Raw genomic sequence first — 144,002 nt, forward strand, 5'->3', positions numbered from 1 at the left:
TGCTGATACAGTCCACAAGGGGCCACGTTTAAGATCGCTGGTGTTTTCATCTATAAAGCACAATACCCTTTCTGCCCCTCAGCACAGGGTGCACACTCGTCTCTAACAAGGTATCTGGAAATCCAAAGATGCAATCTCTGGGTAAATGTGAGAAGATGAGGCAAACAGCACCTAGTGTGTTTAAAGAAAATCACTCGGTGTTATGTATTAGCCGGAGTCCTAGATATTTCTGCTCTATAGAGCTCAAGCTACTCCCAGTTGGGCTTCCGAGACTCCCTTTCTTTCTGCGCTACGGGGTTGAACACTATACCTTCTCCCTGACACTTCTCTTGAGGCATGTTTATAACATTCGTCGTTTCTCTATTATGCATTTGCTCCTCTAGACTCCGGGGAGGGGTTCTGTTTCCCAATTCAGAGACAGAGTAGAGAAAGCATGGATGTTGGAGGTAGGCAGACACGGGTTCCAATCTAACCTCCCCCATTTATTAGCTGTGTGTTTCCTAGCCACACTGAGCCTGTGTCTTCAACCATAAAAAATCACAACCAATACAAGGTTTCCTGGCTTTCTTTTTCTATTAAAACCTAATGCAAAATCATCTCCCAGTGATGATCATGGTAACAACACTAACCCTTCCCAAGCCCTACTATCTCACTCGTGCCATGCTAGACATTTTAGTCTTTGGTTAGCTATGCTCTGTTGAACTCAGAGTTATCATTTAATCCTTTCTTTCTTTTCTTCTCCATTCAGCTGTTCTAAGCCCCAGTTTTCTATAAAGTTAGAGATTTTTTGGTTGCTCAAATAGCTCTTAGTGCTGATTGATGAAAACCTTCATACCCTGTTCCTATCTCATAATTACAAAACGTCTTATGTCCACAACTGGATTCTTTCCAGAGCACCCTTTCTAGGATCTCAGCTCTGATCAAGAATGGGGGGAAAAAAAAAGAGTTTACAATGGTCCCTGAGTATATATCCGATTGAGAGATCAAGTCCAGACCCCCCGGCTCCACTGTTATTCCCCAAACATTTTCAGCTCCCAGCCTGCCCACTTCCCAGAGTAAACACACCTTCATCTCACTATTGATTTCCTTTATGTAAACTTTCTTTATGCTCTTCCTGACCTACAACAAAGATTCTTTCCTTATTTCCCTTCTTTGAAATCTCACACTTTCTTTAAAGTCAAACTTGAAGTTCACAGAACCTTCCAAGGCTAACCAAACCTCAATCAATATATTTAATATTTGTTTTGCTTTGACAGTCTTTCCCCCCACCCCAGGGAGATAGGTTACAACTCCTCAGTCACTGCACATTATAATTCCTCAAGGAGAAGGAAATTATATTCTATTCCTTTAAAGTTTTTTTCATCCCTGAGCCTGATCAGAACTCGAGGAAACAGTAGGTATTTAATAAGTGCAGAAATAAACCACTAGCGTAACGATCCGTAAGCCACGGAGCCATCTACCATAAAACTTCTTGAATATCAAAGGATTGCAACTCAAATCTGTGAATAAACTTTTGCAAAACTGACATATACTCCGTCGGGGGGGGTAATTTTGTTTTAAAATGCATGCATTTTTAAAAGCCAGCCTACTTTAAAAGATACCAAGAATTTGCAATCAAGCCACATAAAGAATGATGAAAACATAGATAATTTAATAAGAATCACGTAGTGAAGGAGGGAGCTAATCGTACAGTTTAGTCTCCAGCCTGCTGAAGGGTTACATTCCTGAATGTGACCTTTTTGTCTTTTGGAGCCTGACATAATTATTACGTATGTGAATAAGAGAATGACGTCCAACCAAGATGCTTTTCACCCAGTACCATTGTTCTTCATAGCTTTGCAAAGCATGTGTAACTAACTATACGGGTAAATAAGTGATGTAGCTTATTTTTAAACACATATAAGACAGTATCTCATACATACCTTCTTGTGTGTGCTGACTTGTATAAATAGAGGGGATGGCCGCTAACAACCTTTCCTAAGAGACCTTGGAAAACAAAACAGCTGTGGACTGGAACCATCCTAGCGCTTACTGTGGGACAAAGGCAATGGCATGAATAACATATTCATCGCTCACACACTTCCGTGATTTTAGTCTGGTGGTTACAGACATACAAACACGTGGTCTGACTACTTCTAACTTAAGAGATTCCTGGGCCCGTGGCTGGGCTAAGGGCGACGTCATTCGAGCCCAACTTTAGCTCTGAGCTTCACAGTGGCCAAGGAGGGATGAAGATTTGTGTGTCTTTTATTATTTGACATTGGAAAAAAGCACCATTTCTTTAGGAGATGAACCTCTTTTCTGTATCAAACTGTGAGAAAATCTGGTTCTGGGCCACTGAGCAGTTAAGGTAGGGTCTTTGATGAAAATTTCAAAACCAGATGGCCTCTCTCCTCAAGAGACAAGAACATAATGTGCCGAGATAATTCTGAGAAATCTTCTGACAGGGAGTTCAAGTGCTTTAATCCATATAACCTCCTGATATAGCCATATTAAGAGGAAGTCATTAAGAGGGACTTTGTGGGTTATTTGGTTTGGTTTTTTAAAGCTGTAAAGGGGGTGAAAGTGGTTGAAAATGGAGTTTTTGGAAAGTCGGGTTAGCAGAGCCGTGACCTACCCTATCACTTTTCCGAATTTTCTTTCCCTTTGTTCTATTTTGGTTTATTTGTGGATTAAAAAGTCAATTATTTATGTCATTTTGTTGCTATAAATAAGTTAAAAATTTTTGAATTCCAAACACTTCCTTGGTGTTTGCTGCCCAGTGTGGGTTAGGTGTCTATTCCGACGTATTTGGCCCCTGGGGCACTTGTAGGGGAGCCTGTCTACACAGGGTCAGCCCAGCGGGGGCGCTGGAAGATGAGCCTTGGTCTGGGCCACGCTGTTTCTGTAACTTGTGTTCTTCCTTCGAAGGCTTCACTGTCCCAGTGGACTCGCCATCTTGTTGCCTCTGTGTCTCCCAATATCGACCCCAAGGACGGGCCACTCCACTTTTGAACTCTACCCCAACCTTGGCCAAAATAATCTCTCTTTGGCTCCCCAGGGCATTTGCTCCTTCATTTGATGATAATTACTTCAGCACGTTTGCTGTGCTGGATCCTCTCCTAGGTCCTGAGCAGCAGGGATGAACGAAGCAAGAGTCTCTCCCTAATGGAGACTTCACTTTAGCGTGAGAAGATACAATGAGCCTATACGTAGAAAAGATGGTTATTGTCAGTCCTAAGTCCCAGGAAGAAGCTGTTCAGTGGTTCTAAGAAGAACTTGCATACGTTAAGGAAGAATAAGAAGAAAAAATTATAGAAAACACAAATAAGTTATTTACGTGTGAAATTTTACAAAGCGTAACATTTATTATTTTAAAAGGACGATTCTGGGGCACCCGGGTGGCTCAGTCGGTTAAGTGTCCAGCTTCAGCTCAGGTCATGATCTCAGGGTCCTGGGATCGAGCCCCACATCAGGCTTCTGGCTCAGCGGGGAGTCTGCTTGTCCCTCTCTCTCTGTCCCTCTGTCCCTCTCCCCCACTGCCACTCTCCCTCTCTCTCTCTCAAATAAATAAATCTTTTTAAAAATATAAAATGACCATCCTTTAGCTTCAAAGAGTTGGCACTTTGCCACCGACCTGTCTTTCTAATATTTGGTCTCAGCTACCTTGTTGGTTTAACCCTCAAAAGTTGTTTTAGTGTTTGTTTTGTCTCCTAGACTCAACATTTTTCTCTTTTCAAACATCACTGCCAAGAAGCCCTTGATTTCAAATAAGTCAATGACCCAGTAAATTACCCAATGCCTTCAAAAATCTCCACCAATCACTGCTACAGTTTCAGAATGCCCACGTGGAAAGTGTTACGTGGGGCATGTCACCACCAAGGACTCAGAAATGAGAGGAATGGCTAATGAGGGAAAAAGAAAAACTTCCAAGGGACTGGCATAGAGATATGCAAATCTCTTTGATGACTCTTGGGCTGGTTAAAGACTCAAATAATACAATAAAAGATGTATTTGTTTACTAATCTAAACAATATGTCACTTTAATGGGGGGGGTGGTTTCCTTAGTAGAGAGGGCCAGAACACAGTGGTCAGAAAGGCTGGTGTTGGCAGGCTGTCCGTGGACAAGATACAGAAGCTTGACCTGGTAGTTGTATCAATTGGTTATAAAAATGAGGGAACCAGGAATTAAACCCTGACATTATTAAACACTGGAATCATACTTTCCCTGCCTCAGAATCTATGCTCATCAAAAAATACTCTGATCTGTTTCCCCAGATCCACAGAGGAAATAAGATCTATGTGTACTCTGGGCCCGCTTGTCAGTTATATTTCTTATTGAAATGAATAAATTGGAATTTTGGTTAATATATAATGCCTTGTCAGTTCCCCGTCCCTCACCCCCCAAGTCTGATCAAATTTGGAACACTGACCAAATCTAGAGTCTAAGTTCCAAAGAGCGCTGGGCTGCACTGGAAATTCATTTGATCTTTCCTTCATTCAACTGAATATTTTTGAAAGCTTCTTATAGCCCAAGTACTGTGTTTAGGAATATAGCTTGAGAAAAAAATAGACGTGATCCTGACAGTCAGAGAGCTTTTAAGCCAATAGGGACAATAAAATATGACAAAGATTTCTTGGCCATCAGTGTTTAGAAAAAGAAAACTTTTGAGTCTAGAAGAAATGGTTGGGTTCAGGGGGGCTTTCTGGAGTACACAGTATCTAAACAGAGACCGGAACCAGGAGTTTGGGCAGTGCACAGGGCAGGAAGGGGAAGAAGATAGCCAAAGAAGTGAGGGGCAAGGGGGAGAGGCAGGACAAGTTGAGGGCAACAAAGAGAAGCTCCGTTGGGCTGGCATTTTAAATGCTGGGAGGCTAAGCAGCAGGCAGACAAAGGGCCTTGGGTTCAAGGTTTAAGGAGTCTGGGCTTTACCGGTAAGGCAACAGGGACCCACTGCGTACCTTAGCAGTGAGCTAGCATAAGCAGACTCACGTTTTGGAAAAAAATCTCTGGCCATGTAGCAAGTGAATTAGGGAAGAGCGAAGGGTGAGAGTTGACCAACCGAGTCAGGGAAGACAATCTGAAGTCAACTGTTGTCACCTGTGCGAGAAACGATGGTCGTCCAAGGTTGAAAACAGTGACACGGAAGGAGAGGCACATGGATTTGGAAGTCATTTGGGAGGTAGAGCTGAGCGGGCTGGTGGATGGACTGGCCGGTGGGTGGCGGAGGAAATGGCAGAGCTGAGTCTGGGCAGGCTGCTGGCCTGGACCACTGAGTGGACCGTAAGGGAATCCCCTGGGCTGGATGCTGGTCTTCTGTTCAGAATTTTCTTGAACAAATACACAAGGACACAAATGTGCACATATGAAGAGAAGGGTCATCTCCCAGTAGAGAACACAGAGGGAGGAACAAAGCTCAAGATGGAAATGACCAGCCCATTGTAAGACTTGCCTCACCATAAACAGGAAAGCCGCTGATATGATGCTGTTCAGAATGGAAGCACCTGGAAAAAGAGTACTTGCCGCTTCTCTCCCCCAGACTCCAGGAGATAGAAACTTCCTGAAAGTGAGAGGCCAGATGATAAAATCAATGTTGGCACATGGAAGATCTTCAATTTCTTACACCTAATATGTTAAGGTCTTCATTCATACTTGAAGATCTTCATTAATTTTTTTTAAAGGTTTTATGTATTTGACAGACAGAGATTACAAGTAATCAGAGCGGCAGGCAGGAAGAGAGGAGGAAGCAGGCTCCCCACTGAGCAGAGAGCCTCATGCAGGGCTCGATCCCAGGACCCTGAGACCATGACCTGAGCCGAAGGCAGAGGCTTTAACCCACTGAGCCACCCAGGCGCCCCAAGATCTTCATTAATTTAAGATGTTGGTAAGTGTAAGATATTTAAGAAATTAAAGATCTTCAATATACCTTTGTTCCTTTATACTCCTGTTCCTCCCAGAACGTTTGCCTTCAGCATGCACTGTCTTCTGTCCTTGAGGATTTCGCTGTCTTTCTCACCATCTCAGCCCTTGGCTGGCCTCCTACTGCCCTTTACCATGTGTCTCATACGGTCCTTTTCAAGGGGACATAGTTGCTTGGCATTTGGAAACTCAAATCCCCAGATTTTCTTAGTTTATTCAGCTTGGTTTTGCATACTGTTTCCTTAATTGCATCTTAATAACTTTCTTTACTCCTCATGGCTTAATGAATTCTGCGCATCTTTCGCCACCCCTCCCCACCGAGCCCATCTCGCAAGGCTGTGGTTTTCAGGCTGTGTATGGTTTTATCCGTGTCCCCTCACCAGCATTCCAAATACTAATTCTGAGATTAGTATCTCCGCAGGCTTCAAGGATTAGCTTTTCAACCACTCTGGTATATGTAGTTTTAAGTGTCAAGAGACAAAAATAATAATTAGATTCCATTACTTTAACTCTTCCTCATGGATTTGAACTTGATGTTTGAGAGTGATGAAAGAGAAATTCAGACAATAAAATGCAGCTGGGAGAGAACAATTGATAGGACACTTTTATTAAAAGTAATTGTCGGGGTGCCTGGGTGGCTCAGTGGGTTAAAGCCTCTGCCTTCGGCTCAGGTCATGATCCCGGGGTCCTGGGATTGAGCCCCGCATTGGGCTCTCTGCTCAGCGGGGAGCCTACTTCCTCCTCTCTCTCTGCCTACTTATGATCTCTTGCAAATAAATAAAATCTTTTTTTTTTTTTAAGTAATTGTTGAGAAGATGCTAACATTATTCAACAAACTTTTGGCAGTCTTTCCATTAGGGCAGGGAAAAGGGGTATTTCTAAATCAATGTCACTAACTTCACACAGACTCTCAGCCTTCCCCGGAGGTCTTAAGGTCTCCCTGTTTATTCCCTTTCCCTCTCCACTCAGCGATGGCTTTGAAATTTCCTGCTTTCCTCAAACCTCTCATCCCTACACCTCCTTTCTTCACCTCAGCTTTGAGTAAATTGAAGTCATCTGCCAAGACCTCTCTCAACTTGCTCTGAATTAACTACCTGGCACTGAATAGAGCCTCTCATCCTTTCTGTTGCCTAGGAGGTGTGCATCCTTCCTGACCTGCGGACCCTACCCCAACCCCTTCTCCAATGATCCCTTTGCTCTTCTGTGGCTTCAACCTCCCCTTTTCAACTGGATTCTTTCCATGACATGCTCGCCCATCTTGCAGCACAACAGACAAAAAACTCCGCCTTGACCAACACTCCCTCCAACAACCACCATGTTTCTCTTCTCCCCTTTATAACCAAATTTTGATACGTGTGTAGAGACTTACGTGTTCTCTTTCCTTGTCTCTCATTGTGCAGCCTGCCCCCAGCACATCTGGGGAGGTCTCCAGTGCCCTTGGGATCATTCCATGCTTGTTTTACCTGATCATTGAGCACAGTAGCAATTAATTTCCTTCTTGAAACTTTCATTCTTTGGCCTCTATAATATATATATAATTTATATATATATATAATATATATATTATTTATATATAATATATATAATATATATATTATTTATATATATATAAATTATATATATATAATATATAATTTTTCCTCTATAATACCAGGATTCTTTAGTGCTTTGTCCTAAACTCTGTTCCTCTTCTATATCCTCCTTGGTAAACCTCTGCTCTGCCCACAGCTCGTCACTATCTGTACACTAATGGCTCCGAGGTTGACATCCCCAAACTTCTCCTCTCCATTCTAGATCTTCCCTACTATACTTCTTCACTTGAATGTCTCAAAAATTTCACAAGCTCAACATGTCCAAGACTGAATGTATTGTCTTCTTGCTCAAAGCTGGCCCTGTTCCATTGTTCCTTAGCTCACTGACTGGAGCCATCATGCCAGTGCACAAGTGGGAACCTAGGTGTCAACCCCAATCTATTGCTTGTCTTCATCTTCCAAATTTAATACAACACAATTCTGCTGACTTAACCTCCTAAGTAGGTTTTGATTTTTCCTCCACTGTCACATGCTAGTCTAAACAAATTCTTTTTTTTTTTTTAAGATTTTATTTATTTATTTGAGATAGAGAGTTAGAGAGAGAGAGAGGATAGGCCAGGGGACAGAGGGAGAGGGAGAAGCAGACTCCCCACTGAGCAGGGAGCCCCACTCGGGGCTTGATCTCAGGACCCTGGGATCATGACCTGAGCTGAAGGTAGACACCTAACCAACTGAACCACTCAAGCACCCCTAGTCTAAACTAATTCTAGGGACTTCAGTGAAACCAGGGTAGTGTGAAGGTTTTCTGAGTTCTCCTTCTCTGGAAACTATGCTGCTACCCTCACATTTAGCCAGTACAAGTACCAACAGTCAGGGGTTTCCATAGCACCTAATAATGAGCCATGGGATAACAGTAAAGTAAGTGCCTGATGACTTTACATTATAAGCAAAATGAATATTTATAAAACTACAATACCTAATTCTTGCATTATTCATTGGTTAGGTTTTACTTGAATTGTATTCTGAATAAGGCTGACATTTAAAGAAGTCATTGTGTAATCGACAGCAGTTAATTATGTAGTGGCAGAGATGAGGGTGGTAAAAGATTAAAAGATTAAAATAGACTGAAAATTGTACACAGAGCAGGTTGTTAAAAAGGGAATGCACCAATAAACAAAGCATGAATGCAAAATCCTATCTTACCTATTTTAATTTAAAGCCTAGAGAAAAGTAAACAGTAAACCTAATACAAAGGAGGAAAACCTAATGCAAAGCAGGTCCTCAAATGAAGAAATATGTTTTATCAAAGGGGTCTCATCAAGCAATGCTGTCACAAAACACAAGTAACACATAACGTTGAATAGTCTTTTCAGAGCTTAAAGGGCTCCCTTGGAGAGAGGTCATCAAGTGAGTAGGAGTGGTTTTAACATGAAAAAAACTCTCTCTCCCAGCAGTAAGGCCTGGGCAGCCAAAAGCCCTTCATTATCACAATGAATGCCCAACCATGAGTAACCATGACAACAGCCTGTACCATGGTTAGCACTATGCCTATTAGGAAAAGATAGAGTTCAAGGTCAAACTCTACATTTCTGAAGAAGCCATACATTGTTTCTCTGCACAAACTTGTCGTTGAACAGTAGCCATGGTTTGAGGCTCCCTGAACTTTGAGTGTTGGTCAAATAGCCCTGCTGGCTTCCCACCTGTGGGTCCTGTCGGGACTTCCTGTTTCTGTCCTTCCTATCTTGGACCACTGGGAAGCCCTCTGTTGGGGCCAGAGTTGGGATGGCAGCCATGAAATCCACTCACTTAGTCTCTGCATCATTGAGCCCATTGTGCCTGGTGGCTCCTGGTGTGGGCCTCAGCTGGAAACAAGGCTTTGGTTGGATCCCCTGTCCCCAGAGCTGGGATCATACCTCCCAGGCACCGAGGAGGAATGACACCCTGGGATCCTTCCAGTTCGTCTTCTATATCCGTGGTCCCTAAATGTGTTGGACTGCACATCCCTCTCAGTAAGCATTTGTGGGCATGTGCCCCCAGTATAAAGATGAAGTGCAAATTCCCTGACATGGGTTTCAAAGCCAGACTGGCTCTGAGCTCACCATTTCACCATCCCATAATTTGGAATCCTAGTACTTGCATTCTTGCTATCCCAGACATCTCCCTTTTGGGACTTTGCACATACTTTCTTTCTCTGTTGAAATCCTTTCTCCCCGTACAGTCATCCCCACTGCTATTTCCAGAAAATTCCCCCGGATCCGTGCCTTTATGTAATTCCCACCTCATCAGGATTTGGAACCCGTCCCTGCTTCTTCAACGCGACAGGGTTTATTCGACCTACATTGTAGGCTATTGCATTTATGACCTTACTAGTGAGCTTGGTAAAGGTTGAGATAGGTTTTTAACGAAAAGGCATGGGTTTAGCCAGGTAAAATAGGTGCAGAATCTCTTAGTTTGAGGTGCTGCTTCACACCAGCTCAGGGCTGATTTTGAAAGATGACCCCATCCTCATTCTTCACCAAACAGGTACTAGCTCCGGCCCCTAAATTGAGGGGAAAACAGGATGTTCCTCTTCCTCTTTTTGCCTTTTTCCTTTCCATTGTGTCTGGACCACACTGTGGCTAGCGGCAGTATTTCTTAGATTTTGTGATCCATGGTTAGAAATTCATTTTATAGGAGACTTAGTGGACACACACAGACACACAGAGGCCTAAGTATGCACTTAAATATGCACACGTATTATTTATTCACCACTTCCTCAAGGATGCCCATTTCCCTCATTTACAATTGAAACTAACCCCCCACCTTGAACCCCCTATGCCACTTCACTTTTCCTTTTTCTATCAAACCTTGGGACACACTAAATTGCTTTTATTATGTTTATTTTTATGGTGTGACTCTTTCCACGAGACTGTAAACTCCTAGAACACAGGATCTTTCTTTTGTTCACTTATGGACCGCAAATGTCCAAAATGGTGCCTGACACACTGTAGGTCTTCAATAAATATTTAGGTGAGTGAAGAAAGAATTGAAAGAAATATTTCATGAAACTTATCCTGACATGTGAAATACAGGTATGTATTTTCTTATCTCATCTATTTTTTAAAAACTGGCCAAGATCCCCCAATGGGTCAAAAGTTGAAGTTTTGAAACTGTTAGAAGAGTCTATGTCGGAGACCCTCATATGACAGGAGGGAAATTTTTTTCTTTTTCCTTCTTTTTCTTTTCTTTTCTTTTTTTTTTTATTAACATATAATCTATTATTTGTCTTAGGGGTACAGGTCTGTGATTCATCAGTCTTATGTATCACAGTGAGCTTTTGAGGCAGGAACCACTTGGAGGAGATGCTGCAGAACTTCTCAGGAGAGGGTGGGTATGTGAGAGAGTCAGGAGCAGCCCCCGAAGAGGAGTAGAGCCAACACATGTTGTATTGGTTTCAAAATATATCCTTCGAGGGGCACCTGGTTGGCTGAGTGGGTTAAGCCTCTGCCTTCAGCTCGGGTCATGATCTCAGGGTCCTGGGATCGAGCCCCACATCGGGCTCTCTGCTCAGCGGGGAGCCTCCTTCCCCACCCCCGTCCCCCCGGCTGCCTGCCTCTCTGCCTACTTGTGATCTCTCTCTCTGTCAAATAAAGAAATAAAATTAAAAAAAAATATATATATATATATCCTTCGATTCTTTGACAGTTCCTCCTTCCTTCAAGAGGTGGAGTCTAATTTTCCTCTCCTTGAGTGTGGAATGGAGCCAGACTTAGTGACTCACTTCTCATGAACAGAGTGTGGTAAAACTGACCATGTGGGGCTTCCAAGAGTAGGTTTAAAAAGGCATTGTGGTTTTCTCCTTGCTGTCTTTTGGATCCCTGGGTATGGGGGAAGCCAACAGCCACGTCATGGAAGCACCTAAGCTTCCTGAAGGAGAGTGGCATTATTCTGTAGTCTTCATAGCTATAATCTTCATAGGCTGTGGTCATCAGAGTGTTATTGCTAGAAGCTTGGGTAGATTGAATTTAATTGGCACACATACTTTCTTGACTTCAGGTCAAGAAAGTGGGGTCTTTCCATATTCTCAGGCAATGGTCTGACGTGGTGCCCCACTCTTCCTGCAAGAGAGGTGAATGTTTTTCCTCCAGCTCAGTGAACAGGAATCCAGGCACACAATGCAGCATGTAAAACATGATTGTTGGAAACTAATGGTATACACATAGGTGGTACAGAAGTGGTGGGGGGTGGGCAACAGGAGAAGGGGAGGGTTGTGAATTTAATATAACTAAAAGAGATGAACCAACTTCTATGAGGGTACATGTGCATATTGTAACTTTCCAGGTGCAGCTTCATTCTTACCCAGAGTGTGGGGTCTGTAATTTATTATTACGATTATGATTATGATTATGATTATTATTTAGTCTCCACACCCAGCAATGGAGCCCAATGTGGGGCTCGAACTCATGATCTTGAGATCAAGACCTGAGCTGAGATCAAGAGTTCCACGCTCAACCAACTGAGCAGCCCAGGAGCCCCTTGTAATGTTATTAAACTGTGCAACTTGGGGAATCGTTTTGGTCTGGTTCTCTTTTAAAAATTGTCAGGCTGCGACCTGGAGACCACAGAAGGAGCTATGCAAGTGATGGTGGGTGTTGCATGGAGAGGGAGACTGAAGCACCACCTGGTCGGGGTTGTAACAAGCAGAGGACTGCTCCCTCGGCTCCATGTGCGCCAACATGACCCTGTCTGGGGAGGAGTGGCAGCCATGGAGGTCAAAGCACCCCCCAAGCCAGCCGGGACTAGTGAACCACAACCCCAATGGACGAAGAAGACAAATCACCCCCAGGATATCAACATGAAGACCATGGAGATGAGAGCTAAATCTCTCACCCTTTCCACCAGAAGCTTCTCAGTCAGAACCAGGAGGACCCAAGGTCATTTCGGGGTCTTTGGAGAAAGCATTGCCTCTTTTTACTCTCCCCAGATTCCTCTTTCATGATGGCCTCATGTGAGCTGCCTCAGAGGCACGTGTGGAGAGGCAGAGGGTGAAGGAGGAAGAGAAGGGGCTCCTTAGCCCTCAGCTCTAGCGTTCTCACTGAGATGTGTGTGAGGAGTGTAGGAATGGGGACAGGCCATGGAAAGGGGTCCGTGAGCGTGGAAACAGGACAATTTGGAGACAGGACCCTGGGAGCTTACTTGAACAAAGACAACAAGAAACCAGCGTCCGTGATGGTCCTGTCTCCCGAGCAACACTCCAACTTCCCATTTCTGACAAAAATGCCGATTCCCACAGAGCTAGCAGAGGAGGTAAGGGTTCTGGTGTCAGCCTTGCCACTGCCTCTGTGGCCACGTGGTCAAGTCACTTTCTGTCAGGTTTGGTTCTGCTTCCTTTGCTGGACTATATTCTTAATAAAGTGAAGACCAAACCTTCAGGAAAACAAAACAAAACAATGGTCTAGCGATTACTAGTTCTTTTTCTGCTTACACATCACATATTTGCCATGACTCCCATTTCCAAGCCCGTATGAACATGTTTCATCATTCCTGAGGGCACTTAGACTCAAGGCGCAGTCCTCAGACCAAAGAGAAGAAGCCTTCGCTTGCTTCTAGAGGCTGCCAACTCATCTCACTGTCCACAAGACAAAGATATTCACTTGTATTTATATAAAAATTTAATATCGAACATTTTCCCCTCCCAATTAAAATATTTCATTTGTGCTTGTGTACCTCTGAAGGCTCTCTAGTTAATATCCATACAATTCCACCATCCATCCTCTAGAACTGCGCTGTCCAATATGGTAGCCAGTAGCATCACGGGGCTGTTGAGCAGTTGTAATGTGGCTGGTCCAAACTGGGAGATGTGCCGAAAAGTATAAACACACATCAGATTTTGAAGATCTCTAGTATTAAAAAAAAATGTTAAATACCCCAGTATTCGGTTTTTTATATTGATTCCATGAAGCGGTGATAATATTTTGGATATATTGGATTAAATAAAAAATATTATAAATTTACTTATTCTTTTAATTTTTTCAAATGTGGCTCCTAGAAAATTCTAAATGACATTTGTGGCTCCCCTATATTTATGAGACTGCACTGATCTAGAAGGCTGGCTTAGAGTCTCTTAGCACTAATTCCGTGCCCAGTTGCTTCAATCAGCACACTTGATCTCATCCGCACTTGTGTGAGTTCTTCCACGTGGCGTCACCACTCCCTTAAGCAGTGTCCAAGCAAGCAATTGGGTGTTAGTAGGGATTAGTTGGGCTGGCTTCTGATTACAGCCTACCCTGGTAGGGGAAGTCAGCTCCAAGGAGGTTATTGGACTTACTGCAAGTTATTTGCTCCCTACCAGGGGAATGGAATTAAATTCCAGGGCCTAAGCATGTTGGCGGTCAAGGCCATAGACTCTACTCAACTGAAATTATAACTCCTGTCTTGAGCAGAAATTGTCCTTGTCTGAAGTAGCAGGAGGAGGCGATCAACAGTGAAAGAAAAAAATCACCTAAAAACATTTAATTTTCTGATTCCGGGGTTAAATTATATTTCCCTTGTCCCCATTTGGCTATGCAGTTGGTGTTGACTGGGCTCTCAGTTATGACTTCTTTTTCCTGGCTAGATACCTGGGAGTTTCCCTATATGTTCCCTTCCATTTAATCAGAGGGAATTTTGTTTTACTTCATTCTTTTGGTTACTTGTAGAGTCGTGAGTTCCTGTCATCTTTAAATCTGTCCGTTAGCCTCAGACTATCTCCCAAAGCAATGCAAAAGAATGTATAAGGAAATTTATGCTATTCCCTCCCCATTCACTTTTTTCCCCTAACAAGCCATGTACTTTAAAATTTTAATCTATCTCTAGTTCCAAGGAAGAAAGCTTATTTTATTATTTAACCTATTTATTATGGAAATTTTCAAACATATGCAACAGAAAGGAGAAAGTATAATGAGTCCACATGTATCCATCGTACAGTTTCAACAATTGTCAAAACAATCCCGATCTTATGTCACTTATCTCCCCAATATATTTCCTTCCTTACCTTTTCTTGAGCATTTTGAAGCAGATCTCAGATAACGTCTCATAAACACTTCAGCGTGCATGTTTGAGTGATAATTATTAAGGGCTTTTTAAAAACATAACCACTCTGACCTTTATCACTTGAGAAGATTAATAACCACTTCTTAGGGAGAAAAAATTCCATAACTACGGGTGGTAACAGATGTTAATAGACTTAACGCACTGATCACTTCACAATATGTACAAGTATTGAGTTAGTGTGTTGCACACCTGAAACTACATAAGGTTGTATGCTGATTATACCTCCATTAAAAACCTATTCCTTGGGGCACCTGGGTGGCTCAGTGGGTTAAAGCCTCTGCCTTCAGCTCAGGTCATGATCCCAGGGTCCTGGGATTGAGCCCCGCATCGGGCTCTTTGCTCCGTGGAGAGCCTGCTTTCTCCTCTCTCTCTGCCTGCCTCTCTGCCTACTTGTGATCTCTGTCTGTCAAATAAATAAAGAAAATCTTTAAAAAAAAAAAAACCCTATTCCTTAACATAATCTAATATCCAGAGCACATTTGAAATACCCCACTTTATCTTAAAAATGTCTTTCTTGCAGGTTATTTGTTTGAATCAGGATCCAAACAAGTATCACAAATCACCTTGGGTTGCCATGACTCTTAAACATTCTTTATTCTCTAACAATCCCTTTTCTACATGCGACTGTATATCGAAGAAAGTGAGTCCATTGTCTGTAGACTTTCCCACATCTGTACGGCTGATTGTGTTCTTGTGGTATTCTTTCTTTCTTTCTTTCTTTCTTTCTTTCTTTCTTTCTCTTCCTTCCTTCCTTCCTCCCTCCCTCCTCCTCCTCTCTCTTTCTTTCTTTCTTTCTTTTTCTTTCTTTCCCTCCCTCCCTCCTTTCCTTTCTTCCTTTATTTCTAACTGCCTATCTGTCTTTCTTGTAACTCAATAGACCTAGAGATCTAAATGACAAGCTCAGGTTCACTCTTAAGGTCAGGAATCTGTCCCGTGAGGGGCTGTGTACTATCATATCACGTGATACCTAATGGCTTATTGTCTTGCTTTTACAAAGTCCAGACTGATCAGTATGTGTCACACTGGTGGGCCGATGCCTCCATTCCCAAGTTTCCTGCCAACATTTCATCTAATGGTTTTGGTCTTCATCAAAGAAAGATTATGTTATACTCAGACTATGAGGACAAACAGGGTCTGGAGTTTCAGCACAAAGCTACTTGAAGAAGTATAAAGGTGGTTACTGGAACATTCTTCGCTCAGACTCAGACAACATCCCTTTCTCCATGGCGCTGTGCATTCATACACCTCCAGGAGAGTATGCTTGGCAGAGAAGGCCACTTGCCTATGAGAGTATCAACGTTATTCCACTATAAGCCCTCTCCGGCGGTCTCACAGGATTTTCAATAAGGACAGTTATCATAGTACATGTATGTGTTGTTGGGTGTGCAGGTAAAATGGGAAAAGACTATCTTTTAGCCTGAAACAGGTCTTCTACTGTTTCGAGGGTTAAATATTCTTTATTTGATGAAATGATATTTATTGCAGTTGATAACTGGCCAAATACAAACTTAGCAACTGTATTTTCCTGCTCTTTAAAGTCAGAAAACTTCAGATAATTGGTTAAGATGATTCTCATCCCGGGACGTATATGAGAACTTCAGGATATCATGAGCTTTCAATATTTCTCCAAGTGGAACATAGGTTAGGGGGAAAAAAAGATTGAGAAATGTTATCTTAAAAGATGGGAGAATCGGGGCACCTGGGTGGCTCAGTGGGTTAAAGCCTCTGTCTTCGGCTCAGGTCATGATCCCAGGGTCCTGGGATCGAGCCCTGCATCAGGCTCTCTGCTCAGCAGGGAGCCTGCTTCCCCATCTCTCTCTCTCTCTCTCTGCCTGCCTCTTTGCTTACTTGTGATCTCTGTCTGTCAAATAAATAAATAATTAATTAATTAAAAAAAAAGATGGTAGAATCAGCACAGGAAACATCAAGTTATCAGATGACAAAGGTAACCATAATAGGCAAAGCCCTCTTTTTTTACTAACGGTCCACTTACTTTCAACAATCCATTAAAGATAGATACAATCAGACACCGCCTCATACTTACTGCAATGGCTATTGTGAAAAAGAAGTAGCAACAAGTGCTGGAAAGGATGGAGAAACTAGAGCCCTCCTACAACTACTGGAGGGAATGTAAAATGGCGCAGCCACGTGGTCACAGTGTGGCAAATCCTCAAAAGATAAACAGAAAGTTACCTTATGACCCAGCAATTGCCCTGTAAGGTATGGTAGTGCCCTCTTTTCCACAGTTTCAGTTACCCAAGGTCTATAGTGGTCTAGAAGGACAGGATCCACCTTCTGACCAAGCGTCAGTATGTGACTATTGCCCCAGAACTAGGTCACAACATCAACGTCATTCACCTCCCTTCATCGTGCCACGCACCCATTTTATCATCTCAGGTCATCACGAGAAAAAGAAGAGTGAGTACAGGATAAGACATTTTGAAAGCATGCATGAGAGACTACCTTCACATAACTTTTATTACAGTATACTGCTGTAATTGTTCTATTTTATTATTAGTTGTTGTGAATCTCTTACTGTGCCAAATTTATAAAGTAAACATCGTCATAGGTATGTATGTGCAGGAAAAAAGAGCATATATAGGGTTTGGTGCTATCCATGGTTTCAGGCCTCCACTAGGGTCTCAGAACGAATCTTGGGTGGGAAAGGGGGGCTACTGTATATACCCAAGAGACTCGTACAAATGTTCATAGCAGCATTACAATAATAGCCAAAAAGTTTTAATAACCCGATGTCTGGTGACGGGATTAATAAAATATGTCCATGCAATAACATCTTATTCAGGAACAAAAAGAAATAAAGTACTGACACATGCTACGACATGAATGAACCTTGAAAACATTAGCTCGGTGGAAGAAATCCATCACAAAGGATCACATATTAAATTATTCCATTTAAGTGAAATGTTCAAAACAGTCAAATCCATTGAAACACCACGTAGATTGGTGTCTGGAGCTGGGGGTGGGAGAGTCCTAGGGGATAGGGAATGGAGAATGATGGCTAATGTATGTGGGGTTTCTTTTGAGGTGATGAAATGTTCAGAAATATTTAGTGATGGTTGTACAATTCTGTGCGTATTTGAAAAACCACTAAATCATATACTTTAAATGGGTAAATCACAAGGATTATGAAATATATTTTAATTATTATAAAAAACAAATAACAACCAGCTTTTCGAATAAGGGTTGCTTTAAGAACATGAAACATTCCACTCACTTCCTCTATAGAATTTTAGGGAACTAGAGAATGTCCAAGTCAGAATTGATTTTTTTTTTTTTAGTCATCTGGTCTTTTTATCTCATTATTGCCCTTCTCATCTTCTTTATCCATTTCCCAAATTTTAATTAAAACTAACAAGATAGCCCATTTATTAACTAACAAGGAAAAATAAATCTACAAATGTACCTGGTATGAATAGATCCACCAAAAAGATTAAAAAATTAGATTAGAAGGTTGTTTAATGAGCCAAGGTTTAGAATAAATGGTGTTAGATCAACTCATTTCCTGAATTAAGAATAGAGAACACAAAATCTCCTAGGGCATAGAACAATGAGTTATATTTTTAATTTTATGACCAGTTAAAAAGAAAAAAGAGTCAGGGGATGAGAAGGAGAGGACATGGACAGGAGGAACCAGAGAGACCCAGAGAAGTCTGGGGTCCTTTGAATCTTGGAGATCCGGTATTCCTTGGGCTGAAAACACTCCTTAAAAAAAAATTCTTAAAAAAAAATCCTTAAAAAAAAAATGACCAAGTCAGGGTGGAAGGAATACAAATCTGTGGGGAACAGCTCGCTGGGATTTCTAGTCGGGCGTAATATGTAAAGAAGGGAGACTGTCCACCAAATGACTCCATCTAGTGATTGATCAGTGGGGACCATGAGCATTTTAAACTACAGAAGGTGAGAATTTGAAATACAGAATATCGAAGACTAAGACCTACGTCATGAATTCAAAATGCAGAGGGACTGCATGGATAAAAATAGGCCTTAGGTCATTATTCAAAACACCTGCTGATCCAGAGGGAAAAAGAAGCAGGCAGAAGGTTCCACGAAGGCGCTTTCTGATTTAGGCAGTGCTGGTGTTCCTATGACGCTTGAGCGTCCCGAGGGGAAGCAGGGGAGCAGGATGAGGCACAGAGTCATTCTAAAGAGAGAACAGAAGTCGTCCCAAAAGTGAACCAAAAACAAACAAACAAGAGGGGAAGATGTTGGCTCTTCCCTAATCTTGAGTGGTTCATCACATAGAGGGCTCGGGCCCTATTGACCTCTGATCAGGAGTCAAACAGTTCTTGGAACATGGAGATTCCTGAAGGATGGTCGGAGCTCCGGTTTCTTCAAAGGCTGCAATTTCCATTAGAGAAACACAAGAAAAAAAACTAGAACTATTGAGAAAGACATTCACTGGAAATATTCTTTTTTTTTTTTAAATACAGTGCTATTACCATACCATGGTAATACTATACATACTATACATGGTATACTATATTCCCTATGCTGTCACTTTTATTCCCATAACTTATTCATTCCATAACTGGAAGCCTGGATCTCCCACTCCCTTCACTCACTAGCGATATTCTTTAAAAAAAAATTTTTTTTTTTTTAAATTTATTTCGGAGAGAGAGAGCAAGCGGGAGAGGGGAGGGGCAGAAGGAGAGGCAGAGAGAAATCATCCACTGAGTGTGGAGCCCGACACGGGGCTCGATCTCATGACCCTGAGATGGCGACCTGAGCCAAAATCAAGGGTCGGAGACTCAACCGACTGAACCACCCCCACGCCCCACTAGCAATATTCTTAATTTGTAACCTTTTAAGATTATGCTGAAAAAATGTAAAAGCCCCATCAGGATCTCATAATTAAAGGCTTATGATGCTTTGTACATGTCCTAGAGGCTTCAGTGAAGTTAAATTTCAGGCCCCAAATTCCCACCCCTCTCTTATGGACTCCGTGAGCTCATTTGTTCAGATCTCTTCCTCTGTTTCGGCCGAAGGCACGGGCTGGGGAACCTCTTTCTCGTCTCTCCTGCAAGCTGGCGGGACACCATTTTGTACAGCTTCTGAAAGGCCTCCGTCAAGTCACTGGAGACGCCGTTTAAACTTAACGCGCTGCAATTAATTCTCCCAAAAGATCGCGGCTGGCAGTTGAAACCGTGTTATGTAAGAAGATGGCGCTCAGTCTGCCGTTGTATCAACTTACAGTTGAGTTAGCGTTATTTTCTCAGGAGCCATAAATCTCGTGGATCGCCAGCTTTCAGCTGGATTCCTAAGCTTGTTTCCAGGCACCCAGCCCACCACCCAAGCTTCACCTTTCCCTGGTGCTCTAACAGCTTTCCTCGGAACCCCGCTTCAGAACTGGACAACTCGTCGGGGCACAGCAGTTAAAGTTACAGAGCAGGAGGAGAGCCCGAGGAGCTGGCTATTTATAACCTTGCCCTTCTTCACTGTCCCGTTCAGTACTGCGAGCCTGGTCCTAACCCAAAGGTATTGATCTAAATGACCCAGTTCTGAAGTGAGAGTCTTCTACTTTTTAGGGTGACATTATAATCTATAAGAAGCCTATAATGCTTTATGCATTATAATGCATTATAATCTATATGAAGCCATGAATGCTTTAAACCCCAAATACGAAAAACTTCTCTGTCTCTCTTGATATGACTCACATAGCATACAATCCATCCATTTAAAGTCTATGATTCAACGTGAACTTATAAGTTCACCAGGTTGTGCAACCATCACCATAAGCTGACTTTGGAATGTTTCTGTCCTTTTTTTTTTTTTTTTAAAGATTTTATTTATTTATTCGACAGAGATCACAAGTAGGCAGAGAGGCAGGCAGAGAGAGAGGGGGAAGCAGGTTCCCCGCGGAGCAGGGAGCCCGATGCGGGGATCGATCCCAGGACCCTGGGATCATGACCTGAGCAGAAGGCAGAGGCTTTAACCCACTGAGCCACCCAGGCACCCCTGTTTCCGTCCTTTTTAAAGGGAAGCTTGTACTCATTAGATGTTGCTCCCTATTCCCCACCCCCCCCAAACCACCCCCACTCCCCGACTCAAGGCCCCCGCGACCATAAATCTATTTTCTGTCTATACAGATTTGCCCATTCTGGACATTTCACAGAAATGGAATCACACAATCTGTGATCTCTTGTGACTGACTTCTTGCCCTGAACGTGATGTTTTCAAGGTTCACCCACCTTGTAGCACGAATCAGTATTTCATTCATCTTTATGGCCAAATGGATACCATTCCGTTGTGTGAATAGACACATTTTGTTTACGCATTTGCCAGCTGGCGGACCCACAATACTGGTCGTTTCTAGACGAGGTCACGGCTCCTACATATCCATGGGAATTTATTCTGGTTGTCTGCTACACATGTTCTGCAAGAATTTCTAAATTCTAGTGGCAGCACAATTTACCTGGAAGGCGGGCCATGAATTATGACACGGAGGATGAATTATAGAATGGGTAGTGTTTTATTCAGACCTTTCTGGATCAGTAGAGCCTTCTGTCTGACGTTTGCACACCACACTTCTGACAGTCTCTGGTCTGACTTTCTACACTGAATGAACTTGCCCTACAGAGCACCGCCATGGCGTTGACAAGCATGTTGGTGATTCTTCAGCGAAGTCTGAGCAATTTTTTTTTTTAAAGATTTTATTTGTTTATTTGACAGGCAGAGATCACAAGCAGGCAGAGAGGCAGGCGGAGAGAGAGGAAGGGAAGCAGGCTCCCCGCTGAGCAGAGAGCCCGATGCGGGGCTCGATCCCAGGACCCCGGGATCACGACCTGAGCCGAAAGCAGAGGCTTTAACCCACTGAGCCACCCAGACGCCGCGAAGTCTGAGCAATTTTTACCTGGTGGGCCCTCAGTGTTCTAAGTTGCCAGGAACTTCGAGAGTATGCCCAACAAAATCCATTCTTTAGACTCAGGCCATTTGGATGGCTGCGCAGCTCTGACACCAATGCGGGGAGATTTGCACGGAGTCTCAGGCTGCAGAGAGACACGGGGTCTGACTTGGGCCCTTCCAGAAGCAATGACTCGCTGTCTATAAAGGACACTGTGGGGCTCATTTGCAAACATAACCTCAACCAATTTTTGCAGGGCCGCGTAGCTTCCCTGCCAATAATCATTTTCACAAATGATGCTATTCCATCGCCTGAAGATGAGTACTTAGGCTGCTGGCTGTTGTGGCAACGGGAGCAAGGAAATAGCCACTGTTCTAATCCCCAGGTGAATGGCATCGGCTGTTGCATGAAAGGAACGGCACCCTCCAAGCAGGGAGAGGCTGCCTGGACTAATTTGAGGGACTTATGAATAAAATATAATAGCCTAGGAGACGGAGGCAAGGGAGGGGGCAGTGCGTGCCCTGGAAACTCAAGTGTTCTGTGTTGCTCGCTCTGTTAATGACATGGTGACAGCAAGCTGTCATGTCTGTTGACTCCCCTGCAAATGCAGATGGAGTGAGCATCATCAGCGTGGCGGACCGAAGTAATGCATGTAAGAGCGCCTGAAATCTGGCAGGCATTCTATAAACCATTAACAGGATCGGAAAAGAGCTCCCTGAGTCCAATCTGGCTCACGCCGAACACCCGTAGAGCGTTCTCTATTTTACAAAATAATGTCTAAGCCCTGATGATGGCACCAGTTTTCGACAGAACAATTTCTGCACAACATATCCTGTAGAGAGACCCATGAACATCACTAGATGTTGGTACGTATAGGATGGTCCGTTCAAATCAATGGGGGTACTGGGGATACAGAGAAAACAATGCAGACACGATTCCTTTTCTCTAGAAACTTCTAGTCTCATGGGAGTTCAGCATTACCCCTACCAAGTATGAGGTGTGGGCAAATGTTTTTTTTTTTTGCAAGTCCCTTGTCTATATAAACAATTTGATGGAAAGAATGTCTCACAAAATTTAGGGACCCACCTGAGGTCCAGCGATTTGTTAATAGAAAATTAGAACACTGGCTGGAGAGGAGACGTTGAAGCACGTGTTCACTGTCCAGTCAGTGCATGTGAAGATTCGTCTTGGTGTTCAAGCACCAGCTCTCCTCGTTCCTGCTCCGGGATCGTCTCTTTGTGTTCTTTATCGTCGATGCCCTATTCCAGACTACAGGTTCCTGACTACACTGACGTGTCTCTCTCATCATGAGAAAAGGCAACAGTGATGTTAACAGGTGCAGTGCCAGGGGTGGTCAGAGCTTGTATGTATTGAAACAACGTAGCTCTTGTCTCTGCAGTTCCCCAGGTCCTTTACATAATCCTGGCTGCATCCTTATTCAGGATGCTGGATCATTCTCTGAGCTGCCCACCAACCCTGGCTTCCAGGGACTCAAAAGTTGGTACCATGCTTCCTTGATGATGACCGCAAATGCGAGTCTGATGTAGATAGACTACGTAGAAAAACACAAACAATAATTTCTTTTCTGGTGGGGTCAGCTTTTCTATTTGGAATGTTGTGACTTAAACACCCAACAACACATCATTCAAATAGGTCTTCTCTTCATTCTTTAGACTGCAATTCCTGCACCGTTAGAATGTGATCTCTTTGAATGTTGTCTGCACCCCTACCTTCCAGAAGCTGCCCCCAGCAGGGAGGATAGAGGGGTATGGGTAGGAAGAGGAGAGCGGTCCAATTCATACATGGACTGCCACTCCTTTATCTGGCGAAACAGGGTGCCTATTGATGAGAAGCATGAGAGGACTTTGATCAGAAAAGTCTATGGAATTGGAAGGGCCCCTTGGCATCGCGGAGTCATAGTTCTGAAAGCCTGTGGAGGAGAGAAGCACAGCCATTTCTGGGGGGAGGTCCGCCTGACATGTGTCAGGCAGGAGCCGATGAAGAAGGAGGGGTGACTGCCCCAAGTGACAACCGGGGTGAGGAGGGGAGGTACACTGGGCCGAGGATGACTGCGCCTCCCCCAGTGGCCCTTGGCTACTGTTGATGGGACGCGGCGCCCCACTGGGACATGGGCAAGGACAAATGAAAGCCAGGGCTGGCTCTAGGAGCTTGTGACTTGGTTTCATAGAAATGAAATCACATGACAAGTGGTCTTCCGTGACCGGTTCCTTTCATGTAGCGCGGGTGGTTTCACGCTCTGCTGTCTCCATCTTGAAAGTCTTCATAATTTTATTTGTGAATTTGTGTCTTGTCAGTGAAGTCCCGTGGGACAATGGAGTATGCCTGTGAGCAGCAGAGATATGCCAGGGTCCAGGTGCTCAGTTTCGACAGGAAGGAACGGTGCACACATGCGTATGCCTTGGGGACAGTCAGGGTGCCGTGGGGGCTCGTGAGGGGGCCAGGTCCTGGGCCTTGATTGGTGGTGATAATACACCACCCCACCATGGTGCAGGCCGTGGTAGCAGCTGAAGTGATGGGAGAAGAGTGGCTCCGTGGGGGGATGGCACCAGGACTTGGGGTGGGAGGCCGCCCACTGTCCCCAGAGCCTATCCCTGCGATGTGTGCACAAATGTTAACTCTCCAGCCTGAGACCAGGACAGGAACTGCGGGTGCTCGGGCTGTAAACCATGTCGGTAAATTACTACCAAAGAAAAGCATAAACATGGGAGTTGCAATAGAGCCTATCAGGAAGTTATTAGAATTCTCAGAGAGTTTCGAATCTCCCATTTTAAAAAACTGCTGGAACACCACAAAGCAGAGCAAATATCCACAGGCTTGGAAATTAAATTTAAAGGTCATTGCTTTCAACCGAAAAGAACACTACTTTCCGAAGAAGCTTCAGATGAACCAGTTATTAATGAGGAAGAAAATTTTTAAATTAAATTTTCCTTGTAATTGAAGATACAATTAAAGAATGCATAAACAAGCATTTTAAGTTGTATAAAAAATCAGGAAGCCAATTTCAAACACCTCCACAAGTTAGAGGAAATGTCAGAGAAAACCTTTAAATGCCAGTGTGTAAATTTAATATTTAAAACTGAATGTAGATTTATACAAAATTGATTTGTGTGAAGAGTTAAGTCTTTTTTAGAAAATATGTTCCATGAGAGTCTTCTCAAGGGATGCCTGGGTGGCTCAGTCGGCTGAGCCGCTACCTTCGCCTCAGGTCATGGTCCCAGGGTCCCGGGATCGTGTCCCACATTGGGCTCCTTGCTCTGTAGGGAGCCTGCTTCTTTCTCTGTCTGCCTGCCTCTCTGCCTGCTTGTGCTTGCTCTCTCTCTCCCTCTCTCTCTCTCTGACAAATAAATAAATAAATAAAATCTTTGAAGGAAAAAAAAAGAGTTCTTAAAATTAGAAATTACCAAAAATTATTTCTGATCTTGCATTTGCCAAGAGCCCCCGATGCTGCTTTTTGATTATATTGATTGGAAATGAAATTGCTAGAAGTATAATTTCTAATGATTCAGTCAGAGGATACACAGAACAACAAGCGAGAAAAATCTTACGTTAAGTCAAGGTTTGGCGTATTACATAAAATTACATCAGATAGGGGCGCCTGGGTGGCTCAGTGGGTTAAAGCCTCTGCCTTTGGCTCAGGTCATGATCCCAGGGTCCTGGGATGGAGCCCTGCATCGGGCTCTCTGCTCAGCAGGGAGCCTGCTTCTTCCTCTCTCTCTCTCTGCCTGCCTCCCTGCCTACTTGTGATCTCTGTCTGTCAGATAAATAAAAAAACTTTAAAAAAAAATTACATCAGATAATGCGATGTTATTTAGCACTGAAAATAAATGAGCCATTAAGCCATGAAATGACATGGAGGAAACTTAAATGCGTATTTACTAAGTGAAAGAGGCCGATCTGAAAGGCTGCATACATCCTGTGAACCTGAAACTGCCTAAAAAATAAAGAGGGGAAATGAGAAGCGGCGCCTGGGTGGCTCAGTGGGTTAAGCCTCTGTCTTTCGGCTCAGGTCACGATCTCAGGGTCGTGGGATCGATCCTCGCATCGGACTCCCTGATCCGCGGGGGGCCTGCTTCTCCCTCTCCCTCTGTCCCTGCCCCCTGCTCATTATCCCTCTATAATAAACAAGTAAAATAATCTTAAAAAAAAATAGAAGAGGGGAAAATGGGCAAACGATCTGAACACTGCACAGAAAACCTACAGATGGCAAATAAGCCTATGAAAAGATACTCCCCATCGGGCAACCTGCCTCATCAGGGAGATGCAAAATAAAACGGTGGTGAGAGGCCAGCGCACGCCCATCAGAACGGTGACAGCCCAGAACACTGGCAAGACCAGAGGCCAGCAGGGACATGGGGCACCAGGATGCCGGTTCAGGTGCCAAATGACGTAGCCATTCCGGAGACAGTCTGGCGGTTTCTCGTAAACCCAACACTCTCTTACCCCAGGATCCAGCGGTCAGTTTCTTGGGATCTACTCCAAGGACCTGAAGACATCCGTCCACCCACAGATTTGCCCTCGGATGTCTATGCAGCTTTATTCCTAATCTTTCAGAGTCACCCGTGGTCCTCTAGGTTTTCTCTCGTAGCATCTTCTAGAAGTTTTATAGTTGTAAGGTTCACATGGAGCTCTGTGCTCCACATTGAATTCATTTTTGTGGCGGGAGGAAGGTCTGTGTCTGGAATCGCTTTTTGGCGTGTGGATGTCTCCTTGTTCCCTCCCTGTTTGTTGAAAGATATTCTGACAATTTCCACTAGTTGTCTCATTGCTTTTATAAAAGAAGTCATTTTCAGAGGGCTCACTTGGTTGTTTTTCTGAGGTTGACCCCCAATAAAGAAGCGCTGCTTTAGACATCATCAAATTCTATGTCTAAATCATATTTATGATTTAGATGTTGATGATGTTGATGAATATGATGTTTATGTCAATGGTTTTAACATTTTGCATGAAGACCGTTCAGCTTTCCAGAAGTTTCCGACGAGACCTCAAGCCCTGTGCCTCTGGCAAGCAGCTCAGTACACTTGCCACACTTGCCACATGCGTCTGTGAGCAAGCTCTTCAGGTTTCTTTCGGAATCAGAGTCCTTAGGGCCGTAAAGCATCTTGGGGACAGCAGTCTGTCTTTAAGGGACCAAAACAAATCAATAAAAAAGCAAAATGATCTCTCAGCAGCTTTAATTAATTTCGTTTCATTAGTTCTGCACTGTTCATGCTCCTTCCTGTCACGTAATTATTTGTAAATTATAGTCATAACTGCTTCTTAATTTGTAGTGATTTTATCACTCTGAGGATAATTGTTAATTATTTTCCCTGTGATTATCATGGAAGAAAAACAAGACTTCTGAAAACTGTGAAATTAAATTGGATGAGAATTTGAAACAGGCACGTTCCCCTTTGCTCTGACATCCCAGATGGTGTCTGTGGTTTGTATTCATAGTTATGCAAAATGACAGATGTCAGGAGCAAATATTTTCAGCATATTAATAAGTGCAATGCACTATCCCCCTTCTGTATTTGCAGGTACGGCATTGATGAGGAATGCAGAAGGGGACCTGGCTGGCTCAGTTGGTTAAGCACCTGACTCAATCTCAACTCAGGTCTTGATCTCAAGGTCATGAGTTCAGGGCCCTCACTGGGCTTCATGATGCGCATGGAGCCTACTAAAAAAAAAAAAGAAAGAAAGAAAGAATAAGACTGTGGAGAACTCTCAGCTACAAAAGGGAAAAAAGGCTCAAGTACCATCTTTAATTAACTCAGTGTCTTGATCAGGAAATGGACAATCAAAAAATTGAGGCAATGACCTCTACTCCCCAAAGATTTTCTGTGTGACTGGCTATGTTCCTTTGGGAATGAGAGAAGGTTTTGCATTAATAAGGGAACCAGTAAGACTAATAATAAGGAGATAGTAACAACTTGCTGTTACATTCAGCACTATAATCAGGGAATGAGATAGTACATGTACTTTTCCAAATAACTGAAATTTATTTCTTTAAGTTCTGAAATGTTGCTTGTATCGATTTTTAAGGAAATCCCAAGAAGGCTTATGGTTCAGGTGAAATCTGAAAGCAGTTTGCTGGATAATTCTCTTTTACTCAGGAAAGATTTGATCTTTTTGTTCTATTCAGGTCTTCAAGTGATTAGATGAGGCCCACCCACATTGTGGAGGGCAATCTGCTTTATTCTACCAATTAAAATGTTACTCTTATCTGGAAACACCCTTGCAGAAACACCCAGAATAATGTTTGACCCAATGGGTACCCCATGGCCAAGTCAACTGACACATAAAATTAACCATCACAAAAATATATAAAACAGATGGGACAAATAGAAAGGTAGATTTAACCCCCAGTGTATCAGGAATTACACTGCCCATAAATGGACTCTATATTGTAGTGAAAGGAAATCCAGGTGGCCTGGAACTCCCTTCCAGGCGTGCACAGAGCTCTTCCAGGATGAGATGCAGTAGGAAGGGTCAGAGTGCTGCTCCTGCAAGTCCTTTCCAGAATGTGCTGTTGCATGAGTTGGGCTCTCTCAACACACAAAAGCAAAGCTTCGGCTCCAGCACCTTGTTTTAACTGCTGTGACTCTCCTGCTCCCTGTTTCTGGTGGAATGGAAAATTGACATGATTGGTTTTCATGTATTTTGTGCCTTGGAAGCATCAGACTGTAGCATCAATCTCAGTTTGTTCATTTTAGCTCCCTCTGCTGTTTCAGCAACATAGATCATTTAAAAAACAAAAACAAATACACACACACACACACATACACACACACACACGTGTGCATGCATACACAAAAACCTAAGAACTCACCAGATGCCCAGAATGGCCAGAACCATGATCTTGGACTTCTAGCCCCCAGAACTATGAGAAAGTGAATTTCCATTGTCTATAAGCCCCTCACCCTACTGGATTTTTTTAAAATAGCCATCCGGACAGATGAAGACAGGGATGGTAAGGAACATCCCCTATATTTAGATTTTTTTTTAATTTTTAAAAAGATTTTATTTATTTACTTGAGAGACAGGGAGAGAGAGAGCCTGAGAGGGGAGAGGGTCAGAGGGAGAAGCAGACTCCCTGCTGAGCAGGGAGCCCGATGTGGGACTCGATCCCGGAACTCCAGGGTCATGACCTGGAGCCGATCACGATCAGGAGCTGAAGGCAGACGCTTAACCAACTGAGCCACCCAGGCGCCCATATTTAGATTTTTATAAAGAAGCAATCTTCATATGAAAAAGTAAACAAGAAGTTACAGAAGGTACTTTTTAAAAAATAGCTACTTTTTTCTCTCACTACTTCTTCCTTTTCATCAAGACTAAAAATTGTGTTAGCAATCAATATTGCCAATTTGATCATCATAATCTGTGGCTTGGAGTAATTTATTCTTCGACAAATATCACTGGGATTCCCTTTAGCCATGGGGTGCTGGCTGCTGAGGATATAGTGGTGAGGAAGAGTTGTTTGTATCATGCTCTTTTATCTTCTAAATCTTCAAGGCTTTGTTCCTAATGCCTCTCATTTTCATACCTATTCCCTAGATAATACAGGGATTCATTAATGAATATTAATGTCATTTACTACAGATTTAGTTTTAAAACTAAAACTCTTGTTTAAAAGTCTTGTCTCCATCCGATCTTCAAACCCATCATTATGGGCAGTAGTGAGCAGCTTAGGAGCCCAGTTTCGGGCAAGGGACTTAAACGTTCTGTGCCTCCTCAGTTTCCCCCCAGTATAATTGAGATGATGCTAAGAAGAACACCACTTCAAATAGGTTTATTGGAAATAATAAATGATTCCATACACATAAAGTGCTTACCATCGTGCCTGGTGTATAGAAAACACAAAATAAATGTGAGCTATTGTTTTCATTTGTGTGCAAATTACCTGGGCACCAACCATGTCTTTGCTTTCCCTATGAGCAAACACACACACAAAGGTTTTATACTTTGCTAATAACTTATTGTTTCCATCCTGTAGGAGTGCTGGCAATACTGATTCCATCTTTGGCTGGCCATCGCGCTCTTGTCTACGAGATGACGCACCTCAGGGCTGCTGTATGTTGCATGTCCTTTGGGGGTTAATGCGTGCCCTGATCGCAGGAAGGCCTGTTCTGATCTTTCCTAAAGTTGTTTAGATAACGAATAGAGATAACATCATTTCTTCCCCCCTCCCCTCTGGGGCACACATGGCTCCAGGAGGTCTGTTAAATATTAGACTCTCTGTCCTCACCACAGTGACCTCTGCTCATCCCCTCACTCCATAAAATCTGTGGACTAAGGTCCGGCTTTGTTTTTTGGTCTCAAAATACCTTCTCAATTTGGAGGATACTTTCCTGCTGTCCCTCTTCTACCTTTTAACACTATATTCCTTTCTCATTCTTTCAACAATGAACGTCCGAAAGACAAGTCTTCCCATCATTGCCTCATCGCTGTCTCTGTTCCGTCACTGCTGGTCACACCCGAATCCTCTGCTTTGTGGATCTTAAGTCTGGTTCTCCTCTGGAGTTTGTACTTCTGAAAGTCGCTAATATCCCCGGAGTCCAATAAGAAGTTTCCATGGAGCTTCTCTTTTTTGAAGTTTTAGAGGCATCTGGCCCCTGCTGTGTGTTGTTCCTGTGATTTTTCTGACCCTGAGGTGCAGATTTCTTCAATCTCTCTGACCTTTTCTCTGTCTCCTTTGCCCTTTGTTTAGTCCCAAGTACGGAGATTCTTCAAAGTTCTGTACTCGACGAACTTCTCTTCTTCTTTCTCTATCGCTTCCTTGGGAGACGTCAGCCATTTTCCCAGGATCAGCCATGGCCGCCGGAAGACGGGTAACAGAAGCTAAGAGCACCAACAACCCATTCTCTAGACACCAACCGGGGGTCCAACAATTCAATTCAAGCTGGACACTAACTACCTGGAGCTAGCATCAGATTCCACAGATTTAAGGATTCCGTCCCACAAGACTGCTCTCATCTCAGTTGCCAGTCACAGCTCCTGGCTACCCATACTTCTGACCAACCACTATAAACCAGGGGTTCCTATGACCGCCTTTTCGGGATCAACAGTTTGTTACAACGGTCCACAGAACTCAGAAAAACACTTTACTCAGGTCTACTGCTTTATTATAAGGGATACAACTCAGAACAGCAGGTGAAAGACATGCAGAAGGCAAGGTGTGGGGGTTGGGGCCCCTCTGGGCCACCACCTTCCCAGCACCAACAAGGAAGTGTAGCAAACCTTGTTATTTATGAGTTTTTATAGAGCTTAATCTCTAGCCATCCTTCTCTTCCTGGAGAGGTTGGTGGAGGGGACCCAAAGTACCAACTTTCTCTTATGTTGGTCTTTCTGGTGATCAGCCCACCTAAGGCTCTGTAGGGGCTCTACCCAAAGTTGCCTCATTAACATAAACTCATGTGGTCCAAAGGGGATCATGATAAGTAACAAAAGGCATCCCTATCACTCTGGAAATTCCAAGGGTTTTAGGAGCTCTGTGCCAGGAACCAGGGACAAAGGCCAAATATATTTCCTATCACACCACATCTTCAGCGCCAGACTGCCTGGGTTCAACCCAGGCACCATGATTTGTGAGGTTTTTGACTTGGAGACATTAAGTAATCTCCACGTACTCCACTTTGTTCATCTGTTCTATGGGGATACTCATAATAGGACCTCACTGGTGCATTCGTTGTGAGGTTTAAATGAATTAGCAAAAGCACTTAGAACAGTAGCTGATGTCCAGGAAGCAATCTGAAAGTGTTCAACCACTATTCATTCCCAGGCTCACCTTATGGTAAGATCAAATTCTAAGTCCTCTGTTACCTACAGGTTAAATTCCAAAGGACATTCAAGGAAACGTCTTTTGTAAAACCATCAGTGCCATATTATTCACAGCACATAATTTAGTAAGTGTTAGCAGCGAGTTTGGTTAGCAGTGTCCTTTATTCTAAATGGGGACATTGGGGAAGTGTTGGCTCTGGGTGTGTGTGTGTGTGTGTGTGTGTGTGTGTGTGTGTGTGTTTATGCAAGTACATGAGTGACATTTAGAGAACTCCACCCCCTGGAATGCAAATATTTAGAAAAATATTTACACCTATCCGCTAAGTTTCAAACTGTTGCTCTTGACAAGAATGAAGCCAAAATGTCTTTCCAAAGCAGAAAGTGAGGATTGATTTTTGGCTAAGATATTTTTTAAAAATATGACAGAATGTCAGTTATTTCCATTATAAACTACAGGGTGGCATTCACTGTGTTGCATTAAAACCTTTGAATTCAAGGATGCACAATGTCCTGATTCATCCCAGGGATATTACACGATTTTCATTGAAACATAAATGAAATGAGTTGATTCACTAAACCGATCATGAAATGACAGCATACAATAAATTTGATGACAAATCCATAAGGCAAAGTCAGGTTGCAAAGACAACTTTCTCATTATTTATCTTTCCTTTGCAGCTATTTTTGGGTACACACTGCAGTTTAATCTATGAGGACTCATAGAATCTTTAAAAATCAGCTTGGGATTCACTCTTTTGAGCCAACAAAATCCCATGTTTCCTCCAAGACCCAGTTCCAGTCACACTTATGACAAATCTTCTCCAACAACTTTATTTAGCATGGTCTCACTATTCCTACTGGCTCATCGCTATAATCACCTAATGACTCTTTTTGGGGAAAAAAAAATCCCCAGGCCATAATTGTTGAGATTCCAATCAGGTAAATTTGGGGTGGGACCCAGCAATCTGCAATTTTATACATTTCCTAGGAGATTATGGTGATCAGACAGAATTAGAAGCCTTGGGTCTATCTCAATGATCTGCTACTTGACTGAAGTGCAGTAGATGAGGTTTGGAATATCCAGGCTCCCTGAGACTGCCCTTTTCTGAGAACATTTCCCCTCCCCACAAGGGGTGGGTCCGGACAGCGCAGGATTTTCTCCCAGGCCATAGTGATTTGAAAAAGGGAAGGCATCTGGCATCAACTGGCCCAACAGTTTTTCTCTCATTTTATTTCAACTGAGAGACACTGCGACTGCCGGAGATGAGGCTACAGGACATGGAGGAGCAGGACGCCAAAGGTCTACAAACTTGCAGCCGGGTACCTGAGGCGTCCCTAGTTCCCACCTTTCCTGAGGCCCGCAGTGTTCGTTCAACTTCTTGAATTCTGCAGAACACTCTGTGTTAGTTTCCTGGGACTGCCACCATGAACCACCACCAACGGGGAGGCTTCGAACAAGAGAAATCTATGCTCTGAGTTCTGAAATCCAGAAGTCTGAAATCAGTTGTCAGCAGGGTCGGTGTCTTCTAGAGGCTCTGAGAGAGAAACCATCCCCACGTCTCCTCGCTTCTGGTGGCTGCCAGCTCTCCCTGGTGCTCCCTGGCACATAGGTATGTCGCTCCGATGTCTGCCTCCATCTTGACACTGCCTTCTTCTCCACGTCTCTGTGTCTTCTCTTCCTATTAGGACACTGGCCACCGGATTTAGAGCCCCTTGGATTTAGGGAGGGTCTTAAATCCAAGGGGATTTCATTTCAAGATTTTTGACCAGTTATACCTTCAAAGACTCTATTTCTAATCAAGGTTGCCTTCTGAGGTTCTGGGGGACATGAATTTGGGGGTGGAGGGGACACCATTCAACTCACGACACACTCATTTACTAAGAAGCCAATGACAATATGCTCACAGTCCCAAAGAAGAGAGAGGACCTCTCTTCCTTAGCATTTATGTCAGCGCCATAGAAATGCTCAGGAGTCAGCTCAGGTCACGTGACCTCTCCTGGGCAAGCCACTGGGTCAAAGAAAGTGCGCATTCTGATTGGCCCTCCTGGGCCACACACCTGCCTGCACTGGAGAGAGAGGGTCCACGTGACTGACAGCCTCACAACTCGGGTGAGTCCACACACTTGCAATGGAAGGAAATGTCCCAACAGGGAGAAATGTTGGATAGATCACATATCTGTCATGTAATCATGTAACTCCAACCTCTTAACATCACTACTGTTCTTTCTGGTTCCAAATTTGAAAAAAATATATTAAAATCAACATTTCCATGGTTCATAAAATTTATAGCCAAGTGACTCCAAGGGCTATCTCTTTCCAGAGGCTTAGCAAGTTTTACTTAGAGTTCCCACTACCTATTAATTTGAGATAAAAATTGTCAGGTAGGAGATGTAAACCTTAGTTTCCCAAGTGCATATTATTTTATTCATAAAAATCTGTCTCTATGCAAAGAAATGATAATTATTCACATTTACATGGTGCTTTGCACATTTATATATATTATCAAAATCAATAAGCATAGTCACTGTGGGAGGTAGGCACGTATTATTAACTCCGTCTCAAGGATTTGGAAAACTGAGGGGCAGAATGTTGAAGCAATTTGCCTGAGGTCACATGATCAGTTAGTGGCAGAACCAGAATTAGAATCCAGACCCAGTGGTTTCTTTACTTATTATAAGGGCCTGGTTCTGGTGTCCTCTTGAAAGCTAGGACAGTGTTCTGGCAAACAATACACCTTCCTTGCAACCAGCCTTTCCAGGATATAGAATTTCTTTTCTGCTGGGATGCTCTCTATCACACACTTTGAAGCTCACAAATGCATTTTTTTTCTTCCCCATGGGTACGTATTTTCATTCAGAAGAAACGTAAAGCTCAGAAGTTGTTGGAGAGATCAATCTTTGCTCTCTCCTAGGAAAAAGGGAGAACAGAAAGCTTTGGTGTTCTTCTTTTTTGAAAAAGATTTATTTATTTGAGAGAGAGAGCAGGGGGAGGGGCAGAGAGAGAGGGAGAGAGAGAATCTCAAGCAGGGTCCATACTGAGCATGAAGCCTAGTGCAGGGCTTGCGCTCACGACGCTGAGACCATAACCGGAACTGAAATCAAAAGTCAGTTGCTTAACTGACTGAGCCACCCAGGCTCCCCTCTTTTCTTCTTATAATAAGAACAACAACAACAAAATAAAGAATGGCCCCTTTCTCCTTTGAAAGTGTGAGAACTGAGGTTTGAGGGCGACAGAGGGATTTGTCAGGAATCCAAACAGCGTCTGAGTGTAGACTGCCCTGCCGGGCATGTTCATGGTATATGGCATGAGGTACGAATTCTAATTTTTTCACAATCTGATGGGTTCCCAGTGCTTATTCTAATGGAAGTTTTCCTCAGACTCAAGCAGTAATGACTGAAACCAAACGGCATTTCTTCACTGCCTTTGGAACCAAAGGAAATCCAGCCCTCCCCATCATCCCAGACCTCCTGACCCATTGAGGAAGAACTCAGGAGAAAGCTGGATGTGATGGTTGGCTCTATGTGTCAACTTTGGTAGGCCACAGTATCCAGATTTTTGGTCAAACACTATCTAGATATCACTGTGCAGGTGAGACATTTAGATGACATTAACATTTAACTCAGTAGGGGTTCCTGAGTGGTTCAGTTGGTTAAGTGTTCAACTCTTGATCTCAGTTCAGGTCTTGATCCCAGGGTCTCGAGAGCATGCACTGGGCTCCACACTGGGTGTGGCTCCTACTTAAAAGCAAACAAAACAAAAAACATTTAACTCAGTAGATTTTGAGTCAAGCACATTAACTCTCCATAAGGTGGTGGGCCTCATCCAATCAGTTGAAGGCTTTAAGTGTAAACAGACTGAGATCCCTTGAAGAAGAAAGAATTCTGCCAACTGTCTACCTACCTCTGGACTGGAGCTGCGACATCAGCTCTACTCTGGGTCTCCAGGCTGCTGGCCTACTCCGCAGGCTTGGACCTGCCAGCCTCCACGATAGGGTGAATCAAGTCCTTGAAGTAAATCTCTTTGTATGTATCTATGCTCATGCCGTTGGTTCTGTGTCCCTGGAAAGCCTGACTAATGCAGTGAGGGTTGGGTGGCCTCGGTTTCCTACTGCAGGCGCTTGCTCACACGCTCCTGGCCCCTCCCCCACCCTGTCATTCATGGCTGCTTCTGCTTTGGTTTCTCCCTTCCCCACCCCATCCCCACGGATGCATGGAGCCCACAATGCTTCTCCATCCCCATGTAGGCTAGGCCTGCAGGACGTACAGGTCACTCTCACATGTCTCTCTGTCCTCTCCTCTGACATGCTCTGTCCCTGGACCCGTGTGCCTTGTCCTGAGCACCACCCAGCAGTGGTGACTTACCCTAGTCTTCTAGGGACTTTGGTACCACAGCCCCAGCAGGGTTCCCGTCTCCTCTTCCAGGGTTTTGGAACACATTTCTAGGGGAAGCTGTTGTTTCTAACTGCTTTCAGAGGTATCAGAAAGATCTTTTTGGAAAAAAAAAAATAGTGCATTTATATATTCAAATAAATTCCCCAAGATGCGGATATGAAGATGCCATTGTATAAATTCTCCTCAAGTCATCTCCTGAACACCTGCACAGACTTTCAGGCATGTGCCTTCGTTTTAATTTTTGATATTCTAATCCTGATGTCAAATTCAACATCATTTGTATATTTAAGCAGTGAATCCTCTATCAGCAGCCCAGGGATGTTCGCATTTAATTAAAAACGACTGGGGAAGACATTTCTTTAATAACTTATTAGTCTATTATTAGCCACTGAAACATAGAGGACCTCTAGCCTTCAGGAATAAATGACTTTTATCTTCCCTCTTTTCTGAAAAATCCACAAATTTTCATTAGCTCTTGGTATTTGAACTACTTTCCTTTGGTGGCGGGGGTGGTGGGTGGGTAGAGGGTAGAGGACGTTCTATTCTTTACTCCTCAACTTGAAAGCTTACCCTTGACAATGACCCCAGAGACTGGTGGGAAATGCAGAATGAGCTTCCTCTGCAGAGGACACAGTTACTATTTGTCTTTATCTCCCCTCCCTATGTCCTAAAATCCAACTGAAATGATACACAATATATTTCTTAAAAGAATAAATCTATAACTGAGCTGGAAAAGAAGAAAGTGTTATCCATGAATCAGAATTTTTGGTGGGGGGGGCGGCAGATTCTGGAATATTGAAAGCAAAGGACGTCAGATTTAGGAAGAAAGCAGAGATACACCACTCACCGCAGGAGAATGAGAGGACTGTTGGCCAGGAAGCCATTCTTGAAAGGGAGCCCCAGAGAAACTCCAAGCCTAGGATCCACGGTAGCAAATGCAGACCTTAGCTTAAAGACTGTTTGCAGGATAGAAAGACGGTCTCTCCGCCGCTTAACACATAAAACCTCCTACACAGGGGCACCTGGGTGGCTCAGTCAGTTAAGCGTCTGCCTTCGGCTCAGGTCAGGATCCCAGGGTCCTGTGAGTGAGGCCCGTGCCAGGCTCCTTGCTCATCGGGGAGCCTGCTTCTCCCTCTACCTTTGCCCCTGCCCCCTGCTCATGGTCTCTCTCAAATACATAAGCAAATAAAATCTTAAAAAAAAAAAAAAACCCACCTCTTGCATATCAGCAGGAAGAGGGTACAAATTAAGTAAAAATATGTGCAAAGGATACTAGTAGTCAAAAGGAAATACTAATGGACTTGAAGTACACGAGAGGTGCTAAATTCACCAGGAATCTGGAAAATGCAGACTCACGTAAAATTACTCATTTAAATGCTGACCCTTTTCTGCTTATGTAAGTGTGTGGGTGACCAGGCTCTGAACTCTGTTGGAAGGATTTGGAAGGTACCGTCTTGGGATAGTAATTTGTCAGCGTCTAACAAAATGCGCCCCCCCCCCACACACACACACATAGCACAGCAACTCCTCTTCTAGGGCTCTCTTACGGAAATACTGACACACGCGGGAAGACATACTATGAGATTATAGCAGGCAGTATCACTGGCCAGGGCTAATAATGAGAAACGGTCAATAGGGGATCGGATCTGTCGTGGTTTATTCATAATCTGAAATACTGTGTTTACCAGAACCGACATGAAAAATCTATCTTAAGATAGATTATTAAATAAAACTTTAAAAAAGCAGTATGCAGACCAATATGCATACTCTGATCCATTTACATTTTTTAAACCCATGTGTGTATACAAAACATATATAAATGCATAGGAATGCTTTACCTGCAGATAACTAGAAACGTGGCCACCGAGGCTGAAACAGAAAGGGGCTTACAGGGCTCACGTGGCAAGCGCACAGAGGCAGGTGGTCCAGAGCTGGTGGGGCGGTCCAGTGGGGCCAACGTGGAGGAACCCAAAGCTCTCTCCTCTGTGGCCCTTGGAGTGTTGGCTTTCATCCATATTCGTGTTGCCTTAACATCACAAGACGAAGGCTACTGTACCAACCTCATTTCCACCTCTCAGGCTGCAAGAAAGGTAAGGGTAACAGTTGGAGGGAAGAAAGCAAAAACTTTCCCACAAACCCTCAGCTTCCATCTCGTTGCCCAGAACCAAGTCCCCCCGCTGCAAAGGAGCCTGGACTACGTAAACACAGCCCGGGGCCTGTTGGGAAGGAGAGAGGGAAACGAACATGGCAGAAACATGGCTCCTGTAGGTGTATAACCAGCGAAAGTGTTATCTCCAGGGAAGGGGGTCTACTGGCCTCTTATCTGACATATTTATTTTGTTGTTGATTTTGAAATAATTTCAAACATATGGAAACATTTCAAGATAAGTAGAAGAAACTGTCCTGAACCATTTGAGAGTAAGTTGCTGACATAATGCCCCATCATCCCTGAATTCTTTAGTTTCCTACACGCGAGGACGTTCTCCTGTCTAAGCCAAAGGAGCACCACCAAAATCAGGAAATTGACAATGAAATCTTACCAGGTAATCCACAGAGTTCAAAAGTGCGTTCTTTGCTTTATGATAATTTATTGAGTTCTCACGGATGATTTTCCTTGATGTCAGCTATTTGGGAAAAGATATAGATTGTTTTTATGAAAACTGTGTCATTTGAAGGGCTTGAGCAAACAACGCTGAGAGCCAGGGCAGGCCAGCACGGAAGAGCAGAGGCTGAAGAGACGTGCGGTGTCTGATCTCCGCACCGTGTGGATGGACGCTCGGGGCAAGGCAGCCGGGGCTCATGTGGATCTGGACTCCAAAAGGACTCAAATCCCCCACCCCCACTCAGTTGCTTTCCCTTTTTAAAGTAAGCATGACAGTGGCCTTGCCAGCTGGGACATGATGTCTGCTTAGGCAGCGGGCAGTCTGAGGTTGGGCGGCAGCTGTGCCGGGCGTCACTTGCCTGGAGCGCCTGTTGCTAGCACCTGTTGGCATTGCAGGAAGTTGCATTTGGGCACAGCCCCTCCTGCTGGGAGAGGGGAGGCTCTGGGCTCATCAGATTGTTGCCGGGCAACTGAAGTCTTCAGGGTCAGACAACCCTGTTTGTCTTTCCACAAAGTATATAAGCAATTCTTAAACAAAACATACTTCAGGGAAATTTAGATCATGGAGGAAACAGAAGACTTTTTTTTTTGCCTTCCTCCTTCCATCACTATCCCCCAGATATTGCTGATTCAAAATAACTGATGATGTGCATACATGCTCCGTATATGAAAAAACACAGGGACAAATGTCCCATAGGCTGATGTTTTGATGATTTGTCACAAATTAGGAGTTGCCTCAGTGGAGTGCAGTGATTTTACAGTCTACAATTTAAATAAGGCATAAGTAAAAGTCTTCTCAAGGTCTGAGTTCAATATCGCCAGAAAATTCTTTAATTGTTTAGTCATTTAAGGCTGTGTTTTATCATTCTCCTCTAGTATATGTGTGTGTGTGCATGTGTGTGTGTGTATGTGTGTGTGTGTGTATGTGTAGTTTAAAGATTTTACTTATTTATTTGAGAGAAAGACAGAGAGTGCAAGCATGAGCGGGGACGGGGGAAAAGCGGGGAGAGGAGCAGGGGGAGAGGCAGAAGCAGACTCCCCACTGAGCAGGGAGCCCGATGCAGGGCTCGATCCCAGGACTCCAGGATCCTGACCTGAGCCAAAGGCAGACAGACACTTAGCTGACTGAGCCACCTGGACACCCCTCTCCTCTAGTATATTTAAATCCATCCTCTATCAATGCCATAGGAAACCTTCCCTCTAGACTTGTGTCCAGTATGGCAGCTGCTAGCCACATGTGGTTAAATAAATTAAAATTACAATGAACTGATTTTTTTATTTTAAAAGATTTATTTATTTTACTTTTTAATTTAATTTATTTTATTTTTTATGTTATGTGTACTTTATTTTTTTAATTTTTATTTTTTTCTTTAAACTAAATTAACATATAATGTGTTATTGGTTTCAGAGGTAGAGATCATTGATTCATCAGTCTTATATAATGCCCAGTGCTCATTACATCACATGCCCTCCTTAAAGTCCATCACCCAGTTACCCCATTCCCCCCACCCCTCTCCCCTCCAGCAACTGTCAGTTTGTTTCCTATGATTAAGAGTCTCTTAGGGTTTGTCTCCCTCTCTGATTTTGTTTTGTTTTATTTTTTTTCCTCTTTCCCTATGATCCTCTGTTTTGTTTCTTAAATTCCACATATGGGTGAGCTCATATGATAATTGTCTTTCTGTGATTGACTTCACTTAGCGTAATACTCTCTAGTTCCATCCATATCATTGCAAACGGTAAGTTGTCATTTTTGATGGCTGTGTAGTATTCCATTGTATATATACCACACCTTCTTTATCCATTCATCTGTTGATGGACATCCAGGCTCTCCATAGTTTGGCTATTGTGGACAACAATGAACAGATTTAAATGGAGAATTTAGCTTCTTGGTCCCACTAGCCACATTTCTAGTGCTCAATAGCCGCACAGGGCTAGTGGCTACCTTCTTGGATAATGCAGATATGGAACATTTCCATCACTGCAGAAAGTTATGCTGGACAGGGCTGCTGACCTTTGCCAGTAAACAAAATCTTGGATTATCTGATGTCTGAGTCTTATCAAAAGTCCGTTTAGAAGCAGTTTTTCTAGGACATCAGTCCTTGCCCATTTCTGTGGTTTCTTTGAGTTTTAGCCTTGAATCAAGCAAGACCATCAAGAGTGTTTTTGGATCCCAGTAGCTTGGCTCTCTACAGAACCGCTTTCATTGAACCACATCTCGGGATTTTGTCCAAGAACTCATTAAGAAATAACCTCGTGCATATCGCTGTGCCAGAAAATGAAGAATCGCTGGAGAATAGTGGGGACCTGTCAAAAGGATACAGGTGCAAGTTTGGTGGGGTGCTCCTTGGCCAAATCTGAGAGTAATTGAGCAACACCGTCAATAACGATAAAATGGATTGCGGAATAAATCCAGCATGGAAATGTGTCCGTGCTGATGTGAGTTAATGTGTGGAGGAAAACACCGGGCTGTTCGAATGCCAACACAGAAATGCAGAAGGCATGATAGAACTAGAACATCACCACTGCGCCCTCTCCCCTGGCAGCTGGGCCAAGCAAGGATCAGCAGTGGGATCTATGGGTAAAAGCTGGATATGGAACAAAACACTTGCATAATATCAAAGTATCTCCTTGCAAAATATTTGTGAATTATAAAGGTAAAAAGTCATAACCTCAGAGTGGAGAAACCGGGCAGACACTACCTTCGCCTAGTGTTCAAAGTTGACGTCACCAGGTACAGGAAGAGCAGCTATCATGTGCCTCCTGACGGGACACACTGAGGACGTGATATAACTTCTGAGACATTCTTGCTAAAAATACGTGACCTGAGGCTAATCATGAGGAAACACCGGACAACCCCCAATTGAGGGACACCGTACAAATATCTGTCAACGTCTCGAAAGGCAAAAAAAAAAAAAAAAAAAAAAAAGCTACGGAAGTGTTCCAGGTTAAAGAGCAAAGAGACATGATTTAAAAAAAAAAAAAAAAAAGTGCAACCGTAATTCTAGACTGGATCCTGGAAGAGAAAAAAGGGTTTTTGTTTTTTGTTTTGTTTTGTTTTTCCTTTAAAGGACATTTGAGAAAAATGCTAAAATCTGAAAGGGGATTAATTCACATGTAGAAATATATAAGAAAGAGAGAATTTTAATTCAGCAAAATAAAGGATATTTCCCTTAAAATTTTTTTTTAAGATTTTATTTGTTTATTTGACAGAGGGAGAGAGAGAAAGCACAAGCGAATGGGGGGGGGTCGGTGGGGTGGGGTGGCGCTGAGGGAGAGGGAGAAGCAGGCTCCCCACTGAGCAGGGAGGCCCATATGGGGCTGGATCCCAGGACCCTGAGGTCATGACCTGAGCCAAAGGCAGACACTTAACTGAATGAACCACCCAGATGCCCCTCCCCTGAAATTTTTATATAAATAGTTCAAATCAGTTACATTCATTGATAATACTTTCCTGCAGGATGTTGGAGAAGACCTAGAAGGCTAGAAAAAGTTGCTAGAGAGTCACAAATATGGCGACAACTGTCCCCATGGGAAAATGTTGTTTGAAATTTTTAGCCCTTACTGCTGTTTGGGGGTGGGGGGGAGAAAAGCCTGATGACTTAGAACTATCTGTCTGTAAGATGAGAGGCTAAGGAGAGAAGTGTGGTCTTTGGGCCAACCATTCTTATCTACCAATGACAATTGAAAGAGCAGATGTATTTACTAGTGCCCCAGGCTAGCCTAGGGAAGAAGCTGGCTTCCCAGAGCACGGGTGGGTGGGTGAGCCAAGGGCTGCCTAAGGCACCTGGTTCCTTCTTCCTGGAATGCAGTTTCCCCACCCCTGTCACCAAAGACAAGTGGGGCCTCCACGGTCAGCCTATCTCATAAAACCCTAGTTTTTTTCCCCCTTCATAAGATTTACTGTAAAAGTACTTCTATGTACCTTTCAGTGTAAAAGTTGCACAGATGTAAACAAAGTTATGCTCAGAACCCCAGAAAATAACTCCATGAGCAGAGGCTGGGCACTGTCACTTAGAAGGCCATGAACGTGTGTTCTGGTTCTATCACTGAAGGTCGGGTGCCGGGAGGCCCTGCGGCAGCTTGACCAAGATGCTGGTCATCTCTGCTGCTCATCCCCTGCTGGTACATACCGACCCTTCATGCAAATTAGGAAAGGGGCACCCTTCTTTTAGGCAGACTAAGCAGGAAAGGGTTTGCCTTCTTCCCACTGAGGCGGTCTCTAGGCTGGGTGTGCAGCTTGGGGATTCATACGTGATGCGGATTTTAGTCTACAGTCGAGGACCCTATGCAAGGTGCAAACACACATAATGGCCCTACTTTGCTGGGGTCACAAACTCATGACCCAGGGGCCTAGTCCACAGCTAGGTTTATTTGGCCTGGTTTATTGTTTTTTGTTTTTTAAGATTTTATTTATTAAAAAAAAGATTTTATTTATTTATTAGATTGAGAGAGAGAAAGAGAGAGTGACCTCAAGCAGGGGGAGAGGCAGGCAGAGGGAGAAGCAGGCTTCCTGCTGAATGGAGAGCCTGATGTGGGACTCGATCCCAGGACCCTGGGATCATGACCTGAGCTGGTGTCCCGTATTTGACCTATTTAAAAAATGTTTTCTTGGGGTGCCTGGGTGGCTCAGTGCGTTAAGCTTCTGCTTCCAGCTCAGGTCATGATCTCAGAGTCCTGGGATCGAGTCCCCCATCAGGCTCCCTGCTCAGCAGGGAGTCTGCATCTCTCCCTGCCCCTACCCTTACCCCCTGCTCTCTCTCTAATAAATAACCCGAACCCTAAAAAATATTTTTTTAAAGATTTTATTTTTAAATTACCAATGTTTACAATTCAGGGGAGTCTACATAAAAATACAGGCTTTGGCTTTTCTTTGCAGCTTCTATCCCACCTTCCTCTGTCCATGGCAACGGGCTGGAGTCCCGTGGTGGGGCTAGCTTGGCTCTCCGCAGACCTCTGCGCTCCCCGTCACCCCAATAATCCTGGACTCTGAGGCTGCGGCAGAACTTGTCCTTCCTTCACGGTCTGTGTGGTTTTTCCCAAACCCCACCTGCTTGACGCGCTTTGGGGACTGCCTAAGCCTGCAGGCTCGTAAGCACCCAGTTCCTCCCACAGTCTGTCTGTACTTCGAAGACAAGGGGACATGGAGCCGGAAAGTTCACCCCTAGCAGCCTCTTGGCTTGAAGCAGAAAAGGGAGAGCAGCTCTCGGAGTCTGACCGGATCTCACTGCCTCCTGTTGTGTCCTCGGAGGCCCATGTGAATGCCGCCTATCTGCGCCGCCAATTATCTGCCATCTCCCATTTTTTGTGTCTTCAGGGTTATGGTGGTTTGAAGGAAAGATAACAGATTTATGCTGGGTTTTAGATCTGGGAGAGGGTAAGGCCTCTGGGAAGGCATTGTTCTCGTGTTGTATTTTGGGGGAAGGTGAGCAAACATTGGGGGGAGCTTGATGGAAATTGCAAATGGGGGGGGTGGGACGAGGGAGAATGAACCATGGGGAGGGGGAAGAAGGAATTGCCAAAACATGCCTTGACTTCTCTGGCTTTGTCTTTCTTTTCTTTTTAAAAAATATTTTATGTATTTATTTGACAGAGAGAGAGATCACAAGTAGGCAGAGAGACAGGCAGAAAGAGAGGGGGAAGCAGGCTCCCTGCTGAGCAGAGAGCCCAACGTGGAGCTCGATCCCAGGACCCCGAGATCATGACCCGTGCCGAAGACAGAGGTTTAACCCGCTGAGGCACCCAGGCGCCCCATGGCTATGTCTTTCTCCCCCTTTCTGTAGAGCCCGAGCTATTTGTGATGTGCCTCTTTCTAAGCCATCAGCCAGAAACACTTGCTGGAAGAAAGGCCATCTGTCCTAGAGGCTGAATGCCAAGTCGTGGGGATCTCTTGAGGAATAGAAAACAAAAAATGAATGCATTGCAGAGAAGGAAGATCTGACTTTGACCCTGCAGGGGCCATGGCGCCCCTGGGGCTTCGGTGAGCTCGCAGAAGCCAGGGAGGGCAGGGCTTCTCCATGCTAGTCCAACGATCCCAGTGGAGCCCAGCTGTCCAGTCATGGGCACACTGGTCCTACCATGTCTGTGCATGGGTCTCTTGCGAATGGAAGAAGCCCCCTGCTTGGGAGCACTGTGCACCGAGCACCCAGGGAAGTTCGAGGGTAGGCGTTCAGAGGTACCACGATGGCACCCGTGTGCAATGCTGGAAGACACACTGGCCGGAGCCAGTGAGAGGACACCTGGAACAGACAGATCCACTGTGAACTGCGAAGGATGAAGGTTTCTATCCCGGGCAGAGGTGGACTGAGCTGGCGCTCACGGAGCGCTCAGTGAAGCTCGGTTATTGGGGAAGAGCCGCGACGTGCAGGTATGGAGAGAGGATGGGGGGAGATCGTTGCCGCTGGGGGGAGATCAAGGAGAGGTTTATGTTCCTCTCATTTGACAGGAGATACGAGAGCCTATTGGGTGGCTGAAGGGGGGGGCCCTGTAGGAGACAGTCACTGATGGCACGACAGGGAGGGGTCACTGCAGAGTCCTTGAGACCCTTGGAAGCAATGGGACTTAGAATCCCAGGGGAGTGGTGGACCTGAAGGCGACAAGAGGATTTTCTCAGTGCCTCTGGCGAGAGAAGCTTCCCATTGAGCAGGGAGCCCGACACGGGGCTCCATCCCAGGACCCTGAGATCGTGACCTGAGCCAAAGGCGGATGCTGAACCGACTGAGCCCCCCAGGCGCCCCTGAAGAGAGGCATTTAATCAGAGGCATGAGCATGAGTTTTCACGGGGACAGGGGACGTGGAACTTGGATGTGATCGAGTGGGCCACTGGGGAGGAGGATGGGGGCCAGGAAGTGGCCACTTTGGGATTTCACGACAGCATGTGGACTCCGCGGCTGTGGAACGGAAGAGCGGGGATAAGGAGAGGCTACCTCCAGCAGAGAGGTGGGGAATGCAGTTCTCACTCTGGTGGCCTCACTTGGGCTGCCCACGGCAGTGCTCTACGTTTTCAGCTAATGAAGGTTCACCGGAATCTTTTGCCTAAAGGCCAACAGATTGCCTCTTCCGGATAGAAATTAAGAAATCCTTGCAGCTACCAAATTCTCTCAAGTCAATTAATGAAAATCCAAAAAATGTAGTACTCCCAAGAAGACACCCCGATGGCCAACAGGTACATGAAAAGGCACTCGAGATCACTCATTATCAGGGAAATGCAAAGTTAAAACCACAAGGAGCTGCCTATCAACTCACCCGGGAGTGTGGCTGTAATCAAGGCGACAAGAGGTAAGAGTCATGGAACGTGTAGGAAAAGGAAGCCTGTGCAACTGTGGGTGAGAATGTCAACTGATGGCGCTACTGTGGGAAACGGTACAAAGGCTCCTAAGAAATTAAAAAATTACACTACCATAAGATCCAGCAATCCGGCTTCTGGGTATATATCCAAAGGAAATTAAAATAGGCTATCAAAAGTAGAACACCTGTGCTCCCATGTCTATTGTAGCATTTTTCACAATAGCCAGGACATGGAAACAATGTAAATGTCTGTCAGTGGGTGAGTGGATGAAGAAGATGATGTGCGTTGGGGTGTGTGTGTGTGTGTGTGTGTGTTTATATATATATATATGAAGACGAGTATTATTCAGCCATGAGAAAGGGGGAGATCGATCCCACCGTTGTGACAACATGGATGGATATTAAGGACATCAGGCTTAGTGAGATAAGCCAGACAGAGAAAAACAAACAGTGTATGGTATTCCTTACATGCGGAGTCTAAAAAAGCCAGACTGGTAGAAACAGAGTAGAACGTGGTTACCAGGAGCTGGGGAAATGGGGAGATGCTGTTAAACGGTGTAAACTTGCAACTATAAAATGAATGCGTCTTGGAAATCTAATACACAGCACAGTGGTTATAGTCAACAATACTGCCTTCCATACTTCAAAACTGCTAAGAGACTAGACTTTAATTGTTCTCACCACAAAAACCAGTGGCTCTATCGGTTAAGCGTCTGCCTTCGGCTCAGGTCATGATCCCGTGGTCCTGGAATTGGGTCCCCTGTCAGGCTCCCTGCTCAGCGGGGAACCTGCTTCTCCCTCTGCTGCTCCCCCTGCTTGTGCTCTCTGGCTCTCTCTCTCTTCTCAAGTAAATAAAATATTAAAAAGAGAGAGAGAGAAATGATAATTGTACATGATGGAGGGGTTAGCTGACACCATGGTGGTAATTGTTCCCATTTACAAATTTGTCGAATCACCACTTCAAAACCTGCTCCGTGTTCTATGTCAATTACATCTCAATAAACATCTTTTAAAGCTCGAGTAATTTTTTAAAAAGAAAAAAAAAAAGTAGAGGAGTCATCAGGGAGAGCAGTAAGAAATTGCTAGGGAAGGTGCCTTGGACCAAGGGCCTCAGGAAGGGGTGGGGCGCTGAGGTCTGTGGGGCCGATGCTGACACAGGTTCAAGTGCTTACTCTCCAGCCGGACCTGCGCCCACCGTCTGCGTGGAGATGCCTGACAGGTCTTTCCTCCTCAGACACTGTCACTTGGTATTTCTTCCAATAATAATTAAAATCACTGAGTATGGAAAAGGGAACTTACGTAAGGATGAAATGCAGAAAGATGGAGAAAGAACTTTTAAGCCGATGGTCAGTCACTCCAGAAGAACATCCTCCTTGTGCCAGAAGAAGCACAACGTGGGTGTCAAAACTGGAGTATTTCCCCGATTTAAATCACTGACTCAGCACAGTCGTAAAGCGGAACTCCTGGCATAAAGCGTGATGCGTTAGCATGACTCACAGGTACAGCTCAGGTGGGAAATAAACTAGTTCTGCGGCTTATAAAAGAAAGGAGGGGGGAGGTTTAAGGAAAATGCAGGATTCTACTCTAAATTCGAATAAACTAACATTTTAAAGCAAGGATCCGTTGGCTGACAATAAAATGTGTAGCTTTTGTTTCTTGCAATCTCTCCAAGTGAACTCCGGAGGGCTCTGTTAGATCGCTTGGGGTCAGGAATAACCCGGTCTGGGCTCTCGCGGGTGGGCCGGCTTTTAGAATTCGCGCCTCTGACTTCCTGCCACTTCTCATCCCTTCGAAGGGCTTGTTCTGGTTAAATACAAGATCATTTTATCTGATTCCACGGAAACCCTCCCAAATGTTCTTAGCCAAGCAGCAATTTAGAATTGAGGAAAGGAGTTTTCAATTTTCTAAGAAGTAGAGCATATAGTCCGTTTGATACCTCACCTGCATATGTAAACACAGTGGTTCTAACAAACAAGTTCGAGACTTTTCACCAGATGATTTCTACTCTGGAACTTATATTGTATCCTGATCTCTTTTATTCTACTCTGTTCAGTTTTTTTTTTAAATGCTGCTAAAAGCCCACTGAATGGAATCGATATCCATTAATAGGTTATGAACCAGTTTGAAAAACACAGGTTTGGAAAATGTATTTTTGTCAACTTCAGTGATTTATAGTGGAATGATAGATAGCAGGGATTATAAACCAAAAACCATTTGCTCTTTCGTATTCAGGGATATCTGATTTGAGGAACAAAGGTGACAAAGATATTTAAAAATATCTTTATTTTTAAATAAAATATTTATTTAAATAAATAAATATTTTTTTATTTATTTAAAAAAATAAAATAGTCACTATCACTTACTTCCTGCTCTGTAGCCATTATCGCATCAGGCTCTTCACAAACACATCCTCTCATTTTCCTAACAACCTGGTGATTTGAGGTACTATTAGTCTTTTAAAAATATATATTTTATTTATTTATTGAGAGAGAGAGCAAGTGCAGTGCGGGGAGGGGCAGAAGCAGAGGGAGAGAATCACAAGCCGACTCCGCACTGAGTGCTGAACCTCAGCACGGGGCTGGATCTCACGACCCTGAGATCATGACCTGAGCTGAAATCAACAGTCAGACGCTTCACTGACTGAGCCACCCAGGGGCCCCTCAAGGTATTGTTGTCCTTGTCAAGGGAAGAGCCCCAAGCTCACAGGGGATGGCGGGAAGTAACAACGCCCTGTAAGAGGTGACCACACTAGAGGGTTAGTCAACCTGCCGGACTCTAATGTTGCAGGAAGTAAGGAGGACGGAAGGAAACGGGCCAGAGCCCCCACGGCATGGGCTGGACAGCCGCTGAGCGCATGCTGGGTTGTGTAGTCGCTGATGAACCCGGGCCACGGAACCCTTCATAGCAGGAGTCTTCCCCTGGGTGTACAACGGGCTTTAAGTTTTGAATTTTCTTAAATTCACGCAAATGCAGAAGGGCGTACATTCTAACACATTTCCCCAATTCTGATACAGACGCTGTTTTCCCTCTCCCACACGGCCTCTGGCTGAACCCAGACCGGCTGCCTCACTCTCCAGGTACCTCTAAAGCTACTGATCCTGACTGGGGGCCAGTAATAATACAGGACATTATCCCTGCACACGGGTCCTTTTGCACACGGAGAAGTCTAGAAGTGGGAACAATTTGTAGAAGTAGAATTTCTGGACCAAAGGCTTTTGTGATTTTGATAGATATTGCTAGCTGTAAAGATTGTATCAGCTTACTCAAAAAAGGATGGAAAAGACAAACTGTTTCCTCACACCTTCAGAAACAGTGTTACTGAACTTTTTGGTCTCTGCCAACCTCACAGAAGAATAGAATCTCACTGCAGTTTTCATGTCTCTTATTCTAAAGTTCACACCTTTTTCACAGTCACTGATATTTCCTTTTCTCGAACTGCCACATTTTTTGCTCATTTTTCTATTCCTTTTCTTCTTGATAACTTCTAATAGCTTTTGGTACATATGTATGTGTATTGAAAGTAAGATCTCTTTCAAAAATTAAACTTTCTTTCAAAAGAAAGAGTTATCTTCTTTTTGTAAAAAAATATTTTATTAATTTATTTGATAGAGAGAGCACAAGTGGGGGGACTGTGGGCAGAGGGAGAGGGAGAAGCAGGCTCCTCAATGAGCAGGGAACCCAATGTGGGGCTCGATCCCAGGACCCTGGGATCATGACCTGAGCCAAAAGCAGACACTTAACCAACTGAGCCACCCAGGTGCCCCAAAGTTAGTTGTCTATGGGAATTTTTCCATGCAGAATATTTTCACTTTTATGTTATCGCACTTAGCATTTCCTTATGATTTTCGAGTTTTGTGTCCTACTTAATTAAGGAAGGTCGTCTCATCCTGAAATGATACATTCAAGAATCTGCAACATTTTCTTTCCTCTTGGTGTATCGGGAAGTTACTAAGATGTGAAGTGTGACATAGGAATGCTTTTCCTTTTCTTCCCTGTTGTTGGTTGTCTCATTGTCCTCATGCCATCTACTGAAGAAATTACATTTTCTACAGACCTATCATATATTCAATTCTTCTACACATGTAGGTCTATTTCTGGAGTCTGCTTTATGTCACTGAGAGGAGCAGATACCAACTCCTTACCACTTTAATTCTTGTTGCTTGAAAGAGGTTTTGCTAACTGGTAGAACTAATCTCACCTTATTACGCTTCTTTTTCAGTATTTCTTCTGGCTATTATAGAATGTTAGTTTTCCGTAAGGACTTCCAAAGAAACATGTTTCTTTCTTTTAAAATCCCAGTTGCGATATCACTGAGATCATCTTAAATTTACAGAATAATATAAGGAGAATTAATATCTGTATCAATGGATTGTTTTGCAGTTGTCCAGGCCAGAAACTTAGAGGACTCATGTTTGATGCACGACTGTCTCTCCTACATCCTTCATGATCTATCAGCAAATCCTAGCAGCAGTTCCTTCAATATCTATCCAGAAACTGACCACTTCTCACCCGTCCCCCATTCCTGCCACCGCCACTTCCCACCCACATTTCTGTGATAGTTTCCAAACCAGTCTCCCTGCCTTTCCTCTTACTTCAGTCTATTCTCAACCCAGAAGCTAGAACAAACCATTCAAACGTAAGTCAGATCACCCCACTCCTCTGTTCCAAACCCTCTACACAATGGAATACTATTCAGCCACAAAAAAGGGAAATCCTGCCATTTGGGACAACATGGATTGACCCAGAGGGCAATATGCTAAGTGAGGGAAGTCAAAAAGAAAAGCAAGTACGGTATGATCTCACTTGTACGCAGAATCTGAGAAAGCTGACCTCACAGAAACAGGAAGTAGATTGGTGGTTGCTGGGGTCTGGGGGTGGGGCTTGAGGGGATGCAGGGGTGTTGGCCAAAGGGTACAAACTTCCGGCTATAAGATGAGTAGGTTCTGAGGATCTGAGGTATAGCCTGGTTAACTATGGTTAACAATACCGCATGTCGTACTTGAAAGTGGCTAAGTGAGTAGATCCTAAATGTTCTCACCGAACACACACACACATAATGATGTGCGTTGGTGGAGGTGTTAAGTGACCATATGAGGTAACCATTTTGCAATAGATAAGTGTCTCAGATCGTCGTGTTGTGCCCTTAAAACTTCCACCATGTTGTAGGCCAATTATATCTCAATAAAGCTGGGGCAGGTGGGGAGGCAGGGACCTTCTAGAGGCTTCCTACTTTGCTCAAAGCCAAAAAATAGACTTGGAGCACAGATCTGAAGGTGAATGAGGTAACCATGTGACTATTTGAGGGAAAGAGTCCCAGGCAGAGGCAAGAGCCAGAGGAGAGCCTCGAAGGCAGGGAACATGGCGGCCAGTCTTGGAGCTGCGGTTACAGACAGCTGGAGACCACAGACCCGGGTCCCGTGGGCCAGTGTGAGCTAAAAATTGTTGAAAGCAGTTACTTACACGGAGTGGGGATTGGCATAGCAGGGGTGTGATAAGGAAGGATTATCTTTTACACTGAAAGCCTTATGGAACTATCTGACTTCTCAAAGTACATGTATGACTTTGATAAAAATGAAAAATTAATCAAGAATTTTAAACCACTGACATACAAAGGAAAAATATAGAAACCAAGGGAAAATCTTAACAGATGGCTTTTGTCAGCATGTAGTGGGAGTTATGCTTTTCTTTTAGCAGATGGATGGACATTCTTATAACCAAACTCCGTGATTTCTCAGTTATCATGATTCTAAATAACACCCATCGATTTAAATTTTTATCTTTGAGCAGCGCCTGGAAGGTAAGGAATATTTAGTTCTGTGTATTCAACATTCAGCCAGTGAAACAGCAAACTGACAAAGTCTAGATTTTGTGATCTTCAGAGACACAGAGATGAGGAAGGAGAGAAAGGTTTCAACAGCATTTCGCTTCTTGCACTTTCATGTTTAAAAAAATCATTATTAGGTAGAATTGGAAACAAGTGTGTTTTTTTTAAGATTTTTTTTATTTATTTTTTTTGAGAGAGAGAGATTGTGAGCGAGAGAGCAGAAGCAGAAGGAACAGCAGAGGGAGAGGGAGAAGCAGGCTCCCTGCCCAGCAGGGAACCTGATGCAGGACTTGATCCCAGGACCCTGGGATCATGACCTGAGCCAAGGGCAGATGCTTAACCACAGAGCCACCCAGGCGCCCAAAGAAGTGTGATTTTTAAGAATAGAAAACATATAGTGAAACGAATGTAGGAATTGATGAAGTGTTTGCTTCCACTGAAACTCAAAGGGATTTACATGAGGCAGGACCCCGAGTCCAAGCCTGAAGATGTACCTTTACAAAGAAGGTGGGTCGTCAGGTGACTCAGAAGAGCACTGCCCTTGGGAGAAGGACGGAGTCTCCCCTTGCACGGAAGCGGGAGAAACGCAGTGTGGGAGCATGCGGGAGGGAAATCTGCATGGTCAGACAGGTCTTCCTGCAGTTTCAGGCATTAAATGCAAACCTTTTCCCTCACCACTCTGTGCTTGAAAACCTGTCATCACAGGACAATGTTCAAGGTTAATTTCCAGCCCCTCAATTGCAAAGCAAGAAACGTTTTCATGTGCATCCCCCCCCCCCACCCCCCGTGTGAAGTTTTCTTTTCTAAATTGCAATCTCCTTTGTTAAGGAAAGGGCAAAATGGGACACGGAGATGGCTTGTTGCCTAAAATACCAAGAGTAGTGTCCCAACAGGCCAAAGCTTTGTGGGGGCCACGGAAAAGGAATGCTCCAGAAGGCTGCATGGAGACCCGTGAGAGTACGTCCAACTTCCCAGGTGCCCACAGCCGCAAACGGGGAGGAACGGGCGAGGGGGAGCATTTCCTGTCCGTTTTCTCACCCCCATCAGCTGATGACAACAATTTATTTTAGAGACTTGATTTATACGGGAAGCCCAGGAAGAAAATGATTCTTTCTCGAGGAATGGGAGAATAGGATGTATTTTCTTATGTTTGGTTCCATCAGTCAGAAGTTAAAGCTGTTGTAGTTATTTGTTACTGATTCAGACATTAGCCCTCGCAGTTCCTCGTGCAAGGTGTCAGTTCTAAGGCTGTCATGTAGACGGTAAAGCCCGCACAGCACACATGATGATCGCCACGTTGTACACCTAAGAATGTCACATTGTGTGTCACCTGGATGCAAAGTTTTAAAAAATTATTAAAAATTTCCTAAAAATTTTTAAAAAGATTTTATTTATTTGAGAGAGAGAGAGAGAGAGAGGGAGAACACAGAGGGAGAGTGAGAGGGAGACAGTAGACTCCCCACGGAGCAGGGAGCCCCATGTGGGGCTCAATCCCAGGACCCTGGGATCATGACCTGAGCCGAAGGCATATGCTCTGATCAGTGCTTTTCATACTTTTTCGCCATGAGTATCTTTAAGAAATAAATTTTGTACAGTACTGCACATACATACCCCAAACCAAAAACAACGGTCACATGCATGCAAAGACCCTTACGACATGTAATATGCACTGGTATTTTCTGTTGTATTCTGTTCTCTTACATTTCATCACGAAAATTTCTGTCAAAGACCCTCAGTGAGGGGTGCCTGGGTGGCTCAGTCGTGAAGCGTCTGCCTTCGGCTCAGGTCATGATCCCAGGATCCCGGGAACGAGCCCCACATCAGGCTCCCTGCTAGGCGGGAAGCCTGCTTCTCCCTCTCCCACTCCCTCTAGCTTGTGCTCCGTCAAATAAATAAAATCTTAGAAAAAAAAAAAAAAGATCCTCAGTGAGTTTCTTCACTAATGGGTCCCACACACATAAAATCTTCAGATCATTGGGGCGCCTGGGTGGCTCAGTGGGTTAAAGGCTCTGCCTTCGGCTCAGGTCATAGTCCCGAGGTCCTGGGATCGAGTCCTATGTCGGGCTCTTTGCTCAGTGGGGAGCCTGCTTCCTCCTCTCTCTCTGCCTGCCTCTCTGCCTACTTGCGATCTCTGTCTGTCAGATAAATGAATAAAATCTTTAAAAAAAAAAACAAACTTCAGATCATTGACCAATTCCTTATTATTTTGTCACATAATTGGAAACACTGTATTTAGAATCCCAGATTACCAGATAATCCCTACCAGATAATGCCTCTTGCTATGTTTTTATTCTGCGGACTAACCAATGACAAAACAAATCTGTTATTATGTAGCATGATTTCTAAATTTATTCTTTTTAAAGCCTTCTCAGACCACCCTCTGGAACACCGGCCACATCTTTGTCCTAACTGGTCTCTTCTGAAACAAGGTCTGGGAAGGCACATGAGCAGTTACCAAGCAGAACTTCTGGAAAGCTCAAATCACCCAGCCGACCTGAAATGGTGGGGCTTCTGAAGAAATAATGCAGAAAGATTCCAAGGTTGGGACGCCTGGGTGGCTTGGTCGGCTGAGCATCTGCCTTCAGCTGAGGTCCTGATCCCAGATCTTAGGATGGAGTCCCACATGGGGCTCCCTGCTCAGTGGGGAGTCTGCTTCTCCCTCTGCTTCCCCAAGCTTGTGCTCATGCTCTCTCTTAAATAAATCAATCCAAAAAATATTCAAAAAAATTTTTTTAAAGACTGAGTATCCCTTAGCTTCTTGTCAACTCACGAAACAATTCTTTCTCAATCCAACATTTTGAACAGTTTCTAGTAGGAGGGTGCACCTTACACCATAAGTCTGTGCTAATTTGTAAAATCAACAATTCTCTATCAACTTGAAATAAACACAGAGAAGCCACTGTATATAATTCTGGTTTTATTGCTCATTATTTATGCCATTCCATACAATTTTAGGTAGACAGACTTGGAGAAAATATACTGGGAGTGTTGAACAGACGGTAGTGATACAGATGAGAATGTTCCAGTGTTTTATAGAAGGTGGTCAGAGGCCCCACTGCCACCATCACCCCCCAAATTTGTACATTTCATATAAAAAAGAGTAAAAATAGTTCATTGGCATTTAACTAGCATTATTCTTTGTCATCTTTGAACCACAGTAAGCCTGAACAACTTCAGAATCTTCAGAGCAAAACACAATTTGTTCCATGAGCAGATCTGTAGTTTCAGTTTCTTTAAAAACAAGCAAACAAATCAACACAACAAAAACCACGTACACAACCCCGAAAACGAAAGTTGGTGTATTCCGGTGGTCTTGAATTATAATGCTTCTATTAGTTCAAGATATAAAATGTGATTCAGCTTTTGAAAATCAGATTACACATCTTTACCATAATTGTATTTACTGTGTTAATTCCAACCATTTAACTGAGCCTGATATTAGCCCAGTAAAAGCCACGGATACAATTTAAACTGCTCTAATGCTAAGGACATGTCTTTAGAAGTTCATGATTCTTTAAAAAGTCAGACCCGAGCTGCACAGGTGTAACTGGAGGAACCAACAGTCTACCCTTCTAGAAACAGCAGTTCTCAGGGTTCTCCAGCCAGGGAGCAAACGCATTCACTGTGAGTCACACAACACATCAGTGACTTCCTGGTTACATGACACTGACAGTTACCCTACTCGTGATTAAAGAAAATAATCAAGCTTGTACTATGATTCAGCATTTGAAACACTTCTATGTTTATTACTATGAAGACAGATGTTCAGCCTGAGAAATCCACGTGGCTACTTGAAAAGAAACAAGACCTGAAAGGTGGTTTTATGTTAGACCATTTAGAAGACCTGTTACGAGAGAACCAAAAACACACAGTGGAAACAGGAATTTATTAAAACCACTGTCTCCCAACAATACAAAAATTAAATATTAAGGCATCTTTTACTCCCATCTTGGTATACGCAGCAAAGAGAAATGTTTTCAGTGGGAACCAGCACTTCTACTCAAATGCTTCTGAATGTATTTGGCATATTTATTTTATATTCCCCTATTCCGCATATGGCCAAAAACTCTCATGGTCAAACATCATGACCCAAAGGAAGAGAAGAGTCTGAACAGATACTCATTTACTAAAAAGAAAGAAGTGGTTCACCCTTGAAAAATAAAAAGGAACTCTAAAGAATATTATGTAATAAGTTCAAATATTAGTATTTCAATTTCTCTGGAGCAATTTATGCTTCAGTAATTAAGAGAAAGGAGAGATGAAGACTTTATTAAGATGAGAAGTCTATTAAAATGGATCACGCCACAGAGCAACTGTTTACTCAGTATTCTGATCCACTGGGATGAAGAGTTTCAAAAGGGCTTCCTACTCCTTTAAAAAATAGCATATCCACTGGAATAAGATCATATAAATTCACATTGATTATTTATTATTTCCCATTTTGTCCATTTACAAAGATCAACCATCTTCATAAAGTATACTAAACGGTAACATTTCACCTTTTATTAAGGCAAGTTTGTGAAAATAATTTATACAACCAGATCTTTTCACGAACTTTCAGCTTAAAACAGTTTTTTTTTTTACATAAGAAACATACAAAAAAATTGTTTTATAAAAAGCCACCTTAATACCAGAAAAGAGTAATAATGAAGGATTTTGAACTCGGTTTCCTTCTTAAAGGATGTTCTTTCCTTGTCTTCAATTCCAAGAACTATTCGTCTTCTTTAGAGCCGGTTTTGCTTAACTATAAAAAAGAGAAAAAAGACATCATCAACAAGATTAAGCTATCATGTTATTTGAATTCACTGTTTTCACTTTCTATGACAAATAAATATTTACAGGTGATAGAGCGACAGGCAACAAGGTTCATGTAACTTAACACCATCTACAGCATTCAGCATATTTAACTACTTGTCAACTTTAGGCTCAGCTACTTTAAAAAGGATTCTTTAAAAACACGACCTCGGGGCGCCTGGGTAGCTCAGTGGGTAAAGCCTCTGCCTTCGGCTCGGGTCATGATCTCAGGGTCCTGGGATCGAGCCCGGCATCCAGCTCCCTGCTCAGCAGGGAGCCGGCTTCCCCCTCTCTGCCTGCCTCTCTGCCTACTTGTGATCCGTCAAATAACTAAATAAAATCTTAACAACAAAACAAAAACAAAAACACCCCACAACCTCAACAGAACAAGGAGGGGAAAAAAATCCCTCGAAGCTTTCCAAGAAATAAATTGGAACCAAGAATACACAAAAGGTGCCATTTACAAAATGAATGACATCCTTCTATTATTTTCACAAATAAAGTCTTCAAAAATTTTAAAAATTGTGGTTAAAAAAACCCACATAAATTGAATACCGTTCTAAAGATGCGATAAAAATCTTAAATTGCAAGTCTTTTCTGATAAAAATCTACAGAATTTAGCAAATGGGGTGAGGGGAGTTCCCAAAGAATACACAGACAATTCTGACCAGAATAAAGACCGAGCCACCAAGAAATCCCCATTGAACCCAAGCCCTGAGAACCCCAGAGAATGTGGGAAGCTGTGAAAAGTAGAAACTGCTAAGTTTCTAGCAGTTCTAACATTCTGGCCTCAGCTCCTCTTCCCACTTTGAGGATCTTAAAGAGCTTTCTTTTAAGTGTATGTTATACCTGCAGTGCTTGAAATTAAAACTGAAGAATTTAATTCATGTAAAAATAAAAATAACAGTAAACCTATTCTGTAATCACCGAACAACATTTCTTAAACGAAAAGCTGTGTTTTCTAAATCAAACTAATAGGACTTAATGCGAAGAATAGTATTGTTTTACATTTCTGCAAACTTCTTTATTACTGAGCTCAACAGGAGACCGCTGGGTTTTCACAAATCTGCTTCTATAGTAAGGCAGGTATAATAGGAAACAGCAAACAAAAACACAGTACCAGTACTAAGAACAAACTGAGTTAATATAAAAATGCACATACTTAGATTCTAAACCTACTCATTATCTTAGAAAATTCTGGAAAACACAATACAAAAGCACACATTCTATTAATGCTCTAAGAGAAGAGTATTAGTGTTGGCATCATCACTTTTCAAGGGGCCTCAGGTAAACACCACGGTCCACTTGTGAGAATGAGGGAAAAAAGGCCAACAATATCTTAACATTGTGATGTAAATAGCTTTGACCTTGTTGATGCCCAGAGGGCCCCAGGACCTCCCAGGGATCCCACGATCACACTTAGAAACTACTAGCTTAGGGTAACAGATTCTGAGTCCAGACCACATCTACCTGATAACTTCCCTCTTAAAAATATCTTTGTCTATTTCTCGAGATTACTGGATTATTTAAATCTTTATTTCATTTATATTTCTTGAAATTCTAATTTATATTAACAAAGACTCTATGAAAAACAAATGAGAAACTAAATTTCTGGAGCTAGGGAAGGAGGAGCACTAACACCTTTGGATTAATCAGAATATTTTTGAGCCCGATTTCTGCCGCAGGTACTTCATGGAAAGGATGCACTCTCATTCTGAAGTTTGAAGCATTCATTTTATTTATTTATTTGACAGAGAAAGACACGTCAAGAGAGGGAACAGAAACAGGGTGAGTGGGAGAGGGAGAAGCGGTCTCCCCGCGGAGCAGGGAGCCTGATGCAGGGCTCGATCCCAGGACCATGGGATCATGACCTGAGCCGAAGGCAGAGGCTTAAGGACTCAGGCATGCAGGCGCCCCTGAAGCCTGAAGCATTTTAAGGAGTGAAACGACTTAGCTGGTGAGGTAAATACAAGCACACCTGGGACAACATGAAGTGTCCATCAGGCATCCACGGAGGCGGGGCCTGGGTAAATGAGAGTCCGCGGGAGAAGCCGCACCCACACAGACATCTCGTGTGCGCTCAGCCCCTTGCCCAGGAGGCAGACCAGGAATACTGCTTCTTTATTCCGACCGCAGCTCACCCCACCCTATTTCCAGGTAATATTTTTGTACTAGACACAAAGGTTATTTTAAGCAGTTTCTACAGCAAAGGTACCCCATGATCCTAACAGCTGACTTTCAAATAAACTCTGAGAATATACTGCTTATAATTACCCATATTTCTAGGTCCCCACTAAAATCCTAATCTTTAACTACCCTTGGATCACATCTTCTCACAGCAGTAGTGGCACTAGTTGGCATGCAAAAGTCATCTCATGAAGTCCTACAAAGAGGATTAACTGAACATCACTTTAATATACTGGAAGTTACAAATAAGAGAAATACCAAGAGAAGTCGGCAAAAAAAACTTCAACGTGAAACAGAAACAATTCTAAATAGGAAAAACAAAATCCTTCTTGACGATGATGGGAGGCTCCATCTAGGGTTTGCCCTTTAAAAAAAAAAAAAAAATACAGGGGCGCCTGGGTAGCTCAGTGGGTTAAAGCCTCTGCCTTCGGCTCAGGTCATGATCCCAGAGTCCTGGGATGGAGCCCTGCGTTGGGCTCTCTGCTCAGCAGGGAGACTGCTTCCCCCTCTCGCTCTCTCTGCCTGCCTCTCTGCCTACTTGGGATCTCTGTCAAATAAATAAATAAAATCTTTTAAAAAATAAATAAAAAGAAAAAAAGAAAATCTAAAACTGAAGGTGTAGGAAAGAAAAGAACGTGAAAGATATTTCAAAAATACTTACATGCTGAAGCAAAAAAGGCAACAGCCATCCCAGTAAAATTCGAAGGTTGAGGGGGGGAGAAAAAAATGGAAGATATAAATTTCATTATTTGATGGCAGACCGATAACAATGTTTCGAAGCCCAGAATGTAAGTATTATATACCTTCACCACATCAACCCAGTTCCATCCTCGAGGCAGTTCTCCTTTGTGATCTACAGGGCAAAAATAGTAACTTTATTTCTAAGACCAAGCAGTAATTTTTAAAGCAATGAATACTCTAACAGATAAGCTTTTATACATCACTCTACACAACAAATAGACTAAAATTTTAAATCGCGTATTATTAAGCTGGAAGACTAGTTTATCATCATTCTGAACTGAAAGCACCATTCTCAGGATATCCGCAAAGTAATTTAGACGTACTCCCTTCTCACATTTATCCCATTTCCGTTCAAGACAAAACCGTGATATTAAGATAAAAACACGGAGGTGAGTTGGAAATGCCAGGAAGAGGAGCTAATCAACTTACTAGTTTCATGCACTTGTACAATGCTACCCTTTTTATAAGGTCACGGCTGATTTAAGTGAGTTGTGTTACTTTACAGCTTCATGAGGGTTTTTAAACTCCGAAGCTAGGCTCAAGACAAGAGTCCTTATATACCAATGTCTGGCTTCCAGACGAAGAGGAGGCCTAGTCAACTTATTTATTAACTTTTGTAGTCTGATAAAAAATTCATTATTTAACCTAACATTGTTTAATCTGACAGGTCTTTAATCTGCTGGGAGTGCTTGAAAACAAGCTCAAACTTTACATAAAGAATTCACAGTTTACAAAGTGATTTTGTTCTTGTAATAGAATATTCAAACTTAAAGAATAGTTTAATAAATATTAAGTGTTTTAGTTTAAAAAGGTGTGATTTCCTTTATGCTTGATATTGCTTTATACATCTCATTTTATGAAATCATCAAAATTTGCATTCAAAACAAAGAGATTAATTTTACACAAGGGAAACAGAAACTAACCTCCTGATTTCTTACAGGACAGAAGCAGTATTACTGGACCTCAATCTTAGATGTTAATGGCTCTTTTGTCCTTTATGCCAGTAAGAATCTTATCCGACTGTTTATTGGCTGTAAGGGGTGTGGGGGCAGATCACCAATTGTATTAATGAAAACTTACCCATGGTAAGTTTTATTTAAAATGCAAGTTCCAAGTTGCTAACTCCTATACCATAACTATAGAAAGATAATACCTTTCAGGTGGGCATCATCAAGAGATGGAGGTGGGGAAACAGTAATGAAAGGGAATAATCATAGGTCATTATGTATGAAAGCAACAGGAAATGAACTAATGGACAGAAATGCTACAGCATTAACAAAGAAATTAACCAACATCCTAGAAAAGAGATTGCAATGACTAACAATTCAGTGCTTTGGTTGTTCATGCTTTAATGTTAGGTATAACGGAGCCCCAGATTTGTTATTTCACAAACCATTATGACTTCAAAAATGTGTTCTGAGGGCCAACAAAGGTTGCTATCTTTTTGTTCTGCCACACAGGACGGTAAACAAAACAAAAACAAAAAACCTGCCATCACTTTATAAAAGGGCATTATTTTAAACTTCCTCACCAAAGTAAAAGAGTCAGTTCTTTTCAATAAAGGGCAACTTGTAACCTTATACCAAGAATACACACACACACACACACACACATACAGACAACAGTATACATGGACACACTTGTGTAACAGTATATAAATATATACATTTCCTCAACTGGAAAAAAAAGTTGACAGACCGATACCAATTTGCAAAAACAAAGAGATCAAATATTATTGGTGATATGAGGTGGAATTTATAATTCTCTTCTAAAGGTCCACAAAATGACGCTGGTTTAGAACACAGAAATTCTATTCTTAAATCTTATGCAAATTATTTAAATAAATCAACAGACAAAAACAGTACATTATTTATTGTGCTAAGACCTAATGGTATAGCAAACTTCATTTCAAATGAAAGCTATAGTTCAAAAAATTTTTAGTAATGCACATATCTGCCAGAGAGGTAAACAAACAGGAAAGTCCCAGACATGTCAGAAACGATAGAAGGTAGGACACACTTTTGTATGCTATTCTGTTTCTCACCCTCGAGACTCATTTATAGTTATTCTGCCACTCACTTACCTTCTCCTCAAATGGTGAGCTCTTTTGGTGAAGTAGTGGTAAATATTTTCAATATACATCTGTGACCTAAGACAGTCAGTATCTGATCCAAGTGTTCCAAGAATGAAGAACAGAGAACTACTCCTCGAAATCGAAATATACTTATTAAGCACTCACGTCACACTAAAAAGCAACCCATTTCTGTGTGTTACTAAAAAAAATAAAATAAAATAAACACAAACCTGTTTTATCTGCCAGCTTACGTTTCTGGGCTTTTGAAAGCTGTTCTTTTTTCTCTTTTTTCTTACTTGATGGGGCTGTATTAGGAGTTTCAACGGAGATGATACTGCTTATGGGTATCTAGAAAAAAACAAATTATTCCTGTACGAATGCCTTAAAACTTACTGAATTAGATCTGTAAAGTAAAATAATCCTGTATTATAATATCCATTTATTAGATCAGGTGCCATTCGTACATTGCTTTCATTCTTCTAAATGTTCCCATAGAGGGACTTACATGATGTTACTTCCATTGTTACAACCAAGCCTCTGAGAAATAAGACCTGATACCAGCATTATGTTGAAGCTCTGAAGTTCTAAGATAATTTTATAATTCAGTTAATTTGCTTTATTTGGAAATTTAAGTCTGTCTTTAGAAAAATCACATGTGCCTACCTAGAAAACCCTGACTCCCTGAAAAAATGAAGAAAATCTTCATGAATGAAGAAAAATATTTTGGGGGCGCCTGGGTGGCTCCGTTGGTTCTGTGTGTGACGGCTGATTTTGGCTCAGGTCACGATCTCAGGGTTGTGAGATCGAGCCCTGCGTCGGGCTCCGTGCTTACAGCAGAGTCTGCTTGAGATGATCTCTCCCTTTCCCGGTGCTCCTCCCCACCCAATAAATAAATAAAATCTTAAAAAAAAAAAAGAAAAAGAAAAATATTTTCATTTGGATTCACGTAACCAGAGTGTGATAGGCAAAATTTAAAACTCTTACTGGGTGCCAAGCATTGCTGTCAATGTTGTACACACTCGTCTGACCCTTACTAGACTCCTACGGGGCAGAAGCTACCATAATCCCCGATGGACAGAAGAAACTGAGCACAGTGAGGGGAAGACAGCGGCCCGGCCCTGACCAAAACAAAGTCTCACGGTAAGTGGTGCGGCGAGGAGCAGTGAGGGTCTTCAGGGCCCGCTTCACGGACCTCGACGGACTCTGGCCTTGGAAAGTCTCCCGGCCCAGGACTGGGTGCAAAGGGGTCTAAAGAGAGATGCCTGCGGCATAAAAGGTGAGGATTTCCTAAAATCCTTCTAGAAACAAAAGAACTGTTTTCCTATTCGTGAAGTCTCTTGAAGCTTGCACCACGTTCAGAGCGAACTGGGACAAGACTATTCACAGCTAAAGAAGGCTCCCGAAGAGAGCAATTTCCAACGTATTTGGGCACCACGTAAGAAATTCTCCATCTGAGCTTTATGGAGATGTCAAATGTGGTTAATACATTTAAACGAATATTTGCTTCAACAGCACCTCAGTTTTGGTGGGCACGGGAATTAGTCTAGTCTCGCAGGAAGGGTAAGACCTATAGGATATGATTTCATGTTTAAAGTTAAATAGGCACTGAGAAACCTTAAATTCACTATTCTTATTTAACTCAGATATAACTCGTTTTATTTATTTCTTTATTTTTAAAGATTTTATTTATTTATTTGAGAGAGAGAGAGAAAGCATGAGCTGGGGAGAGGCAGAGGGAGAGGGGGAAGCAGGCTCCCTGCTGAGCAGAGAGCCCCACCCAGGGCTCGATCCCAGAACTTTGGGATCATGACCTAAACCGAAAGCAGACACTTAACTGACTGAGCCACCCAGGTGCCCCTAACTCATTTTCAGTCTAACACGAAATCTCCTTTCAATTAAAAAAAAAAAAAAAAATACTAACTAGTAAAGACGAATTAGTAGCAGAGTGAAGTCAAAACGAAACACAAGCTCACCGTAGAATTCACAGGCTGGTGATTCTCCATGAACTGGTCTTTATTGTCCTTGGCATATTCAAACAACGTGTAGGTCATAGCGGTCCCGAGATTGACCTCCACGGCTTCCTGTAACTTGGCTAATATGCTCTGCTTTACAGCTGACGATCTATAACGCACAAGAAATACATTGCTGAGAGAAAAGTAAGCGACAGTGTTACAAAAAACAATGAAAACGGAACACTACTCACATGGTGTTGTTAAAAAAAGCGTTCATAGATATAATTGGAGGTGTTTGGGGATATGTTTCTGTCCAGGAAATCTCTATTAAGAAGGCTTTGGGATCACCATTTTCACCTATCTGAAGAAAAGGGAAATCTTAGGCTTGTAGAAAGTGACACAAAGACAGAATATTTACTTAATTATGACTTTGAAAATGATGAATTACTGCCGATGCTCATAATCAGATCAGAAACATTATATTTTGGGAAGTTCAGGGGTACGGGCTGAGGCCTGCCAGGGGTTGAGGGCCATAGTCATAGAATCCAACTTGATGTCCACAACTTTTCTCCCCAACCGGCCCTCTGGCTTTTTCCAGTATCAAGACTGTCTAATATAAATTTCTGTTTCCATCAAAGCTTTCTGAGGACAAAGATAAGATATCAACTGTGGGGGAAAGGAAGAGAATGCACAAAAATAACAATCCACGAACTTGAAAGGCCTAATCTTCGCCCTCTGTTTTCTAATTGCCAAATCAGAGGAGGCCTTAAGAACGAGGGACTGATATACTTTAGCACAATCCCAAGACCAGAAAAGGACATGTAAAATTTAGAGAAAAAAAAGGAAAAGGTAAAGAGATAAGGTTCAGGAGTGCCGTAGGCTGGGTGAGAACTTTCAAGATCGACTCTCTGAGCAACCTTCAAATATGCGATACGATGTTACTAACTACAGTCACCATGCTGTGCATTACATCCCTCATTTTTTTATAGCTAGAAGTTTGTAACTTTTGACCCCCTTCACCTGAATAATTTAAAGACATCTTTTCTATTTCTTTTGCTCTCCCCACAACTTTTTGAAGGTTTTAACATCCATTCATGAGACTTACCTGAAATGATCATCATGGTGGTGGTTGCAAAATGGTGATTTTTCTAATAAAACTATGGAATGTTTCATAAGTCAGCATCTCATTCTTGCAAAGGGCTATGCTAATCTCCTCTATAATAATTTTAGTATATGTGCTGCTTTTTCTAAATATTTATTTTTAGACAACAGCAACAGATTAAAGAAATTTTCACCCCAAACTGTCACTTGCCCTTTACTCTCTGACTGCTAATTTTTATTCCCTTCCCCTCAGCCTCAATCACAAGACACACCAATATAAGGTGAGGCTTAGAAATTATGTCAAATAATCTTAGGGACCTGTTGATATATTATCTGTGTAAGTTGATGACATCATTGGTTTATGCTTGTGTTTCAAATACAGGGATAATGAAAAACTGATAAGTTAACTTGCTCTATGCAATCTACTAAGTCCTTACTCAAGGTGTGTGTAGAAGCGGGGGGGCCCTGTGGCCCCTACAGTGCTAGGTACAGAAGATACAAAAATAGAGATAAGACCATTCCTGTCTTCAAGGAGAGCGGAGATTTAGGTAACTCACAAAACTGCAGCATGATTAAAAGTTTAAAAAAGACACAGAACAAAGTATGAAGAAATGGGGAATGGCCAATTCTGCTTTGAAGTCAAGAGAGAGCTAGAAGAGGAGGCCCAAATACGTCACAGAGGAGCCTGAGTTAGGCATTGAAGAAGAAGTAGGTTGGATGAGGGACGTGAGGTGAGGGGAAGAGCAAATGATACGCCCACCGGCACAATATTAAAAAATGCAGGGAAATGGTCCACAGGCTACTGGGTCTAATGGACGGTAGTGGCGAGGAAAGTCTGGAGAGGAAGCATGAACCAAACAGAAGGCCCTTGAGTGTCAAGCGGAGGAATTTAATCCCTATTCTATAGGTAGGAGAAACCCATGTGGAAACCCTTCTCGACGAAGGAATGGGGTAGCTAATGTGTTTCAGAGAGCTACCTAGTCGTCTGCAGGAGGACTACTGGTGGGGTATGGAGGGAAGCTTCAGACCAAACTGAAAGGGGAGAATGGTCTAGGAGGTTACCGAACCAGTCCGCTAAACAGGAACTGAGGGGGTCTGACCAGGACCCAGCCAGACCTGGACCCTTGTCCTCTGGCTCTCAACACATACAAGGTTTCCAAACTTCATGTTTTATTCCCTTGAGATCCATCCAGCGGTCACAGTGGAGTATCCATCCTGTAGGACACACACGTCCTACTACGTTCCATATACTGTGCTCAACAAGTGACCACGCTTGTTAATACAGATATTTAGGGAAGTATGGGGCAGTGCTCGATCTCCCATTTGCTAAAGGGAAAGTGGCAGTGCTTGGGGACCTCTGGGGAGGCAGCTGGATTCATATGGAAGGGCCTAGGACTTGACCCCAGTGTTAACCTTGGCCATTAAGTTTTTTTGTTGTTTTATCCATGGAGTGGTGTAAGGACTGTTGAGCTTGAAAAGAGCCAAGCAGATGGGAGAGTCTCTAAAGAAAGTAATGATAAAGAATTTATCTTCTGTAACAGTCTGTAATAATGACACATAAGAATCCCTTATCACATAATTTATTTGAAATGATGATGTAAATAACTGTAAGTCTTAGACCAAAAAACTTTCTCATACCACTACTGCTTATAATCATCTGGAGAGCTGGTTTCTGTTATTTACTTAGAAAACAAGATATTGGTGCTGTTTCATGTTGAGAACAGTTATGGGCAAACTCCCTTTTAAAGAATATGTAAAAAATATTCACACATATTGATGATATAGAATTAGGAAAGTATCAGCTTTTCTTGACTATATCATAGGGTGGGGAAAATAAAACTAGACTTGGAATAGAGACCAGGATTTTAATTCTAGTATTTATCAGCATCAGCTGGGAAAGCTTGGGAAGTTATGACTGAGAGACACGATCTTTAAGGTTAGAAGGCAAGACCATGTAACTTCTAAGGTTTCTTCCATTTCTAACATTTGATCATTCTGTCACAATAAAAACAAGTTTCTCTTAGTTTTTAAAAAAGTTTCTGAATTGTTCTCCAAAGTTAAAAATAATTGATGTCACAGTGATGAGCTTTCATTCAAATGCTTCAGAAAATCCAAAGAGGTAATCGATTTAAACTGTTCAACTTAAAAAACAAAATCATTTAAAAAATAAAAGCACTTTTAGCAACCTTCGATCTTTTCTAGTAAAATAGCAAGGGCTCCTATTCATGCCATGTCTTACCCGATATTGAAAGGAAACTGGACTTAACTCCCGGAAACTTTCATCTCCTTCATAAATGGAACGTAGAGCTTCCAGTTCCATCTGGAAAAAAAAATGTATCAAATGAGTTTTGTTTAGTGGTATAAATGGATTAGAAATAGAGGGTGTTTAGTTTCTGATTCAAGCCCACTACAATAAATGTATATAATCTATGTGCAAATAGTAACACAATGTGAATACTAATACTTCCTTCAAAGTTATGTGCCAGGCACTCCTGAGCATTTTACAGTGCACTGTCTCACTCATTCTCACTTCAACCCTGTGAAGAATATCTTATCTTCTCCTTTCTACCTGGGAGGAGAATAAGTCAGTTTAAAGTAACTTTAGATCACGTGTCCTAGGCTAGGGTAGAAAGAGCGTTACACTTGGAATTGGGAAATACAAAACATAGTATTTCCCCACTATTTACATGTATTATTTATTTGAAATCCTTCCCACAGAATGATATGAAACTTGAAAGAAACACTTGCAGATCACAAAAAGAACTTAAAAAAAAATGATGGTTAGAAAGAGGTTTGACGAGAATCTACCCAATGGGATAAGAAGGACTTCAAGAGAAAATGTAACTGATAATCCTTGCCTGGAAATATTTCACAAGAGAGAAGACTCAAAGATTGTTGTGATTACTGAGCACCTGAAGAAGAGAAGCAAAGAAAGACAGTACTTCAGAACCTCCTTCAGTTTTCAAACAGATGCACATCATGAATGCTACAAACTAAAGAGAGACAAAATTTTAGAATAGATTATTAAAGAAATAGTTTGTGAGGGCCTAGGAGAATAAAGAGTAGCCTTGGCAGCATACAAAAAACAAGATAAATATAAACAAAAATGTTAAGAGGGGATACTTGATTGGTACATCAAGGAAAGGCACAGAACCCCGGTCTACCTCGGTTTCTCTTGCTACCTTCACGTGAGAAAAATACAGGAGTTCAACTAGATTCAAGAACCAAGATGAGACTAGAAAGAGTCAATTACTCAAAATATTGGGCTACTCCTCCTACCCTTAATCCTTTCCTGTATTTTAACTAATGAGCAGGACAGGAACAAAAATTGAAGGCAGGCTTATGAAACTGATGAATGACAATTTGATGGAATAGTGAATCATGCTGGCGGCTGAATAAGAATTCAAAATGTCCTAGAAAAACCATCTAACGAGATGAAATTTTATAGGGTAAGTGGAAGAACGTGTGTCTTTAGAAACCTAAACACAGTAGAGGACGAAAGACAAATTGCTTTGCACAGCTTTGCACAGAGCACTTAAATGGCTGTAATTGACAGGAACTAACTAGAAAGCGGGATGCCACAATTTTAAAACAGGACATAAATAAATTTATAATCTGTCCACAAATACACAATTCCAAGACAAGGAACAAAAAGAACGGACATATAGAGAAAAAGCTAAAAGGAATCATTTAGTATGAGCAGAGGGCATCTGAAAAAACGGGGCAGGAAATAGATTTCAAAGCTCTGAAAATCAATCACGCAGAAGAATGGAATTCTGTTGTTAAAATGGACATCCCTGGGCCCCCTAGGAATTTCAATCCAGTAAATCTGAGGTACAGTACAGGCACTTGTTTTTCTAACAACCACCCGAATGAGTCTAAGGCAGTGTTCCACCGGCCAAACTTTGAGAAACATGACATGATACACTCCACGCGCCTCCACTTAGAAACTCACCTGGCAAGAACAGTTTAGAAGGGATTTCAGGTATCAACCAGCTTGTTGGCCTTTGGGTCCTTTCAAGTGTAACCTCCATTCCAGGAATTCTATCACATCTATCTATCTATTCTATCTATCTATCTATCTATCTATCACATCTATCTGAAAGTGCTAAGTTTGGACAAACATATTCTAAATGAAGAGTGAATTACTTGGCTTGGAGACTTGGATTCTAGTTCTGATTCCACCCCCATGCTCACGGGGCAGCCCGGGCATCCACCTTACCTTTGCAAAACTCTTCCCCTCATCTGGACGCATTACACCATTAGGTGGCTCCCCTAGAGATGACCTGTATCATTCCCCGATCACATGATTCAATGTCAAAGTGGCATTTCATGAGAAAATCGCTGAGCATAAACTATACGATTCAGGCGGTACATGTACGCTCAAAACAGCCTTCATTTCCACCGGACAACTACCGGATGATTCCACCAAACTGATCAGTTCCACCAAACTGATTCCACCAAACAAAAAGGCCAGAAATCGGTGACACTTAGTGTCATGATTTTCCTCCACTGGAAATTTAACTAACTCAGCTAAGTCTCTCCCTACCAGCCAAGAGATTTTAAAAATTTTAAGGTGATCAGATTCCAAGTAGCTCAACTCCGTACACGAGCGCTGAACAGGAACACTGGGGATTGAAGGCGAGGCAAGAGCACTGGGTCGCCTTCCAAGGACACTCATCCTTGTTATTAAGGTGGCGTGGGGCCACCTCTGGGCTTGCAAAACTGGAAACTCCAGGGAGGAGCGGAGGCAGAGGCGGACCCTTCCCGTTGCCGCGTGCCTGGCCTCTCCTCGCAGGGCACCCGGAAACTTGGGGCACCCCAGCCAGGCTCTGTCCGCTCTAGGGGCGAAGGCACGTGCGGGGCCGCTCGTCCCGGCGCCCGGTCCCAGCCCGCCCTCGGGGGCTCAGCCGCCTCCCTTGGAACCGAGGCGCCGCGCCGGCACGGGGAAAGGCGCGTCCAGCCAGGGGGACTCACCTCCTGGTCCTCGTTGGCACTCATCGCGCCGGCTGCGGGACGCCCCCCGGGAGGGCGTCTGCGACCACGAGAAAGCGAGAGCAGTGGCCCCGCGCCCGGGGCGTCCCCCTTCCGAGCTCTGGGCTGCGGGAGGCACACCCCTGGCACCGCAGACGAGAGTCACGCGCGCCCCCGGCCTTCGGGCAGCGCGAAGCCGCCCGCGGGGGGTGTGTGGGCGGGGAGCCCGAGGCCGCCGAGGGTGGGGCGCCGGGGCGGCCGGGGAGACGCTGCAGGGCGGTGCCGCAGAGGCTCCGCCTCCTCCTCCCTCTTGCTCCTCCTATTGGCTCTTTCTCTCCCCACCCCTATTTCCCACCCCCGTAGGAGACCGGCGTCTTCCTACGTTTTGTGGAGCGGCGTTAAGTTTCGGGACAGCAGTTGGTGTAGAGAGCTGTCACTCAGGTGCAGAAAGTGCTTCCTGTGCCGGCGCGGGCGGGTACCGGGAAGTCTCGCAGGCGGGCACCGGCTCCGGGGCGGTGGCGGTGGGGACGGGCCCTGGCGTTCTGCAGGCCACCCTGCCTGCTTCCCTTCGTCTTCCCCGGGCTTGCGGCGACCGGCCACAGCTGCAGCGGGCCCGGGGCGTGCGGCCTGGGTGAGTCCGGCCCCGGAGACCCGCGGGGGCAGGCGAGACCGCCGAGACAATGCCGGTTTGGGGCGGCCCTGCGTTTTCCTTTGGCGTCTGCGGGGGCAGTCCTGGCATTTCTCTTCCAGCCCCTAAAGAAGAGACAGACCTATATCTAGGGCCTTCGGGTTTGAAGGGGAGGAGACGGGGAAGAGAGCGTCTGCCTTGAGGGCTGCGGCGTTATTGCTCCCTTCCCTCATTGGATTCCCAGGGCGGAATGCTGAGACCCTGGGGATGGTATCCTTCTAAGTAAAGTGTTGCTTCACGTTCTCAACATCTCCCTGCCTCCCACCCCCGCTCCAGCCCGGCCCCAAATTGTCATTCCTCTTAGAGTCGTCTTGTAGTCCTTGCTAGTCTTGTGTACTACACCCTGAACCTCCATTAATTAAAAAATAGTGACCACATTGCTTTTTTTTTTTAACCTGCCACTTGGATTAGGTCGCCTTTCTTTGCAGTATGTCATCCTTTTCAAGAACCTTCCTTATTTTCCACGCCAGCTTCCAGATTCCCTGCTCTTGCGTGACACTGTTTCCCATCCAGTGTGTTCATTCACGACTTTTGCACCTCCTTCCGTTTCATAACTTTGTTAGTTGCCTCATTGGCTTCTTCTAGGAGAGCTGGGAATGTCTACAGACTGTCCTTAAGAACCACACAACCTCTGCACCTGTCCTTTGCCGGTGTTTTTCCCATTCCCATCCCTTTGCTGTGGAATAAGCAGTACCGTCTCAAGTGCCAAAAGTTTTTAAATAGTATGTGGCAAGAATTTCTGATACAGTTTCCGTACAGTAATTTTGGGGTCAGAATTACAGTAATTTAAGATGGGCTGTCCATTATGTTAGCCAGTAGCCATATGTGGCTATTGAGCATGTGAAATTGGCTAGCCTGAATTGACATGTGCTGGGAGTGTACAGTACACATCAGATAATGAAGACTTGTACAGAAAAGTGAAGTATCTCACTAATAACTTACATTAATGTGGAAGTGTTAATATTTTAGGCATATTGGTTAAATAGAATATTATTAAAATTAATGCCACCTTTAAAAAAATTTTAATATGACTAGAAAATTTAAAATTATTTATGTGGCTCACAGTCATATTTCTTTTGGATAGCACTGTGATTTAGAGCTTTGTAAGTCGTTTCTAGGTCCCCTTATTTCCACTCCCATTTTCAAAGACCACAGCTAATTCTCTTGAGCCTCTGGTGGTTTTAAATGAAGAAATGGACTTTAGGTCTCTAATCTAGATTCCCTGGTATAAAGCAAAGGCTCCTGTCTAATGTGTTTTGACCATCTCTTCTTAATTTTCACCCCCTAATTCCCTAGAACTAAAGTTTTTCTTTCTCTGAACTTGTGAGCCTTTGCCCTCATAGCTTAATCTTGTCTGGAAAATACCTGCTTAAATAATTTTAAAACTTCTGTGTCTTGTAGAAATGTATCATTTCTGGTGATCTTTCCAAATCATTTATTCAATACCCATTATTCCTTCAGTACTTAAATGTAAGAAGCCTAATGATCTTTTTAAAATTAACTTTTCAGTTAAAAATATTTGGTTATCAAGTGGTGGCACAGTGCTTTTCACTTTTCGCAAAAATTGCATTTGAGTTCTGTATGATATACTGGTGAAGATCACCTTTGGAAAGGAACTCTTTTTTTTTTTTTTTTTTTTAAGATTTTATTTATTTGTTTGACACACAGAGAGAGACAGCAAGAGAGGGAGAAGCAGGCTTCCCGCTGAGCAGGGACCTGGGCACAGGCCTAGATCCCAGGACTCCAGGATCATGACCTGAGCTGAAGGCAGATGCTTAACATCTGAGCCACCCAGGTGCCCCAAAAAGGGACTCTTGATACATGATTTTAGGAATGAGAAATGGTCTTTAAAATATAATGGCAATTTTCTTTGGAATAAACACATTTTTATATAATTGCTTTTCTATAGTTAGTGTGTGGTAGGATTTATTATGGACTGATTCTCAGCTGAAGAACACAGTGGAAACATGTCTCTCCTAGACGTTTTCATTCATTGTTAGTTTTTCTTTTCTAGATTTTCATTTAAATAATACATTTCACATTAATTATGGAGAAATGAGAAAACATAGCTATTTAGATAACTAGCATATTTTTTAAATAATTTTCTGGGAATTCAGAAATTAGATAGTTGTATTTATTATATGTAAGTCAACGGTTATTTTTCTTTATATCCAAAATGGGTCATGAGACCTATTTTAATTTGATCACCTCTCTGCGGACACTCGAAAAGACTGCGTCTGTTGCCTTTTTATAATGTTTTATAAATGGTGCAGGCAGGTAGGTTAGATATGGATATGGGCTTTTAAAACATTTTGAATGTATTTACATTTCTATTTCAGATTTTTCCTGACACCTTGAACATGAGCCCCACACAGTGGGACTTCCCTGTGGAATTATGTTGCCGGCCAATGGCTTTTGTTACCCTTACTGGCCTGGATGTAGTTTATAATGCTGTCCATCGAGCTGTCTGGGATGCTTTCTGTGCCAATCGGAGGGCTGATCGGGTACCGATTTCTTTCAAGGTGCTCCCAGGTGACCATGAGTATCCCAAATGTAGACCTAAGGTAATGGCATGATTGCATGGGGGCTTTTCCTTCTCTCCCTCTCTTCCTCTGTACAAGTGGTATATGCCTTTTTTGTTCCTAATGTGTATGTTGAAAACCCCAGAGTTTATCAAAGCCATGGTTGTAGTGATGCATTAAGAAAACCCAGGGCTTTTTCATGTATGTAATGCACTATAGTTATGTTTAATGATAGCTTTTTTTTTAAACCCCAGAGGAATAATTACTCTATAATTACTAAGCTTTCTATCCTGGGTTTTTTTGTTTTTTTTTTTTGTATTTGCTTAAAACCCCTCCCAGTCTTTGTAAAGCCTTCTCTAAAAGGAAGGTCTCACATTCCCCATTTATCATTACCAGTAGCATTGGTAGAATCTGCAGTCTTTGCAGTTTGGTTCAGTTTTACACACCTTTTGAGCACTTACTTTGTGTTGGGTTCTAGGAACTGTGCAATAGACTGGTGATAGTAATTTAAATAAGACCAGCTCTCTGTCCCTGGGGAGTTCTACATAAACTAAAACAGTTTATTTAGTGAGGAGTATAGAAGGGTATTACATTCAAAACTGAATTTTAGGTTGAACATCATACTAGAGACTCTAATTTACCTAGAAAAGTCAGAGAATGATGTTAAGAATAGCAGCTAATACGTGGAAAGTGCTTATAAGGCCAGTTTACTTTTTCAAGAAAATCATGTATAATTGATTTGCTGTTTATCATAATCTTTTTTTTTCTTAGATTTTATTTATTTATTTGACAGAGAGATCACAAGTAGGCAGAGAGGCAGGCAGAGAGAGAGGAGGAAGCAGGCTCCCCGCTGAGCAGAGAGCCCGATGTGGGGCTCAGTCCTAGGACTCTGGGATCATGACCTGAGTCAAAGGCAGAGGCTTAAGCCACTGAGCCACCCAGGTGCCCTGATTATCATAATCTTAAGAGTTGGTCTGAAAGTCAGTTAACAGGACACATTGATCAAAATAAACCACCTGCTCTTTTTTATTTTTATTTTTAATAAACATTGCTCTGGAGCAATGTTTCTGACAGACTGGTCTTTGGACCAAGGATATCATCATCACTGGTGATGTTTATGAAAAATGTAAGTGCGAGGCCTCCTTTGTGAAACTCTGGAAGGGTAGGGCCTGTGGATTTGGTGGCCGGCTGATCCTTTGCAGACCACACGCGGTTTCCTATCCCCGGCTGTCAAAGCTGCGTGCTTTCTCTGGCATTGTGCAGGGGACAGCTCCTAGGTGTTTGCGCTTAGTGTGGAGTTTGTGCCCAGGAGGGCCAGTGCCCAGCACAGCTCTCCTCCTTTTGTCCTGGATCCATTCTCCCTCGCGGGAGCTTTTCATGTGCCCATTCCTTGTTCTTCCCTGAGTCCCTAAGTTTTTTGTTTCCAATTCCTTTGCTGGATAATAAAGACACTTTATTGTCTTTCCTCCCTTGAAGAGGCTGTTGGGGTTAGTCTGAGTCGGGGCCAGCACTCTGGAAGCAATTTGAGGTTTCATTGAGTTTCTTCAGGGCTAACGTTCACCCCAACACCTCTGTCTCCGCCGATGTGGCACTTAGTGTGACCCCCAAGTGACTGCTGTCTGGCTTCCATATTTAAGAGTTGTCTTTCATTTTTCCCTCCATCCACAAGTAAAGTAAAATGCAACATGTCTTTGAAACAAATGAAGCCATGTTAGGTTTTAGATTGTATTTTATTTGAGCTGCTTTGGCAAGAACGGAAACTGGAATGAGGAATAGGATTTACCTGGAAAGAGGCTAAGGACTTCCAGGATATTTGAGAGCCTTGACGTTATTAGAAGTGCCTTGGCTTTTGTTATTCTTTCTTTCTTTTCTCTCCTTTCCTTTTTTTAAAAAAGATTTTATTTATTCATTTGAGAGAGAGAGCACAAGCAGGGAGACAGGCAGACGGAGAGGGAGAAGCAGACTCCCCGCTGAGCAGGGAGCCTGATGTGGGGCTCGATTGCAGGACCCTGGGACCTTGACCTGAGCCAAAGGCAGACCCTTAACCCACTGAGCCACCCAGGCATCCCGGTTATTCTTTCCGCGGAAACTGTAACAGACCCACGGGTTATGATTCTACCTCCAATACTTGTTAGCGTGATCTCTGTAGACCTAAATAAAATGTTAACAACGTGTCATGTGTATGTGGAATGAGGGGAACGCACAGGAAGTGCATGCCGCTCAGTGACAGGTGGCTTCTGCTGTTGTTATCCAGTAAGTGTCTTCAGCTTTTGCCATTGTCCACAGAGAACTTCCTATGAATGGTACATTCCTAAGGGGATCCTAAAGACCGGCTGGATGAACAAACACCTGAACCTGGTGCCGGCCCTGGTGGTTGTGTTCTACGAGCTGGACTGGGATGAGCCCCAGTGGAAAGAAAAGCAGTCCGAGTGCGCCACCAGAGTGGAGATTGTCAGGTGCGTCTTCCCTGCGGATTGGACAGAGCGTGGAAGGTTGTACCATTTCCCAGCATCAGAGGGAGCGTGGGAGGTTGTACCATTTCCCAGCGTTTACTCAAGGCAGCTGAGACCCAGCACTCACTTGCTGACCTCCAGGGACACTTATTCGGTCCCTGACAGGTAGCTTAACGTGAATGCTTAACTTCTGCAACGCAAAGGTGCGTGAAGAAATGTAGACGACACGTTAGTCTGAATTTCCAAATGCTTTTTTCTTGCGTTTTACTGTCTGGGGGGGAAGTATAGTAATTTGCTTTTTAGTCTCACAAGACATTTGTTCTATCCCCATTCCGGTTTCAAAATTATTCTTTTGAATGACCAGTCTGTAACGTATCAGCATCAAGAAATAAGTTACGTTATAACTTTTACGTGAAAGTATATAATAAACTTGGCTTTTAAAGCAGATTTTTGTCCGGATTAGAAGCTTGGTATGAGAGTAGACTTTTAAAACGAAATCACTGTAGCATAGAAGTTTCTTTGTATGCGGGGAAAGATTTCCTCCAATCTTGGAAGGTTTTAGTTGAAATTCATCTTTTTAAAATTGAATCATCAAGCTTGTACTTTATGTAAGTCTTTTTATTCTTTTAAAGATTTTATTCATCTGTTAGAGAGCACGAGCGGGGGTGGAGGGGCAGAGAGAGAGGGAGAAGCAGACTCCCCAGTGAGCAGGAGCCCGATGTGGGGCTCAATCACGAGATCCCGATATCATGACTTGAGCTGAAGGTAGATGCACAACTGACTCAGCCAGCCAGGTGCCCCTGTGTAAAGTCTTGAATATATTTTTTAAAAGTCAAAACAATTTAGTTATGTTTAATTAATTTTATTATTTTTCCATTGCAGGCAGAGTTTACAAGGGAGAAACACAAAAGTTGCAGTGGTTCTGATTCAGAAGAAAACTCCTTTGCCCCCAGGTATCACAAAGTTAATTAACAATCAATGAATTGCTTTGTACTTCCCATTCTTATTATCAGGAGGTATAGTTTTTGATGTTAAAATCTATGCATTTAGTTATAGGAAAGATGGTGTGTTCACTTTAAAAAGTACTAATAATGCATAAATAAATGCCTAGTGTAAAAAATAAAACACTATTGTGTATATATACACAATGGAATACTATGCAGCCATCAAAAGACATGAAATCTTGCCATTTGCGACGACGTGGATGGAACTAGAGGGTATCATGCTTAGCGAAATAAGTCAATCGGAGAAATATAACTATCATATGATCTCTTTGATATGAGGAAGTGGAGATGCAAGGTGGGGGGGTTTGGGGGGAGGTAGGAAAAGAAAAAATGAAAAGATGGGATTGGGAGGGAGACAAACCATAAAAGACTCAATCTCAAGAAACAGACTGAGGGTTGCGGGGGGGAAGGGGGACGGGAGAGGGTGGTGGGGAAATGGACATTGGGGAGGGTATGTGCTATGATGAGTGCTGTGAAATGTGTAAACCAGACGATTCACAGACCTGTACCCCTGGGGATAAAAATACATTATATGTTTATTAAAATAAAAAAATTAAAAAAAAATAAAACACTAAAATTAAAATATTTAAAAATTTAATATTAAATATTAAAATATTCTGCTACCCCCCCCCCAGTTCCACTTAACTCACTGTGTAGGTGTACATCAGTTGACCAAACTGATTTTTAAAAAAAAAAAATTTTTTTTAAGATTTTATTTATTAATTTGACAGAGAGAGAGAGAGATCACAAGTAGGCAGAGAAGCAGGCAGAGAGAGAGAAGGGAGGGGAGCAGGCTGCCTGCTGAGCAGAGAACCTGATGCGGGGCTCGATCCCAGGACCCTGAGATCATGACCCGAGTCAAAGGCAGAGGCTTAACCCACTGAGTCACCCAGGCACCCCGACAAAACTGATTTTTTAAAAGGAATATTATTCACTTGTTTTTTTTAAAAAGAATGTTATTTACCTCTCTGAGGTCAGTTTGAAATTATATTCCTATCGTGATTTTTTTTTCTTAATGTGCAACCGGACAAAGAAAGTGGTATAGGATTTCTGCTTTTTTATAAGAAAATGTCTTAGCTTCAGATGTTTGTTTCTTCTGTATTCTAAGATTTTGAGAGGCCAAAATGTTTTTTGTTTCTCTTTTGAAACTTGTGGCATCTGAGTTTTAGAAGCCACTTTCATGGATTATTGCTTCCAGTTTTAGTTAAAGGTTTCGAAACAGTTATGTGGCATATCTTTTGGCGTTACTTGGCCTATCTTGGCTTAGTAGAAAATTCCACAGGGTTTTCCTAACATATGTACGGCGTGACTTCTGAGAACCGCCCCCCAAGAGCTCTCAGGAGACCTTCTGGCATGGCGAAAGGGGGTTTGGTTTTTCTTCCTAATTACATTGTTTAGATTTGGGGACCTATTTGTTGAAAAAAATACGTGAATCATTTTCTTTCTCTCTTCATCTTTATGGGATCTGTCAATAGGAGAAGATGTCACCGCGTCAGAAAGAGCCGCAGCTTTATGTAACGCGTGTGAACTCTCAGGAAAATCTCTGTTTGTCCTACCCCACACTGATCACTTGGTGGGTTACATTATAAGGTAAATAAAGATCTTAAACTTTTTTAGATGTTGGTTTATCAGAGGCACTGAAAAATGGGTTGCTTAGACTTTTTTTTTAGTATCCTATTTCGCCTTTCAAAACAAAGGTTACCCATTTATAAAACTTCATAGTTCAGCTGAGGTTAATATGTTCTTTCAAATAGTGTATGGCTCAAAGTTTGAACCTAATATGAATTACTTTTATGTTTTAGCGTTTTAAAAACTGCAGTTTTTGTTTTTTTTCTTTAAGATTTTATTTATTTATTTGACAGACAGATCACAAGTAGGCAGAGAGAAGGGAGGAAGCAGGCTCCCTGCTGAGCAGAGAACCCGATGGGGGGCTCGATCCCAGGACGCTGGGATCATGACCTGAGCTGAAGGCAGCGGCTTTAACCCACTGAGCCACCCAGGCGCCCCTAAAAACTGCAGTTTTAAAAATAGAAAATCTAGGGGTGCCTGGGTGGCTCAGTTGGTTAAGCATTTGCCTTCAGCTCAGGTCATGATCTCAGAGTCCTGGGATCGAATCCTGCATTGGGTTCCCTGCTCAGTGGGGAGCCTGCTTCTCCCTCTCCCTCTCCCCTGCTCATGCTCTCTCTTCCTCAAATAAATAAATGGAATCTTTAGAAAAAAGAAATAGAAAATCTTACCTTAGGAAGTATATTGAATATTGAAAGTTTTGGCTTATCCATTTTTTTTTCTTAGCGTATTTTCCTTAAGGATGTGTCTAAACTCTTTGAATACAACTTTAAAATTCTGTTTTATTCTGAGGAGGAAAAACCTTGAAGTCCAGCTTTATCTAGCTATGAATTTAGCTTTCTTTCATGCCCTGGGCAGATACTTGTAATACATACTTACTTTCACAAAAGGCACTTTGAGTTGTCTATCTATGGTCAAAATTTCTTTGTTCCTGTGTTATCTCAAACTTAGGGAGTGAAACAGGATTTGAATCCTATGAATGTTACTTTCCCCTTACTTGCCAGTATTTTTTTCTTTTTAAGATTTTATTTATTTCCTTGACACAGAGAGAGTGAGAGAGAGAGCACAAGCAGGGGGAGAGGGAGAAGCAGGCTCTTCACTGAGCACGGAGCCCCACGCGGAACTTGATTCTAGGACCTGGGGATCATGACCTGAGCTGAAGGCAGAGCTTCACCATCTGAGCCACCCAGATGCCCCTCATTTGCCAGTTTTCATTTTTGGTGCTTTTTCCATTAGTTTTCTTATCCTCTAACCTTAAATATTAAAAGCACGAAAAATAGTCAAATTAAGTGAATATTGGAAATCTCTTTCTTTCACACTTCTTATAAAATGAAAGGGGGTGGAAGTAATCTTAGAAATTATGTGATTTCTACAAATTATAAAAAAGTTATTTTTATAAGTTGTTGCTTGGACTGTAAATAATTCTAAATGGCTTTTGGGTGGTCTAATCTTTACATTTATTATTTAGAAATTTCATGTATTTTGCTTTACTTTTTGTCTTTACCATGAAGTAAAGTAGACATTATCTCTGTGAGGATTTTACTTTCAGGTCTTATAAATTTGATACTTGAGAACAGTTTGGTTAAACTAACTTTAGTGTTTGAATGTTGATTTTTTTAAAAACAGATTAGAAAATGCCTTTTATGAACATGCACAGACTTATTACTACACTGAGATCAGAAGAGTGAAATCTCATAAGGAATTTTTGAATAAAACAACACACCAGGTACATTATTTTTCCTAAAGAAGGCAATAATAGAAGCATTCCAAGAACAGATTGTTATCATTGATTATTTTTGAAGAGATTATTAAATATCTGTAATGCTTTGATGTTTTTAATTGGCTTCTATGCTTTTAAAGTTTTTTTTTTTTTTTTGAGCTTTTAAAAATAAGTTTGTCTTCTCTCCTTTTTGGCCTTAAAGTTCTTAGAGATTTTTATAGCTTCCTTAACAATGCTTGTTGGAATAATTCTCGATCTGAGTATTTTCCTTTCTACTTTGATGTCTCCTCTTAATGTTAGTGTACTTCTTACATTTTAAGAGAGTGTGTGTAATAATGATATTTTTTCTATTTTCAGCTTTTATTTGTCAGACATCAATTTAAAATAGCTTTCTTCAGTGAATTGAAACAGGATACACAAAATGCTCTGAAGTAAGTTTTTAACAGTTGTCAAACTAAATTTTTCTTACCTTTATGTTAACAGTAACATATTAATGGCAACTTGTGAATCTCAACCAAACTTTAATTCATTTTAAGATGCTTATGTTAGCTTTGCGCAGTGGCAGTATCGTAGCCAATGAGGTTTATCCGAGGCGCGATTATTGCTAATTAAGATGCTTATGTTGTTTAGATTCAGGTATATAATATTTAATTTGCTCAGAGATGAATGGAATATAATATTTTGAGATTTAAAAAATTTTTTTCATTTTATTATCAGAAGTAAATTTCATAGTATCATAAAGCTTTCTGGTCTAGTCTAATTTCATGATCGAAAGAAACATTAAAATTCTTCCTATCCTATTGACTGCTTATTTGTATATTCAGTTAAAATTTTTGTGTTGACTCGTTTCCACAATTAAATATATATTAGACATTATCTTATTTAATGCTGTGAATTTCTTAATATGCATGGTGCATTTATTTATTTATTTTTAAAAAGATTTTATTTATTTATTTGACAGACAGAGATCACAAGTAGGCAGAGAGGCAGGCAGAGAGAGAGAGAGAGGAGGAAGCAGGCTCCCCACTGAGCAGAGAGCCCGATGTGGGACTCGATCCCAGGACCCTGGGATCATGACCTGAGCTGAAGGCAGAGGCTTAACCCACTGAGTCACCCAGGCGCCCCAATGGTGCATTTATTTAATTCAACTATGATTTTATTTTTAATTAAAATTTTTTTTTAAGTTTATAATACTGCTCATCCTCCTTTTTAATACGATGGCTCTGCTTCGAAGCTTTGGAGAGTAGTCGTGTATGTGTTGGCAATGGTCACACGTTTTAATTCCTTTGCTTTTACTTAAGAGCACAATTTAATTGAACATTTTTTTCTAGCTTTCGCTCTATTTTTTGAAGATTGACAGTGGCAGTGCAACATAGAGATAAGAAACAGCTATCTATCCTAAAACTGAAGAGAGGCTAAGCATACAGGGCAGAAAAGTAAGAGAAAAAAAAGAAAAATAAATCTTCTGTCTGGAGGAATATTGCAGAAACATCTTCCTTTCTTGTTACTGTGGAGGTGCAGAACTCCAGACTGTCTCTCTAAATCTCAGAGACTCTGTGTGATTCTAAGTGGCGCTAACGTAGTTTGTTCCTTACCCTTGGTGTGAGTTAAAAACATTCCCTTCTTGTTCTCATCAGAAGTAATTCTGGAAAGGAAGATTTGACCTGAGGAAGTTAGGAGCAAAGAGTGATGTTTGGAAGAGACTGAGATGCCCCATTGCCTTCCCTTTTCTGGGTAGCGTCCTTCTAGCAGACTCTCCTTTCCCAACGCACTTCCCCTTCTCCAGCCTGTGCCTGAGATCAGCAGTGTGCTCTGAACTCTGGAGATTCTGGTGTTTAAAAGCTATTGACCTGTGCTCAGTCTTGATAGCCCCTTTGCTTAATAAAATTCCTCTTTGTTGGAGAAGCTCGTAATGGTGCTTTTAAAAAAAATCTGATTATTATTATTATTTTTAAACAGAATGCTAACTTTTTAACATAATTCTGGACAACTGTCCAACTCTCATTTTCAACTTATTTTCTGTCCATTGTTGACGGATGTTAATAACAGAACAATGTACATGTGATGTTTCTGTTCTTAGTGAAAAGTCATTGATTCCTCCCACATATTATTAGTCAGTAGATCATTTTTCAGGAAATCAGAGATGGATGTGTATAAGTTATTCCTGAACTGTTGAGTGCTAAGAAATGTTGAGTAAATATTGTTTCTTATTTCTAATAATTCTTGGGAATCCTTTCTTAAAATTAATAATTAACTGTGTTGCACCTGTTTATATTAGGAATTACAGGACCGCCTATAACCTTGTACATGAATTACGAGCCCATGAAACTAACATTCTGGAAATAAAGACTATGGCAGGATTTATAAACTACAAGGTAAATTGAAGGTTCTACTTCAAATAAAGGAAACTCGTCTTTAAATATTAGGTTATCTTTTTGAAATTGAAAACCAGAGTTAGTTACTTGCCCTGAAAAGTATTTGATTAATTATGTTCTTCTCTTTTATGCGCATTATTTCATATAGCTCCCTAGTAATTAGCAGCCTAATTATAATGCTTGGTTTTGAGTTTGTGGGGCTCAGAGTTCTCTCTTAGAGCAGTTTTACTTCTGTACAACTCCTTTAGGAGGGTCTTCTGATTTTAAGTGGGAGCAGGAGAGAGTGAGAAGAAAGCTACTTTTATTACTGAATTTTATAAGGTGCAACAAATCAGAACTACGTAGGCCTTCCTTGGTTTAATGGCGACACCATACAAAAGGTACAGCTGATGACCTGAGAGGAAACTTTTGTACCTGTTACTTAAGCATTTGAAGATTGTACGTGGTAGAAATAGATGCCCCCAGAAGGCAGGTGGGGCTTTTCGTTTTGCTTTTAATCTTTCCACAATCAGCTTTTAAAGATGGCTGGCCCTGAGATGGCGGCCCGAGGGGACTTAGACGCTGGCGCTGGAATTGACTATAAATGTACATTGGTATAAGATCTGTAGAGAATATTTTTGCGACGCCTCATACACACTTAGAGTGGGTGTTCCCTTTGAACTACCAATTCCATTTCAGGAAATCTATCTGACACATGGGCCAAGCCTTGCAAATCACATACGTAAGGATGTTTATTGCGTCTTGTAATAGGAGAAGATTGGAAACAACCCAGCAGTAAGTGACTGGTTCATATAAAGTATGACTGAGACAATGGAATATTCTACAACTCGTAAGAATGAGACAGCTCCACTTACTGATATGGAATATTAGGTGAAAAAAGTAAGGTACAAAACAGCATATTTAGTGTGATGCTCTTTGTTTAAAAAGTGTAGTTGATACATAAATACACATACACTTGTCCATGCGTAGACTGTATCACAGAATATTCTGGGAGCTCGTTGCCTCTGGAACAGGAAATTGGATATCTGAGGGACAGGAATGAGAGACTTAACTTTTCATGTATTCCTTGTACCTAAAATATAAAACTAATGATAAGCATACCGAAAATAATTTAGGCGTCGTTTTTTGTGTTTTTCTTTTTACCTTACGTAGATACAGATCATTACTGTCTTGAGATAGCATTTCAGATAAAAACTTTTCAAGAATTTCTGTAATCCTTGTTTGATATGGAGGCCACTATGCTCCAATGGTGGTACAGAAAATCTTTACTTTCTGCTAGTTCTAAAACTGAAAGTTAATCTGTCCTAGGAGTGGTAGGTAGTGTTTTATTTTTGCCCGCCTGTATGTTCTTCATTGGGTAAAATTTTTTGTATTCTAGCCTACTTTAATAAGCTTTTCTAAGATATAGAGTAGATTCAGTACAAATAAGGAATAATTTTATTTCTTTTATCGAGGGGACATAACCGCCGGTTTTAGCATAGCCGTTCTAATAGAGAAAAATAATTCTGTTGCCAAAAACTTAGGAGAGGAAATGTCATAGTCTTTTTGAAGTTAGTCTCACATTTTACCTATTTTTAAGTGAATATGCCTTTTGACTGTATGTTCTTTATTTGGGCATTGATTTTCCATCTTGCAGATCTGCAGGCTGTGTTTTCAGCACAACACCCCATTGGATGCCATCGCTCAGTTCCGAAAACACATTGACTTGTGTAAGAAAAAAATCGGAAGCGCAGAGTTGTCTTTTGAGCATGCTGCGTGGATGTCTAAACAGTATGTTTTAAACTGTACTTTTAGAATTTTTTTTCTTTACGTACTTGGGCTTTGGAGGAACGGAATTAGTATGGACTTTGGTTGTCAGTTGAACTAAGCTTTTTTCGTCAGTAAGTAGGCTTTTAGAGATCTAGCTAGCATAGTTATGTTTCCAGTAACGGTAGATAATGATTCATGGAGTTCCTTAATGAAAATCACTTAATTCATGGTACCATCTTTTTTTTTCAGCGTATATTTAGGGAGTTTCCACCATGTGCCTAGGTACTGAGAATACAGTCAGGAGCAAAGCAAAATCCCTACTGGCATGGAACTTGCTATTCAAGACTGATGTTTAAAAATTCTAAAATGAAATGGTTTCCAGAAGCGTGGATGTGTTTGAGTGGTGGGAACTGTGTTGACGTGCGCCGTGATGGTGTATTTGTAATGCTTTGTCAGTACAGAAGAGTCGGCTTCAATGTAGAAGTTGTCTGTAACCTATTATTAGTGTGTGTCAGTATTTACCAAGAAACCCCGACAATTTACAGTTCATCAAAAGCATTATTTTAACATAGTCTGCTGAGTTTATGTAGTCAGGATGAATAATTATTAGAAGTAAGCTTCTTTATCTTCCCTTTATCTTTTTCATCATTTTTTTATTCCTTGATTTTTTTTTTTCTTTAAGATTCCAGGCCTTTGGAGACTTATTTGATGAAGCTATTAAGCTAGGGCTGACAGCTATTCAAACTCAGAATCCTGGCTTCTATTACCAGCAGGCAGCGTACTACGCCCAGGAGAGGAAACAGCTCGCAAAAACCCTCTGTAACCATGAGGTAAGTGACCGACTCCCATGTCATCTGGCACTTAGGAAATGTATTAATCATCTCTCGAAAGTGGATAAGACTAATGAATGTTCATAATCTTTTTCCAAGCCTTTGAATGAAATCAGTTTTCTTCTGATAAGAAAATAGAAATAGCTTCTATATTTTCAGGAATTATGGTTATTTTTACTTTTAGCCTGAGTACTCCATTTCCACCTGTGGATTAAGCAGAAGTTTTTCTGTCAGGAACTGACTTATGACTGGCAATAGGTTAGTGATGTAGACAAGGGTAGATTACTTTAAAATAAAAGTCACGGTGTGGTCTGAGCCATGCTGTGACTCCCTTTGATCACTGGTATAGGAGTTTGAAGGACTTTGGAGGAATATGCTTTGTTTTGACCCACCAGAGAGGATCTCTTTGGACTTCTTTCTCTTCCTGGGGCTTCCTCTGTGGAAAATTCTTAAGAATCTGTTCGAGGCATGATGTTTGTTTGTTTTTAGATTTTATTTATTTATTTGACAGAAAGAGACACAGGGAAAGAGGGAACACAAGCAGGGGGAGTGGGAGAAGTAGAAGCAGGCTTCCCATTGAACAGGGAGCCCCATGTGGGGCTCGATCTCAGGACCCTGGAATCATGAGCTGAGCCGAAGGCAGCCGCTTAAGGACCGAGCCACTCAGGCGCCCCTCGAACATAATGTTAATTGCAGTTTCTTTTCCCTTTTTTTTTTTTTAAGATTTTATTTATTTATTTATTTGAGAGAAAGAGAGAGAGTTGAGAGAGAGCACGAGAGGGGAGAAGGTCAGAGGGAGAAGCAGACTCAGAGCAGACTCAGAGCTGGGAGCCTGATGTGGGACTCGATTCCGGGACTCCGGGATCATGACCTGAGCTGAAGGCAGTTGCTTAACCAACTGAGCCACCCAGGCGCCCCTGATTGCAGTTTAACTTGACATTTCATTCTGCCTGCCTCGTGGGTGGTTATAGTTAGATACCAGAGTGCCCATAAGCACCTTTAAAATAAAAATGTGGTATGTATATGTGTAAATATATTTACATTCACATGCTTCTGTCAGTTTATTTTCCTTGAAAATCTACAGTTTTCTTCTCCAAAGATAGGTGGATATTATCAACAGTGCTACTTAAAAAAACAGTTCCAAAAACAGTTTGCACCTTAGTACCTAAATTGTTGGATTTTTTTTCCCTTAAATCATGATATAACTATACTGTTTGCTACCCTGTTATTTGCATATGATTTACATCTTCATGGCATATTTTATATTTAAAAATTAGGCATTAAGATTTGAGCATAGTATTTTAAAAGGTGATTAAAACTATGTTTTCTAAGGATACAAGGAGATGGGATTAACAAATATCCTTAGTTGGAATGTAAAGTAATATTTCTGTCAAATAATAATTTTTTTTCTGTCAAATAATAATTTGAGAAGCCTCAAAATCATGCATCTCTTTTGACCCAGAAATCTATTTTCAGGGAGTCTAAGGGAGATAGGAGATTCTAAGAGAGAAGTTCTGAGATTTACTTATCAAGTTCTTTGGGCAGACTTATTAATTATAATGTAAAAAATAAATAACAAGATGAACGACAGAAGGAATTTGTTAAAATATGGAACAGCATGCAGCCATAACAAATGATGTTTTAGAAGAATAGTTAATGATGTGAAATTTACAATGAATATATTTAAGTGAGAAAAGCAGGTTGAAGGATCATTCCAGTTGATAACAAATAAATGTTTGCATACAAAATCTGGAAGACTAATGTAAACACTGTTAATAGTGGTAATAGGTTTATAGGTGATTTAAGTTTTTATCTTCTTCCTTTTGGATGTTTTCTGTATTTCTCAACAATGTACTTGCATTATATTTTGGTTTCAGAGGGAAAAAGTTACAAGAAAGAAAAATGAAGCGTAAATTTGTAAATTTGTAAATTCTGGCATCAAAAATAGCCCTCCCCAACCAATACCAGGACCTAATACACAAGTGATAAAGAAGGAAAACAGTGTCTTCTTTTTAAAACTCCTTATCACATTTGTTTTAAAGATTTTTTAAATTTATTTGACAGACAGAGTTCACAAGTAGGCAGAGAGGCAGGCAGAGAGAGGAGGAAGCAGGCTCCTTGCTGAGCAGAGAGCCCGATGCGGGGCTCGATCCCAGGACCCTGGGATCATGACCTGAGCCAAAGGTAGAGGCTTTAACCCACTGAGCCACCGAGGCACCCACATTGTTTTTATTTGCACAAAAAGCACTTATACATATGGAATAAACATCAAACATAATTGGCAAAATTTTTACTGGTTTATCATAGCAAAGATGAAGAGAAAAATTAAGGAGTTAATTACTATGAAATCATTTGTCAGAATCAGGTTGATTTATTCAATTTAATTTTTATGAGACTGCCTAGGTATTAAATGGAATGTTTATTTTCATTTTTGGGAAGATTTAATGTGTGTTAAAATACTCACAACTTTGATATCGAGACATATGTTTGGTATTTTTATTTATGAAAATGTTTTTATTCTGTCAGAGATTGAAGGTGAGTTGGTTTGTGACAGGTTCATAAACTCTTATTTAGGGCTGTGTTTTACCTTACAGGCTTCAGTAATGTATCCCAATCCTGATCCGTTAGAAACACAAACAGGCGTTCTTGACTTTTACGGACAAAGATCATGGCGACAAGGAATACTAAGTAAATAATTTTGCCCTCTTCCCTTTTCTCTCAGCCTCAAAAGGCACAGGTCACTATTGCAGTTTTTCCATTGGCTACATAGGCTGTAATAAATTATGTAGAGGTAAAAATGTGTGTTTTTTAAACATCTTTTTAAAGATTTTTCAGTTCTTTAGTTTTTAGGATGTTTTGTTTGTATCACTACGTCTTAGAATAACTTCTAATCAAACATGAGTGTGATTAAAACATTTGGACATCTCTTGTCTTAAATGACCCAATAAGCCACTTAGGTCTATTTTAATTCCAGTTAACTTTGATGATTTATTACATTTGATCTTTTAAAACAGTATTAACTTGTATTACCTTAGAAATTTCTCTGCATCTTTTTTGGGTTTGAAACACACTTAATTTGAGCAGTCTCTATGGCAATCAAACCTGAATTGTTAAGGAATTATCTACTTTAATCTCCAGAAAGTGTATTCTATATTGAAATGACATTGATCTCATTCTTTAGGTGGTTGACTCCACTAGGGCTAGAGAATGCTGAGTTCAATACTGTTCTCTTCAGAACAGAGATCACAGAGTAGTTGCCAGGCTAATAAAGCAGTCTCTTGGAACCTTTAAGATTCTAGAATGGTTAAGAATCTTAAATACATTATATTTAAGTAAAGGATTCAAGGAGTGTACACATCCAATGTTCATGTGAAGGATTTATGTTAAATGAGCTATCTAAAATGGGTTGCGTCTTATCTTACACAGGTTTTGATCTTTCTGATCCTGAAAAAGAGAAGGTGGGAATTCTTGCCATTCAGCTGAAGGAAAGAAGTGTTGTTCACTCTGTAAGTTTGTTGTGTTTTTTTTCCCCAATAGAAACTACTTTTTTGTGTGTGTGTGGTATTCAAACAATACAGGACATTATTTTTATTGGAATGTTTCACACTTTCTCTCTTCTGGCAGGAAATAATAATAACTCTTCTGAGCAATGCTGTTGCACAATTTAAGAAGTATAAGTGTCCAAGAATGAAAAGTCATCTGAGTAAGTATTCCTAAGAATACAGTTTCATGCAACTTGGAATAATTTAGAATTATGTACATAAAATCTTTTTCCCTTTACAGTGGTTCAAATGGGAGAGGAGTACTTTTATGCGAAGGATTATACCAAAGCTTTGAAGTGAGTCCTAGTCCCCATTTATTTTTATAAGTAATCTGATTACCTTATAGCAAAATGAGAATAGAAATGAGTTTTAAAGGATTTATAATTTCCATATTTATTTCTGTGTCTATGAAACTCCATTTCTGTTGTATTTTTTTTTTAAGTGCTATCCGCTGGTACCATCATTCTCAATGTCTTGGGAAACCAGGTTTATCTAAACATGAAATTACCAGTTAAACTATTTCAGTAAGAGTTTCTGACGTGTATATAGAATGAGTCAAGCATGTTATTTCCTCCAAGAAGTCTTCAAGGCCTTTCTTGTGAAGCTGTTTCAGCGTGTCTGACGTCTTGCCTTCTGTCAGGTTGCTGGATTACGTGATGTGTGATTACCGGAGTGAAGGGTGGTGGACCTTGCTCACGTCCATACTGACTACAGCTCTGAAGTGCTCCTACCTCATGGCCCAATTAAAAGATTACATAACTTACTCCCTAGAACTCCTTGGAAGAGGTAACTTGGTGTTCTTTCAGTAAGATTCTGAATCTTTGAAGTTATGTAGCGTCTTTAAGCTTCTTAAAATGGAAAGAATAACTCTCAAATCTTTGACCATACTTTCACCCTGTGTAGATCAGTTTGCCAAGGGAAGGGACTCATAGTTTCATGGAACTTACTAGAGTCGAGGTCTCATGATAGTTGAGAAGAACAAAATTCTTCTTCCTTTTTTCTTTTTTTAAATATACGTCATGAAATGATTTTTCCCATCGAGTTCAAATGCGAGTATCTAGAGTGTTGGGGCTCCCATAGGAAGCTGTGTTGTTGTACATTGTCTGGAATTGCGCTTAGCCGTGTCAGAAGACTTATTTATCCTGTAGTATTTTAATACCTCCTGTGGGGGTGTTGGCTTCACTTGCCTGTCTTACAGTTAGAGTTTCTTTCCTACTTCCATTTCACGTTAGCTTCAACTCTGAAAGACGACCAGAAATCTCGGATCGAAAAGAACCTCATAAATGTTCTGATGGTAAGTCAGAATTCTTTCTATAAAATAAGCTTTGGGAATACGTAGACCTAGACCTGTATCTGTGTATTTTTATCGCTAGCTGACTGAAAACTGTACTCTGTTGTTGCAGAATGAGAGTCCCGATCCAGAACCCGACTGTGATGTCTTAGCCGTGAAAACGGCTCAGAAGCTGTGGTCGGACCGCATCTCCCTGGCCGGCAGCAATGTCTTCACAATAGGGGTGCAGGACTTCGTGCCGTTCGGTGGGTCCCCAGCACCTGCGGTGTTATTTCAGAGAAATCCTTATTGCTACAAAGTGAATAGCCATGGAACCAGAAGTATAACAGTCAAAGGAAGAATGTTCAAAATATGTTATCCTATAGATGAAATTGTGATTTTTTTTTTCTTTCTCCCCATTGACATAAAGATTTTCAACATTTTAAGTACTTAGCTTATATATTAAAATTCACTTTGTTCGTTTGTTTAGGAGTGATTTGAAATGCATTTGAGAGGACAGTCCTTTAAAAAGCTTATCCTAAATGCCTAGGCGGATATTTTGAAATAAGTTAAAAATAAGAAAATGATTTTTTTTTCCCCCTTTCAACTCCTGTGTTAGTTATGTTTCAGCAGCAGCTATGTTTTTAGAATTAATGGTGGTTTGGAAGTTATACTTTCTTTAAATTTGTTCTGGTTTTTGTTTGTTTGTTTTAATGAACTGCATTTATATCTGTTGAAATGCCTCAAGAGCAGAATTCAAAAAGAATACTAAGGGTAGATGTTTCCTTCCTGAAGAGTAAGTGTGGTTCAGAGAATCATGGGTGTGTTTCTTGAGGGTCCTGTGGTGTGTAACTCTCTTTATTTTATTTCTAGTACAATGCAAAGCCAAGTTTCACGCCCCGAGTTTTCATGTTGATGTTCCTGTGCGGTTTGATATCTATCTGAAGGCTGACTGTCCACATCCCATTCGGTTTTCCAAGCTCTGTGTCAGCTTTAATAATCAGGTAACAGTACCTCTTATTGTATTTTTACCATCTGTGTATCTTATTGTAGCTTGTGCTAAATTAGATGAAACCAACTTAGCGAAATTTTAGGTCTTAATGGCTGCATAGTAACAAATAAACTTTAGTAAGGTCTATTTGAAAATAACTGCATTTATAGTTCTCTGTATTAGCCATTCAAGTGTTACACTTTTCCATCTCTAAGTTTTGCTTTTATTCCATCCTTGTGAAATGTAGGAAGTTAATTTTTTGTAATACATAACTTGAATTTCAAGTGAGGTCTATCAAATATAATCTAATTGTCAAAATCATTTGTTTTACCTTCTAACTCTGGTATTCGTTTTTTATTATAAAACTGTTAAATGTTTGATGTTAAAGAAATTGAAGTGGAATGGATGGATATAAAGTGAAAAGTAAGTACGTGCCCTCCAGTCCCATTCCCTGGAAGTCGTCACTGTTAACTTCCTGAATAGTCGAGGTGTTTTCTGGGTGTGCACACAGAAGCAGCTTTTCCTTTCTGCAGAACTGGGATTATATACATTTGCACATTTCTGTAGCGTATTAGAGTGTTGTCAGGTACTCGAGTACATTTCACATATTTCAGTTCCAAGCTCACTTCAGAGGTAATTATCTTCTGGTCACCCAGAAAGTATACTGAGCCGTGAACCAGCAAGCATTTAACCAGCAAGTATTCTCAGCATCGTGGTGAACCTCTAAGCATTTAGTATATGTCAGCCCCATTGAAATGGAAACATTTTGGGGACAGAGGCCAGGACTGACTCACAGGTTGTCCTAGTAGGTAATAAGGACTCAGTTACATGGTGTAGGCCAGAAATACATTTACAACAGGCTTGCCAAAGGAAAGGGAAGAAGTTTCAAGGGTAAAGATGAAATGAAGATCCTGCAAAGCAGTGAGAAGGAGGAACATGGTTGGCAAAAGGCAACGCTGAATGGAAGCAGGAGTGCATGGTCTGGGTTTGTGGGCGGCGGAGACCCCAGCCTCCCAAGAGCAGAGGGGCTGTGAGCCGGGCCAGCGGGATGTGAGGCCATGTGGCTTGAAGGAGCTTGAAGAATTCAGTAGGGGTTAGCTAGTAAGAGAAATATTTGAAGATTTATTTGTTCATTCATTTATTCGGGTTATATTTATTAGAAAGAGCTTTACCTATCTTAATATATTGTTTTGTGTTTTTTTGACTCTTCGCAACTTTGAACTAGCCCTGGAATAGGATCGGTTCAGTGAACTAGGGTCCTCTGAAGAACAGTGTGTTTTATTCAACTTGAACCATTACCCAATGATTCCTTCTGATTAGTGTGAGAGGTTTTTTTTGGTTTTTTGTTTTTTTAAGATTTTATTTATTTATTTGTCAGAGAGAGAGAGAGAGCACAAGCAGGCAGAGTGGCAGGCAGAGGCAGAGAGAGGAGTAGGTTCCCTGCTGGACAAGGAGCCTCATGTGGGACTCGATCCCTGGACTCTGGGATCATGACCTGAGCCGAAGGCAGCGTCTTAACCAACCAAGCCACCCAGACATCCCTAGTGTGAGAGTTTTAAAGCAAGAGCATGATACTTAGAATTTAAGAAACTTTGTTACAGTGATGAAATAGAAAGAAATGACCTTATGGAAACCAACCAGAGCCTCATTATATGAACCCAAGTCCTAAGGTGTGAGGACTTGCATGAGGACGTTAGTGGTGGCAATGGAAAGAAAGGGCTATGAGAGGCATATACAGATAGGGGAGTCTGGATTGCTGATTGTGTGTTGTCAGAGATAAAGAAGGGGGATAGGGTGAATAAAGGACAGCCCTCCCTCCCCCCGCCAAGAACTATTTGTTTCTTTTAAAGTGTACCTACAACATGATGATTTGAAAAATCTGTTGTAAATGGTCACCGCGGTAAGCTTCCTTAATATCAGTCACCTCACATCATTACCTTTTTTGGTGTGGTGAGAACATGTAGGTTCTACTCTCTTGGCAACTTGCCTGAATATAATACGGTTTGATTGAGTGTAGTCACTGTGCCGCACAGTAGATCCCCAGAACCTGTTCGTCTCATAATGGAAAGTTTGTGCGCTTGGCTCAGCATCTCCCATTTCCCTCAGCCCTTTGCATCCACCATTACTGTTTCTGTGAGTCGCAGATTCCACATGTAAGTGAGATCATTAGTATGATCGGATTTTGTACGTGATGTTACTTCTTTTTTGGATTGGTTGTCCCTCTTCTTAGAATTCCTTCTCATGTTTTATGCCCTTAAAAGCCTCACTTCCTCGGGGACACCTCCCCTGCCAATCTGATCGATTTTCCTAGCCACAACCCTCTATAGTACTAATCACAGCTGTGCTTTCACTTCTGTCTGTATGATTATTTGGTAAATTGTTTTCTTTATTAGAATGTAAGCTTTCCTTACATTTTTCTTTTCTTTTTTTTTTTTTTTTTGGCTCAACTAGGATATTGTTTTTTGAACTATTCTAAATCTGGACTTACAGGATAAATAGATTCTTATTTTACTTTTCCTGTTATATCCTACTATCCCATTCCCCCCCCCCTTTTCTTAACAACTTCTATAATTAAAAGCTAATTTAAAATGTTAATATAAAATGTAAAGCAATTAGTTTTTCAAGTTAGGTTATATTCTGAGTATGTGTTACTTGAAATCCAAGATCCAAATCATAAGGAAAAACAAGTAGTACTTGGGTTTCAGAAGCATGGAATAGAAATGAAAATTAGAGGGAAAGTATTAAACTTAACTACTTAGAATTTTCTGTGATGATAATTCATTTGCTAGGGTGGCAGGTGGCTCTTGGAAAGTTTTTAAAATTTACTGAATGGATGAGAATGGTGGTTCTGTAGACCTACCACGGGAAGGCTTTCTCCCTGTATTCATCTGTAAGGAGTGTGCCCTTCTGGGATGCTAGATGTACTTCTGGTTTGGGACACGTTGAATTTGAGTGATAGAATTCTCCTCTGGACAGTTGTAGGTATGAACTTACGGCCAAGGAAATAGGACAGAGTTCGTGTCTAATGTGGGAAATACTAGCAGAGAAGTGCAGAATATGTGGAAATGGGTCAACTTCACATTGAAAGGAACATAAAGGGAAAAGAACTGAAAGCCAGCCAAGGACTGAAGCCCACGGAGCCTCTGTAGTAAGGGGACAAGAAGAAGACAAAAAGACCTATGAGGGAAAAAGAAGTGGTTAAGAAGGATGATATTATAGGGTCACAGAAGCCAAGTAAAAAGAAAGCTCTCTAAGGGGATGATAGATAGGAGCGTCCAGTGAAACAAAGAATAGATCTTTGTTTTTCTCCAGGAAAGGGATGTGTAAATGTTTGCAGCAATCAGCTTGTGTCTGTGAACTGTCTTTACCTCGTGGCAGCACGTTGAGGACGAGTGCTTCCACTGGGCATAAACTACTTCTCATGAATCACCCTTCATGATGCTGTGGTTTGCAAGTGGTTCAGCTTACCTAGCTCCAAGTCATTTGGTGTTTAGTGTCAGCCAAACATAGCGACACTTGATGTTGATAAACTGTGACCCTTCCTAACCTCTCTTGCAGGACTATAACCAGTTCTGTGTAATCGAAGAAGCAACCAAAGCAAGTGAAGTTTTAGAAAATTTGACTCAGGGAAAGATGTGTCTAGTTCCCGGTAAAACAAGGAAATTTTTATTTAAATTTGTTGCAAAAACTGAAGACGTGGGAAAGAAAATTGAGGTTAGTTATGAAATGTGTTTAACACATACTTTAAGTGACAAAAGTAGTATGCGTATGTCAGAAAAAATTTCAAATAGTACACAGATTTATTAAGTGAAAAATGAACCTATTCCCCTTGGACTTCTCAAGGGCAATCATTCATGGTTTGGTGGGTTTTCTTTTATTGAGACTATACTGTACATACTATTCCATTGTTGGCTTTTTTCACTTACCCAGTGTACATTAGGCATCATTTCCTCTTAGTACACAAGACCAACCTCATTTTTAATGGCTACATAATCAGTTAAAGACTATTAAACAAAATATATATATATAAATAGATATAGATATAAATATATATTTAGAAATACATATATAAAATACTGTAGCAATTATATTTTGTATTCTATGACATAATTCAGGCTAGAGATCTATATCATTTTGATGTTTAAACATTTCGGATTGCATTTTTCTCTTTATTTTAAAGGATTTGTTTAATGCGCATAATTAAAATGCCTTTTAGAAATACATAATGAAAGTATTATTTTTCTTGAGCATAAACTCCGGAACCAAACTATATGGGTTTAAATTCCACCTCTCCAGCTTACTAGCATGTGGCCCCGGGCAGCTGCTTGATGTCTTGTTATCTCAGTTTACTTATCTGTGAAGTGGGGATAATAATGGTACCTACCTCTTAGTGTTTCATGAGGACTGAATCAGTTAGTTAATGTAAATTGCTTGGAATAATGATTAGTACCTAGTAAGCTCTCATTAAGTGCTTGTTTTCCATGGCTTGAAAACCACGGTGATGGGTGGCTAATCTAAACTTAGGACCATTTCTAAGATAGAAACACGAGACCATACTACCAGTGTTCCCAGAACACTTTCTGTGAACCTGTCAATTTTATCGTTAATCAAAATCCAGGGTTTTTTGCTAATGCGCTAAAAAAAAATTCTTTATGATTTTGACTAAATCCCTAATCACATATTTTATTTTTTACAAGGTACCTAAGGAAGCCTACCAGATGGAAATCATAATTAATAACACTACTTTGAGTATATTTTTTAAATGGATTTAGTTGAAAGGAACGTTTATTCAGTTAAGAATAGTATAGCTATTTGAGGGGAAAATATGTTTTGTTAGGATTTGGGAATTAGGTTCTTTTTTTTTTTTAAATATTTTATTTATTTATTTGACACAGAGAGAGAGATCACAAGTAGGCAGAGAGGCAGGCAGAGAGAGGGGGAGGAAGCAGGCTCCCTGCTGAGCAGAGCGCCCGATGCGGGGCTCGATCCCAGGATCCCGAGATCGTGACCCGAGCCGAAGGCAGAGGCTTTAACAAAACCTCTGAGCCACCCAGGTGCCCCTAGGAATTAGGTTCTGAGTATGCTCAGGGCCATCAAAACATTCATGTATTTCATTCAGCAAGCACTAACTGAGCATCTGTGAAGTCAGGTGATTATCTCTGTGTGAAGGCGAACGTGGTCAGTGTCACAGCTCCTACGTGATCAGGACAGTGGTCACAGCCGGTGTTCTGACCCCATCACCCTGTGGTCTCTAGAAGAGCGTGACAGACCAGCAGTCACTGTGTCCTTTGTTACGGAGGGGATGGTGACAAGTATGAGGTGGCATTTCTGACAGCCCTCCCGTCTTCCAGATTACTTCGGTAGATCTGGTTCTGGGCCACGAGACGGGAAGATGTGTGGTTTTAAATTGGCAAGGAGGAGGAGGGGACGCCGCTTCCGCCCAAGAAGCCTTGCAGGCCTCGCGTTCTTTCAAAAGACGGCCTAGGCTGCCCGACAGTGAACTTCACTGGGACGGCATCGTCATTCAGGCAAGCACAATGTACGTCCACCTCGCCGGCCAGATTGTGGAACGCCATCTCGTTTCTTCAGAATACTGTGTTTGAGTAACTTGTTTTCTTAAAAATTGGTTACTCAGCTCAGGTGTTTTTTTTTCCCCACAAAGGATCATCTCCAGAGTTCCAAACATTTCCGTGCATCTGCGACATGACCCTCCTGCCCTGACTAATGAAATGTATTGTTTGGTTGTGACCGTTGAGTCCCACGAGAAGACCCGGATCAGAGACGTGAAGCTCACCGCTGGTTTAAAACCTGGTAAGCAGGCCTCCTTAAAAATTGGCCAGTGTTCCTTCCACAGAAAATAAAGATCCGTGGTGACAACTGCAGGAAGTTTATTTCAGATGTGGTTATGAAGTAGTTATGACATGGTCTGTGCAGTATGAATTGTTAGGATAATGTTTGAATTCTCCGTGTTTTAAAACACCAGTATTAACACTTTTAGGACAGGATGCCAACTTAACTCAGAAAACGCACGTGTCTCTTCATGGAACAGAACTATGTGACGAGTCCTACCCGGCTTTACTCACTGACATTCCTGTGGGAGACTTAAATCCAGGGGAACAGGTGAGCCTTGGTCAACTACGATGGGAGAAGAGATCAACACGATTGCAGTTTTAAATACGTAGGGAGTCTTAGATAGTTCTAGAACGTTTTAACAGCGTATCCCGTGACTAAAAAAATGGGATTTGACTAATGCACATCTTATACACACTCTACATTTTTAAATGTGTAAAGTGTTGTACGCAGTTTTTATACAAGTGATTTTATTTTAATTTAATTTAATTTAATTTTTTTTTTACAAGTGATTTTAGAGCAAATGACCCTAAAATATGGAGGACTAGTTGCCCTGATAAAATAACTAAATAACATTAAATGTGCAACTTAGTGAAATAACTTCTCAGGCAGCTTTTGTTTCCAAAGTAAACACAACAATTGTTGAGAAGTTGAGAATGATGATAAGAGAAGGTGGAATGTAATGATCCCACGCTCACACTGAGGCAGGAACAGCCTGTAAAAAGTGTTCAAGAATTTAGTCAGTTGGTACAGTAAACTCTTAAAAGGTGGGGGCACATTATCCTAGAATATGTGGCAGGAAGAAATCTCTGAATTAGTAAATGAAAGTACTTTTATTTTGTTACAGCTGGAAAAAATGTTATACGTTCGCTGCGGAACAGTAGGTTCAAGAATGTTCCTCGTGTATGTTTCTTACCTGATCAATACAACTATTGAAGACAAAGAAATTGTCTGCAAGTGTCACAAGGTATAAATTTTCATAACTACTTCAGGAAGTATCCCATGTGGAGCATTCCCTGTTTTGTATTTTTTAGTTTACCTGTAAAAGGATAAGCAGCTTAGGTGCTTATCATCTATTACAAAGTTTTTAAAAAAATAATTACAAATTAAATAAAACGTCTCTTGGGGTTTTTTCTTTGTCATTTATATTTATTATAAATGATATCCTATGGCCGTCATGGCTCAAACTTTAGAAAATTGGCTTCCATGGCTTTTCATACAGTCAAAAAGTTGGGGATCTTTTGCAAATAAGTCTTGAGACTCTAAATCTATGTGTTTCCCTATAGAATCACACATTAGACAACATCTATAAGTTGGTTATACACTGAAGATTTTGGAGGATGGGAGGTCTCCCTTCATGAAATATTTTTTCTGTTAAAAAGACTATGGAAATTGTTTCGGCCAAATGCAGACAGAGAGTGAAGATAAGAAAGCCGCCATGGTCATAGTCAGCCGCTTGGAGGCATCTGCTGTCACCTCGGTGTATTTTCCATTGGTCTCTTTCCTATTTATTCTGATTTGGGGAGCCATGTTTTTATTTAGATTTAACCATATTGTCTGTAATTACTTGTATTTTCTTTTACTAATGGAAACTCACGATACTTACTGTCTTGTTAGTCTTACCTGTGTTGTTTCGGCCTGTTCTCAGGAACTGGGCCTTCGGCCAACAGAGGAGAAGGCCTGTCAGTTTGGCCCTTTGTAGGAAGGTTACAGCACAGAGTCTGGGCCGTCGGCTGTTTCGTGAGTCGGGGGAGGCATCCCCATCCTGAGAGAGTTAGGAGTATTTCCAGAGGGGAAGGAGGGAAGGCACTGAATATATGAAAGGTGTCCCCTAGCTCGATGCCCTGGAGTGAATCCTGGATGGCAAAGTAGGAGGTGAGAGCGCCAGTCTGCGCCTGGCCTCCTGACCTGGCGCTCGGGCTGGCCTTGTGCACCTCTAGCCTCCATGTCCTCATCTCCGAAACATGAACAGTAAGGTTTTGTGCAGCTTTAAAGTCCCTAAGTCTTGGATGTCATTTCTGCTTTGCTAATGAAGCTTCTAGAAGACTTAGAATATACCTTTTTAAAATAATTATCTGCCATGTAGTAACAATTCTGGAATCAAACTATAGTGGTGTGCAGTGCTCTCTTTTCAAGACTCGATATTATTGATGGACATGCTGCTTGTTTTTATTTATTTATTTTTATTTTTTTTAAAGATTTTATTTATTTGACAGAGATCACAAGTAGGCAGAGAGGCAGGCAGAGGGGGAGGGGAAGCAGGCTCCCTGCTGAGCAGAGAGTCCGATGGGGGGGCGGACCCTGCGATTACGACCCAAGCGGAAGGCAGAGACCCCAACCCACTGAGCCACCCAGGCACCCCCTGCTGCTTGTTTTTAATCCCCTTCCCCTATTTCCCTCATTCCCCCCATAGCCCTCCTCTCTGGTAACCTTCAGTATGTTCTCTATAGTTTCGAGTCTTTTGGTTTGTCTCTTTTTTTTTCTTCATTTAGTTTGTTTCTTAAAGGCCACACATGAGTGAAATTATATGGTATTTGTCTTTCTCTGACTGACTGACTTTCACTTAACATCACACTCTGTAGTTCCATTCATGTCATTGCAAATGGCAAGATTTCATTCTTTTTTATGGCTGAATAGTATTCCGCTGCATGTGTAGGAGGGGGGCGTGTGTGTACATCCCTCATTTTTCTTATCCATTCATCTATTGATGGACATTTGGTTTGCTTTCCCAATTTGGCTATTGTAAATAATGCTCTACTAAACACGGGGATGCATATATCCTTTTGAATTTATGTTTTCGTAATCTTTGGGTACAACGGTAATACAATTTTTAATTTTTTGAGGAACCTCCATACTATTTTCCACAAAAAAAAAGTCGTCTGCCCATTTTTTGATTGGATTATTTGATTTTTTTGGTGTTGGGTTGTTAAGTACTCTATATATTTTGGATACTAACCATTTATTGGGTATGTCATTTGAAGACATTTTCCCCTATTCAGTAGGTTGTCTTTTAGTTTTTTTTAGAGAAGCTGTTTATTCTTCTATCAGCCAGTGCATTTCCAAGATAAGCTTCATAGGACACTAATTCCGAGGGACAGAAATAGATGTTACACAAAAGAGCGAATTGGTCAAATATGTTTGGTTAAAAGGTGTTAAACAGATACTTTGACTTCAGGCTTAGCACAGCATTGAATTGGAGAATTCTCAAAAGGCTGTGGTGATTATCTTTCAGAATTATTTTACTAAGAAGCACTTCTCTCATGGAATATCTGTGTCACAGGGCCTAGTGTTATTTGTAAGACACTTTTGGAAATTTAGATGTAAATTCCTTTTCCTTCACTGGATTAAATCTCATTTTTACCTGCACGTGAATCTGCTTCGGAAGCCATGTGGAAATTTAAAGTAGGCCACATCGAAGCTACATACTGAGTTGCTTCTTCATTGCCGTGTAGATACACGGGGGCGGAACACTGAGGCCCTGGGCTTTAGATCATGGCACCCCTGCATGCGTTTGCAACCACTAATATCCTACTTACTACACCTTCTTAAAAAGTTAGCTTGATGGTATTATGAGGAAATAGTTGAAGCAGTAATAATAATAAACGTGGTTTAGGCGTTCCACTAGTGCTGCACATGCGCTCTCTTCATTGTCAACAGCCCTTCAGGGATCGTGAAACTGAGACTCAGAGACCGTTGTCCCCTCTCCAGGGTCACCTCACTGTGCCCAGAGTCCGCACGGTGAATAAATGTGTGTCCTCCAGGATTAAAACCCACATCTACCTGGCATTTTTACAGCCTCCATTTTTAATCAACATGACTATTTTTAAAGGGTTCTCGCCAATGGGATGGGTGGTTTGGTTCCAAAGCCATAGTAACCCCATCGTTCAGTGAATAGCCTCAAGGAGATGTAGCACATTGTATAGGCTTCAAGGCCAAATCTGGGTCCGGTTCTTCCTTTGTCACTTAATTAGCTACGTGTGACCACTTCATCTTAAAATGACAAGTATAGGGACGTCTGGGTGGCTCATTCAATTGTGCATCTACCTTTGGCTCAGGTCATGATCTCAGGGTCCTAGGACTGAGCCCTTTGTAGAGCTCCCTGCTCTGCAGGGAGTCTGCTTCTCCTTCTCCCTCTGCTGCTTCCCCTACCCCCACAGCTTGTGTGTTGGTGTGTGTGTGTGAGTGTGCCCTCCTGCGTGCATGTGTGCTCTCTCTTTTCCTCTCTCTCTTTCAAATAAATAAATAAAATCTTAAATCTTTTAAAAAATGGCAAGTATAAAGACATCTGCTTCCTTGAGTTATTAAGAACATTATGTGATGCTTTATAGTGATTATAGCACTGTCATGCTTTGTTACTGTTACTGTCATTATTATTAGTCATCTTGGGCTGAGTCAAGGTAAAGAACTTAGACAAAAAGAAGACTCAGATTTTAGGCTTGGCACTAGCTTTGTGGGCTGGGGCCAATCATTTAATCTTCCTTTAACCTCTGGTTCCTCTTCTGTAAAATGGTGGCGATGCCTGTCCTCACTTTTATTAGATCCTGATAATGTGTTAGAAAGCACTTTGCAGTGTGAACTGTATAAAACTGTAAGATAATTTATTAGAAACAGTGGTCTGGTCTCTCTACATAGATTTTTACAAATATCATCTGGGGGAAAGATCCTAGCTCCTTAAGATATAAATTGGGATTATTTATTGATCAGTTACAGACTGTGTTTTGTACACCTTCTAATTTTAAAACTGTTTTTAACTTTAGAAAAGCCATTGAATGTGCCCTTTAAATTTTCTTGCAGGATGAAACCGTAACTATAGAAACTGTCTTTCCATTCGATGTCGCGGTTAAATTTGTCTCTACAAAGGTATGTCCCTGTGAAGCATTTTGGAAATCATTTCAGTTATAGAAATTAGCAGAAAAGTAAAATGGATTACTGTAGTTCCAGACAGACCTTTTGTCTTCATTTGTGACAGTTTGAGCACCTGGAAAGGGTCTATGCGGACATCCCCTTTCTGTTGATGACCGACCTTTTAAGTGCCTCACCTTGGGCCCTCACCATTGTATCCAGTGAGCTCCAGCTTGCTCCTTCCATGACCGCAGTGGATCAGCTAGAGTCCCAAGTGGACAAAGGTGAGAATGTGGATCGTCACACTTAATTAGAAGACAGGTGTGTGTATGTGTGTGTGCGTGTGCGTGTGTGTGTGTGTGTGTGTGTGTGTGTGTGTGTGTGGATTACCAGCGTAAGAGTTAGCTTTTTGCTAAGGGAGGATAATTGAGATGGATACAAAAGCAAATAAATTTAGAATTAAGGTGAAATTAGTACCGTTTACAATTTGCTTGAGTATACCTTATTTTAAAAGATAAAGATTTTTGCTCTGATAAGGAAGTTAGTGTTTGAAAAATGTACTTGAAAGTAAAATATTTGTTCATATTTGGATTTTTTATAGATTGTTTTTTCTTATTTGTAATGGTTTACTGTTACGTATAACTTGAAATGGTAAAAGATATTTATGAAGGAAACTTGGGGAGAATATGAAAAAGTAAACAGTGAGTTTTCTAAATCAACTACAACAGTAGAGAGAAGAGATTTAAACCCAATATATCACTTGTCTGGTGCATCATACTTTGGATTTGTATGCTTCTTGAGCTGTTAGAAAAAAACAAGTTTGAAGGTTAACCCAAGCAAAATTGTGCTCAGCTATATTATAAGGGTAAATATTATATGCAAAAAAATCTTGATAAATTCTTAAAACCAAATGTAAGTGAGTCATTTATTTGCTCTCTTTGTCTATCTACTCCTGGACCTCAGTGTTACTAAGCCCTATGTTGATTTGCAATACAGATTTAAACTAGATGAGTAGTTTTAGAATTCCCGTGTATTTTTTGCATCTAGCCTGAAAATAAGTTTCAATATCTATCAGTAAATAATCTATAGGTATTTATCAAGTTCACCGTATGTCACCATGCTTCTCAAGACACTAAAAGAGCAAGCAGTCTTCGTAGTCACTTCTGTGCATTTTAGGGAAGTCATCATAAATGAGGATAGGTAAAATAGATAGGTAAAATCAAACATGTTCCTAAATCTCTCTGTTTAAAGACCTATAAGTAGGTCCTACATTCTGTGAAATAATAATAATAAAAACCCCATTTTTGTTTTCAGAATGCCTTCATAAGTTTTGTTTTCCTGTCTTTGGAAATTTGTTTTTTTCCTGTGGATTTGAAAGTGATTATCCCTGGTTCTACTTTGTTTCTCTGTCCTCTTCTTCCTTTTCTCCTCCCTGTGCCAACTTGGAATAATGATGAGATCTAGAGTCACGCTGAACTAGATTCAGTTCAGTCCTACTGCTTGCTCTTGTGTTACGCTGGACTATTCATTGTGTTCGATCACATCTCAAGAGTTAAAGCAGATCGCTCCATGAGATAGTTTGCCTGAGCTAATCTATATGAAAATCCCAGTCCAGTGCTTGTCCCCTAACAGCTCAACACAAGCTCGTTATTTGTCCATTCTTTGCTGACTCCTTTTCTTACCCCTTCGATGTTGCTCATTTCCAGGATCCCAACTTTGGCTCCCTTTCCTTTTTCTACAAGTCTTCCCCTCCACGCAGCCTTAGGCTGCCTGCGTGCCGCAGTCCCGCTAGAGGTACCGGTGTGCACTTGGTTCCAGCTTGGAACCACGGGGACAAGGCAGATGCCCTGCGTGTGTGCACAACAGCTCGGCTCCGTGTTCTGCCTTCTTCCTGTGTCTTGAATCTAGAGATGGTCACCATCCCTCCTCTGGCCTTCAGAAGTACCTGCTTCACTGGCTTCCTCTGTGCCATTCCCTCCCCTTGTCTGCCGTTCGTACTGCTGCCAGACTGCGATTTCTCAGGAAACTACTCTGAACTGGTTACTCTCACTTAAAAAACTTCACGACATTCCAGACTTTTCCCTGTGCAGCTTCTTCTGCACGGGCCTCTCTACTTCCCCTCCCTCTTTCCCCAGACTTCAGCCAAGCCAAGCTTTTACCGTCAGCAGCCATCGCCTCCATCTGGTTTTGCACATGTTGGTACCTTTGCCCCAAACCCTCTCCTTTTTCTTTCAACCTGTCGAACTCTAGTGTGCTCTTCGGGACTCATGTAAGCTTTGACTCTCTAGATCTCCCCAAGCAGGGCTAGGTCATCTTCCTTCTTTATTCCCGAAGTATCTCGTACATCTGTTGTAACACTTAACCCCGTTCTGTCGTAATTACATATTTATAGTTCTGGTGCCTCCATTGGGCGGTCTGCCCTTGAAGAGCTGGAGCCGTGACGTCATCCTCTTTGTATTGCCAGCCTCATAGGAGTTGGTTAATAAATGTTTATTAAATTAATGAATAATGTCCACCTTGAATTTCCCATTACTGGTTTTCTATTGCTGCTGTAACAAATTACGACCAAGCTAGTGGCTTAAAACCACACAAATTTATGACCTGAAAGTTCTAGAGGTCAAAGGTCCTAAAATCAAGGTGTGGGTAGGGCTGCATGCTTTCTGGGCTCTAGGGAAAATCCTTTCCTTTGCCCTTTTCAGCTTTCAGAGGCCAGGTGGTGTCCTCGGCTCCTGGCTCCCTCCTCCGCCCTCAAAACCAGCAGCATAGCGTCTTCTAATGTTTCTTTTCTGGCCTCAGCTTCCATTATCACGTCTTTTTCTCAGACTCCCTCTTGCCTCCCTTTTTCCCTCATTACCCTTGTGATTACATTGGGCCCAACTGGATTATCCAGTATGATCTTCGTATTTTCCAGTCTTGATCTTAATCACATCCGTAGAATCCTTTCTGCTAGCAACGTCACATTCTGGGGAATTAGGATGTGGATGTCTTTGGGGAAGGGGGCGGCATGGCATTACTCTTTCCACTACCTCTAGGAACACCAGAACTCATGCATTGCAAAATTTGTGTTTGACACATTAAAAATAACAGCTTTAACTAGGTCTTAAAGTTGACCCTAATGTTAATTGTTAATAAAGGTAGTATCATTTTGGTTAACTTCCGAGACCTAGGGAGGACTTGGTGGGGCAAGGTGGGGCAGGAGGGAGGCAAAATGAATGTCCCCGGTTCTAAAACACAGGTATCTTAAGAGGTTTGAGTTAATGTGTGTTTTATTTACCAGGCTACAGTATCATTTCTTAGACCTTAAAAATTACTTAAAAGCAGTTAATTAAAGTAGAGACTGGCCCAGCTTTTTTCCCTTCCACTTCCAGTTTTTACCTACAACATATCACAGCCTTCTTCGTTGGAGAACCATAAAAACGATTAGTTGAGACTTTGTTCTCATCATTTGAAAGTTTCAGTCTCAGATATGCTAACCTCGGCCCTCAGTGGGTCCTGTTGCTGGCTTGCATTAAAGGAGCCCCCACCCCCACCCCCGCCCCACCACCGTGCAGCCTGCGAAGGGCTGAAGGGCAGGGAGGCCTTGGTTCAGATGAGTGTTTGTCTTGTCATCAAGAATTTGGGCTAAACTTGGCGAGAGGACAGCATCCTTGCGTAAGAGGTAAATAACCGAATTAGGCAATAATGAGGCACCACGTAATGTGTTTCCATTTGATGGTGTCAGTAATGTGCGTTGGTCAGAGAAAGCCAGAGTAAGTAATCACCAAATGGTATCATCCTGACTCCAGACTTTCCCTTTTCATTAGTTCCCATGGGAACGTGTCAGACACCTGCAGCTGCTTCGCCTGTTTGTATGATAACGGAATATTGATATATTAGGAAAAAACCCTGGACAGGGACTTTGTGACCTTGAAAAAGTCATTTAACATCTCTGAGCCTTAGTTTTTAAGTCTGTAAACAATGTATAGCTGATAAAAGTATTCTTTTTTTGTTCTATCATCAGAGGTAAAACTCACCTTTCAAAGATGATCATTGCATAAGGGTTATAAGGACTATTTCTTGTAGTTGTTTTACAGACTGGAGAGAGTGCTAGTGAATGCTTTTGTCTTCGGTGCCCATCTGTTGGAAATGTTGAAGGTGGAGTACCAACTGGGCATTATATTATCTCCTGGAAGAGGTAAATTATATCAGCCCTGTCTTTTTCTGCTTGTCTGTGCTAGTCTCATACTTTTATTATTTGCCATTGTCATTTACTATTTGAAAGCTTCTGTCAGTCCTGAAAGCTTCAGTCAGCACAGACTAGAAGTCATGTGCTATCACTATTTGTCAAAAACACAAAGATTCAAATGTCCATTTGTATTTGTCATAATTTGTGACCTACATATTGATGAAATTTTAGGCAAATGAATTTTTATAACAGGACCATTAAGAACATTAGGAGAAACTTCTCTTATTCGCAGTCAATAGGATTGTCTACATAGAAAACCCAGGCAAATCAGCAAATTATTCGGATTATAAGACATATATCATATATTTGTATATGATATATATATCTCACATATATGTATGATATATCCACCAAGGTTTCTAGATATAACATTCAATATACAAAATCCAGTTGGCTTTCTATATCAGTAATAAACCTCCAGCATTGTACTTTTAAAATAGGTATCATTTAGAGGATGACAATAATTATAAGGTAAGAAAGAATATATCAAGTGGAAAACATGTGTTATCATTATGGGGAAAATTATAAAACTTTAAAACATTAAAGGAGTTCTTAAATGGCATATACAGAGTGGTCTTGGGTAGGATTTAGATAGGTCTAATATTGTTTGTTTTATAGAATCAGTGCAGTTTCCTTAAAAATCCCAATAGCTTATTTGGGTTTATTTTTGTAGAACCTGACACTCTTGATTATAAAGTTTCTTTATAAAGTTTTTATACAGTAGTCATTGCTGTGGTATTGCCTGGGATATGTAAATCAGTCTCTCTCTAGAAGAGAGAGTCTAGAAATAGATCCACACATATGGAAATTATATTTTAGGGAACACTCCAGATCAGTGGGGAAAGGATGAACTGTTTTTACAATGGTGAACAATTGGGTGTCCGTTTGGGAAAAAATTGGATCTCTACTATACACTGTATATAAAAATCAATTCCATGTATACTAAAGTTTGAATTTTGAAAAGCAAAACTTTATTGATTTTAGTAGAAAATAGAATTGTTTTATGACTTTGAACTAGGGCAGAGTTCCTTTAAATAGGACATAACAGCATAAGCCACTAAAATTGATGAATTTGATTTGTTACAACTAAGTTTCTTAGTTCATTTGTGAAAAGGCAAAATACAGATTGGGAAAAGCTGCTTGCAACATGTAAAACTGACAACGTATTAGGATTCACATCAAGAACTTCTACAAATCCTAGAAAAACAAGTCTCCTAATAGGAAGTTGAGCAAAATCTCAAGTATGAGGTGTAAGGGAAACAGAAGAAGCCAGTGGCTAGTAAACGTAAGGGGAGAAGCTTAACTTCACTAGGAATCTGAGATTCAGATATGCTCTCACTAACTTGGAAAAATAAAAAGGATTAACAATGCATGGTTTGTCAAAAGAGATGGAGTGTAAAATAGAACAATTCCTTTGGAAGTCTATTCCGCAGTACCAGGAGAAACTGAAGATGTCTGTATATAGTCTGTCTGTCTATCTATAGTCTATAGTCACAGAAAAAGTCTTAAACCTGCACACGAAGAATTTATGTAAGAATGTTCATAGCATCTCTGATTATCATAGTCAAAAGCTGGACACTAGATACCCGTCAACAGGAAGATGGGTAAATTATGGCATAGTCTTACAGTATCAGTGAAAGAGAATTATCCAGAGGTACCCCTGGTAACTTAATAGTAAGTGAACAGAGCAACTGCGGATGTTCAGAATATGAACAGATTGCGTGTGTATAATATCGGAAAACAGGTAAAAACACTGTATACTTCTTAGGGCTACATATGTAATTTGGAAAAGTGTAAAGAAACACATAGCAATTGATAGATACCAAATTCAGGGTAGTAGTTACTTCTGGGGAGTGCAAGCAGGAAGGGGTAGGTGGGAAGATTCAGCTATATTGTTCTGTTTTCTTAGGCTGGGAGGTAGGCACATCATATTTCAAAGATTTTATTTATTTATTTGACAGAGAGAGATCACAAGTAGCCAGAGAGGCAGGCAGAGAGAGAGGGGGAAGCAGGCTCCCTGCTGAGCAGAGAGCCTGATGCGGGGCTCGATCCCAGGACCCCGGGATCATAACCTGAGCTGAAGGCAAAGGCTTTAACCCACTGAGCCACCCAGGCACCCCATATATAAGTTTTAAAACAGTGGATAAGATATATTAAAAATGAGGAAGGAAGAATAACAATTTAATTTTTGAAAAACTAACAACTTTCTTTTCCCCACTTCTGAATTTACCATGTTGAAGTTTAGTTCAATTTATGTTTCTAGGAATTAAAATAGGGTTTTGATGGCACTGCTTAGTTATCCCATCATGTTCCTGTAGTCCCATAAAGATGTATTTCTCATTGATGAGGGGTTAGATGTTTTTTCCTGTTGCTTCTGCTGTATCTGCACAGAGCATCAGTTCTTCCGCCTCTAGACACGGACTCTCCCTAAGGGCTCTCCTTGGTCAGCTAGCGGCCAGCCAGCCCTGTGGTTCCCATTCTAACTGGAATAGAGGGAAAATTACTTGTCAGTTTCCTGATGGTACTCACTTTTTCTCGGTAATGCTGGAATGCCACTATGTGTATGGATCATAAAATATTTCTAGTTTCTCGGTCTCTTCTATGTACTTCTAGAGTCGTTGTAACAGCAGGCTTGCAGGTGGTGTGTGCTCAGCTGTGAGCCAGCCGCAGGGTGAGAAGGAGGTCTCTGTCACAGTGTGGGTCACCGTGCTGCCACCTACAGTGGGAGCTACCAAACACCACCTAAAATGGTGTTCCTCTTGGTGTGCCTGCTTTACTCTCTGGCCCTGGCGCCAAACAGCAGCCATGGGTTACAGCATTTGTGAGTTGGAAACATCCAAAACACACGCAGGATTCCAAAAGCTTCTCTTAAAATTACTTCCATTAATGAAGTTATAGAAAATGTAGAAGTAATTTCTGTTTCCTTTGGAACAAGTTGGTGCATATACATGTCTCCAGTATTTGATTTAACTTTTCATGTGAGATGTGGATTTGAAAGCTGCCCCTTTCTGCCGCAGGACGTCAGCCATGGGAAATGTCCCTGTCATCAGTACTGTCATCACTCTGCCACACGTGATCGTAGAAAACATTCCTCTCCACGTGAACGCAGGTAACGGCGTCAAATGGTACTTGAGAGAAAGAATCCAGGAAGAGTATCTCTTTTAGCCTCTGGGGTTTAAAAAAATTTCTTTTATTACGAAAAATGCCCAGCATTTACGAAAGTAGGTTATGTTCAGTCCTGTTTCATCTATACCTCTACGTATGACTCCTGTCATTTTAAAGCAAATCCCAGCTATTATTTCATCTATAAATATTTGTCTGCATCTTTAATATTAATGGCTATTTTTCTAAACATAATCACAATTCTGTTATTATCACTTTAAAAATTAGCAATAATTTCTTTTTCTTAAGAAAGATTTTATTTATTTACTTGACAGATAGAGATCACAAGTAGGCAGAGAGGCAGGCAGAGAGAGAGAGGGGGAAGCAGGCTCCCTGCTGAGCAGAGAGCCCGATGCGGGGCTCGATCCCAGGACCCTGAGATCATGACCTGAGCTGAAGGCAGAGGCTTTAACCCACTGAGCCACCCAGGCACCCAGCAATAATTTCTTAATATTACCAAATTCCAGTTTCACAGATTTCCCTGGTTGACTCGGAAGGTTCTTTAGATTGTCTTAAAGCCTTGCATTGCAGCTGATGGATGTCTTGTAGTTTTGAAATCTATGGGTGGGAAGACTCCCCCTCTCCACCCCCTCACCTCCTTCACCACCGCCGCCCGCCCCCTTCCCTGCTGTTCATTTGTTAAAGAAGTGGAGCCCATCTCCTGTAGAGCTCCCCACAGTCTGGACTTTGCTGATTGCATTGACTCATTTGTAAGGATCCCTGCGAGCTGGTGGTGAGATCTATAATCTCAGTCAGATTCAGGTTCAAGTTTTCAGCAAAAATACTTCATAGCTAATGGTGTTTGCTCCCATCAAGAGGCACGTGATGCCTGTCATCCCTCCTTGAACCGTGATGGATATTTAGGGGAATGTTTTATAGACTTGAAAAATTATTCCCAAAATGTAATTTAGCTCCTGATAGCCATGACCCTTTTTAGGTCAATCAGCTTTAGAAGGAGACTTGATTGTTTTGGGCCTGTTTTATCATAGTCCCATGGGCTGTTGTCCAGTCAAAGAATTTTCTTATTTAGCAAGAGTTATTTAAATATCCCCATGTCTGTGGAATGAGATTCCTTTACAAAAAGAACTCATAAATGGTGAACTATTTTTTTTTTTAACCAAAAGCAATGTATCCTCTTTCTCTGCAGATCTGCCATCGTTTGGGCGTGTCAGAGAATCCTTACCTGTCAAATATCACCTACAGAATAAGACTAACTTAGTTCAAGATGTGGAGATTTCTGTGGAGCCCAGTGATGCCTTCATGTTCTCAGGTCTTAAACAGGTACAGTCCTATTTCGTTGTGGGGCTTACGTAGATACGGAAGGGTGGCCAGGAAATGGAGAGCTGTACATGTAGGTTTTACAAATGATCCGATCAGGCTGATTGTGGTCCCTGTTATTTTGATAGGAAATTTTTAGTCCCTTTTAAAGATTAAGTACATGGGACGCCTGGGTGGCTCAGTTGGTTAAGCGGCTGCCTTCGGCTCAGGTCATGATCCCAGCGTCCTGGGATCAAGTCCCACATCGGGCTCCTTGCTCCGCGGGGAGCCTGCTTCTCCCTTTGCCTCTGCCTACCACTCTGTCTGCCTGTGCTCGCTCGCTCTCTCTCTTTAACAAATAAATAAATTTAAAAAATAATAATAATAATAATAAAAGATTAAGTACAATCCGTATAGAGGTGGATTAAGTGGGTAAGTAACCCTTTGCACATTGAGCTCATACATGTAAGTTTTTTTTATAAAACAAGAATTTACAAGTCCTTAGATGATAACAGGATTCCTGAAAATTTTAGATTTCCTTTTTATTACTACTGAGTGTGTGTATGTGTGTGTTTGCCTCTTTTAATTGGAGGCCTAGAGGCCTTACTACCCATATTAAAAGCCTGATTCTCTGGGGGGTCCCTGGATGGCTCAGTGGATAGAGCGTGCAACTCTTGATCTTGGGGTCATGAGTTCAAGCCCCATGTTTGGTGTGGAGCCTACTTAGGAGAAAAAAAAAAAGCCTGTTTCTCTTCTGAACTATCAGTGAAACTTTTTAGAGATTTTGATCTTGCACAGAATTTACTTACCTTTGGCACATTTAGATACGATTTTATATTTACATACAAAAATAAATCATTCAGGTGTTTTGATTCACTCATTCAAATCGGAGGTGGAAAAGTTCATCACATTTTTTAATGGAACGTACGCTTTCAGGCAAAACCATATTTCAGTGAGAATACTGTCTTCTGTCAAAGTGGCTAACAGACCTCTCTCAAGAGTCAGTAAATACTTTTTATCAACCAGGCCATAATTAGAGGAACAAACACGTACTAAGACTCAGTAGTGTCTACCCTGACTAGTCCTCTATGCTGTGCATATTCTGAGTTCTGTGTTTGTTGTTAAATGTAAGATAGCATTATACATGAAGCATGCTGCAAGTCCATTAGCGAACTTAAGTTGATAACAAAAACACATATATTGTATATAAAAATACACATATTATATATTGGTACACACATATATTATCTTTGACACATATACAGTACTGTATGTACTTATATGCAAATGAGTAAGCTTTTCTAGAGTGTCCTGATCTTCTTCACTTTTTTTTTTTTTTTAAAGATTTTATTCATTTATTTGACAGAGAGAGATCACAGTAGACAGAGAGGCAGGCAGAGAGAGAGGAAGGGAAGCAGGCTCCCCACTGAGCAGAGAGCCCGATGCGGGACTCGATCCCAGGACCCCGGGATCATGACCTGAGCCGAAGGCAGCGGCCTAACCCACTGAGCCACCCAGGCGCCCTTCACTTTTTTTTTTAAGCTTTTATTTATTTACTTGACAGACAGAGATCACAAGTAGGCAGAGAGGCAGACAGAGAGAGAGAGGAGGCAGCAGGCTCCCCGCTGAGCAGAGAGCCCGATGCCGGGCTCGATCCCAGGACCCTGAGATCATGACCTGAGCCGAAGGCAGAGGCTTAACCTACTGAGCCACCCAGGCACCCCCTTCTTCACATATTGATTTATAAAAATATGATACCAAACATCTTTTTCCCCCCAGACATCATTTACCTCACCACAAACTTCCCCTAAAAGAAAACACCAGAAACCACTAGTTTGTCTTGTGTTGATGTAATGTCTACAAAGATAATTTTCTCCCAGTTATCTCATAACGTGTTGTGACTGTAAGAATCTTCCTGGTCTCAGACACACAAAACATCGATCCATCTCACCATCCGCTTTTTAAGCCGGTACAAGGTGCCGTTTAGATCTTGGTGTCGAAACCGAGAAATCACGCATGATTTTTGTAATGCATCTATTACGTGTAGTCCTCCTGTGCTCCTCATTCAGCCCTGTATTTCCGAATCTGTCTGGAAAATGGAATAGGCGAGAGAGAACATTTTCCCAGGAAGATTTGCGTGTCCAGTCACTCGTGACCAAGGAAGGGGTGACAGTGCGGAGACGCTGTAAGCGTGTTTATTTGATTGTCTCTCTCTACAACTTGTTATGCTGTAGATTCGATTACGGATCCTCCCTGGCACCGAACAGGAAATGTTATATAATTTCTACCCTCTGATGGCCGGGTACCAGCAGCTGCCGTCTCTCCACGTCAACCTGCTGAGGTTTCCTCACTTCACCAATCAGCTGCTCAGGCGTTTCATACCTACCAGTATTTTTGTAAAGGTAAGGCCGAGGCGTGGTCTGCTCTTGACGTGTCCTGGCTGGCAGGCAGACCAGGTGTTTCTTTCTCGTAAGCTTCCCCAGATGGCATTTGGAGACTGAAAGCTTTGGTTGCCATGACGGCAGTTTGGCGGGTATCGCTGGTCGTTTCCGTACAGTTGCTGCTGTTTCACAGAATCGAATTCCAAAGTCTTTTATTCCCTTGGGTGGATAACGATTTACCCTCGCAGGATGCTGAGACGGGTTTTCCCTTCGGCTTAGTAAAGGATGGTTTTATCCTGTAGTTAGCTGGGAACTAGTTTTTTGTCAAAATGGATCGACTTCCTAAACGTGATCTTGAACGTTCCTCCTCCTCTGTGCGATACCGACCGGGGCCTTCTCTGCCAAATGATCCCGCGTCGGAAACTGCGCGGCTTGAATGTTCTGCTGTTTCACGCGGGGACCATTTCCAGGTTCCTGAGGTACAGGGATGTGTAGGATGGTGGGAGTCGGTGTGGGAGAGGGTGACCTGGGCGGCGCGGGTGGCTCACCCAGCACCACGCTCACCTCCGCTGAGACCGTTCTCGCCGCTGGAAAGTGGGGCTCCCCTCCTGGTAGCTGCGGGTTCCTCAGTGACTTGGGCACACGTGGGTGTAGAGATGTCCTGTGTGCAGATGACCTGTGTGCCACCTTTTAACTTCATACTCGCTTTCGGAATGACGTGTCACATGGCTCACACTTGCCTCTTTTGTGTCTGTCTCATTTCAGTTTGAAGGAACTGTCCCTTCTTTACATAATCTGGGATGGGGTACCTGATAAAATTTAAGCACATGGTAGGGCTTAAATCCTAAGTTTCCAGAAAAATAAACATTTGTAAGTTTTAGCATAACTGGCCCTCCCTTTTCTAACTGCCATGCTCTTTTTTCTAAATACAAGTACTACCTTCTAGTAACTTGACTGCTGCCAAAAAAGTTGGCTGGGATCCTCAGAGCTGGCTCCTTTATCAGTGGGGAAATCTCAGAGTGGCAGTTGTTTTGCCTGTCATGCTAAGGACAGTGACTGAGGATTACTGTCTTCCCTCTTAGTGAACAGTCTTACTGACTCAAGTTGTACATCCCTTCACGCCTTCACTGAACTCTAGAGCTGCGCTATTCTAGTATGATGGGCCCTACCGAGATGTAAATTAAATTTAATTAAAATTTAATTTAATTTAAAAATTAGTTAGTTGTCCTAGCCGCACTTGAAGTGCCCAGTAAATCAGTGTGACAGATGGCTCCCATGGTGGACAGTGCGGACCAGAGCTTTCCCGTCATCACAGAAAGTTTTCTTGGATCACGCTGCCCTACTTCAAGGCTGGATTAATATTTTTCTTCTTTTGAAAAGTAGATTCCAAGTTTCCTAATTCATGATCTAATCTTCTGTCCCTGTTCATAAAGCTGTGTTTGCTAAGGATATAACCAGATTGAGCTGTTATTCCATTTCCTTTTTTTTTAAGATTTCATTTTATTTATTTGAGAGAGAGCACAAGCAGGGAGAAGGACAGAGGGAGAGGGGAAAGCAGACTCCGCACTGAGCCGGGCTGGATCGAAGGACCCTGAGATCATGACCTGAGCAGAAAGCCACTGCTTAACCGACTGAGCCATCCAGGCGCCCCCATTATTCTGTTTCTAAAACTGAACATCCTCTATCAGTACTAAAGTTTATGTGAAATACAAAGACCAGCCACCTCTTCTTTAATTCATTCCATTCCTGCCTTGAATGTCAGAGGCCTAACTTACACACATATATATGCATATACACACACAAACACACACACACGCACACGTATATATGTGCACACACACGCATGCATAAAACACACGGCAACAAAGTGCTCCCTTCCCTGCCTCAGGGAGCCCCCTGCCCTGTACCATTCTGCGTCAGGCCTTGTCAGTGGCTTTCGGTGGTGGTTGTGTAACACGGTTCTGTTTCATGTCCCGAATACCATCTCGTGCTCTTCCCACAGAAGTCTGCTCATGTACCTCCTCTGAGTAAGAGTGTTTGCAAGTTTAATTTTTTTCATTTCCTTGATGACTCCCTGAGGTATCGCTAACGTGTCAGAAGGTTTACCCCTCAGTATGGTCACAGTACCTCTTACTCATTCTTAGCCTTTACTCTTCTGATGTGACGTTTTAAGTTTGTTTCGGTGACCTTAGGGAAAGCTAGATTTTTGTTCTTATCTGCTGCTTCCGTCCTTGTAGTGTTCATCCTTAGAGACTCTAGTTCATTGTGAATTGCTTTTCCTTAGAAACGGGAGGTTGGGAGACCTTGGATCCCCAAGGAACTTGTCTGTCAGCTCAGGTCTGTGGCCTTCTTCAAGCTTGGGTTGCAGGAGGGCCCCGAGCAAGAGAGAAACTGAAACCGTCCCTGAGGCAGGAAGGCCGCTGGGTTCCCGCTCCCACGTTCCCGGTGCGAGATCAGTAGCTGTGAGGACACAGGGTGGACAGAATTAGTGACCGAGGCAGAAGGCAGTGGAGGTGCGCGGTCGGCTGGTGATGTTGGTGTCTGGTGGCAGAGAGAAGCGGGGCAGCGCCTCGGCCCTGCAGCTTGCCCTCCCCAGGTTCAAGTGAAGCGAGAAGGTGGGATGAAAGAAGGAGAGAAACAAATGTGGTTTTGATACTTGTGCACGTTTATTCCGTTTTTGTGAAACAGTTCCAAGAATTTCGAAATCTTTTCAGTTACTAGAGCCTTTGTTGTTACCGCCTTGTAAACCCGTCTCGTTTCCCCTCTTTAAAGCCACAGGGCCGGCTCGTGGATGATACCTCCATTGCCGCCGCGTGAAGTTCAAGACTGGCCCTCGGCTGTTCTTACGGAGAAGGTGGACGGAGCTATAGAAGTTTTTCATTGTGAACTGTAGCATTGATCATGGTAAAAGTTAATCTTTTCTATTTTTTAATGGATGTTATACCAACTCTTCAGAGGAACTCATGCTTAAAATATTAGGAAAATCTATCTTCTCTTATAGTTTCACTAATAAATATTTGAAATCTCTCAGTGTGACACGGAAGGATATCAGACCATTGTTATTGCTGGAAGTCGTTCTATGAATAGTAGTTTCTTGAAGAAAGTGATTGGCATGTGCAATATCAGAGAAACGAGAACCCCCAGATAGGACTGGCCGCGGAGAGGGAAGTGCACACCTAGTCTGCTCTCCCCGCCCCACCCAGGGATGTTTGGAAGCCCCCTGCGGTGCTTTCAGAGTTGGCTGAACCCAAGATCAGCCCATCCTTGTACACTGAACTGAATTGTCAGAATCCGTACCTCCCATCTCTTAAGTGGCTATGTGACTAATCCAGAAAACTTCCAGAAAGTTTTTAATCAAAGCAATGTAAAGTGTCTTTAAAAAAACCCCAAAACAAAAACAAACAAAAACCTCTGCTTAGTGTCAAAACATGTGAAAGAGGTTCAGCTCGCAGCCAAAACATGGATCATTTATGAAGCAGGTTTATATTCGTAAGTGTGTTAACAGGTTTTCGTCTCTAAGAATCTAAGCTACAAGGAGGTGGCTATAAGCTTAATTCCTTAAACTAAAAGTTTTGGGGAAAGATGCAAGTTTGAAATGAGAGCTTTCAGTGATATTGTGCTATTTCAAAAGGAACTATTTAAAACTGTTGGAAATTCATGTAAATAAAAATCATATTATGATCATTTTCTTCTGTTAAAATATCTTAATTTAAAGGTTACCGGATTTCCTGGAAAATTTTATTATTTAAATGTGTAGGAGTTGTAAAAGGAAATAGTGATGTAAATAAATATGTTCTCTTTCAAGGGCGCTTGTATGTGTCTTTCATTTATCTTGAGCTTGTTTGATTGCAGCTTCACGAGGCAGCTTTTACTAAGAATACTGTTGCATGAGGTCTAGGGAGGGCTTGGGATTCGAAATCAAGAGATCTGTGTTCTCGGACTGGCTCTGCTAACCTTCAGGGAGACTCGGACAGTGGGATGGGTTGTCTCAGGAGGACATGAATTCCCTTCTTTCTCGGCCTTTTGGGTAGAGGCCGCAGGAGCTTGTCTCCAGAGTCAGATTGTCCAGGGTCAGATCCCAGCTCTGCCACTTGCTCGCGATGTGCGGAACACTGTGTGTCTCCGAGTTCTTGCCTATAAGACGTAGGTGATGGTAACACCCATCTCCTAGCCTTAGGAGGATGGTAATAGTACATGAGAAGAGCTTGGCAACAGTGGCTGACCCACAGGAGTACTCAACCAGTGACATCTGTATTATTATTAGTATTTTTTTTTAATGGGAAGGCTGAAAAGGGTGTGCCTACATCTACTTGAGGGTCTGTGTTATCAGAATGTCTCAGTGTTTATGTAGTTGAGTACATACATGAGGACATACAAGTGGACATATGTGTGTAAATGTCTGAAACTGAAAAAATATTAGGAAGAATTCATATTCTATATATGTGTATATTTTATATCCTCTTCTGTTTCATTACAAAACAACCTGGTGTAACCTACCAAATGGACTGCATGACCCACTAATGGGATATAATCTGCAGCTTGAAAAATTCATAGGTTCCTTTTAATGTGAAGACGGTCTGATGCGGGGCTTATGTAATAAAGGTCTCACATGTTCACACGGCCATCGTCAGACATGGAGTAGGTGTTAGAGCAAATGAATCACCGGCATACACCTTAAAATTGTGAGCATTGGCGTCCGGGTGGTCTGTGCAGCTCTCTGCTACTGCAAATACACCAGATAAACAGCTCCGTGCTTTCCCTCCATCATCCTCACAGTTGGCAAGAGGGTGACCCTTTCCCAGACGGGACTTCTCCCATATCATGAATTCTTCTGCGAATATATTCTGTTTTCTCGTTTTTTAATTGAAAATTTTAACTCGAAAATACATGAGATCATCCTCTTCCTTGGGTCCAGAAAGTCAAAACTGGTCATGTGTTGCCAGAGCTGTTGATGAGCTCAGGTTACCCGTTGGGAGGGGTAGTGGCAGGGGCAACTCACGGCCTTTCCCTTCCTGCCTCTGGGCCGTCAGATGCCATCATCGTCCACGTGAAAGTCTCTTACCTTCTGTTTTTTACTGTGTGCCGTCTGGTTCTCAATATGGCTCTCTACCAGTCTTATATACCACTGAGGGATACAATTTTAAATACAGCATTATAAATTTTGGGAGGGATACACTGAAGTTTTACCTCCTGTATCACAAGGCAAGCACTTGACAATCAGAGATGAGCTCTTCAAATGTCAAATTGTGCAAGGAAGATGGTGATGATGTCTGGGGAAGTAAAGTTCTTAATTTGTCTAAGTTTGTATTTTATGGTCCTAAAAGTTAAATCTGCAATTTCAACTCCGTTTTCCTCATTAAAGTCTTAGGTTCCTTATCCTTGAATTCTTAAAAAGTGTTATGGAGCGTGACTCCTAGAGCGGATTTTTAAAAAATGTTTTCCGTGTTACGTGAAGGAGGGATTCTTTACTTCTGTTTTAATTCAGTCCTTTCTTTCATGGCCCATATTGTATCTCCACCCAGAATATAAAACGTGTTCCATTCAATACTGTCCCTGATAATAGCTGTTAAGAATTCTGAGTTGTGATTCCCACATTGGGACTGTAATGAGTGAGGGGCTGCTTTTCAGTTGAAAAGTTAGGCTCCCCCTCCTAATGTGGAGGGCTCATGTCCCAGCAACATGTTCCAGAAAATACTTAGAGATGAGTTGTATTACTTAATGGTACAGTAAGTAAATAGCAATGACTATAATTTTCAAGAAGCAATGATGAGCAGCATCAGTGATGAGGGCTTGTTAAATGAGTATGTGACACCAGATAGAGATCCGCACTATCTCCTGTTCCCTCCCCTTTTCCACACGCCATAAATCCTTTCACTGAAGTGTTATGAATGGATGTTAAGTTAAAAATCATTGATCCTGTTCATTCAGATATATAAGAAAACATTCATTTTATTTTATTATCCTGGCATTTCAGATGCCTTTTTTTTTAAATGCATATGGATTTGTTTTGAAACATTTTTAACAAGGGATATTTATGCCATCCTTCAGTGAACTCCAAAAATATCTTCCTTTTATTTTAGCAAACAGTGCCATTCTTCAGGACACATCGGAGCCCTGTTAAACAGTGAGTGTAAAATCCTATGTTTTCATGAAAAATAAATTCACAGTTTAGTTATATTCCAGGTTTCTTCAAAGATTGTATTTGTGAGAAACTTTCTCTTCTACTCAATCTGATGCCTGTGTCTGCTTTTTGAAGTGTGTTTTACCAGACAGGGAAGTGGAAGCAAAGTCAAAGCATTTTTTAAAATTCTGTTTTCTCTCCAATTATTGAAAGAACTCCTAGTAACCTCGAAGTAGATTTTTCATTTATGTAATAACCACCCATATGCGAAAGGTATCCGCATGCGTGGCAAATGGGATCTTGCAAATGTTATCTTTATTAGCTTGGACAAGATTTCTAAACTCTGTGTTTCCCAGATGACGTTTGCCAGCATTCATTCAATGCTGTCATGTGCCAGTGATGTTCTTACCTCTTCAATACCCCCGATAGCCTAATGTGTAGGAAACATTTTAAAGATATGTAAACTGAGGCACAGAGAGCCAGTGGTCTGGTTTTTCTCTTACTGCAGAACAGATCACCCCAATAGTTAACAGTTTAAAACAACAATCATTATCTTTTCCTGGTTATAGGGGGTGAGGGATTTGGGAGCGGCTTGGCTGTCCCAAGCTCTGGCCTGGGGTCACTCGGGCGATTGTGGTCTGACCATAACCGCAGTTAGAATAGGTGCGAATGGAACCAGGAGCTGAAGTCGGAGTGGGCTAGCTGCTAGCTGCAAGTCTCAGGACCCTTCCAGGGGCCTGGGGGCTCCAGCATGACGGCCCCAGGCAGCAGGGCGGAAAACACACTGCCTTCTGTGACCTCTCCTGGGCTACCACTTAACAGCACTTCCACTGTGGCCGCAAGCCCACCTGGATTCAAGAGGAGGGAACATAAACTCCGCCTCCAGTGGGGAAACAGGAAGAACATTATGGGACAGGAGGAACTGCAGCCGGTTCTGGAACATACAGTGTCTCAACCGGAAGTCTCAACCCAGCGACACCGGAAGTCAGGGCAGAGCTGGGCTTCAAGTCAAGGCACTCCGCACAGCCACTGTTCTAACACTGCAGCTACTTGGACTTAAATAATGAGTCTTGGGCTGAGCATGGTTTTGATGACAGGCATTGTGCATTCTGCGAGTTAAGACCTATGTTGGGTTTTTTGGGTTTGGGGTTTTTTTGTTTTTGTTTTTGTTTTTACATTCTATTTGTTTATTTGACAGCACAAGCAGGGGGAGCAGGAGAGGGAGAAGAGGCTCCCCCGCTGAGCAGGGTTCTGTTGCAGGGCTGGATCCCAGGACCCTGGGATCATGACCTGAGCCTAGGGCAGGCGCTTAACAACTGAGCCACCCAGGCGTCCTAAGCCCTATGTTCTCATGTCTATGCCAGTAAAGCCGCTGCCCTTATCACACATTGAATTCCAAGTGTTTCCTGAACCACCCACCATGGGCCAGTTTCCGTACTGGTTGCTAAAGCCATCAGGGACACCCCATCCCAGCAGACCAACGGGGAAATGCCACGAAAACAAACTCCACTACAAGGTGATAAATGCAGAAGTGAGTGTAAGACTGGTGAGCTGATAGGTGTCTGGGATTTGTTTTAAAATGTTCCTGGTTGGGGGTGGGAGGGAACCAAACTAGCTCAGAGAGAAATGGATGAAATAAAATTTGAAAACTGTTGGTAATTGTTAGAGGTGGGTAAAAGGGTGCCTGGCGGGGAGGCATTTCATCCTATTTTTTTGGCTATGTCCAAAAATGTCCACGATTAAAGAAATACCAAAAATACAAGGGAGAAAGGAACCACAGTGGAGGTGAGCATAGGGCTGAGATGAGGAAGCAGCAGTGAGGCCTGGGCTCCTCTGAGAGCAACATCAGAGCTGTTTTCATTCAGTAGTAAAACAATTGTGCTTCTCCTGTATGGAAATGCATCCCCTCCTTCCAGCACCATGCTGGCCAAGTGCTTTTAGAATAGTCCTGTCAACCGTTGAGGCAGCTCACCTTTGTTTTCCTACCAGGGAGGTTCACACTCAGTGATCAGAGCATTGGAGGGGAGAGGAAAGAAACTCACCCCTGCTCCTGGAGAGCAGGGCTTTTTCCGTTGAAATTCCAGGACTTCCGGGATGAAGCTTGTCTTCTTTTCAGCTTTAAGATGCTGAACAGATTGCAGAGCTGTATCGTTTGAAAAATGTTTGATCTTGGGTGATCGCCAACAACCACCGTCTCAGCAAAGGACTGAATCTCAAATGCCAAATTTAACTGGAAGAAAGAAGCGGCTGTGTCTTCAAGATGAAATATGGAATTATTTAAATACAAGATGGGAGGAGCTCTGTGATAGCTCATGGTGATGGGAGGAGATCCTGATCCCCAGGTGCTCAGAGGACATTTACAATATTTTCTTCACTCCTGATTGCCATCCCTTTATTTATCTTTTTTATCATGAAAATTTCCAAACACCCACGAAAATAGAGATTATAACACACTTCCATGCTTGTACTGAGCTTTAGTCCCTATCAGTACTTGGCTATGTACTTTGAATTCTCCCAGATAATTTCACCCAGAAATAAAAGGACTTAAAAAAAAAAAAAACCACAATCCCTTAACATCTAAAAAATAACCCAAAATTCCCTGATTGTCTAATATATAATATGTATACAATTTCCCCTGATTGACAAGAAGTCTTTTTATAGTTTAATCAGCATCCTAAGGAGGCCCTCCACTATAATACATCTCCTCACTAATCTCTAATGTTATTCAAGAGCTTTGGTTTTGTTTTGGTTTGTCCTCTCCTTTCTCCCTATTCCTGTGTAAAAATCTTGTAAATGAACCGCTGGAGGACAGGAATGTCAGGTCGCTGTGACAGCTTTATGACTTTCTGGTAGCAGATTCCATCTTCTCTAAAGGAGACCCAGCACCCTCCAATCTGCCTTCCTCTGAACAGAGGGACATTCCCGTCTGTGTTCACCTGTTTAAAGCTTTTGCTTTGAAGAATACAGTTTTACAAGGAATCTTCAGCAGCACGGATAAAATCAATGAGATAACTGCAAACCGATGCTGCTGATACGGGGCATACATTCCTGGGAGCACCTAAAATCAGCATTAGAGATGCTCTAAGTGATTACCTTGGGAAATTAGCATATGAGCCTGAAGCGGAAGATGAATTTGTTTAACAAATGCATTTTATACTAATTGTTTAAAAACAGGTAATCATTACATGAGGGATCTCTCACCACACACACCCACACATGCACACACACACACCAACAGAAACTGTGGAAAAGTTATTGAGAACCCTTGTTAAATAAAGACAGTAAGGCAGCCCTTATTCAAGAGGGGCTCCTGGAACGGGGTTTTGTAGGGAAGAGACGCTGGACACCAGGAGGTTGGACTCTAACAAGGACAAAGGGGACACACAGGGAAAATCGCCGAGAAGTAAGGGTGAGGGGGGATTCTAGCTAGACCAACTCCACAGAATTCTTGGGGGATCAGATACCAGGGCCCAGGGCGCCCCTAAGCTGATTTAGTAGCGTTCTTGCTCAAACAGGATTCTCCAAGGTCAGCGAGAAGCCCAAGGGCAGGCCTAGCAGACTAGAGTGCTCAGCGGACCCAGAACAAAGTTTGGTCAGAGGCAGTCTTGGTCGAGGCACATTTGCTTACAACTTCTTACTACAAAATTTTAATTTCGGGTTAACAATCCCTCCTCCTCTCTCAAACAGTAAACTGTTTACTGTTGTTAAAGCTGGAGCGCGCTGGCTAAGCAGAGAGCCCTTCTTTTCAAGCGTTGCCTCCCCCGCCTCATAGAAAATTAAACCAGGGTTGCCCCTTCCCAGAGGGGTTTGCCGGGTAAAGCTCATGCATTAATAATCCCGTGACCCGTGGGACCAACGACTCCGAGTTCCGCAGAGCATAAAGAAACTTCCAAAGTGGTCAGACAGGCTGGGTGACTTCGGGACAATGAGCCTGTCTGCTCTAAAATCGGAATCCAGCTGCGACGAAGGCTGGTTTCCGCGCCCTGCAGGTTGGGGGCAGCCCAGGGCCGCGGGTGCAGTCGCTCCCGCCCGCCGCCCGCCGCGCACGCGCCCCCCGCACGCGCACGCCCCCCCCCTCGCCGCGCACGCGCGCACGGCCCAGGTATGGTAGTCAGGGGCCTCCGCGGCCGCGAGGCGCGCATTCCCGCCGCCCGCGCCCGCCTTCATCCGAAAGACGGTGCCGCAACCGGTCGCCAGAGGCAGCAAACTCCCCCCGCCGCGCCCTCGCCGCTGCGTTTCCGAAGCACAACGCAAAATGTCTTCGAAGGACTGTGCAAAGCCCACCTAGGAGGTGAAGCGGTATTAAGTCGACCTTTTCTTTCCCGGGGGCGGCACGGTCGGGAAAGAGAAAGGACCCCTCTGGCTTAGGCTGCACCCTCCAGCGGCTCCCCCGCCCCTCACGCACTCACCCCCACCGGCCTCGGAAGCCCCATGGAAGAAAAGTGGAGAAACTCCGCTTTCCAGAGCCCGGCGAGTAGTACCTGCCGGGGAGGCCGGGGGCTGAGCGCGGCAAGCCGGTTGCGGGGCCTCCTGGCCGACTCCGGTGGTGCTTCTGGGATTCCCGCTCCCAGGAGGGGGAGCGTCTGCGAGGCCCGTGCCAAGCGCTGCCCCCAGGCCTCCTTCATCCTTCCTGTGCGTTGGCTTTGGCAGATCTGCAGGTCTCCCCGTGACCCTGGGTGCCCACCCCAGCGCGGCCGTCCTCCCTGGTGAAACCACCTGTACTCTGGATACAGTGGTCCGGCCCTAAACAAATAGTTAACAGCATCCGAAGATGGTCACTCGATATTGTTGGGGAAGAAAGCAAGTTACGAAGCAGCATGTGTGATAGGATCTCGTTGGAGAGGACAAAACAAACACTACGCACACATACCTTAAGGTGTCACAATGACCAGAAGTATACACCCAGACTATATTCTTGGATTACCGCATTATAGGTGATTTTAATTTTCTATATTTTATTAATCTATTTTAAGTGTTTTCAACGGTAACATTTTTTCCCCTAACGAGAATAAATGATAAATGTTATTTTTTCAAAGGAAATTATCACAGCCACCAGTGGGAAGACAGTCAGTGGATGGATCCTGGACATGACCTTGCTCCTTAGTGACCCATGACAGTCACCCTGGAGGTAAGGTTTGTGAAGTCTGCATAATGTTTTAGGATGAGGATATGGTAAGCACTTTATATCCCCACCCAGAACTCTCTCTTCCTATCTGAGAAGTTACACTCAGAGGATTAGTAGGTGAATCTTTGGCAATATGATTTGGGAGAAGGTAAAATGTTCTACGTGTCTCGGTGTAACCCCGAAATTCCCTGTGGGTGAAAGAATTATCAGGTGTCTGAGACAAGGAACATTGTACTCAACTCCGAGGCACGGGTATGTGTGTCTGCATGTGGATCGTGACTGCAGACACCCACTTCAGAAGCATCCTGCCCAGAGGCACAGGCCTGGCCGGAGGGGCTTTAAGGGGACAGAGCATGAAGGGAGGGAAACCAACAAGGTAAGGACACAAAGATACGTTTTTGAGGGGGTCATTATTTTCCCTCTCGAAAGCCAGAACTGGAACATGCACACACACATTCCAGTGGCCAGAGGAAGTAAGGAAATGGGTGCCTTCCTGGGTGCCCAGGAAATGCACACAGTAGACAGAGCATCATCTCTACCACAGGAACCCTTCAGCTGCCTTACTACCTCCTCCATAGCCATCAGGGTCCTCCCATAGTCCTCCAGAATCCTCTAGCATTTCCTGTACATACTGTCCATCTTATGACTCTTTAGAGGACACATTCTGTCCCCTGACTAGACAGGAGCTCCTTACTGTTCACCTCTTTGCTCTCTAGTGCCTGGTGCAGGGCTCCAGGAGGGAGTTGGACACTGCCATAAATGGCCAGGAGGTGACCGAGATGCTCAGAATTGTGTCACCCGTGCTGTCCTTGCACATGACTAAGAACAGTTATATGGATGGAATACCAAAGTTAAAAACCGGTTGTTCGTTACTCAGTTACTGAACTGGGCAGAGGGGAGAGAGAATCCAAAACTGAGGTCAGCTGCCTTGTTCATTTGGTCAGGAGGGAGAAAGGTCTCCTAACCAGAGCACCCAGGAAGTCCACCTGGCTGCATTCAGGAACTTACGTCCTGGGAAGTGATGGGTCGACACCTAGTATTACTTGTTGGAGTTGAACTAGGGTTTATTTACTCATCAGACAGAATTTTTTAAAATGTATATTTCCTGCTAAGAATGGAACTAAAAGTCAGAATTTGCTGATTCCATGTCTGAAGACAAGAAATGTAAAGATGAGTTCAGAACATTTTTGTACCAGAAACCAGGAAATAACCAAATACTGCTAGCATCATGCCAGAATGACCTTGGAGCCAATCCGGAGAGGCTCCCCATGGATCCATAAATTCACAGTGACACTCAAAAGAAACAAATAAACTTCGTGGGCCATGTTGGAAGAACTGTCTTATTTTGAGAACTGACAAAGAAAAAAAATTGTGTATTTTGCTGTCCTTAAATGAACATGGTTACTTAAGAGTAACCACATAGCTGATGGAATAATTTTCCTTTGTGGAAGTATTCCAGCTAATAATGACTCTTAGTAATGATTATCAATAGCTTCTGATATCACACAGAGAGAGTCAAGCTGATACTGTATGCCTCCTGATGGAGATAATTCTATGAAATCAGGTTGCCCAAAACTTGAATCTGATTCTGGTCGTGCTTCTAAATGGAACCACCAATTTTCAGAAAATACAGTGAAGTATTAAGTGCCACTACAAGGACCTAAGCAGCAAAATCCAGGCTATAGGTAATTTGGGGGGACAAAAGCTCCTCCAACAGAAAAATTTTAAAGAACAAAGCAAGTGGTAGGAGAAGAGGGAGCCTATACATTGAAAAATACTTGAGATACGTATTATTTAATTCCAGGGCATCTAGTTGGTTCTTTTTAAAAATCTCCTTGCAACCACTAGACTATAACCTCCATAAGGACAGGGCGTTTGTCCCTGCTTGATCCTTCTTCCCTAAAACTGGAATGATCCATGTTCATGGACACATATATGACTTTATCTCCCTGGCTGTAGCTCATGAGATAAGGAATAAATGGCTGATTTAATTAAGACTATTTGGGAGCAAATGAGAGCTGACAGGTTCTTCTGTTCCTGCCAATGTTTGATTATCTCAAAGTCTGCAAATTCTTCCCCTGAAAAATCTCTATTTAGGACAGGTACCAACTGCCTTAGCTTGGGTTCCAAAGAGGCAGACCCTTAGAACCCTGAGAAAAGTATTCAAGTGCAAGGAGTTTATTTTGGAAAGGATACCAAGAAACATATGGGTAGGTTGGGAACTGAGAAAGGAACAGAATGGCAGCCAATACAAGGTGTATTATAGAGCACATCTCTTGGTGGACACCTGGAGCTTAATGCCAGTGGGGAATTCTGGGAGTCAGTATAGGGTTATCCCTCCCTAGGGTCAAGGAAGTCACTGACTGAAGACCACTGGCACTGGGGTGAGGGGTTTATTCGGTACAGAGGCATGGGGGGGGGCCTTCATCAGGTAGTACCCTGATAAACTTACTGACTCTGATAATATATATCTAATAAGACAAATATTTAATATAGTGCTAGGCTCACTTAGATATTAGCCTAGATACTAGATATTAGCCTAGTACTAGATAAATCAGATTCTGGTGTCAGCCCAACTTGGGTTCAGCAATAATCTCTTCCATTTACCTGCTTTGTGACCCTGAAAAAAATCACTCAGCATCTCTGTGCTACAGTTCCCTCATATGTAAAAGGGTCTGAGGCGTAAGATTGATTTAGAGAATGAATAAGATTGTACCTGGCACACAGTGCTCGAAAGGAAATTCACATCTTTTCCCTTCTCCTGGATTTAAGCCAGGACAATAAATTATGAAATTTCAGTTGTCAGAGAATAAGGAGGAATCTGCTTGGAGAGGTCGAGGAAAAGGGAAGACACCTTTATGGTATTCCTGAGTTACAGTGTGGAGGAGACCCCGCCGCCCTGCTTCCTGGTTTGGAGCTTGTGTCCACAAGACTGCAGTACCACTGACAGAACAAAGCTGGAGAGAGGCATTGTTTCGGTGTGAGGGTGACTCATGAAGCCATTCAGCCAAATATTTGGACCCTTCATCCCTGAGAGGTCTGAGATCTGCATGCTGTCCTAGACTTTGATGACCTACTAGGTTGTCAGCTTAAGCATATTTTGGCCAATGTGTATCACTTCAATATAGATCACTTGACTTGAGTTAGGAAACACCGTCTAGAGTTTTCAGTGGGGCTTGGGCCATTAGAAACACAACTTGGTGAGAGAAGGATTGCTGCAAAGGGAAAGACCTTTGCACTGTCTGAGAAGACTTTTCATTGTCATCTGTTGACAAAAACCACTGGTATCACAAAGGGATGTGACCATATGTTCCAGTCAATCTCAAATTTATATGGAGCTAGAAATGAAAAGGGCACATTTGGAATTGTTTGGGTTCTGGTGTCTCCTCCTAAATGCTTCAAGACTTTGTTGGGAAGCTTCTAGGGGTTGTACCTGATTGTGGCTTGTGGTTTAAGTTGTCATTCAGATGGGCCAATTTTTTAATGAATGACTAGAATGGTAGAAGGAAGATGACAAATGGGCAGCGGTGGGGTGAGGGAGGAGTTCTCAAGTATCCATATAAAATGAGAAAGGAGACGAAGGAGGAGTAGGAGGAGAGGAAGGAGAAAGGACAAGAAATAAGAACGGACAAGAAAAAGAAATCTGAAGGACTGGGAGACAAACATTTCCGAAGAGTGAATCTGACGCTTACCCATCTATATGCAATAAATATTTTCCAGTCCCAGTGTATCAAGGATGGTCCTAGGAGCTGGAGACACATCAGTGAATCAAACATCCCTTTCTGGCGCTAACATTCTAGTGGTCTTGCTGAAAGGCCCCATATAGGAAGTTGTGGCAAGACTGAAGTCTGGTTTAGTTCAGACTTTGTAACTCTTTGGGTCCCTTGGCGTCATTCTTCAGGTCGGAGATCTAAATTGAGGTCTGCCTCTTAGAGTCCAAAAGCCAAGACGAAACAGAGTATCTGCTTTGAGAATTCTCCCTGGCCAGATAGACAGGACTGGAAATTGGAAGAGAACGGACTCAGTGCAAATGTTGCCAAGCAGTAGACAGAGTCACCAAGTCCTCGGAAACCTTCTGGGTACGAGGGAAGCATCACGGTTATAATTACAGTGGTGGCTCCTCTGCCTCTTCCTTGGGCAGCCGTGGGGCAGGAGCAGATGTTTATCTTCCGCACGGCAGAATGTCTCCATACAGAATCCCCATGGGGTGCTTCCAGTTGGCGTACTGGTATCCTGTTACTAGGTATTCCTTTGCAAAGCAGAGAATGCCCCAGAAGTTTTGTAACGGTCGTCTAGAAATGACAAGATCAGTAGCTAGCAGAGAGCAGAGAGCTGACATACTGCCTTCTTGCCCCAAACCATTTCCCAGGAGGCAGCAAGATGTATGCTAAAATGCACTGATAGTTCCAAGACAATCAACAACCCCGCGCAAAAACCTGCATTTGTAGAGGGTGGTAGGACTCTGGGACAACCGAGGGGAGGGGTCGTGCAGTAAGCAGGAGCCCGATCATGATGTGTGAAAGATGGGTTGTCACCTGGCTCTGCCGCCGAGTCGCTGTGTGATCTTGGACAGGTCACTTCAGTTCTACCCCGAATCTGATCCCTTCTCACCACCCCACTGCTACGACTCTCTCCAGCCACTGGGATCATCACAACATCTGCCGCTTTTCTTCCCACCTCAATGGTCTAGAATTGACACAGCAGCCAGAACAAGCCCGGAAAAGCTCTCAGATCTTGACACTTTTTTGCCCGATCTCCCCAGTGGTTCCTCTTTCATTCAGAGGAAAAGCCAAGTGCACGAAGTGACCTGGAAGTTTCTACAAGGCCAGACATCACCTACTATTGATCTCCTCTGCTGCTACTCAAGCCCCTGTTCACCGTGCTCCCGTGCTGTCTTGACATTCCTTGAACTGGAGTGTGCTCCTGCCTCGGAATACTGGAATTAGCTCTTCTTTCCCCTTCTTCCTCTCCCCTCCCCTCCCCTCCCCTTCCTTTCCCTTCTTTTCTTTGTGCCTGAAACACTGTCTCTCCAACTAGCTGCAATCCAATCTCCTCTTCTACCTCAACTCTGCTTAAATGTTGCTTTCTCAGGGAGCCCCCCTCTGACCTTCTATTTAAAACGGCAGGAACACTGAAAAAAATTAAATTAAAAAAAAAAAAAACCGCAATGCCCCCAGCCCGTCAATCACAACCTGCTCTATTTCTTTTTCTAGATTATTTACTTCTTGATTATGTTTATAGTTGATTATCTGCATTATCTGCATTCCTGTAAGACCCATGAGGGCAGGCGCCTTGGTATATTTTTTCGCCGACATACCTGAACTGGCCTGAAAGAGCGCCTGACACATGGTTGTGTTCAATAAATACCTGTTAAATGAGCGCATGAACAACTCATGACAGTCTCCATTCACAGGCAGGTAGGACTCGCCGCTGAGATGACCGGAAACATCTAACAGGTTTCTTACTTTCTTGTCTTCCCCAGGGGTGGGAAGGGAAACCTGAGTAGATACATTACCCTGTCCGGGGAAGTAAAGAGTGGCTGTTTTCTTGGGCTTCCCCACCATGTTCCTCCCTGTCCCCATGGGATTTGTGCTTGACCCAGAGATGAATGACCAGACTGCTGTCAATCACAGAGCATCTACACAGGAAGGGAGCCCCTCCCTCTTACACACAGTTCCCATTCATTTCTGCTCTGCCCGTTGGATGGAATGGAATGCACTGCAGGGTTGTGCAGAAGACAGGACCCGCTACTAATTGGTGGAATGGTTTTCTCAGCGTTGGCTGAATCGAGTGCCCTTAAACATTAAACTGTGTTAAGGTGCAGGACCTCTGCCAAATCGTGTTACAAATAGAAAAAGGCAAGTCAAGTCCTGACCGTTTCCTAAGTTAGGTTAAATTCCTCCTAGGTAGCATACTCTACAGAACTGTGACCAGTGTTACCCCAGCATATTCGTCCCGGGCAGAGTAGAATGAAAGATAATAAAATAATCTCTTCCGAGGAGGCACTTTTCCCCCCAGGGAAAACAGGCAGCAAAATGCAAAAATAGAAGAGAAATTAATTGTGATTATTTTACTGTTTATAGAAATCACTAAGAGTTTAGCTGCCCTTTTTACACTAAAAGTATTTTACCAAAAAATCAGAATAATATGGCACTGCCTCTGTACCCATCGTCCAACTTCAGTGACTAGTTCAAAGCCAAGTATATTTCACTTACCACTCACCAAATACCAAATACACTATTTCCAAATAAGGTCGTATTTCGTGATTCTGGGTGGACAAGAATTTATCTATTCAACCAGTAGAGACCTCAACCGTCCACATCCCTTGACAACTTGCTGAAGATAATCAAATTCCTATTTTTCTTTAACCCCTTTGACAAAATATTTTAAAACTCCCTTTGCTTAATTTTCAGCATTTTAAATCAAATGTACAGATTCCAACTGTGCTTTTCTTTGGGCAGACTTCGGCCATCAAATGTGTGTCACGGTGGCTCTGTGATGAGGTTGAAGTCTGTTACACTCTGTGGCACTTGGGTTGGCCGTGGAGAGTTTATCTTTTTTTTCTTTCCTTCTGTAGTTATTACCTGCCACTTCTTGCCGATGTTAGCATTTGTGTTTGGGTAAATGAATTCTCTGTCATTTCTAATTTCTGTGAGTTAGAAAGCCCAATTCCAAGTTTGCTGTAACTGTCTAATTTAGCCTTAAATAGTCTTAATAACAGGCCAAGGATGTTCCCTTGAATAGAATAAAGTGTATTAATGCAGATGTCACATGCAGCACACACAGAGGTAAACCAGAAAGCTAGAGGTTTCCTCACTCAGAGATGGCCGAGAAAGCTTGGGCTCAGTGAGACAAGATGATAGCTCATTCAGACAGGAATATAAACAGTTCTGGGTGTTGACATTGATTTCCTCTTCCTTGTAATTAGAGGTTAGCTGATAACATTTTGGCCTCATAGCCAAGGACAGAGACCCTGTCCCAGCCCTCCAGGGCACACCTCCTCTTTGCAACATCCCTGTGTCTGGCCCTTCTTTTCTGTGTTGAGTCTCTCCTTCCTACCTTCCCCCCGAACCAGGCTTGCATCACTCATCATGGCTCAGTGCCCTTGTTCAAAGCAAAGTCTTGAAGCATGCAAGTTTTTTTTTAATTGATTTCTTTAGAATACTTTGGTTCCCTCCAATATACGGTACAAAATGTGGGCTGCCTGCTTTGCAGGTTAATAAAAACAGTTGCACGGTGCTCTGTCTGTCCGTCCGTCCATTTGTCCCTTTCTGTCAACCCCAGACATTGTTTTCTGATGCCTGTAATTTCCACGCCATCATGAGGTCCTCTTCTGCTTTCCTGGCTCCCACGGAGGCATTTGTTATATACTGGGATTGCCCATGAGTGGGGTGTGACTTTATTTACTCAGTCTGATACTGCGTAGAAGCTCAAGTGATAAAAGAATGTGCAGTTTCTGTATCACGGAGCCTTGGGTTCCCCAGCCCATTAACCTCCGGCCCCTTTTCTGCCAGGATTCAACAAAGAAGTCAAAAGCTTAACTCCAGGGTAGGAGAATACTGACTGTGTAAATGCAGATTTTTCTAGGCATTACAGTGAAAGCTCAAATACTGATCCCCTGGTGTCCTGCAGTCGTTTCTTCAGAGGCGAGGATCTGTGGACTCTTTTCAATGAGCGTATTTTTAGATGGTTTGCCATTAAATCCGGTTTTGCAGGTATAGGGCTGGCTCTGGATAAAACGTGGCCAACTTTGACTTTGCTTCCTCTACAGCTCTCGTCCGAGTCCTCTACCTGTCCGACAGTCCCTTGGCAGCCGCGGGTCCCCCACTGGAGCTCCCTCCCTTAGCAGCACCCTATGCTCCAGAACGTCCCATTTCTAAAAGCATAGTCCTGTCCTGGGGTCTGTCTCCTCTGGGTTCAGCCAGATACTGACGAGCGCAACACAGGATCCTGGAATTTCAAGCTAAAAGAAATCCAGGGGTGAGTTAGATGGATTAATTTTAGTAAAGAGCCGGACAGAGGATAAGTGTGTGTGTATATATGTATGTATGTATGTGCATGTGGGTGTAAGTAGGTGGATGTGGACATGTGTGTTCATGGGTACACATAGAGATACGGAGAAGCATAGTGTTGTACTGGGGTGCTGAGGGGGAGTCCTCCCAATTACCCCACATCAAAAGATCTGCCCAGTAAAGGAGCCACAGCTGAAATGCTCTTCTCGCTTTGGGTCATCGAGACCGCTAAGACATAGCATTACGGCCGATGGGAGACCCTGGTGAGCCCTTATCTTCCTGGGGAATTTCCGCTCTGAGTGTTCACTCTATTTGCGAGGACACACGTCTCTTTAAAATCTTGGAATTCGGTAATTTGTTTTTAAATTGCAATTTTTATTTTGAGAGAACGAGTGCATCACGGGCAGCTGCAGGAAATGCGTTGGGTGTTCTCAGCCGAGGGCCCGGTGTCATCCTGCCACGCTCCCTCGCTCACGCCGGAGGCCTGTCCAGTGCGTGGCGCCCGATGCACAGCTTGATGAGATGACACTGACGGACGCCCTCCGAGAGGTCCCTCAAGGGAGATCTGTTCAGAAGTTGCTGGGCCCAGGGTGAGCCAGTGAAGCTCGTGGCTCGTCTGGTGGCTCTGGGTTTTGTTTCTTACACGTTTCTCTTTTGTCGGGTAGTTTTATGTTGTTTTTACACATGCCATGTGCACGTCGTCTCCTCATGTTTCGCTGTTGTTAATTCGCGAGCACGATGAGGTCCAACTGGGAAATGCAAGTCTTCTCTCCACCGAGCTGGTCTGGGGGTGTTGGGGGGGCGCAGGCTGAGGGCCCAGAGGCAGCGGAGAGCTGGGAGCAGGGTAGCTTGCCTTCCTGGAGGCTCCGGGCTCCTCGGCCCACCGATCCCTCTCCCACAGCCCAAAAGGCACCTCCTGTCCTTTAGACAAACTCACCCACAGCGGCTTCTATTTATCATTCTTTCATCTCCTTCTAGAATCCTGACAGGCAAGAATGACGCCTCAGGGCTACTGTGCCACAAAGGGTGACAGCTTGCTCTTGGGGGAACCGTGAATATTTGGAATTTGAAGGGGATTGGGAACTTCAAAAAAAAACAAAAAACAAAAATCACCTAAAGAAACTAAAGTTTTGGAACAAATTAGCCAAACCCTGGATTCCTTGAAATGCTTTTGATAAGCATTGCATTAAAGCTGACCTTTTTGCAAGAGTTTCTGGAGAACAATGGTTAGTGGGTGTTTTTTTTTTCTTCTTTTAATGTGATAAAAATTCACTCCGCCAGCTGAGCATGTACTGTGGGGTGAGAGCGGGTTCCTTTCTCTGTGGGAGAGAGAAGTGTTAGCGTGAGGCCCTCTGGGGGAGTTCTGGATGCTGGCTACAGCTTTGATGAAGGCTTAAGCTGAAAGATACATCAAGTTGGAAATACATATTTTACAAGGGGAGGGTGTGGGACGGTGTCCTGGATTCCATCAGGCGTGCACAGAGCATCCTGTCACGCAAGGCAGAGGGGAGGCATTGAGCTTGCTGCTTGATCCCTGAGGAGACGAGGTTCTCTCACTCACCCTCGGGAGCAGTCATGTAACTTCTCCAGACACCTGTCCAAACGAAGCAAATACGGTTCTCTAATTCGGAGGAAGGCAAAGAGTAACGTTGCCCAAGGAAAGAACAGAATAAAGTAATCATCTGGCTAAGTTGTTGGGTGAAGTTTTAATGCTTCCTCCTCCGTAGTCCTAATAGGAAAATCTCGGAGCAGTGGTTTACCACGCATAGCCGAGTTCTCGAGGCCATGAACGCAAGGGACTCTCAGGGTCAAAGGCAGGGCCTGGCGTCTTCAATCACCACCTCCTTGCTGGTGGCTATCATAGGTGGTGGTAGGAATCACGGCTGGGGTGGGTTGGGAGTGGGATCTGGGAGGTGCAAGGAGAGCCTTGTCGGCAGATGTAAAATTGGGTCCTTCCGACTTGCACAGTACGACTGTTTTCAAATCCTATTCCTCCGCCTGTCCGAAGACCGCTCACTATCCCTGGCAGGGCTAGCCCGCCCTTCAACTTGAGGGTTAACCCCCTTTGTGTTATTTATCCTTCCTCTCAAATCTCACGGAGGGACAATCTGGTGATAACCATTATCCAGGGGAGAGCTAAAAAGAAAGGACAGAAGACATCTTCAAAGGCCCAGAGGTATGGAAAGCAGACACCCAGCTCTGACCCCCGCTCCCCTTGTATTTGTGTGATGACCAGCTCAGGCCCTTTTGAGCACCGGCTAGAGCACCAGAATCTTCTCCATCCTGTACTCCGGGCGCCTGGCATCTTCTCCAGTAACTGCCCCAATCCTGTTGCCTTGAGCCTAGTTCTTTCTGACCCCAGGTCTCCAAATCTAGAACGGTAAATTCTGTGAGTCCTAAGGAGATGGGAGAATTTGACAGAGTAGCTCCACAGATCAGTTTGAATCGGAGTCTGGTAGTAAAGAACGGTTTTTCATCTTATCCTGGGCAAAATGGTTCTAGTCCATATTGCCTTATGATTAATGTTGCCAGATTAAGAAATAAAAATACAGGTGCATTGGTGATATGCTCCAACATGGATGGACGTTGAAATCAGGCTAAGTGAAAGAAGCTAGTCACAGAAGACCACATGTTGGGTGAGACCACGTAGGTCAGATGTCCAGAATGGGCAAATCTGTAAAGACAGAAAGTAAATTCGTGGTTGCCCAGGGCTGCAGAATAAGGGGGCCCTGGAGCTGGGGAGGGACTGACAATGGTTACAGGGTTTCTTTTTAGGGTGATACCATGTTTTAAAATTGGATTGTGATAATGGCTGCACAACTCTGTGAATATAGTAAAACCCATTGCCTTATATACTTAAATTGGTGGAATTTTATGATACACAAATAACTTAATAAAGCTTAATAAAGTTCTCAGTAATATAGGATGGCAAGTTAAATTTGAATTTCAGATAAACTATGAAAATAAATTTAGGATAAGTATATGCTCTGCAACATTTGGGACATATTTCTACTGAAAACATTTTCATTATTTATTTGAAATTCGCATTTAACTGGATGTCCTGTATTTTATTTGGCAACCCTACTTAGGATTCAATTAAATGTCTCAGAAAGCACCACTCACCAGCAAGACTAAGAAGAAATAGTTCGTGAGATGTCATTTAAATTAGATTTATGGGGACCCCTACATCTTTTGGGCACCATAATTCTCAACAATTAACCAAGACAAAGAACTTCTTAATTTAATGATAATCATTTTTTAAAAATAGAATTGTAGCTGTTTTGCTTGTTCTCTCTCTCAAATAAATAAATAAAATCTTAAAAAAAAGAACGTACTAGGGGCAGCTGGGTGGCTCAGTGGGTTAAGGCCTCTGCCTTCGGCTCAGGTCATGATCCCAGGGTCCTGGGATCGAGCCCCGCATTGGGCTCCCTGCTCAGCGGGAAGCCTGCTTCCTCCTCTCTCTCTCTGCCTGCCTCTCTGCCTACTTGTGATCTCTGTCTGTCAAATAAATAAATAAAATCTTAAAAAAAAAAAGAACGTACTAATATTTACATTTCATGAATCTTACCATTGAATTAGACAGACTTTAGGGGAACTTCAGGAGTGTGGATCTAAAAATTTTGACTTGTTAACTTAGATGAAAGATTATTTTAACATATTTACTGTATATAGTGAGATTTGCTATAAATATTGTCATGCTAATGGAAGAACATGAAGGCAGCACCTGTGAGAAAAGGTGATACGTGTGTATATATCAAACACACACACACACTCACCCTTGCTCACATATATACGTTCTTTGGATGTTTTGGATTTGTTTTAAGGGGATGTCTTAGGTTGCAAATCCTAGTAAGCAGAATTGTTTAAGTTTGCACTTGCATAATGGTCATCTTTAAAAAATGTCTCTACCCCTGCTTTGATACTGGAAAATTTAGCATAAAATTACTACAGTGGTATAAATCAAAATAGCAATTATTAGCTAATTGTGCCTGCAAAACTCTGTTTAGGTTCTTAGGCAGTGGTAACAGCAGACAATATTATTTTCCTTATCTTACAATTGAGAAAACATAAAATTGCAATACGTTTCTCTGAATTTAATAATTTTATAAATCGAAATTCAAATATGTTGGTTTACATGGTGCAGCATTTAACCAAACCTTCGATTTTTTTTTTTTTGAGGATTTTATTTATTAATTTGACAGAGAGAGAGAGAGAGACAGTGAAAGAGGGAACACAAGCAGGGGGAGTGGGAGAGGGAGAAGCAGGCTTCACACTGATCAGGGAGCCCAGTGTGGGGCTTCATCTCAGGACCCTGAGATCATGACCTGAGCTGAAGGCAGATGCTTAACAACTGAGCCACCCAGGTGCCTCCAAACCTTAGATTTTTGATTACATGTTTTTAATAAGTAATTGATGTTGAGTTAACCCCTTACACTGTGATAGCTCAACTTCCCCGCTAATATTGGTGAGATAAAGGACAAAATTTTCTAAGCAAAAATTCAAATTATAGATTAAAAGATATTAAAATTTAATCAAATTGACAAGCTCCACGTCAGTTCAGAGAAGGAGACCAGTCTTGCCCCTTGAATGATTTCCTGGAAGCATAAGTGATATCAGCATCCGTGGATGTTACACGTGATCTCAGCAGTGGGCAATGATTTTCAGAACAATTTTCCTCTTCCTACTTACACCCAGAGTTTTAAGAAATCAATCATTTAGGTCACACATTGGGATCTAGATTGCTGAGAGGCTGTTGCACAATTGTTTTCTTTTTAAAAATTTCCTTTTAAGGGCTAAGGTCTTTATATAAGAAAGAATTTTCAAAAAGAAAAGAAAAGAAAAAGAGTGTGTATTATTTTTTTTTTTCCAAATAAGAAGCAGAATTTAAGAGCACAAAGAGTATTTGGGGATTGGATCTGCTTAAAAGAAGAAAAATGCAGGAAGCTAACTTTATGCCTTAGATTCGTGAGGGTTCTTTCTGCCGAAACTCTCCCGGACTGGAGGGTGTCTGGGGACAGGAGCAGGGTGAGTGCTGAGCCCCCCAGGGCTGGCACAGAACGCTGGCACCTCCTCTTTCCCTCCTTGTCTAGTGCTGGCTCGTGAGGTCTGTTGGACTCTGGCCCCAGCCGTGTTAATTCAAGCCACAATACAAATGAAGGAGTTTAAACTTCCTTCACACAAAAAGATAGAACATCGGATTCCTGACTGTGGTCTTGGAATTGGTAGATCTGAGCCCTTGGAACTGGAGAGAAGGCTCAGGTGACCCAACCAAAGGGCCTGCTACCATGGGGAGGGAACAGTTGGAGAAAGAAGAAAGCTTCTGTGCTTGCATGGCTGGATGACTTAATTGGAATCTCTCCTTGAAAGTAACCACCCCTCCCAGACTCTGGTGGGCAACAATATTTGCCAGTTGCAGTGGTACCCAAGGCTGGGAAAAAGCGATCCATGATATTCTCATTTGCAATCAGTGTCAAAAGCAGAGATGAACTTCACAGGGGCTGGATCTCTCAGACGTGTGTAAGAAGATAATCCACTCCTTTCCTTTATTCCTAAAGACCGAATATATTTGAAATGGGTCCTACCCTTTCCCATTTTCTATTTATTGTGTACCAGAAGCTTTCTCTTTGCTAGTTCCTTAACATTTCGGTGTCACTATCTTTGGGTCCAGGTAACCAAGTTACTAGGTTTCAGCCAACCAAAGAAGGAGACTGTTAGAGCCACTCCCCACCATTGAGCTCACACATTGGATCAGGATGTAACACACATTATTATATGATTACATGTTTACATGTTTTTATTACATGTTATTACATGTTACATGTAATGTGACACACATTATTATACGTTTATATAAGCAATCCAGCCCAATTCAGCATCATATTCCTTCCACTATGACCCAACACGTTTATTGGATTCCCAAGCCTGCTCCCCAAGTTTCTGTTGCTGTAAATTGGTAAAATCTTGTAGTTCTGGTGTGTACGGCAACCTCATAGGTCATATGTTGTACCTGCTGGAATTTGAATCTGGTCTAGAATCAATAGGTTCACCCCGAGGAAGGTCACCAGTCTCTCGTGTAAAGCCTCGGAAGAGGCCCATTTCAGGATCTTCAGGCACAAGGATGAAAACTTCCGCAGACATGGGAGAAAGAATTTCTTCTACTGGCAAAGAAGACTTGGCAGAACTTGGGGACTCAAGGTTCCCAGGTGTTGGCTCTGCCTATATGTCCCCTTCTCAATTTTTAGGGTCCCACTCCTTTCCAATCATTTCCTTAATTTTAGTTAAAAAAAGATCCTTTAAGGTTGGCCATTCAACTGGATTGGACTTTGGGCCTGGTTTTCAGAAATCTTGGTCCTGTGGCTGCTGGGAAAATGTTCGGTTATAGGGCAAGCACAAATTTCTCGTCCTTTCGTCAGACCTTGAGTTGGGAATTTAAAACCCTAAGTGTATCATTTTCTCCCCCAAGTTCTCCAGAATGCAACCAAACAACTCTATTATATATGAAGGTTTTTGTGGAAGAAGCAACTTTGTCACCCAAAGCTTTATTTGCTATAGACATTGGATGGCAGGTAATCATTAATTTCTGCTGTGCATCTCACAGACCCCATTATCAGTTATTATTAATGATTCTGAATTATTAATGCCTTTACATTGACTCAGATCAGAGAACCAATTTCAGAGAGCCTAGAACTGGGTCAGAGAACACATCTTTTGGAACCATGTCTGACACCATTTCCCTATAAGTCCGGGACCAGAGAAGCCAAGTCACTCTCAGTGATGCAGAATAATGGATTTATTTTAGGAACTAGACCTTGCACTATTGTAGAAGCTGCCGGGGGCCTCTGTGCAAGGCTGTTGCCTCTCTGTCAGCTGATGATCCTTCAGTCTTTATTGTTTAGGACCAATTAGTGAGGAAGGAAGACTAGAAATGGGATCCCCAAGGCAGACTGTGACCCACGAGAAAAAACCAGAGCCTCTCCGTCTGTCACTGCCTCTACTCCGATGGCACAGGGACCCTGCGGGAGAGGCTGGTGGTCTGCACCATGGAGCTGCGCGCATGCCTGGCACAGTACTCAGAGAAACCGAAGGAAGAGATCTGGTGGGAAGTGGAGAAGCAGCAGGCACGCGACAGGGTGTGGCCGCAGATCCGTGACCCAGGAAGATGCAGGGAAGAGAATGCTGGAAACGCAGGTGCAATTTAGCTAAATTGACACAAGACAGTCACCCTAGCAGCAAAGAATCAGTATTTCCTGTTGTCATGCAAGGTGCACTCTGGTGTGAAAATGGATTAAAAAATAAATACCTGTATATATATACATATATATATGCATATATATGTATATATACGCACATGGGTGTGTTGGTGTGTGTGTATTCCTTATTACAACCTTATGAGGTCAGTGCTTGTATTACCTCCATTTTACAGACGAAGACACTAAGGCAAAAATGGGTTAAGTATCTTGCCCTAGGCCCCACAGCTAATAAGCGCCGGATCCAAGTACTGGACCAGGGCAGTTGGCCATCAAAGTCCATGGTGATGACTGCTACTCTCTTTTGTTTGTTCCTTGTAAAGCATTCCCCCCGACACTCAACTCAGACTGCACACATCTTTCGGGTCACATCACAGATTTTAGCAGTTTATTGTATTCGAACTGTTCTGTAACTCATTGATGATGATTTCCAGGTGGACATCAAACTGCTAGATAGCCTGAATCTTATTTTTGTGTGCTGGCTCAGCTGCCCATAGCGTGCGTTCAACCAGCACCTGTAACTTCTTGTTGCGTGGACGTAACGCCTTCGATGGTGAGAGCAAGGTGTGTGTACCTGTGGCCTGAGCCACACCGGTTTGGAAAGAAAGCTTTTCTCAATTGGCTTTTGTCAAGTCTTTGAAAGGTGCCGAAGAAAAGACAAAGCGGTCAGGGCTCCTTCAAGGACTCCCGGCCCCACCCCACCCCGAGTGCTGGTCTCCTGATAATCCCATAATCCAGACAAGTTGGGGCAGGACAGCAGTCGGGGAAGAAAGAGGGGTCACTGCTGAAGCCGGTCAGAGGCAGCTCTGGGCTTCCATCGTTTCTGCACGAGGATCATTCCCCAGAATCATTAAATTCCTGTAGCTCACTCAGCCGACAGAAGGTCTCCGAGACTTGAAACTTCAGGACTAGGCCCTGCATTTTTGTATGTCCCAGAATGAAAAGGACCTTTGTTGACTCTCGTTTAGATTTATTTAACATTCGGCCCACAGAGAACGGAAGGCCGTCTGTGACATTGAGGGGAAAGAGGCCCCCACCCACCTCCCATCATTTGGACCATCGGCTCTTATTGGCTCCCGTGAAAACATTGGAAGGGAATTTGTTTTGTGGTTCGGTTTCCTTTTTAACATCATCACAGTTATATCTGCAGTATTTCCTCAAATATGTGAGGGGAAGGGAGCGGTGACTTCCTAAAGGAAAGTATTTATATTTTTAGCCTGAAATATGCTTTTACGAAGCTTTTCCCAAAAAAATACACCAAGAAAGAGAGCTCTGAACAACAAGAAAATGCCTCAACTGCAGCCAAGGCACTGTGGATTATAAAATACAGTCGAATGTAACGAGAAAGAGATGAGCAGCTTTGTTTCGTTTTAAAGGATGACCAAAAAAGAAAATGCTTCTAGATTTTTGAATATCTGCCTCCACTCCACCTTCTTCTGAGTTCTCTTGCCTGAGGCTCACAGGTCAGCAGCGTCAGGAGAGCCATTCCCTTTGGGCTGATAAGGTCCAGCTTACAGTTGTGAATAATGGACGGTGAGGAGGGGGTGTGGGGAGGGGAGGAAAGGAGGCGTGGGAGAGACGCTCCCTTGTGAGGACACAGCCCACCCTGTTTCGTCATAAACATCTGTGCATCGTAGCTCAAGAGAGTTGTGCAGGGAACCCAACAGTGCTTCGTATGTTGTTGACGCCATAGCGGGGCCCTGACATCCACATGCTTAATGAGCAGCCGGTGGGGGGGGGGGGGCTAGTCCCGTCCCCAGCTGGTGCAATCGCCTTATTTTCCAAGTGAGCCATCGCTGGTCTAGAGGGCTAAGGGGACAGCACAGCAGCCAGTTTACAGCAGGACCCACTTGAGACATGTGGCTTCAAGGGGGATACCGTGCTGTGCAGGCGTGGGTGTAGACAGGCAGACATAGCCTTAACCGTGTGCTTTATGGGGCTCTGGGAAGACAGCCTCCCCGGCCCTCCCATCCTCACACTCACTCATCCTGAACCCCTTTAAAGAAGACACAACACCTTTATGTCACAGTTAGAGATAACATGTGAATGCTCTTTTTAAAAAGTAAGAACTTAGCATAAATATGCCCGAAATGAAGAAGAGGTGATAACGGGTAACTATCCATTTCTGAGCAGATTTTGATATCAGAGGAAGAGGTGGTACGAAATTGCCTGGGACCAGGAAGGGTGTCCCGAACGGAGGGAAAGTCACAGGTCACAGACAAAACATGGCTGGAGGGTAGGAATTTTGTTTTCTAAATTTGTTATGAAAGTTTCAAACATTCAGAAAAATTTAAAGAATAGTATAGTGGTCATCCAGAAGCCTACAGTTTGTGTTAAAAAAAATGTAAACATATTCCCACATTTTGTATCACCTGTCCACGCATATGTGTGTGTGTGTGTGCTCATGTGCTTGGGGGTGAGCACGTGTCTAAGAATATGGAGTGTAAGCCACAGGAAAATGCCTACACACACTGCAGAGACCTTCAGAATTTACTCCGGGGCATGGAGTCAGAGGAAGGAACTAAACCCAGGGTTCCTGGGATCTCAGCCTCTGCTCTTTCCTCTGTACCAAACATCCGATTATGAATCATGATGATTCACACCCACCGTTTGGATCGGATTTTAGAACCTTCAAGTTGCTTTCCCATAACGCGTATTCTGCTCAGTGCCACTGTGCCTAGTGCTAAGGAAAGAGGAAAATGGGAGGGGAAGGGGGATGACGCAGGGTGTGGGACGTCCTGAAAACCCAGTTTCTCCAAGGAGTTACAGCTCAAAAGATGGGGCGCTGCTCTTCTCGTATTGGTTCTTTTGAAGTTTTGAACAGAAAAAGTTGAGAAGCCTAACTGGGGGCTGTCAACCCATAAGAAAGAGCCAGAGCACTTTGTAGGAAACAGATGAGGCGGTGACTGTGGGATCTTGGGGACACACACCTGCTTACCCCGGGGGGTCAGCCCCTGTCTCTGCTGTAAGCTTCTCCCCTGAGGGTTCCTCCTTCCGGGGTGCCCTTCTTCCCATCTCTTCAACTGGGTTGGGTGCCCCTCACCCCCAGCCCCAGCCACCCTCCCACCCCCTGCTTACTCCCACGGTTGCATTTTCTCTCTGGGCTGTCTCTGGGCTGTCATTTCCTGTTTGTGTATTTGTTCCCCTGCTGAGCCACAGATGTCACAATGGCTGAACTCGGGTCTTCTTTGCCCTTGTCAAACTCCATCCCTGCCCCTCAGCGGACATACGGACACACGGTAGCATTTGTGGAACAGAGGACCAGAGGCCATCAGCTTACAAGGATCTGAACTTGAACTCGGTGGAGTGAGGTTTAACTGCACGTGGGATAAGGCAGAGTTGGGTTTGTTTTTACTTCATTTTATGATTTGTTTTTCAAGAGTGAGAGCGTTTGGCAAGCACTGGAGGAAGAGAGGAAACAGACTTCAATGCAGTTAGGACAGAGGCTTAAGCAGCCTGGAATGTAGCCCAAGGGGATATTTGAGGAGCTAATGACCCATTCTTGGGGACAGAAAATATGGATTTTTTCCAGACAGCGCATATTGAGCCCTGTGCTGGAGTCAGCAGGGATGGAGGGTGTAAGACGCCAGGTGGATGGAAACACCAGGACCGAGAGAGGACCATGGGTGTGGTGGGCAGCAGGGCCCCCGGAGCAGCCATGGTGTGGCTGGTTTTAAGAAAGGGCAAAGGTGATCAATTCAGCATGAGCTCGGACTCTGTGTGCAGCCTGAGCGGGTCTTTTCTAGTCTCCAAAGAAGAGGTTTAAGCTTCCAGAAAATTTTTAAAATGTATATTTCCATTTAAAACATACATAACAGGGACGCCTGAGTGTGGAGTTTGGGAAGATGATGAAAGTTCTGGAGCTAAATGTCAGTGTTGGCTGCACGACACTATGAACGGACTTAATGCCATTGAACCGTGTGCTTTAAGGTGATGAAAATGGTGAATTTATGTTACGTGTATTTTACCACAATTTTTAAAACGTATTTTACAGAGTTTAAGTAATACATTTTATACACACACACACACACACACACACACACATACATACACATATACATGTGTGTGTGTGTGTGTGTGTGTGTGTGTGTATATATGATTTCATTTATTTATTTGAAAGTGAGAGAACACGTGAGCGGGGTATAGGGACAGAGGGAGAGGGGGAAGCAGACTCCCCAATGAGCAAGGAGCCTGACACGGGGCTTGATCCCAGGACCCTGAGATCACGACCTACACTGATCGTAGGTCCTGGCTGAGCCACCCAGGCGCCCCTAAATCTATGCATTTTTAAATTGGGTTTTGTTGTTACTGTTTAATTGTAGGAGTTCTTTATATTCTGGATGTTAAGTTTCCAGAAGTTTCAACCAGTGTCCTCTTAGTATTGGCCAAGGGTTGATCTTCATCAGACTTACTCATTTCTCCTTTTTGCCTAAAAACAAGTGTAGGCCCATCAGAGGGAGAGATCAGGCCCTCCCTGTGCACTCCAGTTACACCAGCTCCCCACAGCTTCCCAAATATGCCTGCATTTTCATTTCTCTGACTCTGGAGGGCAGTTGTCTACACGGACCTCCCTTCCCCAACACATCTCCCCTGCAATGTTCAACTCACTTTTCAAGATCCATTTCAAATGCAAGTCTTCTTTTAGTTTCTGGAGTAGTTGGCCTTCAAACTTTGGTCAGACACCCCCCTACCCCCAGAAGATTTTGGAAGACCACTGAACCCTTGTAAATGATCAGGTTGATGATACTCCCAAGTTTTTAAACCATAAATTGAAATAGATTTAAGTGAGATTTAATTTCCAAAGTCTTATAAAAGTGATAGTTTAAAGTACAATTATTATATTTCTCTTTTAAATGGATCCAGTGGTGGCACAGTATATCCTCCAGAAGGTCTTTCCATGCTGACTAGGTCCTGGGGCATCTCACGTCTGTGCAAACGTCCTGCTCCTCTCAGCATTCATTTTGGCCTCCAGTAAAAAAAAACAAAATTTTTTTTACTTTTGCCAGTAAAAAAAAAAATGCAAGAGGGACACCTGGGTGGCTCGGTCAGTTGGGCAGCTGCCTTCGGCTCAGGTCATGATCTCCAGGTCTTGGGATCAGGCTCCGGGTTGGGCTCCTGGCTTGACAGGGAGCCTGCTCTCCCTCTGCCTCTCTCCCTGCTCGTGCTCTCTCTCTCAAATGAATAAATAAAATCTTAAAAAAAAAATTAAAAGAACAAGTGTTGCTTAGTAAGAGCAGAATGAAAGTGATAGAAGGCAGTAACTGTGAAGATGTTGGGGGGTTCCAGGAGGACGAGCCCAGCATCTGCATCTCTGATCATGGTTTGGGGCAGCCACAAAACTGCAGACAGGCTTGTGTGTCTGAGGGTGGAGAGAGGATGTGTTCCCTGCCCTCCTGAGGCCCCAGGAGGCCACCAGATTCTGGAGAAGAGGTAGCTATGGGATGGTAGCAGGATGATTCTTGGGTATCCACAAGGACCCCAAGATTCAGGGTGAGGACCCTAAAACTTGAAGGAGTGAGCATGTTGGAAGGCAACTATCTCTGTGAGCACGTGTGTAGACCAAATACCAAGGACCAGGCAGGCAATGCATGTCTAAGTGGATGCTGATGTGGACTGAGGACAGCGAGGGCCTGACTGACTCTTCTCCCCCTCTGGACACCTTGGCCTGATGTGAGACTCCTGCTACCACCACCCAAAGCCTAGATACAACCTCAGGTAAAGAGTTGAATGAGAGTTAGCTTCTCCCACTCTGATGAAATGGTAATGGTGTAGAGATGGCTTGAAAGATAGAATGGTGTGAGTTAAAGAACAGTAGAGCTATATTTCTCACACATCTGGGGGTGCAAGAAAAAATGTACTGAGATATAGACGAGCCACAAATGTATAGAACATATTATTCCTGGGCCTCTAATTGGACATATGGTCTATGAATGCGGATTATATCTCCTTTACATTTAGTGTTTGCATACTTGTGTTTCTGGAACGTGTGTGTGTGTGTGTGTGT

General features: G+C 42.6%; 2 protein-coding genes and 1 long non-coding RNA gene across 4 annotated transcripts; 1 reads left to right on the plus strand and 2 right to left on the minus strand.

The window, feature by feature from the left end:
* Positions 1-26,538: 26,538 nt before the first annotated feature.
* On the minus strand, positions 26,539-38,412 carry LOC308338756. Its single transcript, XR_013966430.1, has 3 exons — positions 38,074-38,412; positions 37,372-37,612; positions 26,539-27,983 (listed from the first exon to the last, which is right to left on the minus strand). It is a non-coding gene; the product is annotated as an uncharacterized lncRNA (long non-coding RNA).
* Positions 38,413-54,140: 15,728 nt separating this feature from the next.
* On the minus strand, positions 54,141-69,328 carry RWDD4 (RWD domain containing 4). Its single transcript, XM_080796727.1, has 7 exons — positions 69,070-69,328; positions 66,332-66,412; positions 63,243-63,352; positions 63,013-63,160; positions 61,270-61,387; positions 59,028-59,077; positions 54,141-55,987 (listed from the first exon to the last, which is right to left on the minus strand). The coding sequence occupies exons 1-7, from the start codon at positions 69,091-69,093 to the stop codon at positions 55,955-55,957; spliced, it is 564 nt and encodes a 187-aa protein (XP_080652853.1). The 5' UTR covers positions 69,094-69,328; the 3' UTR covers positions 54,141-55,954.
* A 203-nt stretch (positions 69,329-69,531) lies between these two features.
* Positions 69,532-115,301, plus strand: TRAPPC11 (trafficking protein particle complex subunit 11). Of its 2 annotated transcripts, XM_080795868.1 has the most exons (30): positions 69,532-69,697; positions 72,094-72,318; positions 74,563-74,732; positions 75,612-75,682; positions 77,209-77,323; positions 78,926-79,025; positions 79,377-79,450; positions 81,298-81,394; positions 83,031-83,164; positions 83,826-83,973; positions 86,568-86,661; positions 87,400-87,479; positions 87,598-87,676; positions 87,757-87,811; positions 88,156-88,301; positions 88,748-88,809; positions 88,919-89,051; positions 89,659-89,789; positions 93,335-93,490; positions 95,128-95,315; positions 95,439-95,587; positions 95,775-95,896; positions 96,474-96,593; positions 100,421-100,486; positions 100,596-100,752; positions 104,531-104,642; positions 107,711-107,802; positions 109,003-109,136; positions 111,347-111,514; positions 114,266-115,301. In XM_080795868.1, exons 2-30 carry the CDS (start codon positions 72,115-72,117, stop codon positions 114,308-114,310), a joined length of 3,402 nt encoding a protein of 1,133 aa, XP_080651994.1. In that variant the 5' UTR covers positions 69,532-69,697; positions 72,094-72,114; the 3' UTR covers positions 114,311-115,301. The 2 variants fall into 2 exon arrangements, with proteins under 2 accessions (XP_080651994.1, XP_080651995.1); XM_080795869.1 differs by lacking the exon at positions 93,335-93,490 and having other exon boundaries at positions 69,540-69,697.
* The last annotated feature ends 28,701 nt before the right edge of the window (positions 115,302-144,002 follow it).

Source organism: Martes martes, assembly GCF_963455335.1.
Source record: "Martes martes genome assembly, chromosome: 2".
Lineage (NCBI taxonomy): Eukaryota > Metazoa > Chordata > Mammalia > Carnivora > Mustelidae > Martes > Martes martes.

Excerpts from the sequence above, each read along its gene's own strand:
- TRAPPC11 (XM_080795868.1), top strand. The coding sequence starts at position 72,115 with ATGAGCCCCACACAGTGGGACTTCCCTGTGGAATTATGTTGCCGGCCA. Across the intron at positions 79,026-79,376 it reads TGAATAAAACAACACACCAG|CTTTTATTTGTCAGACATCA; the intron begins GTACATTATTTT and ends TTCTATTTTCAG. Across the intron at positions 89,052-89,658 it reads GCAGGACTTCGTGCCGTTCG|TACAATGCAAAGCCAAGTTT; the intron begins GTGGGTCCCCAG and ends TTTTATTTCTAG.
- RWDD4 (XM_080796727.1), bottom strand. The coding sequence starts at position 69,093 with ATGAGTGCCAACGAGGACCAGGAG. Across the intron at positions 66,413-69,069 it reads GTGCCAACGAGGACCAGGAG|ATGGAACTGGAAGCTCTACG; the intron begins GTGAGTCCCCCT and ends TTTTTTTTCCAG. Across the intron at positions 63,353-66,331 it reads CAGTTTCCTTTCAATATCGG|ATAGGTGAAAATGGTGATCC; the intron begins GTAAGACATGGC and ends CCTTTTCTTCAG.